At 39.6% G+C, this 121896-nt stretch overlaps 5 protein-coding genes and 2 long non-coding RNA genes across 30 annotated transcripts; 4 read left to right on the top strand and 3 right to left on the bottom strand.

Moving 5' to 3' along the window:
* Positions 1–595: 595 nt before the first annotated feature.
* Positions 596–24336, bottom strand: ppp1r14c (protein phosphatase 1, regulatory (inhibitor) subunit 14C). Its single transcript, XM_022217483.2, has 4 exons — positions 23891–24336; positions 4141–4224; positions 3375–3407; positions 596–1571 (listed from the first exon to the last, which is right to left on the bottom strand). The coding sequence occupies exons 1-4, from the start codon at positions 24125–24127 to the stop codon at positions 1410–1412; spliced, it is 516 nt and encodes a 171-aa protein (XP_022073175.2). The 5' UTR covers positions 24128–24336; the 3' UTR covers positions 596–1409.
* Positions 14787–20000, top strand: LOC127537729 (uncharacterized). Its single transcript, XR_007947550.1, has 3 exons — positions 14787–14926; positions 17254–17353; positions 19722–20000. It is a non-coding gene; the product is annotated as an uncharacterized LOC127537729 (long non-coding RNA).
* A 1645-nt stretch (positions 24337–25981) lies between the features above and the next one.
* On the top strand, positions 25982–32779 carry iyd (iodotyrosine deiodinase). Its single transcript, XM_022217484.2, has 5 exons — positions 25982–26413; positions 28688–28885; positions 28972–29131; positions 31753–31909; positions 32564–32779. Exons 1-5 carry the CDS (start codon positions 26224–26226, stop codon positions 32744–32746), a joined length of 888 nt encoding a protein of 295 aa, XP_022073176.1. The 5' UTR covers positions 25982–26223; the 3' UTR covers positions 32747–32779.
* Positions 32780–33957: 1178 nt separating this feature from the next.
* Positions 33958–60922, top strand: sec63 (SEC63 homolog, protein translocation regulator). Its single transcript, XM_051960801.1, has 20 exons — positions 33958–34213; positions 35460–35559; positions 37370–37484; positions 38571–38683; positions 38767–38828; positions 41667–41725; positions 41852–41902; positions 43465–43573; positions 43764–43858; positions 44384–44516; positions 46617–46709; positions 46849–46994; positions 48900–49047; positions 50133–50215; positions 50348–50416; positions 50505–50660; positions 51025–51198; positions 51269–51469; positions 55953–56057; positions 57902–60922. The coding sequence occupies exons 1-20, from the start codon at positions 34090–34092 to the stop codon at positions 58037–58039; spliced, it is 2274 nt and encodes a 757-aa protein (XP_051816761.1). The 5' UTR covers positions 33958–34089; the 3' UTR covers positions 58040–60922.
* Positions 47254–48893, bottom strand: LOC127537715 (uncharacterized). Of its 3 annotated transcripts, none has more exons than XR_007947527.1 (3): positions 48676–48893; positions 48511–48543; positions 47254–48213 (listed from the first exon to the last, which is right to left on the bottom strand). It is a non-coding gene; the product is annotated as an uncharacterized LOC127537715 (long non-coding RNA). The 3 variants fall into 3 exon arrangements; XR_007947528.1 differs by lacking the exon at positions 48511–48543 and adding an exon at positions 48379–48411; XR_007947529.1 differs by lacking the exon at positions 48511–48543 and adding an exon at positions 48247–48279.
* Positions 60923–80623: 19701 nt separating the features above from the next.
* Positions 80624–81702, top strand: LOC127537779 (mitoregulin-like). Of its 2 annotated transcripts, none has more exons than XM_051961037.1 (2): positions 80624–80833; positions 81484–81702. In XM_051961037.1, exon 1 carries the CDS (start codon positions 80660–80662, stop codon positions 80828–80830), a length of 171 nt encoding a protein of 56 aa, XP_051816997.1. In that variant the 5' UTR covers positions 80624–80659; the 3' UTR covers positions 80831–80833; positions 81484–81702. The 2 variants fall into 2 exon arrangements, with proteins under 2 accessions (XP_051816997.1, XP_051816996.1); XM_051961036.1 differs by having other exon boundaries at positions 80628–80869.
* Positions 81703–83219: 1517 nt separating this feature from the next.
* LOC127537778 (NACHT, LRR and PYD domains-containing protein 14-like) lies at positions 83220–101654 on the bottom strand. 21 transcript variants are annotated; one of them, XM_051961023.1, is made up of 15 exons: positions 101412–101654; positions 98000–101121; positions 97313–97450; positions 96765–96884; positions 96469–96576; positions 95512–95720; positions 93547–95392; positions 91841–92014; positions 90774–90947; positions 89973–90146; positions 89188–89361; positions 87014–87187; positions 85760–85933; positions 84975–85148; positions 83220–83594 (listed from the first exon to the last, which is right to left on the bottom strand). In XM_051961023.1, exons 2-15 carry the CDS (start codon positions 98044–98046, stop codon positions 83585–83587), a joined length of 3696 nt encoding a protein of 1231 aa, XP_051816983.1. In that variant the 5' UTR covers positions 98047–101121; positions 101412–101654; the 3' UTR covers positions 83220–83584. The 21 variants fall into 21 exon arrangements, with proteins under 21 accessions (XP_051816983.1, XP_051816982.1, XP_051816988.1 ...); XM_051961014.1 differs by lacking the exon at positions 83220–83594 and having other exon boundaries at positions 84710–85148; XM_051961016.1 differs by lacking the exon at positions 83220–83594 and having other exon boundaries at positions 84710–85148; positions 96469–96573.
* Between the last annotated feature and the right edge of the window lie 20242 nt (positions 101655–121896).

Below are 121896 nucleotides of genomic sequence, written 5' to 3'. Positions count from 1 at the left end.
CTGAAGAAGGCATTTCTAAATCTAACATGGATGTCTGAGGATAAACCAGAATGTCCAAACATTACTCAAAACTTGTTCAAAATAAGCTTAAAAATTGTCCAAATCTACTCAAAACTTGTTGAAAATTCCACAAAGCGAGTCCAAACCAAGCTAAGGAATGTTCAGAATGACTGTAAATCACATTTTATGGTTGGGTGAGATCAAGATTCGTCGTTGGGCTCCGATGGAGTCCAGATGTTTGGTGAGAACCTGACCAGGACTACCACAATGGATGCATGGTCCTGACAGTGAATACTGCATTGAGTTCTTACGGGCTTTGAATCTAAAATCTAAAGCTGTTTGACATTTCGGTGATATTTTCCTCGGTTGCGCTCCTTTCTGCTGTCACTTCGTCACTTTGCAGGTTCAGATTGACTGAAATGAATCTCTAACAGAGTCTTGATTGTTCGGGAGCTCACCGGGTTTCTGAGAGCGTCGGAGCAGCAACAGTAAATCCAACCGTTTCAAACCTGGGATCACGTAACTACAACATACAATCTGCAACCTGGACAAACTTTTAAATCCTGCTCTAAGGTGTTCCAGAAACCCAACGATCTGCGTGTCGACGCTAACGCCTCCAGGACGGATGGACTTCCTCACGGGGCTCGACAGGTTGGAGTTTTCTTCAGGTTCTGACTCATATTTTGAGGTTTTTGAGTAGAAGGTGGACTGATCCTGAAAGTCCTTAAAGGCGACACCTGTCCGGTTAGCGGTGAGCCAGGTGAGCAGCAACGTTTGTGCTTAATGACCGGCTGATATGTGCCGAGACGAGCGTGAAAAACAACGAACAACACGACCAGTGGAAGGCTGCCAATCATACAGGTCTGCAGGCTCATACCGAGGACTGCAACACCCATCATGCCTTGCTGCGGTGAACTGGAACAGCGGGAGATTAGCGGAAGCGTTAGCCCGGTTTGCTAACGGCGCCCCGCCTCCAGAGTTTAAACATCATCACAAAAAGGACAGAACCGGAGCTCTGGGTTTCTAAACGAAGCCACGGAGCTGCTTCACGTCTGCAAGCACTGATGGAAAAAAGGACAAAACGAAACGCACGACTTGATCACACGGACGAAATGGCAACAAACGGTACAGATTCAAAACGGCAAAAACACCTCAGTAGAAAACGACAGATTGATGAAGCACTGCGCTCACGTCGTGCTACGGCTAGTTTACTGCAACTTTCATTCACCTCCTCCCTCCTCTCGTCTATGGCTGTTGGACTTACAGTTTGAAAAGCACAGTTGCAGTTCTGGCACATTCCAGGGCTTTTATTGTGGCGGGTTTAAACAGTCATATTCTAATAACAGCTGTGTGGTGCTGAAACCAATGACTAGTGCTCTATCTATGGGTTCATGGTTGCAGAATGGTTCCTAATGCGTTGGTGGTCCGTGATTGGTTGGAGGTGGAGCGGAGATGATGACGGAGTTGATGGTTGGTTGGTGGTTCCCAGTAAAACCATTATAGGCCTTCTTAGTGGGAGCACTGAGTTTCCTCATCCCCCTTATCCTGCCCAGCAGCTCACGGACAAAGTCCTGGAGGAAGACCAGAAAGAAGAATCAGACCAACCACTCACTTCCTGTTAGGTTTACAGAATAAAGCAGGTTTAGCTTGTTTTCATGTTGTTTTTACCAGCAGACGAGCCGACTTTTTTTGTCAAATTTTTGTTTTTTTTGTTTTGTCTCATTTCTCTTCTTTCTTGTTTTTTTTGTTGTGTTCCTTTAACTCTCATTTTGTTTTTGTCTTTGTTTCTTCCTTTTTGTCACTTTGTAATTTTGTGTCAATTTTTTTGTTTTGTTTGTTTCAAGTCGTTTCTCATTTTTGTAATATTTGTCTTGTTTTTTTTTTTTCTGATTTTTGTCGTTTTGTTTCCTTTTTGTCTGTTTTTTTGTTATTGTCATTTTGTGCTTTACTTTATTCATTTTGTGCATAATTTTTGTCATTTTTTTTGTCTCACTTGTCATTTGTCCATTCTTTTGTCATTTTGTTTCTCGCTTTTGTCAGTTTTTTGTCTAATTTTTATCGTTTATCTGGTTTGTCTCTTTTTGTTTTGTATTTGTGTTGTCTCATTGTTGTCGTTTTGTTTCATTTTTGTAATATTTTGTCGTATTTTTGTTGGTTTTTTTGTCTGACTTTCATCGTTTCTCTCATGTTTTTGTTGCTTTGTGATTCCTTTTCGTCTTGCCTGTGCTTTTTGTTTTATTTTTATCATCTTGTGTTTGCTTTATCTGTTGTTTGTGCATGGTTTGTGTCATTTTCTAATTGTTTTTTTTTTGTCTCGCATGTGTTTGTCTATTTTTTGGTCACTTTGTGACTTTTTTTGTTAAATTTTTTGTCTTTTTTGTCTGACTTTTATCATTTTTCTCCTGTTTTGTCATTTTATTTCTTGTTTTTTTTGTTTTGTCATTTTTGTCACTTTCAAACTTTTTGTCTATTTTTCTTGTTTTTTTTGTTTCAAGTCATTTCTCATTTTTGTAATATTTTGTCTTGTTTTTTGTTGTTGTTTTTGTCTGATGTTTGTGTTGTGATCCTCCAGTAAATCCTCTGTGGTTCAGCTCCAGGTGACTAAATGTTGTGTTCCTTTGTAGACACTCTGTGATCTGGAAGTTGTAATGTGGAAATGATAAACTGAGGCTGAATGTGGATGAAACTGAACTTATTTTTCTTCATAAATTTCAGGTTGTTCATGATGTTTAGTAAAAAGATAATTCCTTAAATGTGAACATTTTTGCACTAAACCAAAGGAACCATGAGGAGTTGTGGTTATTTCTAGGTTATTATGCTGTGGTTTTACTGGTTTTACTGGAGATCAGACTGGGCTGAATGTGGAACCTGGACTAGAATGGCTTAGAGCATAAATGTTCCATTTATCGTGGTTTTAGTCTTTAAATCAGGCAACAGAGATCCAGGATCTGGAGGACAAAAAGGTTGAAGGTTGTTTGGAGGTCTGTGATGGTAAAACTGAGAATCTTCTGGAACATAAACCGTCATTATAACGGCTGACTCTGACCTAATTAGCGCCTCCTCTCTGCTCATATCCCCTTTCAGCTATGTCTTTATAATCCTTCAGTCCCTCCAGTTTCCTCCTCCACCCTTTGTCTCTCTACGTTTGTGTTTTAGAGACTCTGTTGTGAGTCTGGAGCTGTTTGTCCTCCCGGCTGGACGTCCTTGTAGCATTTGACCTGACTCAGGTGACAGATGGAGGTCTGCAGAGTGCCGTCGCCTGATTGGTTCAAAGCACCTTTAATCACCAAAATAGCTTAACTCCACCTCAGCCAAACCCACGTTTAACACCTCGACACACACTGCTGCTGCGTCAGAGTGTTTGCTGAACTCACCTCTGTTGGTTTGTAGCAGTCTATTAGTGATTCCTGTGGAAAGACAGCAGAAGGACAAATGGTTATCAGGACTAGACGAGCTGCTGCAGACGTATTTAGTGCTAGTTCATGGAAAATGGGATTGGGGAGTGTTTATTCAAAAGGGTTGGCATATAGCTTCTTGTTTATATGGGCTTCACAACCTGTTTTTACTGCCAGACCATCAAATTCTGTAGTTTCTGTCAAACCACTCGAGACTCTCAGATAAAGTAAATAAGTAGTTCAAGCAAAAAACATCATCTAACTAAAGCAAAAAAACAGCTGAAACAGAGGCCCAAAAAACAAGGAAAAGAGTTTAAAATGTCTGAAAACAGAAAATGTCTGAAAATGATAGAAAAACAGCAACTTAAAATGTCTGAAAAACCACTAAAACAGTAACTAAAAATAACTGAGAATGATTTAAAACAATGACTGAAAAAAGACAGAGAAAACCGCAACAGAAAAAAACTAAAAACAACTGAAACAGTGACTTAAAGTGACAGGAAAAACCACCAGCAGACAACATTACGACTGTTGGTGTCTTTTTCTAAAATTCATTTGGTTTTCGTGTTTTGTATTGAAAAATGAAGCTAAAGGTACCAAACATGTTCTAATGTGAATTTTAATTCAGTTCTCATTAGATTCATTTTGCTGCTGTTAAGAGTACAGACCGACTTCCTGTTTCTACCTGGTATTAAACTACTTCCTGTTTGTACCTGGTATTGATTAAACTACTTCCTGTCTGTACCTGCAGTTTGCTGGCTCTCTCGTCGTCACTGGTGACCTCCAGCAGGTCGTCGATGTCGATCTCCACCTCCGGCATTTCCTCCTCCTGCAACACAAACACAGTTCTGGTTAGAAAACAAACCAGAATGTTGAATATTGATGTTTTTTATTCCACCTCTCAGCATGAATAAGACGGTTTCTGCTCATTAGAACAGATGGAAACATCGTTGTTCCGGGCCGGGCCGGTTGGAGGTTCTGTGGTTGGAGGCTGTTTTCAGATCAGAACCACTTCAAAGATCGTCTGGTTCCTTTTTTTCACCATAAAGACTTCAGCAGAGAAGAATCAAATCTTCCTCTCAGCTACACAATCGGGTTTCATCTAAGTTCAGCTTCATTACCAGACGGAGTGGTTTTTACGAGATCCAAAGTAAGTACAGTAAAAAGTTTAATCTGCTGCGCTGCATCCAACATCCCAGTACTACGTCTGAACATGGAGGAGTTTCCTGTATGCAGGGCGTAGACAGACTGTAGAAAACTGTGGTTTCTTTACGGAGAGTTCACGTCACAACCCTGCAATTAGTCTTTTCCTTTTTATTAACCGTAACCACAATCTGTAACCGACATTGAACCTACGCTGAGGGTTTGTAGAATCATCTAAAATAGACGATAGAACCTTTTATCTGCTGCCACCAACAACTCGCCAACATTAACAACCAAACATGAATTACTTTCAAAAAAAGAGTAAAATTGTACAATTATTAAGTTTGCTCGGGGTTGTTTTGGGGGGCGAGACTAATCCTAACAACACAGGACCCAACTGTTTGAACAGCTGGATTTAACCCAATTAAAAACACAGAATATGGCGACTAAAACAAGTAAAAGCTGCAGAAGACAGCAACCGAAAACGAATCTAAACTGTCATGAAATGACAGAAAACAGAAATAAACCAAAGTAAAGAGCAGCTATTAAAGCATTTTTATATTGCATTGTAACTATTGTCTTCTTGCTATTCTACTCTATCCGCTGCTTCAAATCCATACATGTGAGAAAATTCAGATATTTTAACATATTAAACACAGAGCTGCTGAAATACAGTTAAAACAACTGTGATCCAGACGTCCACTAAGGGTCTTGGAGGTGAGAAAAGATGTTACAGTGAGAAATCTCAACGACATTCTTAATTTAAAGTTTCCAGACGAAGCTGAGTGAGTTTCGGCCCTCAGGAAAGATGAAACCCAATAATAAAAAAACAACTAGAGATCCAAACCAGAAAGTGAAGATCAAACCTCCTGAAAGGTCAAGAGCTGATGGCTTCTACCTGCAGAGATCTACAGAAGCAGGAGGTGATGAAACCAGACATTAGACAGTGTTCAGACATCAGTACTGCTGATATGAAACCAGACATTAGACGGTGTTCAGACATCAGGTCTGCTGTTTGCATTCAGGGAGGCTTCAGTCTAATAATAGAGATGAATAAGAGCATCAGAATGAAGCCATGTGGAAGGAGAGGCCTGACAGGCAGAGAATCTAACACACTGACCTACTTTTGGAGGCCAAAGGACTCCATCCATCCATCCATCCATCCATCCATCCATCCATCCATCCATCCATCCATCTATCACCATCAGTCTTCTGCAGAGATGCTGCAGTGCTTTTCCTCTCCTCAAAACATCTAAACATGTTAAATATACCAGATGCAGTAACAAGAATTCAAGGACACACAGGTAAACAAACTGTTAATACTGTAAATAAGGTTAGCATAGCCCCTTTATACTGCAAGCTAATGTAGAATTTCACTTCCATGAAGCTAGGTTAGCTAACGTCTTCAAATCTATTGACCACATTAGCTTTCTTTAAGCTAATGCTCAGAGTAGCTGACTCATATTACAAGATAACCTGGATTTTAGTTTTATTCAACCTATCATAGCTTGGCGAATTTTTTAAAAAGCTAACATTTGCTCATTTTATATGACAAACTAAAATAGATGCTAATTTCTTTAAAACTAAAACCCAGGTTAGCGTGGATGCTACACTTATTTCATATCTCAAGCTAACCTGCATATTACTTTTTAAGCTAATGCCCTCCGCAGATTGCAAGATGAGAGCTAATGTTATCTGATTTTATATCAAAAGCCACATGGATGCTAGCTTCTTTTATGGCTAATATGACATTAACTTGTGATTTGAAAAAAGATAGCATTAGCTTATTTATATTATAGGCTAACATGAGTACTAATTTCTTTAAAACTAATGCCCACCTTGGCTTGCTTCATATTATTATTAGCTAATACTAATGCCCATGTGAACTTGATAAGAAAGAAGCTGATAGCTTATTTTACATCACAAGCTAACATGACAGGAGTTTCTTTTGAACCAATAACCATATTTGCTTGTAAATTAAAAAAGCTAACATTAGCTTATTTTTTAAAGCAAGCTAATGTGAAGGTTAACTTCTTTTAAGCTAACATTAGCTTATTTTGTATTATAGGCCAACATGAATACGAACTAAAACGAATTATACGAATTAAAACTAACATCTACCTTAGCTTCCTTAGATTCATGCCACCTGCTAACGCTGTCCATGGAACTTGTGGTATGAAAGAAGCTAATGATAGCTTATTTTACATCACAAATTAACAATGACATTAATTTTTTGAACTAATGATTACATGCACTTGGAAGGATGCTAACATGAGTTTATTTTTCATTCCATGCTAATGATAAATCTTTTACACTAACTCCCACACTAGCCTTATTTCATACTGCAAGCTAAATTTGACATTAACTTCCTAAAGCTAACACCCATGCTAGATTTCTATATAAAAACGTTACTCATGTTGTTGTCCTGCTACTAATTGAGAGATTGAAATAGTTGCAGTTGCACCCACAAATTGACAACACACAATCCAGACGACAATAAATGGACAATCAGCCACACAAATGGAGAAACTGAGCATGTTTTATGTATTTTAGAGGCACAGAAGCAGCATTTGTGGAAGATGAATTAGTGTGTTTGCATATTGAGCTAAAACGATGAGAGAGTCAGTGTGAGGAGACAACAAGCAGCAGAGTGTTGGCTGTAAAGAAGGAAACTCTGTGTTTACTGTCAGACTTTATCCTCCGCAGCGTTTTGGTCTGTGATGAGGTGAATCAAAGCGAATGTTAGCGGCCGAACCCTGTGACTCACCACAAAATATTCAAACTCTCCCTGAACAAAGAGTCCAACTCTCAGTGACAGTGATTCATGACGGCTTCTATTCATAGCCGAACTTGAACTACCAGTTTCATTAAAGCTACCTGCAGAGATAATTACTACAGGCCTTTTAACTGCTAATGCAACTGAAATAATCCCAGAGAGATGATGTTGTTTCACCTCAGCGTGTTTGAGCAGAAACATGATTAGCTGAAGGTGTCGGCAGGTGAGTTTTCTGCATGAATATTAACTCAGGTAATCTGATTAACTCAGTGTTGACATCGAATTTATTCAAAGCAAGAAAGGTTGAAGTGTAAAAACTACTTCAACATGCACAAAAACATAACTCCTAGTTAATCTGATTTTGACAGTTTTTCTGTCCTGTGATCTCCGATTGTTTTTTTTAATGAAAAACATCCACCGACTGTCTTCTAGAGCTCGACTGATATTTTAGTAGGTCGATATTATAAACCGATATCAAATATATCTGTATCTGCATATCATTTGAATTTTACCAAGAAGGTTATAGCTACTACAACTGTATCATTTTACAATAATGCATTAGTAATAATAGTACCATATAATAATAGTACCATATATTGTATTATTACTACATTTACTGAAGTAAAGGATCTCTGTCTGTCAACAAACGCTGAATAAATATATGAATTAATATGTTTTGAACAGTGAAGTTACTCAATGTGACTAAATGGGGCAGCATAGCTCAGTGGGTCTCGCAACCAGAGGGTTGCGGTTTGATCCTCGGCCCGTCGTGCTCATGTCGAGGTGTCCCTGAGCAAGACACCTAACCCCTAATTGCTCCATGGGCGCTGTACCGCGGCTGACCCTGCGAAAATCAGAATTTCCCTCATGGGATTAATAAGGGATAGAAAAAATAAATAAAAATCCATTTTGATGAAGGTGCTAATGTTGCTAATCATGAAACTCCGTAATTTAGCAGGTTAACTGAAAAGCTAAATGTTAACTAAATTTCTATCAAGCTTTTTTAAAAACAAATTGGCTTATTTCATATCACAAGCTAACTTGGATGCTAACTTTTTCAAGCTAAGCTAAATAAAAAAAGCTAACAGTAGCTTATTTTTTAAGCTAAGGCCCACATTTTCTTTTAAATGGAAAAAGTTAAAGTTGGCTTATTTATTATTGCAACCTAACATGGACGTTAACATCATTTAGCTAAAATCCACATTAGCTAAACCTGGATGCTAGCTTTTTTTAATGAAAAAACTAACAGTAACTTTTCTACTGCAAGCTAATGTGGTTGTGAACTCCTTTAAAACTAATGTCCACATTACCTTATTTTATATTGTAAGCTAACTTTGATGCTGACTTCTTAAAGTTAACACCCATGTTAGCTTCCCATATCAACAAACCAAGCATGTTGTTGTCCTGCTGCTAAATGAGAGCCTGAAATAGTTGCAGTTACACCCACAGCTCTCAAAATAATTTTCCATATCAGCAGTGATATGATGACAGCACACACTGGCAGGAGCCACAATAACCTGTGATCTGTAAAAAGCTAACATTAGCTTATTTAATATCAGAAGCTACATTACAACGTTAACTTCTTTTAAGCTATTGCTTATGAAAAAGCTAACAGTAGATAATTTTCTACTACAAGCAAATGTGGATATGAATTCCTGTTCAGCTGTTAGCAGAGCAATTCTAAATGCTTTAGCTTCTCTTTTTGGTTCTTGAAGAGCAGAAGTCTTTTTCAGTTATTTTTCCTGAAGCTTTTAGGACTGAACTGACCTGGATTATTGTGAATTTACACAGCACATGTAGCAGAGTCTCACAGTGGTACGGAGTCAAGCGGTGACTTTATGGTTAGCTGTTAACTTTCAGTGCAATTTTAACATTCTACATATATACAGTCTAAAGAATATCGGCTGATGTATCGATAGCGGAAATTAATGCTCCGAAAACTGAGCAGTAGCTCCAAAACAATCTCCTATCACAGAGGCTCTACAGTAGTGTGTTTGAGTTGGAGATGTTTCTGGAAATAAAGGGGAACCAGCTCAGTGTTACTGCTGCAGAAAGATAGAAAAACAACATTTCTAAGTATCACTATCTAATAAGACGTATCAAACCATAAAAGCCATAAATCAACACAGTCAGACCACAAACAGCCTGAAGATATTTTAATAATTTGCACAGCTGGCAGTAAACCGGCTCAGCGGTGCAACATCAGCGGCACCCTCGGGTCACATCAAGCTTCACCTTGCAGTTCTTTACGGCCGTTTCAGCTCGATTTAAAGAGTACAACGTGCCAACCGTATCATGAGGAAGTTATACCATAGATTATTTCACCACACAGAGAGATTTCTGTCAGGTAAAGGTGCTGAAAAAGGAGAGTCAGCTGTCATTTTCTCTGCAGACAGTCATATTTATCGTAGTGTAGACAGCATGCATGCATAAGAAGAAGATGTGTGGTAAATAGGATGTGAACTTCTGCTGAAACAGAAGCAGGTAATTGTTAGAGAGATGGAGCACAGGGAGGAAGTGGGAGAATTTTAATCATATGAAGATGCTAAAATGTTCAGATGTGTTATTAGAGAGTCAAGCACAAAGCAAAGAAAAGAGAGATTTAATGAGTCCAACAATGAAATAACGGAGGATGCATGTCGGATTAGGAGCCCTGCAGAGAGGAGAGCAGGAACTAAAGAGGTGAGGCAGTGATTAGGAAACATAGGAGGAGATGCAGAGGATAAGTGGGTCACTGTGATGATGATGATGAGGAGGATGATGATGGTGCAGTAGCAAAGGAAGAGGAGGATTGTGCAACGTCGAAACCTCACAGCTCAGCTTCTTCCTCGCTGCCGTTGCTGTCACATCAAAGCAACGAGCAGCTCGAGGTGGGAAGATGTGATCTACAGAGACGATGAATGTAAGAATATAAGGAGGATGAGGAATGAGAGACGTCACTAGGGTTACCGGCCAGGTTTCTGAGAAAACTGATTGAATTAAAGGTTATTCCTCCCTCCTGCCCTGCAGCAATGTGATAGAGCTGAAACCCAACAGCTCGGATGAAGTTACCTCGACTCCCATATTAGCTTACACCAATATCAGCATGCAAAATTAGCTTATTTTGCAGCTAACATTAGCCTTCATGTTGCAAGCTAATATGGGAGTTGGTCTTAAGACGGTATTAGCTTGCAAAATAAAAGCTACTATTAGCTTGCAAAATGAGGGCTAATATTTGTGTCACACCAATATGAGCCCTCAATTTGCAAGCTAATATTGGTGTTGGTCTTTAGCTAAGACTGACATTAGCTTGCAAAATGAAAGCTAAGACGACATTAGTTTGCAAAATGAAAGCTAGGACAACATTAGCTTGCAAAATGAATGCTAAGATGACCTTAAAATAAGGGAATACCCACAAGCTAACATTAGCATCTTTCATTTTGCAAGCTAATATTAGTCTTAAGCTAAGATCAATATTAGTTAATATTGGTTTTGTTTCATTTTGCAAGCTGATATTGGTGTTGGTCTTAAGCTAAGATGATATTAGCTTGCAAAATGAAACAAAACCAATATTAGCTAATATTGATCTTAGCTTAAGACTAATATTAGCTTGCAAAATGAAAGATGCTAATGTTAGCTTGTGGGTATTCCCTTATTTTAAGCAAACACCTATGTTAGCTTGCAATACAAAGGTGATAATGTTAGCCTATTTTGATATTTTGCAAGCTAATATTGTTGGTGTTATACCAATATTAGCTTTCATTTTTCAAGCTAATATTATTAGCTATTCTTTTGCTAATAATGGTCTTTGCTTAACACCAATATTAGCTTGCAAATGAACGATGTTAATGATAGCTTATTTTAGATTCCAAGCTTAAGTGGATATTACCTTATTTTAAGCTAACATCTATGTTAGCTTGTAATATAAAGGTGGTCATGTTAGCCTATCCTGATATTTTACAAGCTAATACTACAGTTGTTACACCAAAATTTGCTTCTTTCATTTTGCAAGCTAATATTTGTCTTAGCTTGCAAAATGAAAGAAGCTAATGTTAGCTTGTTGTAGATTCCAAGCTTAAGTGGATCTTACCTTATTTTAAGCTAATATCGACATTAGCTTGAAAGACGGTAACGTTATCCTATTTCATTCATTCATTTATATTACAAGCTAACTCAAACCTGCATGTTAGCCAGCTGTGTCACTCACTAAACTTGATAAATGTGATTTAAGACACAACAATAAGTTGTGTGTTGTTGAGGGAACTGAAAACGAATGTGAGCAGCGCTGAATTAAAGGTTATTCCTCCCTCCTGCCCTGCAGCAATGTGATGTGCTGAAACCGAACAGCTCGGATGAAGCGACTTCCTGGATAAAGTTAGCTGCTGCAGCAGAAGCTCATTCCCACGCTGATTCAGCCGGACTCAGAGGACACCAGATCAGAGCCGAGGAGGCTGCAGCAGCAACTCGTCCTCAAAGGAAACTCTCGGTTAAAAATAACGCCGATTATGCACGCCGAGTTTTGGAAGCTCATTGTGATGTAAATGTCTTCATCATTCACCCATCAGTGCTGCAGCTTCTCTGCTCTAATATCAGTAATAATATCACATCTCTATGGAGAGAAACCATGAAGCCGAGGCCGGAGGCGATGCTGCAGGGCTTCAACGGCTGAACCTCCACGTTACATAACTCTGGTTTAAAGTGTCAGGTTTGCATATTATTCAGGCAGAGACATGCACAGACCTACAGCTGAGAAAAGTATTTGGTTGAAGTCAAATCTCCACGAATGAATAAAACCTCCAGATAAGACACTGTAAAGACAATGATAATCAGACATAATATGCTGTGTAAATATCATCAATTTCAAAAGTCTTTTTGGTTGGATAGTCTGACATCGCATTAAAATATGTAGAGATGGTTGCTTGTCATTTTTATCATGTTTCACCTGCTTGTTGTCTGAATCCAGCTCTGTAATTTGGCCGTTTTTCCATGTAAAAAGAGCTAATGTTATCTTATTTTGTATCACAAACAAACATGGATGCTTACTTCTTCAAAGCAAGCACTCACATTAGCTTATTTGCTATCAAAAACTAACTTGTACGTTAATATTTTGGATAAGTATTACAAAGAAAGCAAATATTAGCTTATTTCATATCACAAGCTAATGTTGATTTTTACTTGTTTTTAAGTGCTAACGTTAGCCTGCAATGTGAAAGAAGTTAATGTTCTTTTGTATCGCAAACAAACATGGATGCTGACTTCTTCAAAGCAGAGTGCCTATATAATGAGAGTGGCGACAACTGGGGATTTGAAGCCATTTTGTTTCCATTCACTCAATATGGGACGCGCAGTGTGAGGTGCACATTCACGAAAACTATGGATTGTTTACTGATTTCAAGACATGTTTTGGACAAAATAATTTACTGGCTTGTTTTGTCTGGATGTCCAAGGTTGGATTATGGCCGTTTTGTGGAATATTTTCATCTGTGACTAGTTTTGAGCCTTCAAAGGTGAGTTCTGCTGTTTACGTTATTTGCTGTTTGTTGGACAAATGTGTTTATATTACCCGCTGTGGTAATCACATCTGAAAGTGGTTTATACCGGCGGATTCATGAGAATCTAAGCTTTCCATCGGTGTATAATGTTTCTATCATCGAGCTTGCAGCTTCGGTCAATTTAGTAAAATACGTTTTCCCGTCCGCCTGTACGGTGCTGCAGCTGTTAGCATATGGCTAACAGCATCTTCATGCTAACGGCGGCTAACAGCCCAGAAACAGGTGAACAACACGGAGCCTGTTCGGGTCATATGAGGCTGATAAGTGACTGCAGGTTGGACGGAAAACAGAAAATAGGAAACAGAAAACTGTCAGCTGTTTGTTGAATTGGAAATCATGTGAATGAACAGGGAGGCTGTTGTCGAAGCTCAGATGGGCCGCTGAAGTTTAACGGGTTACCCCGTTAAACTTCAGCGGCCCGTATTTCATGCATCTCCATGCATGAAAATGGTCAAAGTCAAAATAACCACAACTGCCTAAAATCACATCAAACTTTTCTATCTGTCATTCACCCATACATCATAACATGAAAGTACATACATGGGACTAACCTGGCACAAAAATCATGATGAAGTCGGTTTCCATCCCACTCTCCGGACTTTATTTTCCCAGTTTCATTCTTTCACTACTCCTGGGAAATCTAAACATGTGTAATCCCTTCTCCGATCGATTTATGCACCCAAAGGCACAACAGCCCGTCATTTTTCAGGTATTTATGAAGCCAAAAAAGTCCTAGAATTACTCTCTGCGTTGTAAACAACGTTAACAGGCATAACCGGCATTCATGAATAGGAAACAAAATAGCGTCTATAGATCACGTGACCAAAATTTTTTGGACCCGTCATGTCGCCACTCTCATTATATAGGCACTCTACTTCAAAGCAAGCACCCACATTAGCTTATTTGCTATCACAAGCTAACTTGTAAGTTAAATTAATTCCCACACTGTAAAATGACAAAGCTAATGCTCATGTTAGTTTATGTCTAAAGCTAAAGTGGATGTTACCCTTTTTTTTAGCTGACTGCCACGTTAGCTTTATTAAAAAAGAAGCTAACATTAGCTTTCTTCATATCCCAAGCTAATGTGCATATTAATTTGTTTTAGGCTAACATTCATGTTAGCTTACAAAATGAGAGAAGCTAAGATTAGTCCACCAAATAAATCACAAGTTAACTTCAACGTTAGCTTCATTAAAGATAACACCCACGTTAGCTAACATTAGCTTATTTTGTATTGCTCGCTGGTATGGTTTGTAACTACTTTGAAGCTAATGTCTTATTTAATATTGCAAGCTAACAAAGACATTAACTTCTCTTCAGCTAACACCAATAGTAGCTTTCATTTTGCAAGCTAATATTGGTATTAGCTTAAGATCAACACTAATATTAGCTTGTAAAATGACAGATGCTAATGGTAGCTTATTTTAGATTTCAAGAAAAAGTGGGTATAACTCTATTTTAAGCTAACACCTATGTTAGCTTGCAGTGTGACAGACATTAGTCTATTTCATATATTGCAACCTAACTTAGACCTGTATTTAGCCAGCTATTTAGCTAAAACGTCTTGGTGATTTGGAGGAAAAAAACACAAACTACCTCTAACATGTGCTGTATTTGTATATATTTTCTTGCTTAAAGATGTAAACTTGATGGTATTCAGCTGAAACCTGCTCCAGAACACACAGATCAGTTGCATTATTGCTAAAATGACAACATCAACTTTGAGTCCTACCTCAGTACCAACAGCTGCTCATATAAACATGCTTCATTATGCAGCTCTAAGAACTGAAAACACCTCCAGTCGTCTCGGTTAGAATCCTGATTTCAAGCCCAGACTCTGAGTGTTACTGCGTGTTACCGACCGTGAAAGCGCCAGCATCTGTTTTCTGGTTTTATTTCACAGTTTGGTGATTCACAGGGTTTTATTTCACTGTATTTTGCAGGCAGACGGTTCCTCCCCGAGGCTCCGCTATCGACAGCTGGGGACCTATCGGACCTTTGGCCTCGAAGCCTGAAGCCAAACCGAGCTAAAAACATCAACAGCAGCCGGCTAGTCGAGACGAACAACTGGCTGGTAGGAGGTTAGTGCAGCAATATGAGGATTATATTCTACAGTTCTACAGTGTCATTTAGCTTTCATCCAAGGAGATGCTCATCTGAGAATAGAAACAACACCAGCAAGGATCTAGTCAGGAGGAAACAACCTGGATGAGATGTTTTAAACTGGATATCTGGGTCATTCCAGAACTGGAGGACAATTTACGTCCCACACATCATTTTCTGTCTCGTTTTTGACGTTTTGTGTCTCATTTTTCTCATTTTGTGTCTCATTTTTGTCTTTTGTGTCTTGTGTTTGTTGTTTTATGTCTTATTTTTGGCAATTTATATCGCGTTTCTGTTGTTGTGTGTCTTGTTTTCCTCATTTTGTGTCTCATTTTTGTCATTTTGTGTCTTGTTTTTTTATTTTGTGTCTTGTTTTTATAATTGTGGGTCTTGTTTATGTCGTTTTGTCTTGTTTTTGTTGTTTAGTTTCGTTTTTGTTGTATTGTGCCATTTTTCTCATTTTTTGTTTTGTTTCTGTCGTTATGTACCTTGTTTTTTCATTTTGTCTAATTTTTCTCATCTTGTGTCTCGTTTTTCTCATTTTCTGTCTTGTTTTCCTCATTTTGTGTCTCAATTCTGGCGTTTACATCATCAAACAGTTTTCCTAAAGAATGGGTAGAGCAAAGCTGTGTCCTCTCTTCTGTTTTCCATCTTTCCTGACTGAATGTCTCTCTCTACCTCATATTATCAGGATCAGACTCATTCTTTGGACTGTTTTCCATCAGTGGTCAGCAGTAACAGCTAGCTAAATATCTAGCTTCTACTGCTGAGAAAAATGTTAGAAAACACACAGAAAACATGGAACAACAAGCTGAGCCAATTATTACCTATAATATTGATCAATATGGAGCAGAAAACAAACATTTTCAAGGCCAAATGTCCTCCAATAATCAGGATTGAATGACAGATGCGACTCTTTTTCCTCATTTAACAGATTTAAATGACCTCCTGCGTTGCTTCTAAATGTGCAGCATCATTCATCAGATGCAAACACGCCCGTGACATGAACACACCTCCGGCTTTGAGAGTCAAAACGGCGCCGTTCGTCTTCCCGTCGTCACGTTTCATGTTTTCTCAGCATCAGGAGCAGAGCATGAGTCAGTGTTTATGAAGCGTCTGACAATGAAAGCAGTGATGAACCGGATCGTGTCGGACGGAACAAGACCGTCAGTGTGGGAAGTCGACAGCTCGTCCTTTCAGCGAATCTTCAGGAACTCTGCAGCTGCTTCTTCTATCAATATTTAATCTGTTTTCAACCAACATTCTACGTAAAACAAGTCTGAGTTAGAGAGTCCAAAGTGGAGAGCAGCTCAGATTTATTTCTAAGAACTGGAGTTCAGATCTATTCTTATCTTCTGAACCAGAATAAAACGTCTTAAACACAACTGTTATTCTGACTGTTTCAATCAGCAGCACAAAACTCTCTGTCACTGCAGCAAAGACAAAGAACTATTCTGGACATTCTGGCAAAGAAATGGAAAAAGTTTGTGAGAAAAGCTCCAACCAGCAAATAGAAATCTGTAAAAACTGTGTTTTATTCCAGTAGAACCAGACCTGAACACAACCGTACAGGTTATTATGGGATGTCAGCTAATCCCATAAACACAACAGTCAAAGAGGAGGACAGTACAGGGAGGAGGTCTGCGTTTTCTGATGTTTGCTTGATTAAGTTTCAGTCACGTGTTGGTTAGATGTTAGAGGATATTAATAGAAATCAGCTGCATTCTGAGCAAGGTCACAACGTTATCGATGCAGTTACTGAAGCTTTTAGAACAGAATAGAAATATGAACAAAACTAATTCTAAAGGCCTCAAAAATGTCCAAAATGCCTCAAAAATTAAATTTAAAGGTCTAAAAAATGTCCAAAATGCCTCAAAAATTAAATTTAAAGGCCTCAAAAATGTCCAAAATGGCTCAAAAATTATCTTTAAAGGTCTCAAAAAAATGTCCAAAATGCCTCAAAATTAACTTTAAAGGTCTAAAAAAAAATGTCCAAAATGACTCAAAACTAACTCTGAAGGTGTCAAAAAATGTTCTTAGATACTAAGCTAATGCTAGCTTACTTTAATAAAATTAAAATATCAGAAAGTAAAGGTGACGTCAGCTTTCCACAGCTGTACAGGGGAGTGCAGAATGTTTTTTTTTGGACAGAAGTCTTTTTTGTGCCATTTTCTAATGAGACATTTAGAATGAAGGGAGTTTGATTAAATATCACGATAAACAGAAAGTTGCAAATCAAAGGATTCTTTCTGTTTTGTACAGTTTCTGGCTGGTAAATTGTGTCTTTTTGCCGTTTCTTTCACAGGATAACGTGGATTTAAACCTGCCAGTGGATCGTAGGGTTCAGGAGGTTAAAACGTCTGATGTGAATCTGGTTGGAGGAGCAGCAGGAGAAACGTTGGAAGGTAAATGAGACAGAAGAGGAGGTAAGAAGCTGGTGGGTGGACTGCAGGAGGTCAGTAAACACACCACCACCTTTGTTGTGAAAGCTTCCTGCTGCTGGTTCTGCAGCTGCTCGTCAACACCTCGGATCTGCTCAGCAGCTCTGCAGGTGCTGCGTTCAACGTGTCAACGGCAGCTCGGACGCTCAGCCAGCAGCTATTTTTATCTGCGTAGCTGAAATGGCTGACAGATAGAAGAGCGTGTCTCCGTCACAGATCCCTGAACACATCTGGGTCAGTCGTTAGAACTAATGACTAATTGACTGGTTTGGTCTCCCGCTGGCTGAATCTGTCACAGCGACGTTGGTAATCCAGTTAATGTGGATTGTCCTGCTTCCATGTCTGTTACAGTTATTTAATTCATCTTTTATAGCGGGGCCTCGTCACGTCAGACTAACTGATACCTTATCAAACAGAAAAAACAACAGAAGAGACTCGACACGACTAAAAAAACACCAAAACAGCCACAAAGAGACACAACATGATCAGAAACAGACAAAAATGACCAGAAAGAGACACAACACGAGCACAAAGAGACGCAAAACAACAAAAAAGAGACACGAAACAACCACAAAGAGACACAAAACCACCACAGAGACACAAAACGACCACAAAGAGACACAAAACAGCCACAAAGAGACACAAAACAACCAGAAAGAGACACAAAACAGCCACAAAGAGACACAAAACAACCACAAAGAGACACAAAACAACCACAAAGAGACACAAAACGACCACAAAGAGACACAAAACGACCACAAAGAGACACAAAACCGCCACAAAGAGACATAAAACAGCCAAAAAGAGACACAAAACGACCACAAAGAGACACAAAACCGCCACAAAGAGACACAAAACGACCACAAAGAGACATAAAACAGCCACAAAGAGACACAAAACGACCACAAAGAGACACAAAACGACCACAAAGAGACACAAAACGACCACAAAGAGACACAAAACAGCCACAAAGAGACACAAAACAGCCACAAAGAGACACAAAACGACCACAAAGAGATATAAAACGACCACAAACAGACACAAAACGACCACAAAGAGATATAAAACAGCCACAAAGAGACACAAAACGACCACAAAGAGACACAAAACGACCACAAACAGACACAAAACGACCACAAACAGACACAAAACGACCACAAAGAGACACAAAACAGCCACAAAGAGACACAAAACAGCCACAAAGAGACACAAAACCACCACAGAGACACAAAACGACCACAAAGAGACACAAAACGACCACAGAGACACAAAACCGCCACAAAGAGACACAAAACCGCCACAAAGAGACACAAAACGACCACAAAGAGACATAAAACAGCCACAAAGAGACACAAAACGACCACAAAGAGACACAAAACAGCCACAAAGAGACACAAAACGGCCACAAAGAGACACAAAACGACCACAAAGAGACACAAAACAGCCACAAAGAGACACAAAACGACCACAAAGAGATATAAAACGACCACAAACAGACACAAAACGACCACAAAGAGATATAAAACAGCCACAAAGAGACACAAAACGACCACAAAGAGACACAAAACGACCACAAACAGACACAAAACGACCACAAAGAGACACAAAACAGCCACAAAGAGACACAAAACAGCCACAAAGAGACACAAAACAGCCACAGAGACACAAAACGACCACAAAGAGATATAAAACAGCCACAAAGAGACACAAAACGACCACAAACAGACACAAAACGACCACAAAGAGACACAAAACGACCACAGAGACACAAAACCGCCACAAAGAGACACAAAACCGCCACAAAGAGACACAAAACGACCACAGAGACACAAAACAACCACAAAGAGACACAAATTGACCACAGAGACACAAAACAATAAAATAGACGCAAAATGAACACAAAGATACTAAATTAAACCAGAAAGAGAAAAAATTACTAAAAGGCACAAAATTGAAGAAAAAAGTAAAAATTTTCACCTTCACTGTCAAAAAACCAAAAATAGCCTAAAGTGTAAATAAAGTCCATATCAAAGACAGGAATTTGTTCTTTTATAATATTACACGGCAGTTCTGCCACAACTAAATCAGCAGAATTATCATTATTTTACAGATATCTGCTGTTATTTTCATAGTTTATAATTTTACGTTTTATTTTCTCTGCTTTGTTAAATAAAACGAGCAAAAACAGGATTATTTTACAGATAACTGGCATTAATTTGACCTTTTTTCTTTTCTTATTAAACGTTATTCCACCATTTTTATTGAACGGTTTCTGGCTCCATTGATTCCAATTTTTTATTTTGTTTTTTATTACTGATTGTTTTCCCCACAGTGCAGCTGACACAACAACAACAACAACAACAACAAGAAGCTTCCTTCCAGCTTCTGTTTGCTCCATTTGGTCCCGATAATCAACAAACACACTAACCTGAGACTGAATATCGTCAATTCATGGAGAGTTCCTCTGGCTGCTCCTCACAATAACAACAACAACAACGACAACAACAACAACACATCCTCTCCAGTAAACTCCCCTTGAGGCTGTGTATCGACTGTCTGCCTCCTGAATGAGCTCTATGAAGCAGAACATCACTGGTTCTGAAGCAACCACACCAGAACAAACCCTGACGTCTAACTCTGATATTCTCCTGAAGAACCTCCATGGATGTTCTCTTCACTTCCTGTCCTTTAACCTCCTCCAGCAGCTCAGAACCCGTCCGTCGGGGAAACTGTCCAAGAAAATATATTTAAAACCCGTTAAAAGCATTTATTTTGCTTCTGTTTTTAGATTCTATCCTTGTTGTCACACTTCAAACATGTTTTGTGAACCACTCATGATGTTTTGACAGAAAATGTTTGGAATGATTTCCTTTGCTGTTACAGTTTTATTGGTAATATTCTCAGAAATGTTTCATAGAGAAATAAAGTCCATGTTTGTCTGATTTGATCCGTTCTTCTTCTCACCAACCCTCTGCGCTGGTTTCAGGTTTTCTGATGGAACTGATCCAGCAGCCGGCCTTTAGGAGACACCGGGCCGGTCCAGTCAGCTGCTTACAGTTCTACCGTTCATATCGTCGTATTAACGGGCCTGTAAACAGCTTCACTCATAAAACACACCTGCTGATGAAAGTAACGTTAGACAAAGAACCACGCTGACAGAATGAAGATCCTCTGCTGTCATTGGCTGAGATGTTCCAGCCTCATCGTAACGTTCTCCATTTACTGGGTCAAAGATTTAATGAGGAGATGCTTGGAAGGGCTGGACTAAAGGACCGGCACAAACTGGGTTACCCTTAACCCTAACCTTAGCCCTACTAACTCTGTTAACTCTAACCTTACTAACCCTACTAACTGTTACCCTACCAACCCTACTAAAGGAACCAACACTCACTGGACAGTTGAAAGCTCAAATAATCCAGTTCTGCTGAGTTTTTAGTAGAACTGTAGGACAAACAGAACCCAGGTAGAACTACAGCATTAACAGCTAGAACTGTAGGACTAGCAGGTAGAACTGTAGGACTTATAGAACCCAGGTAGAACAGCCATTTATGCAGAATCACAGCAGAGCTTTGTCTCGTCGTCTAAATAATCATTTGCATTAATCAAATGGCAGCAGCTCAGAGTCCGCTGGAGGAAAAAGGTAAATGCTGCAGGAACTCGTGGAACATCAGCAGCTTCAGTCAGACTGGAGCTTCAAACACACCTGATGACATGAAGCCAGGAGCTGCAGCAGCTTTGAAATGGAAAACAGTTCAACGTCAGATCTTTAGACCAGAGAAAGAACCAGAAACACAACGAAGCTCACAAACAAGATGGAGGAAATAAAACCACCAACGAAGCTCAACAACGACTCAAAAAGATTCAGTTTGGAGTTGAAGGCAATCGCAACACAGGAGCGACAATGAATGGTTGCAAGACCAAAAAAGGCACCTGAATAGAACCACATCTGCTTTCATGTTGACAAGCAGAGAGCATTGTGGGAGTTTAGCTAGCAACGGGCACCATGACAAAGACTCATGTAGAGGCTAATGACCTCCAACTATGACACCGTTTCTATGACCCGAATCGTGAATCTGTTGATGTAAACAGTAATATCAGCACAGGACAAAGACAAGCAGAGAGCATTGTGGGAGTTTAGCTAGTAAAGGGGCACCATGACAAAGACTAATGTGGAGCTTAAAGACCTCCAACCAGAACTAATGTGCTTAAGACAAACTGGAATCTACTAGACCAACAAGTCCTCAAACTCATTCGACCACACAGGTCGTATGTACGTGCCCCTGAATACGACCCATGAGAGCGTATTTAGGTTAGCGCCCCTATGGGAGACAGGAAGGCATTACGGGATTTAATTCGTGAAGCGGCTTTTTCCTTGCGAAACGGCTTTTCCCTCACTTTTGCAAGACTGGTTTAGGGTGATGGTTATGGTTAGGGTTAGTGTTAGGTCAAATTTTGTTCATGGTGACATTTCAGCTGAGACACCGGAGTGTCGATATTTACTCAACCGCTAGAGGTCGCTTAACTTCAAAAAGTAACACTCGGTCGTAATACAGGCGTGTACAGACGACCTATGTGCTTGTTTTTTCAAGGAGGACAGTCTCACTAGACAGATGGATGGAAGCTGACTTTGAGGCCTAAGTTATGAATTCATTGACGTAAACGGCAACATTAGTACAAGGAAAGTGTTGGATTTAGATAAACCGATCAGCTAAAAAAAAACGCATGAATCAGCTGCAATCAAAATTTGAGAGATCTGGTAAGAACATCTTGAAAAGATTATCATTATTGTTGGAAATCCATAATAAGCTACACAGACTCTATGTGCAGCCTAAAGTTTAAACATTAAAGCAATGAAAAACCCAAAACCAGCTGGATAGCACACTGTTGTTTAGCTAGCAAAGGGGCACCATGACAGAGACTGCAGTAACTGTTAATGACCTCCAACCAGCCTTTACATGCAGGAAATAGAAAATCATTCTGAATATCTTTTAACACAGTGACAGATGGAACCGAGCTGATTTTGAGGCCTAAATCATGAATCTGATGACTGAAAAAATCGGTAGTGTCTACGGATACGGGGTACGGCACTTTCCATTTGCCAGACAGATACGGACCCGTACGCGAGTCTCGCGAGTCAAGAAGCTGCTAACCACTGCAAACTGTTGAAAGGTAAGCAAAGGTTAAGGTTAGGGTTAGTGTTAGGGTCAGGTTTAGGGTCCGTACCTGTAGTACCGATGCTACGGGTCCGTACAGCTAGCGTCTACCGGGAGTCACGTGACCAGATCTCGTGTATCTGATTGGCAAATGGCAAGTGCTGTAACCGTAGTCCACAGGCTACGGGTCCGTACCTCTAGCAACAACCGAAAAAATCAGTATTAGCATCGGAAAACTGTTGGATTTAGATTCAACGCTCAGATTAAAAACCACCTAAAATATGAATATGATCATCATCTGCAGCCCTACATCACAGTAGCTACAAGCACATCCATAAACAGATTCTACAGTGGAGCAGAAACCAGTGGCGTGCGTGTGGCTGTGCGCGTCCACACACTGTAACGGAGCCTCCATCCGGTGATGCTGAATCTGCTCCTCTTTTCTGCACAACCACAAAACCCACGGGAGCGTGACACGCACGTGTGAGTGCACGCTCCCAGCAGCCCGTGTCAGCTCTGATTGGCTGCCTCGGATGTGACAAACACACTGTGTGTACTGTACGTGCACATATTGCGCGTGTTTGTGCGGCGGAGGAACGAGGTCAGAGCGGGAGGCGCTGATTGGTTGCCGAGGAGAGTCTGAGCATCTTTAACCCACTGCCCTTCTTTCTGCCTCCTCCCCCCGGAGCTGCGTTTAAACAGCACCTTCTGCACGCACACGCGCTCTGTCCACACGCACGCAGCCCCCTCCTCCTGATTCCAATGTTAAATTATGCGACTTGGGGACGTGAGTGCGCAAAATAATTTCTGTCGATACGTCTGGAGACAGAAAGGTGACAAAAATAAACGTGTTAAAGGTCAGAAAACCCTCCCACGGACTCAGAGGATCCTCCGTGGAGACTATGAGGTTCTTCTAAGGTTCTTCTGAGGTTCCTCTGAGGTTTGGATGGATTCTGCTACTCCACTTCACCTGAACCTCGATCTGCGTTCCGGTGCGTAAAAAGAGCAGCGGCCAAAAAATTCTCCCACAGACTCAGAGGTTCCTCCGTAGAGAACTGAGGATTATCGGTGGACACTCTTAGGTTCCTCTGAGGTTCCTCTGAGGTTCCTCTGAGCCGTGAACGGACGCTGCTGCTCCGCTTCACCTGAACCTCGATCTGCGTTCGGGTGCGTAAAAAGCGCAGCGGAGGTTCGTCTCCAGACAGCAGCAGCTCAATGTCAGAGCATCAGAGCATCAGAGCACCATCCACCCAGCAGAGGACAAAGACACCGCAGCCCAGACGGAACCGGAGCTGCCCGGTGCAGCGGCTCGGCCCGGGCGGCTCCGGTTCCTCCGGTCCGGACTCACCTCGCAGTCGTACAACTCGCTGAGCTGCTCGATGATCCACTCCTCCAGCACCAGTCTTTTCCGCAGCTCCTTCCGGTCGTACTTCACCGTCACCTTGCCCTGCTTCTTCTGCACCGGGTCGTCGGTGCCGGTGATGGGCCCGGAGCCCACGCAGCCCACACCGGGCGCCGCCTGGAAGAAGACGCGGCTGCCGGCGGTGGGCAGAGGCGCGCTGGTCTCGGTGCTGGCGGCCGACATGTCGGGCTGAAGGAGGCTGAGGATGAGGAGCTGGCTGCCGGTGAGGATGAGGATGAGGAGGCCGGTTACCGGGGCTGCAGGCGGAGAATGTGCGGAGCTTTTAAACAGCTGCTATTTAAAGAGAGGAGGCGGAGCACCGAGCAGAGACCGAGCAGCGCTGCGGCTCCTGCTGGACGGAAATCAACATCCAGCCTGAAAATCCGCTAAAAAATCATAAAATCTCTGCTTTTTAACTGCATTTATACAGACATCAGCCAGAAAACAACAGAAAATGAAGCATCCATCCCATAATTTAATGAAATCCTGCAGTCAGTTTGATTTATTTCTAGAATTAATCCATAAATTCTCCATCAGCAGCTCCTCAGTGAGGCTCCAGATAATAATCAGGTCAAATATATGTTTAATATGTGCTGTGAATAATTTGGTCTTTTCTAGCAGCAGAAAATGCCTGAATGGTGTCAGAGAACAACAGAATCAGTTTTAATGTTTCTGACGCTCAGCTTATTTAAAAAATAAATATTTATGAGTTTTATTTATTAAATGATGTAAAAAAAACAACAACTAGAAAACACTCGAAATTAGAGAAACATCTACTGACCATGTGAACCCAAACACCACCAGATAGGTCATAGAACAGTCTGCTGCGCCACCTGCTGGCCACATCATGTAATACAACAAAACGTTAATATAATTACAACCAAACGAGAATCATCAAAATGGTTCCAGAAACGTTTGCTAAAGAACCATTTCTCCTCATAGTTCTTTAAGAAACTCCCAAAACTGCTTTAAAGAACAATAAAGCAGTGATTCACTAAAATAGATTCTTGAAAGAAGAATTTCTTATTTTACTGTGTTTACATCTGAATATTTACTGGAGTTGAAAAGAAAAAAAATATCAACAAATGCTAAATAATTTTCCAGTTTGACACAGTTTTTTTAAATTGTAGATGATATATTGTGACATTGTAGAAAAAATGTCTTAATTTACACGTTAAGCAGTAAAAGAATCACAAAAGAACTAAAAATGGTCACAAATGACATGAAACAGCCTCAAAAAGACGTGAAACCACCACAAAGATACACCAGACACACACAAAAGACACAAAATCACAAAAAAACAACTGAACAAATCTGCAAAATTAATATTTTAGTACATTTAATGAATGATGCAACGTTTGACTGTTTTTTATAGAATATTTTTCACAAAAACAAACAAAATCACCACAAAAGCTTCAAAATCACTGCAAAAAGATGAAAACTCGCCACAAATGATGTGAAATCACATCAAGAAGGAGCAAAATGATGATAAAAAGACACAAAATTTCCACAAATAACACAAAATCATTTCAGAGAGACATGAAGCCGCCAGAAAAAAGCACAAAATCTCTTCAAAAGATGCAAAATCACAACAAAAAAGACCGTAAATATCCACAAATGTTGTGAAATCTCACAACGACATGCAGGCACCAAGAAAAGCTTCAAAATCTGACGACCTCTTTAAAAAAAGTCTCTATTTTTACAAATAAAAATCTAATCTAATCTAATACAGCATAATATCATATAATATATATTCTAATAACATTATAATAATTTGTCCTTTTACCTTAAAGTTTTACTGTATTATTGCATCAGTTTCAAATATAATTTTACACATTTTTAGCTGTACTTTCACAGTTTTTGCCGTTTTTCAACATTATAGTATTAGATCATTTTAATGTATTTTTTCCTGGATTTTTACTGATTTTTTTAAATTTCTTTTCAGTACGGTTGCATTGTGTGATACTGTTGCACGTGTGACTAATTAATTGGATTCTTTAAAATGCATTAAATCAGAGATTTTCCGTATTTTCAGGGTTTAATTTGACCCTCCAGAGCTCAGATATCTGATCCTGAAATCTGCTGAACACACAAACTAAACGTAAGAACAGAAACGGCTTCAGAAACAGGAACATGACGTCTCTGAACGAGGCTTTAGCTCCAGTTCCAGTTCAACATTAACTCTCCTCCAGGACTTTGTGACTCTGCTCGGCTCTTCAGGCTCCTCCAGATACGCTCCAAAGGTTCATCAGATAACGTGTCGTAACCCAGCCGTCCTCATGGCTCTGCTGTCCGGCCTCACGCCCGTCCTGCTGGCCCTCCTCTGCCTGGTGGTCGGATTCCTGCTGCTCAGGTCCCAGGAAACCTCCAAGACCACGTCCAGGAAGGACAGCAAGGACAAGGAGAGGCCCTGGGTGGACCAGGACCTGCAGGACGACTCAGAAACAACAACAGCAGGAGGAGGTGGAGGTGAGCTGGAAGTTTAGCTGCTGCAGGCCTCAGAGGAATCGGAACAAACCTTAAAACTCCTTCTAAAGCTGATTTTATGTAATTAAACCCTCAGAAATCTGCAGTTTTACTCATTCTAAAGCTGCTAAAACCTGCATTAAAGCTTCTGAATCACTGAATATTTACCAAACTCACCGTCTGAAGACACAACTTCACCATTCAGGCTGTAATACACAACATTTATGCATTAAAGTGTGTAAAAACCAGCAGATGTTTAGTTCACTTCATGCATTTATGTTATTAAACACTCAGAAATCTGTAGTTTTGTTTAGTATAACACTGACTTTTGTCATTTTTCTCATTTTGTGTCTAGTTTTTGTTGTTTTGTGTATCATTTTTTTTTGTCGTTTCAGGTTTTATTTTTGTCATTTAATGTCATTTTGTATCTGATTTTTCTCATTTTTTGTCTCATTTTTGTATTTTTGAGTCTCATTTTTGTGTCTGATTTTTCTCATTTTGTGTCTCATTTTTGTCATTTTGTCTCGTTTTTCTCATCTTGTCGCATTTTTGTCATTTTATGCCTCATTTTTCTCATTTGTGTTTTGTTTTTGTCTAATTTTTCTCATTTTTGTCATTTTTGTCTAATTGTTGTCATTTTGTGTCTTGTTTTTGTAATTTTGTCTTGTTTTTGTCATTCTGTGTCTCATTTTTCTCATTTTGTGTCTCGCTTTTCTCATTTTCTCTCGTTTTTCTCATCTTGTGATTTGTTTTTTGTCTGATTTTTCTCGTTTTTGTGATTTTGTCTTGTTGTCATTTTGTTTAATTTTTGTCGTTTTATGTCTGCTTTCTGTTATTTTGTGTCTCATTTTTGCCGTTTTGTGTCTCATTTTTGTCATTTTATGTCTGCTTTGTGTTATTTTGTGTCTCATTTTTCCTATTTTGTGTCTTGTTTTTGTCATTCTGTGTCTCGTTTTTGTCGTTTTGTGTCTCATTTTTCTCATTTTGTCTCTGATTTTTATCATTTACACATTATACTGTATAAAAACCTTCAGATGTGTACTTCACTTCATGTATTTATGTTATTAAACTCTCAGAAATCTGTAGTTAAATTTAGTATAATGCTGAGTTTCAGTTTAGTCGTCACATCTGCTCAACCCGTTTGCTGTTTAAGCGTCTCTTCATGTTTCTGTACTATTTTACCTCCTTATTATATTTTTATGAATGACTTTCTACCAGTTAAATTAGCTTGAGAAGGACCAGTTCAATCATATAATGCAGTTTTCCATGTGACAACAATGAAATATTATTAATGCATCAGAATGAGCAGACTTCATTCACTAAATGCTAAATGTGATGTTTTATAAAATATAGCTCATAAGATGTTTGCAGCAGAGATCATTTCTTTGTTTTATGTGTAAAATCATCTCTACATCATGTTATATACAGTCTATGCTGTGAAAATATAGAAAACATAATGAAATGCTCAGAATAATTACATTAAAAACAAGATTTACACTATTTTTGAATGTTACAGTTTAAAAATAATGGAAATAATCAAAAGAAAATACATGCAATAATAATGATGTTTTTAGTACGACTTTAATACGACAAATAATTAAAATTATATGGTCTCAGAATTTTGACATCTATATGTACGTCATTACATTTTTTATGAAATCCTTAGTTTACATAATTTTTCAAATACTAATAATAATAATAATTGTTTCTACAGTCATCATGCAATCTTATCTTTAACAAAACATCTGTAGAATAACAGTTTAAAAATAATATTTTTCAATCCTTAATATTCATAAATTTTCTTTCAAATAACAGCAGATATCAGTGAAATAATAAGTATTCTTAAAATATGTTTTTGCACATTTAAATCCAGAACAAAATTGTGTAATTTGGTGATAAAATGTAGTAAAATAATGCGTTATTTTGGTCTGATTTTTATGGTTATTGTTTGAATTTATTTTTGGTCTGACCAGTAATTGTCTGTAATTTAATGAAACAGGGACATTTTGTAAAATAATAGTAAATTATTGTCCTTTTTTTAGATTTATGTAAATGTTTAGACTCTATCTCCTGCAGTCTGCATGTATTTAATAAAATAAAGGTGGATCCAACAGACAGATACTTTCATTGAAACATGACATGTAAAAGCTGATATAAGACAGATATTAATGTGAGAATTATCAGATTTGTTTCTCGCCTTCATGTTTTATTGCAGACATTATTTTACCTCCAGGGCTTTTATTGTGAAAAGACATAATGTTTTCTTTGCTCCTCCAGAGGATGATGACTGGGCGGATCCCGCTGAGGAGGAAGACCTCGCTCACGTTCCTTACGCTCCTCCTCGTTACTCCGAGGAGTCGATGCTGCAGAGATCCACAGACTTCTACCGTCTGATGAACCAGAGGAGGTCTGTGAGGTTCCTCAGCCCCGAGCCGGTTCCCCGAGACGTCATCGACAGAGTCATCCACACAGCAGGCAGGAAACAGCCGGACTCAGGACAGGAAGTGATGTAGAGGTGAGCGGCTGCAGGTTGTAACGTCTGACTGTGTTCACCTGGACAGGTACGGCCCCCAGCGGAGCTCACACTGAACCCTGGACCTTCGTGGTGGTTTCAGACCCGGAGACAAAGCATCGGATCCGGCTCATCGTGGAGGAGGAGGAGGAGGTGAACTACCGGCAGAGGATGGGGGACAAGTGGGTCCAGGATCTGGCCAGACTCAGGTCATCACCGTCCCTAAAAGCTGCACGTTTTTCACAGCAGACACTAAAAATACTCACAGATCTGAGGGTGGTGCTACCTGAGTCAGTTCTAAAGACATGTTGGATGGACTTTAAATGGGATGTTTTATTCTGAAAACTCTCCATTTCAGTCAGAGTCATTCAGAGAACAGAGATGTCCAAGTTCCCTTAATTGTGTCCCTGCAAAAAGTGTGTAGAAAATCCCCAAAACTCTCTAAAAACGCACTGGAAACCCCAAAACAAGAGGTTACCCCTGCAACAGAAAACCCCACAAACAACAGATTGTCCTTTAAACATGCATTCGGAATCCAAAAACAAGAAATTACCCCTACAGAAATGTTTTAAAAACCCAGAGAAATGAAAGATTACCCCTAAAAACACATAGGAAACCCCAAAAACAAGGAATCACCTCCATAAAAATGCATTAAAAAACCCTAAACGAGCAATTGCTTCGGAAAAACTCACAGAAGAAACTAAAACAAAGAGTTTTAGTTTCCCCAAAAGCATAAGGTTCCCCCTGCAAAAACACACAGGAAACTCCAAAAACCAACAATTGTTTCTGCAAGAACGCACAGAAGAAACTAAAACAAAGGGTTGTCTTTGCAAAAAAGCACTGAAAACTCATAAAACAAGAGCTGACTCCTATTAAATGCACATTAAACCCCAAAACCAAGAGGGAGACCCTACAGAAATGCAAAGGAAACCCTGAGAACTGAGTGATTTGCCCTTTCAAAGTGCATAGGGAATCCAAAAAACAAGAGGTCGCCCCTGCAGAAAAGCTTAAAAAGCCCCGAGAAATTCAAGATTACCCCCAAAAATGCATCAGAAACCCCAAAACTAAGAAATTAGCCTTTCAAAATACATAATCCAAAAAGCAAGAGGTTACCCATGCAAAAACACACAGGAAACCCCAAAAATAGCCCCAATAGAAATGCATTAAAACCCCTCAAACATCCATTGGCTCTTCAAAAACCCACAGAAGAAAAAGCACAGAAAACTCAAAAAACAAGGAATTACTCAAAATGCATAATCTGAAAAACAAGAGGTTTCCCATGATAGAAATGCTGAGGAAACTGAGAAACAAAGGATTGCCCCTAAAAATGCATTAGAAACCCAAAAACAAGAGGCTACCCCTGCAGAAATGCATAGGAAACCCCACAAACAAGGAATTACCTCTATAAAAATGCATTAAAACCTCTAAACGAGCAATTGTCTGCAAAACCCACAGGAGAAACTAAAACAAAGAGCTTTGCAAAAAAAGCTAAGTTTGCAAAAATTCATTGAACAAAGGATGGCCCTACAGCAGCGGTCCCCAACCTTTCTTGTGCCACGGACCGGTTTAATGTCAGACAATATATTCACGGACCGGCTTTTAAGGTGTGTCGGATAAATACAATATAAATACCACCGGCTAGGGGACCATACGTCCTCTTTCACCCGGACATGTCCTCTTTTGAGACGCTGTCCGGCCTGTCCGGTCGGCGTTTATAAAGTCCTTCAAATGTCCGGGTTTTTGATCTTGCCTAGCTTGAGCGCGTCACAGACCAGTGTATTTATCATTCACGTTGAATGGTTCCTTTGGAAACACGCTCTGAGAGGCGGAGTTTGAGCCGAACCCCGGAACATGTATTCATTCATTCACAAATCAGTACAGAGGCGCTCCACACACACTCACTCACTGGCAGGCTGACAGGCAGGAAACGCAAATGAAATGCGAAAAAAGTACATCAGTGAGTCACAGACAGATGTGGAGGAGAGAAAACATCGTTCAGAATCAGATCATAAATAATCCATCCATCCATCCTCTATACACCGCTGTATCCTCATTAGGGCCGTGGGGGTGCTGGAGCCTATCAGATAATAAATAATACGTAAATTTATTTATTTATTTATTTATTTCATTTGTTTATTTTGAGCAGAAATTTGTTGAATTAATAGGGCGAGTTCAATTCAGTTTGTGTCCAAAAAAGGAGCAGAAAAAGTTCAAAGAACTTATCAATGTCCACTCCCTCCCACCATAAATCCACAATAATTTAAATTCAACAGTCAGAAAAACAAAAAAACAAAAAGAAGCAAAACAAAAGAATACATTTCTATACATAATACATTTACAACACTACATAATACAATAAAAGCACTATTGTCCATCTACTTACAGCCCATCAGAAGAGAATTTATTACAATCCATCAAAATTTATTTATTTAACTAATTAAACAATGTAAGTTATTCATTTTTTCTGTGGCCCGGTACCAATTGACCCACGGACTGGTACCGGTCCACGGCCCAGGGGTTGGGGACCACTGCCCTATAGAATGCACAGGAAACCCCAAAACAAGACGTTAACCCTACAGAAATGCAAAGGAAACCCCAAGGAATTAAAGATTCCCCCTACAAATGCATTAGAAACACCAAAACAAAAGGTTCCCCCTGCAAAAAAAGAAGGGATTGCCTCAATAAAAATGCATAAAAACCAACTGTCTCTGCAGAAACCCACAGACAAAACTAAAATGCAGAGAAGCACAGAGAAAACTCACATAAAGCCCACACTATCACTGTAATGAAAGCGGTTTGTCTCTTCCTCACGTCTCCGTTCCTCCTCCAGGACCAACTGGATTAAAGAATATCTGGACGTGGCTCCGTACCTCATCCTCATCTTCAAACAGACCTATGGGATTTTACCCAACGGGAAGAAGAAGACTCACTACTACAACGAGATCAGCGTGTCCATCTCCTGTGGGATCCTGCTGGCCGCCCTGCAGGTGAACCATGCTGGGTTTGGATCTGCTGATGGAGCAGCTGAGGATGGTTCCAGGGTTCTGGTTCTCCATCCAGGTTTAGCTGACTTTGTTGGAAAATCCAGTCGCTGGAAGTTTTTGTGGTTTTTGTGTCTCGTTTTTGGTTCATTTTCTGTCTTGCTTTTTTCATTTTTTGCATCATTTTTTTCCTTGTTTTTGTCATTTTTGGTTCATTTTTGTCACTTTGTGTCTCGTTTTTGTCATTTTCTGTCCTGTTTTTCATTATTTGTATCATTTTTTCTCATTTAGTGTCTTGTTTTTATCATTGTGTCTCATTTTTGTGATTTTCGTGTTTTGTTTTTGTCTTTTTGTGTCTCCTTTTTGTCTTTTTCTGTCCCACTTTTGTCATTTTTTTGTCTCATTTTTTGTCTAATTTTTCTCATTTAGTGTCTTGTTTTTGTCATTTTATGTCTCATTTTTGTCCTTTTGTGTCTCGTTGTGGTGTTCATTGTATTCTTCAGGTAAAATTCCTCTGGTTGTACCAGGTATTAACATTAAAATGAAACTGAAGTAATCAAAAATGGTCTGATCATTGTTTCACGGCTGTAAACGATAAACAAGCTGGAGGATGAAATGCATCTTCTAAAACGTGTGGCTTGCTGTGTTTTGTGCCGTCAGAACGTCGGTCTGGTCACCGTCACTTCCACTCCGTTGAACTGTGGTCCTCAGCTCAGACTGCTGCTCAACCGACCGGCCAATGAGAAGCTGCTGATGCTGCTTCCTGTCGGCTACCCGGCCGCCGACGCCACCGTGCCCGACCTCAAACGCAAAAAGGTGGAGGACATCATGGTGCATGTGTGACAGAGTCAACAATAAACGCAAAATAAAAATGTTCTTCTTCATTTCATTCTTTATCTGCAACTAAAACTGCTTCCATTGAACCGTTCTAAACAAGATAAAGTTGTTTTTATGACAATAAAACGGTAAAGGAGAAACTGAGCTTCTCTTTAGGTGTGAAAATAATCAGACAACCAAAAGTGGAGGAAAAACAGAAGAAAAACAGTCCAGTTAATGAAACAACTGTTCATTATTGGGAAAATAAAACCATCAACGATGAGTTCCTCCGCAGTGCAAATGGTGCATTTTTAAACCATTTATTGACATAATATCAGATTTTTCATCCTTATCATGACAACATAATTTACAGAGAGCTTCTCTGTACGTTAATAAGTTCAGCACATCATTCTGGTTCATAGAAACAAGTTTAGAAACCCTGAAAACTACTGTATTCTTGCACAAAATGTTTATAGAATCAGTAAAATGAGCCTGATGTGCAGAAATGTAAAGATAACATAACATAAGCTGAGGCAGTTTTCAATAATAAAACTTCCTGTTTTCAGCTGTTTTTATTAAATAAATGAGTGTCTGTCAGCGGTTGCCAAACATTATGACCCCAGACAGGAAATTCCATCCATCCATCCTCTGTACACCGCTTTATCCTCACTAGGGTCATGGGGGGTGCTGGAGTCTATCCCAGTTGACTCAGGTGAAGGCAGGGGACACCCTGGACAGGTCACCAGTCTGTCACAGGGCTACATATACAGACACACAATCACACTCACATTCACACCTACGGACAATTTAGAGTAACCAGTGAACCTCAGCATGTTTTTGGACTGTGGGAGGAAGCCGGAGTACCCGGAGAAAACCCACGCATGCACAGGGAGAACATGCAAACTCCATGCAGAAAGATCCCAGGCCGGGATTTGAACCGGGGATCTTCTTGCTGCAACGCGACAGTGCTAACCACTAGGCCACTGTGCAGCCCACCCCTATTATTATTATTATTGTTATTGTTATTATTATTATTGTTATTATTATTATTATTATTATCATTATATGATATTGTAAAGCTCTGAACATAATATATAAAGAATTTAGATACATTTGTAAAATTTCATGGTTTTGACCTTAGAGATAAATCAGCTCAGGTAAATCCAGGTGCCATTTTCCGTTTCCGCCGCTGGGGGTCAGTGACGTTCAAAAAACGCGCTGAATCACCAATCGCAGAGGAAGAAGAAGCCAGACCACATTGCGCAGGCGTACACCACGTACACCGATGCAGCGAGCCTCCGCTGGATGCTAGCCGGCTAAGCTAACGGTCCGAAGGGGGAACCGCAGCGGAGGAGAAGCAGCTCCGAGAGATGGCCGGGCAACAGTTCCAGTACGACGACAGCGGCAACACCTTCTTCTACTTCCTTACCTCCTTCGTGGGGCTCATTGTGATCCCGGCCACATATTACCTGTGGCCCCGGGACCAGAACGCTGGTGAGGCCCGCCGTCCGGAGCTGCTAGCTCGGCTAAGTTTGCTAACTAACTACCCTTCAGATGGTTGGAGTTCACACCACGGCTCTGCTGGTAGTTAGTGTTCTGGTGATGTGGGGGTCTGACTAGCTGCTGTACAGTCTGTCCATCTTATTCATACCAGCTAGTAAACGTTCCAGATATTAGTCTGGTCCACTGTTCAGATCCTCTGCTAGCTCCACTAACTGATAAGTTCTTTATCTGTGGTAACGAGATGTAAGCAGTTAGTTCAGCAGCATGAAGCTAAATCAGTTCCTCGGGCTTCTATTGCTCCTTTGTTGACCTTTATCCTGATTTATTCTTTTAAGTCTTTATCTTAGAGCCGATACGTTTGTCAACATCTCAGCTTCTCGTGTGTAACTTTATTCCGTTAATGAAACAGAATGACAAAAATGTCCACTAAAGACTTAAAAACAACCCAAAGATGACATAAAAATATCCAAAATGATGAAAGTATTTTCCCAGGATGATTTGGAATGTGTCCAGAGAGACTAAAATTTGCCAGTTACCCCAGATTTGTCCAAAATGACTTGAAAATTGTCCAAGATGACAAAAAAGTATGTACATGACCTGCTTCAATGGTCCTTTTAGTCCTTTTGTGTCTTGTTTTTGTCATTTTCTGCCTCATTTTTGTCATTTTGTGCGATTGTCATTTTGCCTCGTCATTTTGTGTCTTTATCTTTACCTCAGAGCTGATATGTTTGTCAGCATCTCAGCTTCTCTTATGTAACTTTAGTGGTTGCAGATAAACGACCGGTGACCACAGACTGCTGCTTAATATGCTGCTCACACTGGTTTTATTTATTTACGTAGATTTTACATGAACCCAGGTAGCCTGAAGCCTTGAATCATCCATTTATTCTCCTGATTTGGTTTGTTAAAGGGCTCAGACAGCAAAAAAAATCATCTTTATTCTGCTGTTTCAACAATAGAAGCTGCAGAATTCTCCAGTCCTCAAATCCTCCACAGCGAGTTAGCCTCATGGCTACACTCAGTTACATTCAGTTTCTAACCAATCAGAATGAGCTTCTCAGTCCACCAGGTTTATTTACTTCCTGCTGCTGCTTCTGTTAAACTCTAAAATGTCTAAACCAGCCTTAAACTAACTTCTTTGTTGGTTTTGGAACTTACTTCAGCTGGATGTGGTGAACGTTGGCTGACATATTGTTGTGTTATTGGTAGATTATTGATAACCGTGTGTTTCTTCCAGAACAAATCCGTCTGAAGAGCCTGAGGAGGGTCCATGGCAGGTGTTTGTGGTATCGGCTCCGGCTGATGAAGTCGCAGCAGAGTGTCGTTCCAACACTAAAGTAAGTCCAGAAAGTCAGTTTCACCTTTTTATCATGTGAATAAACATCATGTATGTTTTCTAATATTTACTTATATCTTTTCATGGTACTACTCTGAAGAAGTGACACTTTGATACGATGTAAAGTAGTCGGACTGCAAGTGGTATAACAGGGTAAATTTACTGTCCCCTCAAAATAAATTAACACAGATATTAATGTCTAAACCGCTGGCAACAAAAGTGAGTGCACCTCTGAGTTAAAATGTTCAAAATGGCCTAGAATGACTGAAAACTGTTCACAGTAACAAAAAGCAAACCTTAACATTCGTCCAAAATGGTAAAATAATGTCCAAAAACAGATTCTAATTTTCCACTACACAGTATGTCACAAATGTGAGTGCACCCCTCAGTGAAAATGTCCCAAATGGGCCCTAAATGTCGACATTTTGTATGGCCGCCATTATTATTAACTAACATTAGTCACTAGGCTACAATTAGACATCTAGCTAACATTATCCACCAAACTATTCATCACCAGGCTACAATTAGCCATCGAGCTAACATTAACACCAAGCTGACATTAGTCATAGATCTAACAATAACCATTTCACTAACATTAGTAACCAGGCTGCAGTTTGCCATGGAGCTAACAATAACCACTGAGCTAACATTAATTATTAAGCCAAAATTAGCCTGAGCTAAATTAGCCACTGAGCTAACAATAACCACCGAGCTAACAATAACCACCGATCTAACATTAGTCACCAAGCTACAATTAGCCATCAAGCTAACATTAGCTGCAGATCTAGCAGATGTTGTTTATTTTGAGCAGTTTTGAGTCATTCTGGTCCATTTTGGACATTTTAACTTAGAGGTGTACTCACTTCTGTGAGATACTGTAACTATCTTGCCCTATGATTGGCTCTAACGTCCTTGGCAGTAGAGCAGCAGGATTTTTGGATTGAACTGTCCGTTTGATGTGTAGTTTATCTTTAATAAATGTACTGTGATGTGACTTGTTGCGTCTTTATTCTGCTGGTTTAAGTCGTCAAACTTGTTGTTTTGGTTGCTAAATAAATTCCTCGTGCACCTGCAGGTCAACAAACTCCACATCTTTTAAATAACGTTAAAACTTAACTCCAGATTAAATTATCAGACAGACTGAAAAATGACGTGTGAGTTTTCTTTTTTGTGTCAAACAGCAAACAAAAGTTGCAGTAGTGATGAGTTTCAGTTATTTTTTTTTGCATAACTTTCTAGTCTCGCTGCTCGCTGCATTCGTCTCCTCGTTGCTGTAGTTTGGGTGTGACTTTCTGGAGCTGTTATTGCTGATAGAGCTCTGTCATCCTCCATCACTGCAGCTCTAGAGGTTGTCTTTCCAGCTGGACAGAGATGTTGTCGCTGTGGTGTGAACATTAATCACAGGTCCGTCTGCTGCAGCTGCAAACATTCATTCTGTTTATTCACTCTGTGGCTGAACAGCTGTTTGACTCCATCCGGTGTTTACGCTCCACGTCCAACACAGTTTATAAACCACAGAGATGCTGCTTATTACAGGAATCCATCATGTGTTCTTCTGGTCGAGCGGCTCGGAGAACTTGGACCGAGTGAGCCGTTGTCATGGCAACAGATGCTGCAGAGCTATAGGTTTTTTTTTTTTTTCCCCATTGTCATGGAAACAAGTTGAACTTCCAGCACATAAATACCAAACAGCAGCAGCGGAGTCAGACCCGGAGCTGCCCTCCTGCTCCCGTCCTTTCAGCTGCTGATGGATCTAAACAACGCTGACGTTTGTGTGTGACGTTGTTGTTTTTTTCTGGTTGTGTTTTCAGAAAAGCAGCCTTGTTGTTTGGATGGGCTGTGTTCCTGCTGCTAGCTTACAAGGTGTCCAAACTGGAACGAGAGTACCAGGAGTATAACCCCTATGAAGTCCTCAACCTGGACCCGGTAAACACACAAAGCTTCCCTCCTCACTGACCGCAAACTCGATGTCTTTAGACTAAACAAGACATTTGAGGAAACTCTGATCCACATTTTTCAACATACTCTGAATAAACAGCTGATTAATTAATCCAGAAAATAACCCGCAGTGGAAGTAACTGTTAGCTGCAGCTTTGAATGAACCTTCATCAAACCAAACTCCTTTAAAAAATGTTTTAATTTAGATCCAGACAAAGAATAATAAAAAATCTGATTAAGTTCTGATTTGTAGCTCCGATTTTTTTTTTTTTTGGCTCCTACAGATTTTAGAATCAGGATGAATTTCTGAAAGAACATTTGTCACGTGCAATGGAATTTGCAAATATGTTAAATTAAGAAATATCACAATTTCTATGGCAGTGACTAAATAAAACCTGGTAAAGCCCCGAAACGCACCCAAAAGACACACGAAACACACCGGAAACACACAGAAAACATGAACAAAACACACCTGAAACACACCCAAAACGTATGCAGAACACACCCATAAACGCACCCAAAACGTATGTAGAACACACCCAAAACACACCGGAAACACACACAAAACATAAACAAAACACACCCAAAACATATGCAAAACACACCCATAAACGCACCCAAAACGTATGCAAAACACACCCATAAACGCACCCAAAACGCACCCAAAACGTATGTAGAACACACACAAAACACACCGGAAACGCACACAAAACATGAACAAAACACACCCAAAATGTATGCAAAACAAACCCATAAACGCACCCAAAACGTATGCAGAACACACCCGAAACACACCCAAAACATACCCAAAACACACCCATAAACGCACCCAAAACATATCCAAAACATATGTAAAACATAACCAAAACAAACCCAAAACACCCGTAAACACACCCATCCTACAGAGACAGTCCTGTTCTCAAAGGTTCTACATGTTTAATGTGACAGATTGAGTTCTAGTGTCTGTATTTACTCATAAAACTGAACTCTGGCATTAAACCTGAACCTAATTTCATCTTTTCCTCGTCCTAAATGTGTCGTGTTAAACTCCTCTGACTGCTTTTGTGTCTTCAGGGTGCCTCGGTGTCAGAAATCAAGAAGCAATATCGAGTTCTGTCGCTGAAGTTCCATCCTGACAAAGGAGGAGACGAGGCCACCTTCATGAGGATTGCCAAAGCTTACGCTGCGTGAGTTTCAATCCAGTCCATCGTCAAACCGATCCAGTGTTTTTGGGTTTTATTGATCACTTTCTGCCTTTCTTTCCCTCCAGTCTGACCAATGAAGAGTCACGAAAGAACTGGCTGATCCATGGCAACCCGGATGGTCCAGGAGGTAAGAGAAGCTGCTGGTTTTCGGATTATTTTAAGTGTTCACACTCGTGTATCGATGCTGGTGAGTCCTGCAGACGTGAAGATGAAACCAGAGACTAGAAATGATAGAAAAGTTGCTCCAGAAGACAAATTGGAGCTGCAGGGAAGCAAAAGAAACGTTGGTGGATGGAAGTCGTAGCTTAAAAGAACCCAGCTTTATTCAGTTTTAATCTCTTTCTGGTCATTTTGTGTGTCTTTGTGCTCATTTTTGTTGACTGTTAATGTCTATCTTTGGTGGTTTTGTGTCTTTTTGCAGCTAATTTCCCTTTAATAAGGGTCTTTATTGTGTCTTTTGCACTCAGTTAGCGTCTATTTGCGGCCATTTTGCATTCATTAGTGTTTATATTGTCTCTTTTTATTTGGTTTGTGACTCTTTGTGGTGGTTTTTTGTGTTTTTGCATCTAATTTCCCTTTAATAGTGATCTTTTGTGTGTCTGAAAGCTGTTTTTTGCATGTTTTTAGTCAGTTTTAGTCTCTTTCCGGCCCGTTTATGTGTCTTTGCCCTCATTTTGATATGGATTTTTAATGGTTTGCGACTCTTTTTGGTGGTTTTGTGTCTTTACAGCTTCTTTCATAGGGATCTTTTCTGTATGTTTACACTGAATTAGCATCTCTTTAGGTTCATTTTGCGTCTCTTTTAGTGATTGTTAACTTCTTTGCGTTCATTTTGCATTCATTTGTGTTCATTTTGCGTCTCTTTATCAGGTTTGCATCTTATCGTGGTGATTTTGTGTGTCTTTGCATTTGGTTCTGTCTCTCTGGTCAGCTTGTGTCTTTTTGTGGCTTTTAGTATTTGCTTTGAGTATTTTTTTTCTTTTGTGTATGTCTGAATTGGTTTTACATCAGTTTCTGTTCATTTTGCGACTTTTTTAGTCAGTTTTAGTCAATTTCTGGTCATTTTGTGTGTCTTTCTGGTTATTACCTCCGCCAGGAGGTTATGTAATCACCGGAGTTTGTGTGTCTGTCTGTTTGTCTGTTAACAGCATAACTCAAAAAGTCATGGACGGATTTTCACCAAATTTTTACAGGCTGTCCGGAAGAGCAAAAGTAACAATCGATTAGATTTTGGAGGTGATCCGGATCACCGTCTGGATCCAGGATTTTTTTTGAAGGTCGAAGGACAATTGAGAGATGGCCGCCAGTATATATGCCGTTTGGTATATCCAATATACCAAACGGCATGGCGGAGGTCTGCGCTCTCTGAGTGCTTCTCTAGTTTTTTTTTTAGTTTTTTACCATTTTGCGCCCATTTTTTTTCTTACCATTTTGTGCCTCTTTTGTGGTATTTTGCATCTAATAGAAGACCTTTTGTGCCTAGGAAATCTTTTTGTCTCTACTTGCAGTGAATTGCCTTGAATTTGTTCATTTTGCGTCTCTATATTTGCTTGATTTGTGTCTCTTTCTGGTCATTTTGTGTGTCTTTGTTGCTGTTTTGTTCCTGGTGTTTGTTTAGATTATTTGTTTGTCTTTGTAGTTGTTTTTCTTTATTTGCATTCATTTTGCATTAAATTTAGTTCGTCTGGTGTCTTTTCAGACAGTTTTTGGGGTCATTTGTAGTTAATTTGCATCTCTCTTTTTCTTAGTTTTTGATCTAATTGTGGTTGTTTTGTGTCTCTCTGCAGTTGTGTTTCATCTAGTGGCAATTTTGTGTTTATAGGAGGTGATTTTATCTCTGGTTGGTCTCAATCAACATCTCCATCTGGTCAATTTGTGTCTCTGGTGTTTTTGTGCGTTTTTGTCAGCATGTTGTCTCTCTTGGTGTTGTTTTAGCAGTTTCTTATGGTGTCACTGAGTTTAATGCCACAGTTAGTCTGTTTCTGCTGCCGTTAAAAATAACAGATTAATGACCCTTTTCAGTCAGGCTTCAGGTGCGACCACTCCACTGAGACTGCACTCATGGTCTTTCCAGCTTGTCCATCTGTTCAGCCTCAGATCAGCGTCCAACTTCACTCGAGCCTACTTGTGCCCACAAACTCAGCCAGAAACCTGGGTGTCATGATTGCTGACCAGCTGACCTTTAAGGTTCACGTGGCCTCAGTTTCTCGATCTTGTCGTTATGCCCTCTACAACATCAGGAAGATCAGATCCTTCCTGACCCAACAGGCCACACAACTTCTGGTTCAGGCTCTTGTGATGTCACGCATTGACTACTGCAACTCTCTTCTGGCAGGTCTCCCTGCATGTACAGTCAAACCTCTGCAGATGATCCAGAATGCAGCAGCACGTCTGGTCTTCAACCAGCCCAAAAGAGCTCATGTCACTCCCCTGTTCATCTCCCTTCACTGGCTTCCAGTTGCAGCCAGAATCAAATTCAAAACTCTCCTCCTGGCTTACAAAACATTTACAAGAACGGCCCCAGCCTACCTGGATTCCCTGATCCAGGTCTACTCCCCTTCACGCCCACTTCGCTCTGCATGTGAGAGACGCCTGGTGCTTCCAGCCCAGCATGGCTTGAAATCTCTAGCCAGACTCTTTTCCTCTGTTGTTCCCAAATGGTGGAACAATCTACCAAACTCTGTGTGTTCTGCTGAGTCCCTTTCTACTTTTAAGAGACAATTGAAGACTCAATTGTTCAGAGAACACCGAGGCACTTAATCTGACTCCAAAGTTCCACGTCGACGTGGAACTTTTTTGTTTGTTAAAGTAACAGTGGAGATTGAGGACCAGCCAGAACACTTTGTAAATTAAAACCTTTTACATTTATTCAGATTCTGTCAGTTGATTTGAAATCTGTCAGGTGAAACAGTAATCTTAGAATTTTGCTGTTTTATTCCATCGCCTGTCGTCTTTTTCTTTCCAGCCACCAGCTTTGGTATCGCTCTGCCTGCCTGGATTGTCGACCAGAAGAACTCCATGCTGGTACAGATTCACTGATTATATCTAAACTTGGCTTTTTCTTTTGTTTTCTATGCTGGATGTTTTTTTCAAACTGCTGCAGGTTTAATTTAGCTCTTGTTTTCTTCTGCTTTTTTTTTTTTTGTGCAGGTTCTGCTGGTGTACGGACTCGCCTTCATGGTCATCCTTCCTGTTGTCGTGGTGAGTTTTTATCAGGATTTCACCCCAGTTTCTATACAACTCCATGCATCAAATACGGAATTTCCTGTAATAGGCTGGATTTCTCAGTAATTAGGGTCCAATGGTTGCAGCTTTAATTAGGGTCCGATGCTTGCAGCTTTAATTGGAGTCCGATGCTTGCAGCCTTAATTGGGGTCCGATGCTTGCAGCTTTAATTGGAGTCCGATGCTTGCAGCTTTAATTGGAGTCCGATGCTTGCAGCCTTAATTGGGGTCCGATGCTTGCAGCCTTAATTGGGGTCCGATGCTTGCAGCCTTAATTGGGGTCCGATGCTTGCAGCTTTAATTGGGGTCCGATGCTTGCAGCTTTAATTGGGGTCCGATGCTTGCAGCTTTAATTGGGGTCCGATGCTTGCAGCTTTAATTGGAGTCCGATGCTTGCAGCCTTAATTGGGGTCCGATGCTTGCAGCCTTAATTGGGGTCCGATGCTTGCAGCCTTAATTGGGGTCCGATGCTTGCAGCTTTAATTGGGGTCCGATGCTTGCAGCTTTAATTGGGGTCCGATGCTTGCAGCTTTAATTGGGGTCCGATGCTTGCAGCTTTAATTGGGGTCCGATGCTTGCAGCTTTAATTGGGGTCCGATGCTTGCAGCTTTAATTGGGGTCCGATGCTTGCAGCTTTAATTGGGGTCCGATGCTTGCAGCTTTAATTGGGGTCCGATGCTTGCAGCTTTAATTGGGGTCCGATGCTTGCAGCTTTAATTGGGGTCCGATGCTTGCAGCTTTAATTGGGGTCCGATGCTTGCAGCTTTAATTGGGGTCCGATGCTTGCAGCTTTAATTGGAGTCCGATGCTTGCAGCTTTCATAGGGGTCCGATGCTTGCAGCTTCATTTGGGGTCCAATGCTTGCAGTTTTAATTAAGGTCCTATCTTGACAGATTTAATTGTTATATTTTCTTTGTTTGACAAAAGAAACACATTTTTGAGGCCCTAAAAATGCTCGAAAGCCCGTGAAAATTTACACACACATCAGGACAGGTGAAAAATTTTGTATTTTAGGGGAATGGCACACGAATATTATTTAAAACCAGTATGTATCACCTAGAGCTATAAAATTTGATACATAAATGTACAAAACCCCCATGCCCAAAACACAACAGGAAGTCAGCCATTTTGAATTATGTGTCATATTTCAGACAATTTTAGGTCATTTTTGGACATTTTAAAAGCTACAAACTCAAACACGGTAACTCTGACAGAGCTGAAATTTGGCCAGGATGTACACCGGTCATAGGTTATCAAAGTGCTCTGTTAAAGTCGGTGTGGAAATGGCGACTGGCAGAGTTTCAACGTTTCGCCATGAAACAGGAAGTGCTGTATGACGCGCCTATATTTGTTCCAGTCAGCCTGAAACTTTACGTGTGTGATCAGAGTCCAGCCCTCAGCACATCCATAGGCGGAAATACACTCTCAATCGCAGTGCCACCTGGTGGACATTGGATTCACTGACCAGCAAGGATGTGAAGACCCAATTAACGCTGCTTGCAGCTTTAATTTGTTTCGGTTTTCCCTCCTTTTCTTCAGGGCACGTGGTGGTACCGCTCCATCCGATACAGCGGAGACCAGATCCTCATCAACACTACACAACTCTTCATGCATTTCATGTACAAAACGCCGAACATGAACATGAAGCGTGAGTTTCTCCTTTCTTTGCTGCAGTAAAACAGTTTCTGTGCAGGGTTAGTGAACCTGTGGACAAGCTGTGCAGCTACAGAGACGGGATTTTATCAGTTTGTGTGACCTTGATGCATTGTTTTGGAATTTTCTTTCTTGTTGTTTTTATTATTTGACTGATTCTGATTTCTACCATCTCCGTCCTCCAGGATTAGCTATGGTGCTAACAGCCGCCTTCGAGTTCGACCCTCGCAGCAATAAAGAAGCTACGATACGACCCACAGACAACATCGAGGTGCCACAGGTAAAAACAACGTCTGCTTCTGTGGAGGAAAGGGAAATTTATGTTTTTGGAAAGACAGATTAATCCAGGATATTAAATTATTGAATGATCTCTCTCTGAAAAAAGACTTTTGACAGAGAAATGACAAGTCATAGTGACTGAAGCCTTTTCTTTTTATTAATGAAACACATTTTCTCTCTGCTGTTGGACTCCTGAAACACATTTCAGCCTGTTTTTGATCATAATATTTGCCTGTTTGTTAGTTTTTCTTGCTGCTTCATTTCAGCTGTAAACACCATCTGCTCTTTTCATTTAACCTGAATTTATTACTTGTGTTTCAGTAAAAACACTAACAGAAACTCTAAGCACACGTTCTGAAAGATAAACTGTAAACAGACTGGACTCTGGTTCGCTTAGCACCATTAATGCTACAAGTTTCATTGCTCAACTAGAGGGTAACACCTGATGTGGTGACATGAATGTCAAGGTTTTTATATAATCTGGGGTTTCTTGTGTGTTTTAAAGACTCTGTCGTCTCTGTTGCAGTTGATCCGTGAATTAGGAAACATCAACGTGAAGAAGAAGGAGCCTCCGTTCTGTTATCCCTACAGCCTGAAGGCCAGAGTCTTAGTTCTGGCTCACCTGGCTCGGATGGACGTGTCCGAGGAGTTGGAGGAAGGTAGGAAAAGTCTTCTTGTTGAAATATTATAAATGTGAAACTTCTTAGAGTTTAATTTTTCTGGCATATCTGGGCTAATGTTGTTGTAAAAGATAAGGACTCATAAAATACAAAGGTTTTCATTCTTTGCTCACCTTGATGTCGCGTTAGTTTTGTGTGCTAACGCAGTGCAGAGTGTGTTTGCTAGCATACAAGGTCTAATAAAAAATATCTGAGTGTCTCTTTGTTGACAGTTCAACCCAGCCAGATGGATTCACAGTGGACAATAGTGTGCATCTTGAAGACAACAAGCAAAATTATCCAAAATAACCCACAAAAAAGTCTAAGTAAAAACTTGAAATGTGTCCAAACTGACTAAAGGTTTGTCCAGAATTGTTCAGCTTTTGTCCAAAAAGGAGAAAAATGTATCAAATGACTCAAAGTTTGTCCAGTGTTACTCAAACTTTGACCAAAATATCTCAGTCTGTGTCCAAAGTGACACAAACACATGTCCAAGATTCTCCCAAATTTGACGAACATGTGTTCAAAATGACTTTAAATGTATTTTAAAAACATTTAATATTTGTACATAAAGCAGTAAAAGCCCTTATCCAAAATGACCTGAAAACTGTCCAAAGTAGAACTTTATACTGCAGTAAAAAATGAGCCCAAAGTGTTTAAAAAAACATGAGAGCCAGGAGGAGGATGAAGGAAACAGCAGCAGCTCCTGACCTCCTGCTCTGGTCTCTGGGTGGTAACCATGGTAACCACAGACCCTCTAATCACCATGACGATCCTCCATGTGAAGGTTGATCATCGTTGATGGTCCAGAAACATCTGGATTCAGACAGAAACATCTGGAGTCAGACTCAAAAACATCTGGATTCAGATTCAGAAACTTCTGGAGTCAGATTCAGAAAGTTCTGGATCCTGCCGGTTGCTGCTGCAGATGTTGAACCACAGTGATGTTTAACATCAACAGTCTCAGAACTTTCTGATCAAACCGTTTCCTGTTAAAGTCCTCAGAGTGACAGAAATGGGTCGAGATCAAACATCTGCAGAAGCTGTTTGGAGTTAAATTAAAATAAAAAGAAGATATTCACTTTGAACACACAAACCTCCAGCGTTTGTTGTCCAGCAGAGATTTAAATCCTGGGAGACGTTGCGCTGTTCTAAACGGTACAAACACACTCTTGTTGACCTGTTCTATTCTGCAGCGTTCTGACACACATAAAATAACGAATAAAAAGTGTGACCTTCAATGAGATTATGATCGGTTATTTAGTTAAATTCTGTCAAATAAATCCAGTTTTCTTTCACGTCTTAAAATATAAAACTGTGTTGTTTTCAGGACAGTGAAGGTTTAATTGACTACAGTGAGAATTTATGAGTTCAGGGCTTTGATTAATAGACTACTTGGTAAATGATTCTGTTTTTATAAAGTTGGAGCAATAATCTTATGAAATAGGTTTGTTATTTAGAACATTACAGCTGCAGTGATTTATCGATTAGTTGTCAATAATACTACTAATTGTCACTTATTTTGATAATCACTGAGTATATGTTTCTTCATAAAATCTAGTCTAGATTCTGTCATTTCTGGTTTCTTTCTACTGTGACAGGAAACTGAAAACTTTGGACTAAACTAGGCATTTGAGGAAACTGCTAAACATTTTTAACATTTTCTGGCATTTTAGACACCAAAAAACTAAACGTTCAAGCAATTATCAAAATAGTATTTAATTTAAGCCCGTTAATAAACATTTTGAAATTAAACTCTGTAAGAAGTTCTCATTTTAACCCAGTAAGAGAATATTTAAGAATAAATCCAGATTTATTGCTCCAAGTTTGGTCACCTCCACCAGTTTTACAATAAACTGTCCGTATGTAGATAAAATCAATCTAAATTCAGTGATTTCATCGTCTGAAATGAATATTTTCTGGTTTCTTTCCTCTGTGACAGTAAACTGAAGATCTTTGGACTAATTTGGGGAAACTCTGATCTGCATTTTGAACGTTTTCTGACATTTTAGAACCAAACAGCTGATTAATTAACCCAGAAGACAGGCAATAATCACTAGTTGCAGCTCTACAGATGCTGTTTGTGTGTTTGTGTTGCAGATCAGAGGTTTGTGGTGAGGAAAAGTCCAGCTCTCCTCCAGGAGATGATCAACGTTGGCTGTCAGCTGACCATGATGGCCAACAGCCGAGGAGGTAACGTCACATCCGTGTTATTTCTGCTGGTTCAGGGAGTTTTGTTGTGAATAAAATCGTCTCGTCACTGCTGAGAGAAACACGAAGGTTTGTTTTAGTCCGATTGCTGATCCGTGGTCCTCGTCACGCCTCCCCTCAGGTTTCCACGCTCCTCGTCTGGTCACCATAGAGAACTGCATGAAGCTGACCCAGATGATAGTTCAGGGCCTGCAGGAGTCCAAGTCACCGCTGCTGCAGCTGCCACACTTCGAGGAGGAACATCTGCGATACTGCATCTCTAAGAAGGTACGACTTCAGTGCATCTGATGATCAGAGTTCTCCCTCCATACTGTGAATAATTCAGAATTAAAATGGTGAATCTAAACTTTGCTTTATTACGTTTTCCTCTCAAAATCACCATGAAAACATGCAAAAATCACTATGAACAGCAACAGAATCGCTGTGAAAAGACAAAAACTCACCACAAAAATATATGAACCCACCTCAGAGTCAACGTTACCACAAAAAGACACAAAATTATGACAAAGAAATGCAAAATCACCACAAAAACATGCAAAATTAGCACAAAGAAACATAAAATTACTAAAGAAGCGGAGTCACCACAAATAGCTGCAAAATAACAGAAACCCATCACAAAAAGATGTCAAACTTTCAAAATTACCAGAAAAATATTGCAGATGCAAAAGAAAAGGCACAAAATTATGACCCAAAAATGCAAAATGACCAGTGAAACATATAAAAAATCACCATGAACAGCTGCAAAAAGACGAAAACTCACCACATAAAGGGTTAGGGTCAAACCACCACAGAGTCAAAATTACCACAGACACAAAATTATGACTAAAAGAAGCAAACTCGCCACAAAATGTTAAAAAGTCATTGCAAAAACACACAAAACATCCACGTAATTTAAATTTACCTAAAAATGATTCAAATGTCATGAAAATTTGTCCAAAATGACAATAATCTGAACATGCTGACTCAAAATGTCCAGAATGACCAAAGAAATTGTCCTCAGTAGTGTTAGATTTGGCCAAAATGACAATAAAAAATTGTTCAAAATGACTCAAAACTGTGCTGTATTTTTCAAAATTTGCCAAACTGACCAAATGTAGTCGATTTAAAAAATGCACAAATTGACCAAAAAAGCTTAAAAAAAATATCCACAGTGATCTAAAAGTTGTTTAAAATTGTCAGAAATGATTCAAGAACTTTCAAATCAAACAAAAGTTTGTTCAGAATTCTCAGTTCTCACTCATGGACCCCCCTCTATGGACTTGAAGAACCTGGAATGTTCTAAGTGAGACTGAACTTAAAGACTGGAAGCAGGAAAGGAGAACATCCTCTGGAGAAAGTTCTATGTAGAGTAGACCTACCGACAGCTGGAGAAAGTTCTACAGTAGACGTACCGACAGCTGGAGAAAGTTCTAGAGTAGACGTACCGACAGCTGGAGAAAGTTCTACAGTAGACCTACCGACAGCTGGAGAAAGTTCTACAGTAGACCTACCGACAGCTGGAGAAAGTTCTAGAGTAGACGTACCGACAGCTGGAGAAAGTTCTACAGTAGACCTACCGACAGCTGGAGAAAGTTCTAGAGTAGACGTACCGACAACTGGAGAAAGTTCTACAGTAGACCTACCGACAGCTGGAGAAAGTTCTAGAGTAGACGTACCGACAGCTGGAGAAAGTTCTACAGTAGACCTACCGACAGCTGGAGAAAGTTCTAGAGTAGACGTACCGACAACTGGAGAAAGTTCTACAGTAGACCTACCGACAGCTGGAGAAAGTTCTAGAGTAGACGTACCGACAGCTGGAGAAAGTTCTACAGTAGACCTACCGACAGCTGGAGAAAGTTCTAGAGTAGACGTACCGACAACTGGAGAAAGTTCTACAGTAGACCTACCGACAGCTGGAGAAAGTTCTAGAGTAGACGTACCGACAGCTGGAGAAAGTTCTAGAGTAGACCTACCGACAACTGTACGGTTCTCCTCTGTGGACTTGAAGAACCTGGAACTCTGGACATATTCCCAGTATGAAGGTAGAACTCTGATCATTGATAAAGTTTCTGGGGATGAAGAACTAGATGGTGCTGTGAGGAAGTCTTGTGGGAAGATTTCCCCTCACATACTGTTGATTATTATGTATATTATTTATATATTTATTGTATTTTCTCCCTCCCGTCTCTGCAGTATAAAGTCCGGACCCTCCAGGACTTGGTGAGTCTGAAGGACTCCGACAGACGTTCGATGCTTCGTTTCCTCGGGGAGGAAAAGTACGATGAGGTCATGGCTGTGCTGGGCAGCTTCCCTCACATCACCATGGATACCAAACTACAAGGTCAGTCCAGGAAGACCAGACGAACACGTTTAGTTTGACCAAAAGTAGGACCTCACTTTAGCAGCAGCTTCAAACCCTTAATACCTTTTTTATGGGGATCTAGGAACAGTTTAGAACAGAGGAACTGTTTGGGTAAAGATTTAATCTGAATGTTAGCCTCTCAGAAACCTTCAACGTCTGGTCAACAACACCTCTACAACATTTCAAACTTCTGGACCTGATGGCACTGAAGAGTAGCGTGTCCATTAAAGTTTAAACATTTATATCTTTATGCTAAGCTGCCATCTGGTGGCTGTTTGGAGGTTAACACCACCTACAGTCAGTATACATGCTGTTCTTCTTATTATGACATAATAGTCTCATTTGGGTTTTTGCAGGTTTGAGTCTTGTTGGAGCCGTTTTGTGTCTTGTTTTGTATTTTACTTTCTCGTTTTTGTGTTTCTGCATCTTGGTTCGCAGTTTTGAGTCTTGTTTGTGCCGTTTTGTGTCTTGTTTATGTAATTTTGAGTCTTTTTTTTATTATTTAACATCTCGTTTTTTTGCACGTTGTCTTGTTTTTTTGCAGTTTTGTGTCTTGTAATTTGTTTCTCATTTTTGTCTTGTGTTTGCGATGTACTTTATTTTTGCAGTTTTGTGTCTTGTTTTCTAGTTTTATCCCATTTATGTAGTATTCTGTCTTGTTTTTTTGTAATTTGATGTCTTGCTTTTGTAGTTTTGAGTCTCATTTTTGTGTTTTTGCATCTTATTTTTGCAATTGTGTGTCTTGTTTTTGTCATTTACTTTGTCATTTTTTTACTTTTGTGTCTTGCTTTTGCTCTCTGATCTCCACATTTTTCTAATTTTTCCTCACTGGTTCAGTTTTTTAATCTAAAGTCCTTCAGCTCTGTGGAAACAGAATGAAGAAGAAAGAACTCAGAAATGACAAAGTTAGAATGACGTAAATCATAAACAAATAAGCTGAGTTCTGCAAATAATTTGACTTACAAAAAATTTAGTAAAAGCTATATTTTATTTCTTTTTGTTTCCGTGCCTGAGTCCAACATTTGGACACTAAAACATCTTTTTTTTTCTCTGTGTCTTTTCAGTCCTGGATGATGAAGACAGCAATAACATCACAGCCGGTTCCATCGTCACGGTAACCGTCACCTTAACCAGGAAACGGATGGCGGTAAGAAATAAAACTCTGTCGTTATAACTTGCTTATTATGGTGCTGTCTTGTACGTGCACTACTGCTGGTGACCACTAGAGGGCGCTGTGTACCGTCTGTGGTTAAACCGCTCCATTAAACTGTGGTTGCAGGACATGTTTGAGAAAGAGCAGGAGTCAACGCCGTGTCCAGGAGAGGAAACCGCCGCCACAGAGGACGCAGTAAGAAATACAGCACATATAAAATAAAATAAATCCCTTCAGAAAACTCTTTAAATGTTAACTGAAACGCTTTCTGTCTGATTTAAAGCAAGGAGACGCAAGTAAAACCAAAACCAAAGTGTGGCAGAACAAGAGTAAAGGAGCAAAGAAGACAGCAAAGTCCAAGAAGAAAAAATTAACCAAGAAGAAGGCGACTCCAGCTCCGGCAAAAACCAAGCAGGCCAACGGCAACGTGGCAGGAAACGTAAGTATCAGCTCACCTGGTCACACCTGATGTAGTACAGGTGGATGGACGAGATTTAGGTGGTTAACGTTTAGTCTGTTGGTTTTATTTGTACATCAGATATCTGTAACTCAGTAAAAAAGAACAATTCAGATCTCTGCTTGGTCATTATTGCCACAAAAAGACTCAAAACAACCACAGACAGAATGGTCAGAGAGAAACACAAAACAACTTCAACGAGACACAAAATGGCTGCAAACAGTCAAAAAATTAACACAAAAAGACACAAAATAACGACTGACAGCACCAAAGTTTTAATTCTAGATCGTTAACCTGACCTTTATCAGCTCTAGTAATTAACAGATTATTATATAATCTGTTGCAGGAAGTCGTAGCAGTGACGGCGGCGGCAGCGAAGGAGGAGGAAGACGAGGCGTCAGATAAAGGCAGCGAATCAGACGAAGGCGAAGCCAACAAGGACTCTCCCAGCGAGAGGGACGAAGACAGCGACAAGCAGAGCGACACGGAGGTGGACGAGATGGCCGGAGACGACGAGGAGGTCAGACAGGTTTGATAAGAATCCAAGCTTCAGGGTGCTGGAGCTCCACTAACCGTCTGTAAACCCTCAGGAGTGGGAGGCGCTGCAGCAGAGCATCCAGAGAAGAGAGAGAGCTCTGCTGGAAACCAAGTCCAAGGTCACGCATCCCGTCTACAGCCTCTACTTCCCCGAGGAGAAGCAGGAGTGGTGGTGGCTGTACATCGCAGACCGCCGGGACCAGACGCTGGTGTCCATGCCCTACCACGTCTGCACGCTAAAAGACACCGAGGAGGTGGGTTTGTGGAGGGGGGGGGGGGGGGGGGGGCTTAAGGGGGGAGTACACCTTATTTCACAGGTTCACAAAGCCGTTATATTGTACAGGCTCTTAACAATGTTTGATATGACCCAATTTAACATGCTATACATCATTTTAAAGCTTCTGAGTTTCAAATGATCATTTTAACAGTTAGAAGTTACATGCAGTGATCCCTGGGGACAAAATCTTGTCCTTAACATGCCAATGCACATTTCCCAGTGACCCATCTTTAGACACCATCTACTCAGAGTCCATAAATTTTGGGTTAATGACTATTATACCTTTGATAGAGTAACCTACTGTAGAACAAATAACGGGTGCTTTGGGGATAACTTTTCTGATTGCCACAGCAACCATTTCAACATAAATAACTCTTTACCCCAGAATGAAAATGGTCTTAAGTGGTCAGATTATAAAGTATTTAAAAAAGCATCCGTTATTTTAAGAAGTGCTGTCTTTAGAACAATCTGTGAAAAAATCAGCATGATTGCTCAAATAGTTTGAAAGTTTTTAGGTTTTATGTAACGCCTGTCCTAAAAATACAGATTGAGAAAATGGCAGATAAATATTGTGAACCATGCACACGTACTCACCAAGCTGCTGTATGTCACTGAATAACATCTCTTTGATACCTAATGAAAAGTTGAAGCACTTAACTTTTTTAGATTTTTTGAAGGCACATAAGGTGTCCTCCCCCTTTAACCCGTTGCGCTTCAGTGTCCCGCCTGCGGTACACTTTGAGATCTGCATAAGCAATTTGCTAAATGTCTGAAACTGCAAACACGATTATACAAACATTATACACCGATGGAAAGCTTAGATTCTCATGAATCCGCCGGTATAAACCACTTTCAGATGCGATTACTACAGTGGGTAATATAAACACATTTGTCCGACAAAAACAAATATCCATCTATCCGTTCTCTATACACGGCTTCAACGCACACAGCGCGACTCACATTTCCGGGTTCATTATTACACACAGATGAAAATATTCCACAAAAAACGGCCATAATCCAACCTTTTACATCCAGATGACACAAGCCAGTAAACTATTTTGTCCAAAACATGTCCTGAAGTCGGTATAAAATCCCCGAATCGGTCGTTTTCAAGGAAATGCACCTCGCGATGCCCATCCAATATTCCCCGTATTTTTCGTAATTTTTTTTATTTAAAAATAGAATATTAGCGATTTTTTGTACTGAAAACGGCTGGAATTGACTGAAGCTTAAAGGGCTACAGCCAGAGTAAAACACCGAGGAGGAGGGTTTGTGGGAGGGGGCTGAGTCTGATAGAGTAAAACAGTAGGAGAGTTAATATCTGGATAGGTAGGGGTAGATTTCAGGGTCGACGGAGGACAAACGTCACCATCAGAATGTAAAAATTGCTGTTTAAATACACAGACTGACCACATAAAATGATCTAAAATGAACACAAAACAACTGCAGAGAGGCAAAAGTAACCACAAAACTGTTGCAAATAGACAAAAATGACCACGAAAGGACCACAAATAAACAAAAAATCTTACAAAATGACTGCAAAAAATCAAAAATGACCACAAAATGACTGCAGAGGCCAAAATGAGCACAACCTGGCTTCAAGGAGAAAAAATGACTGTAAAGAGACAAAAGATCTGACAAAATGACCACAAAGTGACAAAAATGACCACAAACTGGCTGCAAGGAGACAAATATTACCATTAAAAATGATAAAAATGACTGCAAAACGACTGCAAACAAAAATTCGTCCAAAGTGTCTGCAGATGACCATAAAATGACTGCTAAGAGACAAAACGATCAAAACGGCTGCAAAGAGACAAAAATGACCATAAACTCACTGCCAAGCGATACAAAACGATCACAACAGGTCAGAAAACGACCGCAGACTAAAAAATGAGCACAAAAAGCAAAAAGCACTCTACACAACTAAAAACTGTTAATTTAAAAGCTTCAGTTCAGATTTTGTGTTAAAAAAATCTTATTTTTCTCATAATTCAGTTTTTTTGTTTATTTTTCACTTACTATTTCACATTTGAGACTTTTTGTCTAAGAATTTAAACATTTATCCAGATTTTGACCTTTTAGTTCCATAATTTTATTTTGAAAATCTTTTTTTTTTGTTTCATTTTCAAACAGTTCTGAACTCTTCAGGACATCTGAGAATCATAAAGTTGACTTTTTGTCACATCTCAGATTTTATTTTCATATGTTTTGAGTCTCTAGGTCATAATTATGTCTTTAATCTCCAATTTCTACCGTTTATTTATATTTTGACCTCAGTGGTATCTCAATTTAACTTTCTCAGAAAACTGTCAAATATGTAAAAATTTTTACTTTCGACCATGGATGAGATTTTTTTTGTCCTATAATTCTGTTTTTTAAAAATATTTTGGACTTTTTATTTCATAAATTTGACTTTTTATATTAAAATTTTAAACATTTAGTAATTTTTCCGATCCTTTATTTTATAATTACAACTTTTTGTATCTCAGAATATTAACCATTAATATTTGACACTTTATTTTGAAATTACGACTTTTTGTATCTCAGAATTTTAACCATTCATTAATATTTTTGACACTTTATTTTGAAATAATGACTTTTTTATCTTAGAATTTTAACCATTTATTCATATTTCTGACCCTTTTTTAATTACCTTTTCCATCTTTTATCCTATAATTCCGAGTTTATTGTTCATAATTTCAACACAAAAAGAGTAAATAGATAATCCATAGTTTTATTCTAATTTATTTATTGATAATTATCCTGTTAGTTTAGAATGAATGAGTGAATCAGTGGTTTATATTCCAGATTTATTTTTCAGTTTCTGCCTTTCTTTAATTCGTTTTTAGGAACGTTGCGTGCATCGATCCGTCTGGAGTCCTAATAAATCGGTTTGTGTTTCCGTGGCGCCCATCATCCGTCCTGTTGCTAGGCGACGGCGTGTCGTTGTGTCCTCTGTGTTTCCTTTTAACCTCTGAAGCTTAACGAAGCCCGTCAGGTCTGAAGGAACGAAGCCGGCGACCCGTTCACCCTGAATAACGAGCCGTGCTGCTGATCACGTTTGTCGTCTGTAATTATACGTCACAGCCGGAGGTGGTGCTGGTTTGATGTTGACAGTCGTTCACAGTGATTATCTACAGCGTTCATGTACAGTCAGCAGCAGAGGGAGGCTGTTTGGAATGCTCAGTTTTATCCTTTAACGCAATCATTTTATCAGACTTAAAACTTGTTTCTTTTAATGACAGAATGTTCGTTTATTTTGGCAAAATCTTGGATCATTTTTGGCAATTGTAAAGCAAATTTTGGACAAATTATTGTCGACATTTTCTGAGAGTGGGATTTTTGTGTCTTTTATGTGGTCATTTTGGTCCTTTTTGTGGTGATTTTCCATATTTTTCTTGGCATATTTGAACCTTGTAGTGTAGTTTTGCCTCTTTGTGGCAATTTTATGTCTTTTTGTGGTAATTTCGGCCATTTTTGTGGTTATCTGAATGTTTTTGTGGTAATTTGGGTCTTTTTTGTGATCATTTTGGTCCTTTCTGTGATGACTTTGGTCTTTTGTGGCAATTGTGGTTCTTATTGTGGTAATTGTGGTCCTTTTTGTGATGATTTTGCTCTTTTGTGGTAATTGTGGTCCTTTTTGTGATGATTTTGCTCTTTTGTGGTAATTGTGGTCCTTTTTGTGATGATTTTGCTCTTTTGTGGTAATTGTGGTCCTTTTTGTGATGATTTTGCTCTTTTGTGGTAATTGTGGTCCTTTCTATGGTAATTTTGCTCTATATGGTGGTAATTTTGGTCCTTTTTGTGGTGATTTGGTCCTTTTTGTTTTTGTTTTGCATGTTTTTGCTGGCATATTTGAACCTTTTAAGGTAGTTTAGGCTCTTTGTGTGATAATTTTGCATGTTTTTTAGACCCAGTTAGATTTTTTTAAATTTCAATTTCACCTTTTTTGTGGTAATTTCGTCCCATTTCATGGTAAATTTGGACGTTTTGTGGCGATTTTCCATATTTTTGCTGGTATATTTGAATCTTTCAGGATAATTTTGCAAGTTTTTTGTGCCAAATTTGAGTTTTTGTCACAATTTCAACTGTTTGGTGGTAATTTTGTATTTTATGTGGTGATTTTCCAGAAGCTTTTAGGGTAGTTCTGTCTTTTTCTCTGGTAATTTTGGTCCTTTTTGTGATAATTTTGGCCATTTTTGGTGGTGATTCTTTTTTTTTTTTTTTAGATGTTTTGGTTGCAGTTTTTACCAGAACTCAGATGTGTTTCTCCTCCTAAATGTCATGGTTCTATCTGCTGAGGCTCAGAAATGATGGAAAAAGTCCATTAAAAAGTGATAAATCTGGGCTGCACTTCTATTAGATCTGACCTGGTTGGAAACAGACAATTGTCTTTTAGTCTTGCCTAATTATTTAAAGATCAATGCAACTGAACTCTGTGTTTTTCTGTTTTCCAGGTGGAACTGAAGTTTCCGGCTCCGTCCAAAACAGGAAACTACCAATATTCTGTAATCTTGCGCTCCGATTCCTACCTGGGCCTGGACCAGATCAAACCACTGAAGGTAGCTGCAAGCTGTGGAGGTTTTAAGTTGGTTTCTGTGGGGATGGAGTAGGGTTTCTTTTCTTAATTTCTTCAGCCAAATGGGCGTAAATGTTCCAGGATATAAAGGTTCAGTAAAAGCAGAAAGTCGATGAACGAACTGTTGGAACAAGATCAGCTTTGAGACAAACAGAACAGAATTTATTTTATTGTTTGTACAGTTAGAATTAGAGTGAACTTAAGGTTTGATGTTGGTCCTGACTTGGAGAATTTCTGCCTCGTCGATGTTTAAAACAATTTGTTGACCACCGGAAGTTCTGGTGACGTCAACCGTTAAAGTAGTAAACCTCCTGCTGCTGAAATTAACATTTTTCTAGTATAGTTAAAGTTTATACTACAGTGCAGTAGAGTTAAAGCAAGAAAAAAGAGGCAAAGCTAAAAATAAAACGGCTCCAAAGTAGCATGTAAAACACCGAAACATCAGCCTGAAATATCCAAATAATAGGAGAATTTAAAACTCAATGTTGCTAATTTTGTGTTTAATTTATTCCTTAATATTCAGGAGACAAAGACCTTAAACATTTGAAAGTACAATACACAAATAGTCACAAAAACAAGCTGTTTCCACTCGTGTTACTTTATATCATGGCTGTCAAACTCCTTTTAGTTCAGGATCCACATTAAGCCCCCCCCAAAAAAAGTTATAAATAATCTTATAATATATATGATAATTTATGAATAATCACAACTCCTATTGGTTCCTTTGTTTTAGTTCAAAAAAAGTTCACATTTAAGGAATTATCTTTTTACTAAACCTCATGAACAACCTGAAATTCATGAAGAAAAATAAATTCAGTGTCCTCAGCATTCATCCTCAGTTTATCATTTCCACATTACAACTTCCAGATCACAGAGTGTCTACAAAGGAACACAACATTTAGTCACCTGGAACTGAACCATGAAGGATTTACTGGAGGATCACAAACACAAAAGTCAGACAAAAAAAGAGAAAAATACGGCAAAAACAAGACAAAATATTACAAAAATGAGACGCAAAATGACAAAAAATAGACAAATGACACAAGCAAGACAAAAAACACATAAAACATCAAATAAAGTGGAACACAAGGTGACTAAAGTAAGACAAAAAAACACAAGCAACACAAAAAGAAAACAACGAAACAAAACGACAAAAACGAGACGAATGACAAAAGTCAGAAAAAAACAAGAACAAGGCAAAATCATCAAAAAGTGATTCACAACATGACAAAAACGAGACACAAAGCGACAAAACAAATTGACAAATGGAAAGAATATTGCTAAAATGAGAAGAAATTTGACAAAGAGTTACAAAGTGACAAAAAAATAGACACAAATGAGACAAAATGACAAAACGGAACAGAACAACAAAAAATAGACAAAAAACCCACAAATGAGACAAAAAGGAAACATAAAAAGACAAAACGACCAAAGAACAGTGAACAATCTAGTGTTTTACTTTCTGATCAGATCAACTTGTCATGGTCTAGAAACGATTTTGAATTTACTAATTTACGATCTGTAGTTAATGTCTTCTCTGGAGTTTTTGCACTTTGAGGGCCGGTTTTTGCCCATGGGCCACATGTTGGACACCCCTGGTTTAAAGGTTGCAGAAAAGTTCACGTTCTCTGTCTTTTTATCGCAAATAATACGACACAGTTAATGTCGTAGACGAGGAGATGTTATCTTACTTCAAATTATTGATCGATAGTGATTATTGGTAACAAAGAAGGACCAATAACTCATATCTGGAAGTGATATGCATCCAAATTTTAATTTATAAATTTCTGTGTTGTGTTGCTGTAAATCTGTCGTGTCTTTTCACAGCTGGAGGTCCACGAGGCGAAGGCAATGCTGGACAACCATCCCCAGTGGGACATCCCTGACACCGAAGAGGAGGACGAGGAGCAGGAGGACAGTGACGGCATCGAGGAGAGCGAGGACGACGACGAGGACAACGACTGAGCGTGCTCAGAACCCCCCCCGCCACCACCCCGCCCCCTCACCGACCCACCGGACAGTTTGTACACTCAGAGCCCATTGACCCCAAACACCGACCCTGTCCTCTGCAGAGACTGGTCACCTTCTGGAGAGGACCCTGTGAATACTAACACACCAGTCTGTGTGTGTGAGCGTGTGTGTGAGGTGTGTTTGTAAAGGTGTGATAGGAGGACCTGCTGTTATTACTGGACTATGTGGGCTCCGCTCCGATTTCTGCGGGGCTCAGGGGGACGATGATTGATTCGCAAAATTAACACAAACACACGACCTCCGTCTGGAAAAAACCACCCACACTCTGTCTGTTTTTTAACATCACTCAGCACCGACGGTTCCACACCAATGATACTTTCTATTGTAAACTGCTGAAGCTTTTCCTCATCGTTGAGTATTTTTACTTTTGTCCTCGCTGTATGTTGACGGTAGATTCATGTCTGTTCTGGTGGAAGCCGGCGGATCTTTAAATGAACCAAACAACCAAACCTGCAGTGTTAAGATTTGTCATAACTGACATTATATATATACACACATATATATATATATATTAGAGATACTCATGGGGTTTTCAGAGATGTAATTTCTTTTTTAATTTTATTTTTACGATCGTAGCACATTCCAGCGTCCTCTCATCGTCCGATAAAGGCCTTATATGAATACAGCTGAAGCTCCACGACATGAACCGAAGAAGGAGAAGTTTTAGTGTAAAAATCTGAGTTTGTTTCAGTTTAGCGAACTTCAGCTGCTCAGACACACATATCGCTCAGCTAAGCTACATTAGCATCTGCGAGAAACTCCAACTATGTGCAGCCGGGATCGATTGAATATTGGTAATCATGAACCCTTTACCCTTTCATCCAATTGGCCACACATGATGAGGAACAGCCAATCTCCTTGTTGGTTGTGACCAATCGGATGAAGCAGTGTGCGGGGCTTTGCTAAGTCCCAAGAGTGACTTTTTTTTTTTTTTTTAGAACTATCAATTCACAGTTATTACAAAAATAAATGCAGAATACTGGATGTGATAATCAGTCGACCCTTAACATCTACTTTCCACGTGTGAATCCTCCAAGTGAATGAGAAAGTTGGATAAAACCTCGATTATGGTATTTACAGATGTGAAAAGTGTAAGACATGAGGTTTGTAAGACTTCAAATACACTGCTTTTGTTTGGAAACGTGGACTAGAAAGTTTTCGTGTTGTACATCAACATATTATTAAATTGTATGCAGACGATGTGATCTAAATTACTCAAGGACACGGAAAAAACTTTTTGCGAGTGTTTTAGTGTCGGAATGCAGTACAAAATGACATCATTCTTAGTGTTTTTTGCAGAATATGTCAACTTTTGCAGGCCAGAGTTTGTTCAGAATATGTAGAATTGTTTGAGCTGCACATCTGTGGAGGGTCTACGTGGACGACAGGTGATGATGAAATCTGAAGAACTCCTCAAAAGTTGAATATCTGGAAAGTGAAATTACTTTGGCTACGATCCATGTGATGTAATTTCCATTCTGTCTACATGAGTTTGCGTGAACCCTTCACAGGCAAATCCAGATTTCTGTTGTGCATTTATGGGACCCATCAAAGTCGAATGTGAATATCTGCCGACAATTTCTGGTTTCACACTTTCTTTTTTGTCCACTTGGAGAATCTGTTTTACACGTGCTCAGTAGATCTACATCTTCTGTTGGAGTGGACGGAGGTTTTGTACTTGGTCTGCAATTTCTTAAATTTACATCACACGGACCTTTGTGTTTTTGCAGATGCAGGAACTGCAACCCTGGTTTAACATTCACTACACACCTGCTGCGGTTTGTGTTTAATCGGAGCTTTCTAAATGGTTCTGTTGCAGCGTCTTCATCTGTAGTTAGGCGGATAAGTCAAATGATAGTTCACTTTTTCAGGAAAGCACCAAATTTGGTACAGCCGTAGTATATGACCATACAATTGATTTAAGAGGAGTACCCCAATAATCAAAGTGCCCTGGTGGCCACCATTTGTAACACTGTTATAAATGGCTTTATTGAATCCGCAGACCCTTAAAGATCTTGAAAGCAACTTTGTATCTACCGTATTAAGGGAGATATTACATAAATAGGTTTAGCAAGGCGGCCATATTTGAATTCAAGATGGCGGTCACCAGGGGGCTTAGATTTTTGAGACACTCCTCTTAAATCAATGGTATGGTCATATACTATGTCTGTACCAAATTTGGTGCTTTACTGAAAAAGTGAACTATCGACCCCAAATTTCGGTCTTAACCACTTAACTACTGAACAAAAATAGAAACCTGCAGAACCGATTTAGTGTTTCTGGCAGAGCTTTTTCCTTTAAAATGACCGTTTTCCATCTCAGTAGTTCATCCAACAAACGTATAGTTCTGTTCTAACTTGGATATTTTTTTTTACATGTTAGAAAAGTAAACCAGAGCTTCCTGTGCAGCTCTGTGGGTTTTTCATCATGAACGTCAGCTGCTGTTATTATGTCAGAGTAAACCGGTGTGTCGGGCCGATTCGCCGGCTCTCTTGGGCCAACCATTCCTCCTTTAACTGCTCAGCAGGCGTTTGCTAACAGGTAACCTTGTACTCTGAGTATTTATCGCTCTGCAACAGAATGTAGCATCAGTGATTTAATGCTGTGTGGGAAAATAACTCCAGTGAGGTTAAATATGATGCCACATCTCTTCATGACCGACCGCAGCCGGGCATCCCGTCAGAGGGCCGCCTGCCTCAGTTTGGAAAAACTACCCAATGACTATCTGCCACTTTTGTTTACAAAGGAACTGTCATTGTAAATGGAAAAATATATTATTTGTATTTAAAATCATTTCAAATAAAAACTTTTAAATGAGCTTGCTTACTTTGTTGGTTTACAGTCTTTTAATATCTTCATTTAAGAACCAATTTTATGACGTTTTGCAACATACTATACTGTGACATTTTTAAGATGTACTTTACTGCAACATTTATACAACATACTATACTATGACATTTTTACGACAATCGACATTTTTTAGCAACATACTATAGTAGGACATTTTGTTTCAACATACCATGCTATTGCGTTATTAGAATATACTATGACATTTTCAATGACATACTATACTATGACATTTATAAGCATCGTAATATAGTATGGCTTTTTTGCCGACATAACATACTGTTACATTTTTCTGACATACTATAACATTTTGTGAAAAAACGTCATAGTGTAGTATGTCGTCCAAAATAAGGAAAAAATGTCATAGGTTAGTATGTCGTCCAAAATATCATTAAAACATCATAGTTTAGTATGTCATCCAAAATGTCACAAAAACATAAAAGTTTCCTATGTTGCCCAAAATATGGAAAAATATTCATGGTTTTCGTATGTCACCCAAAATATGGAAAAAACATAATAGTTTACTATGTCGTCCAAAATATGGAAAAAATGTCATAGTTTAGTATGTCGTCCAGAATGTAACAAAAACGTCATAATGTAGTATGTCGTCCAAAATATGGAAAAAACATAATAGTTTACTATGTCGTCCAAAATATGGAAAAAATGTCATAGTTTAGTATGTCGTCCAGAATGTAACAAAAACGTCATAATGTAGTATGTCGTCCAAAATATGGAAAAAACATAATAGTTTACTATGTCGTCCAAAATATGGAAAAAATGTCATAGTTTAATATGTCGTCCAAAATGTAACAAAAACGTCATAATTTAGTATGTCGTCCAAAATATGGAAAAAAAAGTCATACATTAGTATGTCGTCCAAAATATGGAAAAAACAGAATTTATCCATCCATCCATTCTCGATACACCACTTTATCCTCACTAGGGTCGCGGGGGGTGCTGGAGTCTATCCCAGCTGACTCGGGTGAAGGCAGGGGACACCCTGGACAGGTCACCAGTCTGTCACAGGGCTACATATACAGACAAACAATCACACACACATTCCACACCTACGGGCAATTTACAGTAACCAATTAACCTCAGCATATTTTTTGGACTGTGGGAGGAAGCTGGAGTACCCGGAAAAAAACCACGCATGCACAGGGAGAACATGCAAACTCCATGCAGAAAGATCCCAGGCCCAGGCCGGGATTCGAACCGAGGATCTTCTTGCTGCAAGGCAAAAGTGCTAACCACTAGTCCACTGTGCAGCCACACATCAGAGTTTAGTGTCATCCAAAATATCACAAATACGTCGTAGTTTAGGATATCCTCCAAAACACAGAAAAGATTTCAAAGTTTAGTATGTCATTCAAAACATCACTAAAACGTCATAGTTTAGTATGTCATCCAAAATATGGAAAAAACGTCATACTTTAGTATGTCGTCCAAAATATCACGAATACGTCATAATTTAGTATGTCTTCCAAAACATGGAAAAAAATGTCATAGTTTAGTATGTCGTCCAAAATCTGGAAAAAAAGTCATAGTTAAGTATGTCATCCAAAATATCACTAAAACGTCATAGTTTAGTATGTCGTCCAAAATATAGAAAAATGTCATAGTTTAGTATGTCGTCCAAAATATGGAAAAAAAGTTACTGTAGTATGTCGTCCAAAATATGGAAAAAAGTCATAGTTTAGTATGTCGTCCAAAATATGGAAAACACGTCATCGCTTAGTATGTCCTCTAAAATGTCAAAATAACGTCATATTTTAGTATGCCATCCAAAATATCACTAAAACGTCATAGTTAAGTATGTCGTCCAAAATATGAAAAAAACATCACAGTTTCATATGTCATCCAAAATATGGAAAAGATGTCATAGTTTAGTATGTCGTCCAAAATACGGAAAAGATGTCATGGTTTAGTTTGTCGTCCAAAATATCAATAAAACGTCATAGTTTAGTATGTCGTCCAAAATATGGAAAAAACATCACAGTTTGGTATGTCATCCAAAATGTGACAAAAAGTGTGATAGTTGAGGATGTCATCAATTATATAACAACAAATGTCATCGTTTAGTAAGTCGTCCAAAATATGGCAAAAATGTCAGTTTAGTATGTTTTCCAAAATATCACTAAAACTGCATAATTTAGGATATCGTCCAAAATATCAATAAAACGTCATAGTTTAGTATGTCGTCCAAAATATCAATAAAACGTCATAGTTTAGTATGTCGTCCAAAATATGGAAAAAGAAAGTCATTGTTTAGTATGTCATCCAAAATATCGAAAAGATGGCATAGTTTAGTATGTCATCCAAAATATGGAAAAAATGTCATAGTTTAGTATGTCATCCAAAATATGGAAAAGATGGCATAGTTTAGTATGTCGTCCAAAAATGGTAAAAATGTCATCCAAAATATGGAAAAAACTAGAAAAGCATTCTCTGAGTGCTTTTCTAGTTTTCCCTTGTTTTGGATGACATACTAAACTATGTCATTTTTGTGACATTTTGGATGACATACTAAACTGGAAAAGCACTCAGAGAATGCAGACCTCTGCCAACGATAGAGAGGAAAACAGGAAACCCATGCAGTAAATGATCCTGAGCTGGAATCGAACCTGCGTCTCTGACACAGCTCTAGTTACAAATCACCTTCTTAACCAGTTGAGCTATCTGGACACCTTGTTCCAATTTGTTGGACGACATACTAACCTATGATGTTTTTGTCACATTTTGGACCACATACTAAACCACATACTATAAAAACAGAATCCAGGATCCTTTCCGGATTGCTACCAAAATTAAATCAGCTCTTCCTCTAACCATAGTCTACATCCCCTCAAAATTTCATCTGAATCTGCCCAGGCGTTTTTGAGTTATCTTGCTAACAGACAGACGGACAGACAGACACACAAATGCCGGGTGTCACATAACCTCCTTGACTTAGGTAACTATGACGTTTTTGTGACATTTTGGATGACATACTAAACTATGACACTTTTTCCATATTTTGGATGACATACTAAACGATGACCTTTTTATTCACATTTTGGACGACATACAAAACGATGACATATTTTTCATATTTTGTATAAAACACTAAATCATGATGTTTTTGTGACATTTTGGACGACATACTAAACTATGACATTTTTTCCATGTTTTGGACGACATACTAAACTATGACGTTTTTGTCACATTTTTGACGACATACTGAAGTATGATGTTTTTTGTCACATTTGGATTACATACTAAAATCTGACTTTTTTAGTGACATTTTGGACAACATACTAAACTATGACGTCTTTGTCACATTTTGGACGACATACGAAAATATGACATTTTACTGAAATTTTGGATGACATACTAAACTATGATGTTTTTTCTCTCATTTTGGACAACATACTAAACTGACATTTTTTTCCACATTTTGGACGACACAACATACCAAACTATGACTCAGAGAGCGCAGACCTCCACCAAGGATATTGACACTCCCATGGAACATTGTATTCACATACATTTATGTACGATTTAGAAATTGAAGTATTGTATTGTAATTTCATGGAATCATAAGACATATTTTCATGAACAATTTCATTCCATTCTTAATTGATCAACAGGGAGAGAGGAAAACAGGAAACCCATGCAGTAAAAGATCATGAGCTGAAATTAAACCTGCATCTCTGACACAGTTCTGTTTACGACTCACCTTCTTAACCAGTTAAGCTATCTGGACACCTTGCTCTGACTTGTTGGATGATGTTTTTGTCACATTTTGGACTACATACTAAACCATATACTAAAAATTCAAAGTGATCCAGAATCCAGGATCCTTTCCGGATTACCACCGAAATTAAATCAGCTCTTCCTCTTACCATAGTCTACATCCCCTCAAAATTTCATCTGAATCTGCCCAGGTGTTTTTGAGTTATCTTGCTAACAGACAGACAGACAGACAGACAGACACACAAACGCCGGGTGTCACATAACCTCCTTGGCGGAGGTAAATATCATAGTTTAGTATGTCGTGCAAAATGTCACAAAAATGTCATAGTTTAGTATGTCGTCCAAAATGTCAATAAAAATGTCATAGCTTAGTATGTTGTCCAAAATATGTAAAAAACGTCATAGTTACCTCCGCCAGGAGGATATGTAATCATCGGAGTTTGTTTGTCTGTGTGTGTGTGTGTGTGTGTGTGTGTGTGTGTGTGTGTGTGTGTGTGTGTGTGTGTGTGTGTGTGTTTGTCTGTTAACAGCATAACTCAAAAAGTCATGGACGGATTTTCACCAAATTTTTACAGGATGTCCGGAAGAGCACAAGTAAGAATCGATTAGATTTTGGAGGTGATCCGAATCACCGTCTGGATCCAGGAATTTTTTGAAGGTCGAAGGACAATTGAGAGATGACCACCTGGATCCAGACGGTGATTCGGATCACCTCCAAAATCTAATCGATTCTTACTTGTGCTCTTCCGGACATCCTGTAAAAATTTGGTGAAAATCCGTCCATGACTTTTTGAGTTATGCTGTTAACAGACAGACAGACACACACAGACGGACACACACACACACACAGAGACAGACAAACGACATGGCGGAGGTATGCGCTCTCCGAGTGCCTTTCTAGTTTAGTCTGTCATCCAAAATGTCACAAAAACATCATCGTTTAGTATGTCGTCCAAAATGTCACAAAAATGTCATAGTTTAGTATGTCGTCCAAAATATGAAAAAACATCAGAGTTTAGTATCTCTTCCAAAATATGGAAAAGATTTCATAGTTTACTATGTTGTCCAAAATATGGAAAAGATTTCATAATTTACTATGTCGTCCAAAATATGGGAAAAACGTCATCGCTTAGTATGTCGTCCAAAATGTGACAAAAAAAATGTCATAGTTTAGTATGTTGTTGAAAATATGGAAAAAACATCAGAGTTTAGTATGTCGTCCAAAATACAGAAAAGATGTCACCATCATATCAACAATAACTCTTCTGAGCATACTAAAGTTAATCATGGAGTTCCTCAGGGTTCTGTCTTAGGACCGATACTTTTCACATTATACATGCTTCCTTTAGCCAATATTATTAGGAAGCATTGTATTAACTTCCATTGTTATGCAGATGACACACAATTGTATTTATCTATGAAGCCAGATGAAACTGATCAGTTAGCTAGACTGCAAGATTGTCTTAAGGACATTAAAACCTGGATGACTTTTAACTTCCTACTGCTAAATTCAGACAAAACTGAAGTCATTGTATTTGGCCCCAAACATCTTAGAAACTCGCTTTCAAAGCAAATAGTTACTCTGGATGGCATCACGTTGGCCTCCAGTACTACTGTGAGGAATCTTGGAGTTATTTTTGACCAGGACATGTCCTTTAACTCACACATAAAGCAAGTCTGTAGGACTTCTTTTTTTCACCTGCGTAATATTGTAAAAATCAGGAACATCCTGACTCAGAGTGATGCAGAAAAATTAGTTCATGCTTTTGTTACTTCCAGGCTTGACTATTGCAATTCCTTATTATCGGGTTGTCCAAATAGCTCTCTTAAACATCTACAATTGATCCAAAATGCTGCTGCGAGAGTACTGACAGGAGTTAGCAAATGAAATCATATTTCCACTATACTTGCTTCTCTTCACTGGCTTCCTGTTAAATCCAGAATAGAATTTAAAATCCTTCTTCTGACATATAAAGCTCTTACTAACCAATCTCCATCATATCTTAAAGATCTGTTAGTACCATATTATCCTAGTAGAACTCTTGGCTCTCAAACTGCAGGCTTACTTGTTGTTCCTAGAATTTCTAAAAGTAGAATGGGAGGCAGAGCCTTCAGTTATCAGCTCCTCTCCTGTGGAACCTGCTCCCAGTTTGGGTTCTGGAGGCAGACACCCTCTCTGTTTTTAAGACCAGGCTTAAAACGTTCCTTTTTGACAAATCTTATAGTTAGGGCTGACTGGATGACCCACAGGGGTTCGGCTTGTGTCTTCATTTGCACAGCTGACTCCCTCTTGGACGTCCCTTCATTCTGCCCCTATTCATGCTGCTATAGGCCGAGGCTGCTGGGGGACTTCTCTTGACGCACTGAGCCCTTCTCTATCTACCTTTACATTTAATATGTATACCGTTATTGCAGTACATTCACTCTGTTTCCCCCTGTGCTATTTCTCCGAGTGTCCCTGGTCCCAGAGCTGGATGCTTCAGATCTGCGGTTGATGTTCCACCAACTGGTCCAGTCTCCATCATGTCCACTGTGGGATGCTGCTGCTGACCTTCCTCCAGCCCTCTGCTTCCAACTCCCCTTTTTTCCACCAGTCAACTCTGCATCGCCTTCACTATACTTGTTATGCTAACTTACATACTGTTTGAATTTTACTGCTAGTTATATATGGAGTATGTTTAATGTCAGAGCCGTACATCATCAGAGTAAACTATGAGTCAGTTTTCAATGTTAGCTTATACTTTGTTTGGTTCACATATCCTGTCATACATGTATCCAAATGTGTGTTGTGTTTTCCATGCTTTCCCACCCCTCCCTCTTCTCCCATCCCTCCCCCTTGCCCTCCTCTGTCCTTCACAACCCGCCCGGCCAGCAGGCAGATGGGTCCCCCCGATATAGAGCCGGGTTCTGCTCGAGGTTTTTTTTCCCTGTTAAAAGGGTGTTTTCCTGCCACTGTCGCCTTTGGGCTTGCTCTAGGGGTCAGGCATATGGGTTCTGTAAAGCGTCTTGAGACGATTTGACTGTAATTGACGCTATATAAATAAAATTGAATTGAAATTGAATTGAATGTCATAGTTTAGTATGTCGTCCAAAACATGGAAAAATGTCATAGTTTAGTATGTCGTCCCAAATATGGAAAAAATGTCAGTTTAGTATGTTATCCAAAATATCACTAAATTGTCATAATTTTGGACGTCGTCCAACATATCACTAAAATGTCATTGTTTACTCTGTCGTCCAAAATATGGAAAAAATGTCATGGTTTAGTATGTCGTCCAAAATATGGAAAAGATGTCATAGTTTAGTATGTCGTCCAAAATGTCACAAAAACGTCATAGTTTAGTATGTCGTCCAAAATGTGAATAAAATCGTCATAGCTTAGTATGTTGTCCAAAATATGTATAAAACGTCATAGTTTAGTATGTCGTCCCAAATATGGAAAAAATGTCATAGTTTAGTATGTCGTCCAAAATATGTATAAAACGTCATAGTTTAGTATGTCGTCCAAAATATCACATAAACATCATCGTTTAGTATGTCGTCCAAAATATGGAAAAAATGTCATAGTTTAGTATGTCGTCCCAAATATGGAAAAAACGTCATAGTTTAGTATGTCGTCCAAAATATGGAAAAAATGTCAGTTTAGTATGTTATCCAAAATATCACTAAATTGTCATAATTTTGGACGTCGTCCAACATATCACTAAAATGTCATTGTTTACTCTGTCGTCCAAAATATGGAAAAAATGTCATAGTTTAGTATGTCGTCCAAAATATGGAAAAGATGTCATAGTTTAGTATGTCATTCAAAACATGAAAAAATGTCATAGTTTAATATGTCGTCAAAAATGTCACAAAAACGTCATCGCTTAGTATGTCTTCCAAAATGTCAAAATTTTTATTTATTTTTTTGTCAAAATAACGTCATACTAAAACATCATAATTTAAGATGTCGTCCAAAATATCACTACAACGTCATAGTTTAGTATGTCATCCAAAATATTGAAAAAACGCCATAGTTTAGTATGTCGTCCAAAATATGGAAAAAATGTCATAGTTTAGTATGTCGTCCAAAATGTAATAAAAAAATTTCTGGGGCATGTCCAGGGATTTAAGGTGGAATATTCCTTTTAGGTGGTTGTGTGAGGACCTTGTAAGTGGAATACTTCCTGAAACCAACCTTTTAGGTCAACATTCAAAGATTTAAGGTGGAATATTCCTTTAAACCAACCTAAATTTCATGTTTTGATCATTATCAAGTGAGAAACCTCAATCCAGACTCCTCATAAAGACGTTTGACATTTATGCTGCTGTTATTTGTTTAGTCCAGACTAGGGCTGGGCGATATGGCCAAAAAATAAAATCCCGATTTTTTTAGTCATCTTGGACAATTACGATTTTAATCGATTTTTGTTGTTTCTTTGCGGTCTCTTTGCTATGGCTAGTGCTAGCCATAGGGTTGCCACCTTTCAGAAACGAAAATAAAGGACACCCACCACGACTCCTCGGGACCACAGTTCAGTAAAATTGAAAAGACATTCACAGATTCAGACTTCCGGCAGTGATTCTGTTGACACTACAGTGTATCAGAGTGAGATTATTGAATATTTGTGTCTCTCTTCGCTGTTGCAGCAGTTTTGCAATTCGCAGGCGGTCCCTATTCACAGCCGGCTGCTCATAGACACCAGTGTTATTTCTGCAACTTGAAAGACAGCTACTTTTGATAAAACTGGGCTTTTCGCACAACATCTGCCTTACAGCGATGGGAAAGAGGCATCGTTTATGTTTTGACAACCTATATCTAATGACTTATTGATGCTGGAAGCCTGAATCTGTGAATATCTTTCCAACTTTACTAAACGCGGGGCTACAACCACCCAAGGAGTGGTTTATTTAATTTTGAAAAAAGCATTTAGTCATACTTAAAGCTTTAAGTGCTTTATTAACACAAAACTAAGAGTTCTGTATTGTTTTATGATCACAGGTTCTGTCTAAAAAGATGTGGCCTCATTTTAAACAGTGAAACCAGACTAATACAATGTAATGACCAACCAGTGTGTAATACTGGATTCTGCAAAAACTGAATGCAGAATACTGGACAAAGAAATCCTCTACAGATATTTTTTCCCATCTAAATCTTTTCTTAACACAATGAATGTATTAACTTATTTATGTGTGTATGAATGTATTTACTGACTTATTTATTTAGTACCGTTAACATATCAGAGTTCTGAGTGAGTTTTTCTTTAGATAGGCAAAGGCCATTTATTGATCACATATAGGCTATTAAATAAATGATATTTAAAAATAAAAAGCATTTAAAATACTATTAAACAACTTGTGCATTTATTGAGTCACTAAAATCCTGTAGAGTCTACGACCACATTAGTCTGACTATAATCATCCTCTGGTAAATTCACAAACATGTACTGATGTCTCTTACCAAAGGGACTTCAGGAGATGATCAGATGATGATAAACTGTGACCTGCTGGTTGGGTTCTCTCTGTTCTCATGTTTCTTACATGTTGGTCTCCTGATGCTGCCTTACTTCAGTCTATGAGCAACAGAAACCACAGTTTGCCCTGTACCCATTGCCAGGGTTCCAGTCTTCCCACTCACGCCTGTGCCTTTGAAAACGTTGCTTTTGCTTTTTTTTTGGGACATGGTGGAGTTTCGGGTGTAGATATTTTTAAACACGCGGGCGCAGCAGCGTCTGTAACCAGGAAACCCGCGGCAGAACCGGCAAACAGACCTGCTGACTTCGCATCGGGTCCTCGCTACATAGTTCTAAGGAAGATGAAACTGGCTGCCCTTAATATTTCCTGTGTTTTGTTTATTATGCAGTTTTGATGTGTGTGTGACAGACGTGTATGGGACATTTATGAAAATATGGAACAATTAGCGTCCCGTATTGAATCAATACGGGAAAAGTGACCGCAGCTACGGGAGTGCGGCATAGGGTTCGCCTCGATTTTACGATTTGGCAAATTTTCAAATCGTCAGGTTTTAAAAATGCGAATTAATCGAATTAATTCGATTTATCGCCCAGCCCTAGTCCAGACTAAATGACAGAAATCCACAACTGAAATTTTATTTCAGGACTCGGTTATTAAATGTCAAAACAATCCACGTGACTCTAAAAACTCAACAGCTTTACAAACTCTAAGACTAAACTCTCCACAAGGATCCAGAAGAAGTTGGACTTCTACATGAGAGCTTTAGTTATTCTTCATCTACTTCCTGAAGGTTTGGTCAATAAAAAAGACAAAAACTAAGATTTTCAGCTGAACTAAAGACAGACTTTGTGATTTTTCTGCTCACATGTTGTGTTGTTGTAAACTTACTCTTTCAACCCCCTGGAAACCAGCGTTTGTCCTCTTTTTGTGTTGCTCCTCCGAGACAGCCAGTTGTAATGTTTTTTGAGCAACACACCATACTATGACGTTTTTACAGTGAAGGTTCTACTGTGGAACCAGTCTGACATGTTCAGGTGTTCTTTGTGTGAAAACTCAGAGATTTCAGGGATCAGAAGGTGGTTTTCAACTTTCTCTGTTAACTTTCTGCTTCAACTTTAAACTAAATTTCCTTCACTAAGCCAGCCCTCTGGACTTCCAGTAAGCTGTGTTCCTATTGGCTGTCCAGGTGGCTGCTTGGTGTAATCAGGAACACCTGAGCAGCTCAGTGTCTTCCTGCTTTATGTCTGCAGTCAAACATTTCCTCTGCTTCTCTTCACTGAACCTGGCTTGGCTCCGTTGCTTTAGTTTGTTCTTTAGGCGTTGGCTTGCAGCTTCCAGCAGTAAAATCCTCTTTAATGTGTTTCTTGGTGTGTTTTAGGGCTTTGTACTAGTGATGGTGAGATGAAGCCTCATGAGGCATTGAACCACTTCAGCCAATTGGGTTGAGAAAGGGTTCATTTCTTGAAGTTTCATGAGCACATGAAACCACCTACTGGTGAAGTGTATAATCACAGGCAGCTGTATCTGAACCACATGTCTGATGCATTGAATCATTGTTCATTATAGCTGTTGGGAATGACTATGAAAAACAACAAAATGTATGATCAAATAATATCTATAGATAAATGATCACATATGTGTACAAAAAAAAATATTTTCATGTATTCTGTGTGTGTAAATCTCCCCAAAATGGTGTTATCATATAATGTAGCAGGTTGTGTAATAATGTCTTTCTATCACCTTAGGAAAATGGCATGGCCTTATGCAGGCAGAGGACAGTGGAAGTGTTTGTGGAACTAGGAAGACTGTACTGAATATGCTTGTCTAACTTAGACAAGGATGTACAGGAAAGGAGATTTTATTCATTTTATTCAGAAGTAACTGGTTTTCAACAGTTTCTGGTTTTAAACGACTCCTTTTTTTGACACACAATAAACACCTCACCTTTGAATAAAATAAACGGTGAAAAATACAGTTCTTGATAAGCAAACCTAATGTCTCTGTAATAATGTTAGATTTAGCTTACCTTATTAGGAGTTAAAAAATCTAAATGTTCCCACACAGGGGAAATGTTCCACTTCCTGGTTGGCTCCATCCTATCACCTATCTTTCTCTGCTCACTCTCCTAAATCTCCAAACTATCTCTGTCTCTCTAAACTCTCCAAACTATATCCAAACTATATAAACACTATCCAAACTCTAGTATCCAGACTATCAAAACTCTATCCAAACTATCCAAACTCTCGACTGACCACAACTCTCTATCAAAACTCACATTTTGAACGGAGCCTGAGGGGTTTATTCTCCTGTCAGACCTCACAGCAAAATCTGAACCACTTTCCGAAGCAGTCACGTGTTCAGCCAGGCAGCGAGGCTTCGGACGTCATCATTTTTAGCTCCTCCCCTAAATGAAGCACGCCTCGATATACGCTTTGTGGAAACGCCCCCTCCATTACTCAACACACGCTTCGAAGCCTTGGCACATCTCGTAACATCACTAGCGTACGCCCATTTCAGATTTTCGGCATACGCAAACTTTTAGTATGGATCCTATGCAATGTTTTATAAATGAGGCCCCTGCTCTTTAACCAGCATCCCTAAAATCGCTCCAGAGAAATGAAGGGAGGTCAACTTTTATCAGCCTCCATCCAGATGTTCAACTTGAGATCTTTACTTTGAGATTTTTAGCTCCACAAACCTTTAGTATCACACTTTATCATCATTTATTAGGACTTTAATGGAATCCAGCAGCAGATTTAGTTTTTGTTCACAAACTTTATTCTTGTCGTCGTGGGACTGCAGGATTTAAAACTGTTCCTTCTATTTGACCTCATGTTTATTAGTTTTAGTGCAGAAAGTTATTTTAATTGTTGATTAGTCTGTTAAAAACCAAATAATAAATTGGATTAGTCAAGAGGTTTAAATTTCTTACTTTGTCGTATTTTAAATATGACAAAAAAATATAAAAATAAAACGTCTTGAGACAATCTGACCTGTAATTGGTGTTCTATAAATAAAACTGAACTTAAATTGTATGTATCTTGTAATGTTGGAGGGATTCAGACATATATGTTGGAAAACACATTTTCTTTGTCCATTAATCTGTTGATTGTTTTCTCCACTAATTCATTTCTTGTTTTGGTTTATAAAATGTCAAACCCAAATATATTCAGTTTACTGTCATAAAAACCAAAAAGATTTACATTCATGATGCAGGAATCAGACAGTTTTTCACTTTTTATCTTAGTTTAGTCACAAAGATCGTTGATAATGTGTGAATTGTTGCAGCTTGTGAGCCGTAGAAGGTTTTAATGTTTGGGGCCGAGTGTCAGAAAACATTTAGAAACCAACATCAACAAAATAACAAAGATTTGAACATCATTAAAGGGAAATCCAACTTTTACATGACAATGTCTAATTAAAGGACATTTATTTCCAACATAAATGTGTGATATTCATCCTCTGGAGCTTCTCTTCACATCGTCTTCCACCTGGACTGGTTTGGTCGGGAGCATGAGCAACAAACATGAAAAACTGCACTTTAACATCAATGAATGACACTGAAGTTTAATCTCTACATAAATGAGACTGAGTCTGGATGTGCTGCTCTGTCATTAACTCCTAAGTTTAGGGAAAGTTCAAACTAAAGAGGACAGTTCAGATCAGACTTGACAATGAGCTGATTCTGAACAAACATCTCAGACTTTCTGAGCTTCAGCACCTCTAGAAGATATTTGAACAACAAGCAGCTCCAGAGATCCAGAAGTTGGAGAGAGTTAGCTTTAGCTGAGCCACAGAACATGTGCGACGCTAACCTAGCAAACATTTAGACTTTTCTCTGTGAATTCTGAGAAATAATTTCCTATTTAATGACAGAGCTACACATCTGAACTCAGTCTCATTAAAACAGACTAATTCAGTGTCATCCATCCATACTAAAGTGCAGTTACCCAAAATGTTTGTTGATGAGCTCCAACTAAACCTGTCCAGGTAGAAGGCCACTTTGACAAACAGATTCCAAGCAGATTTATAGAAGGGGGAACCGGACTGTACTAAGTGTGGTCCACTATAGAGGGGGGGTGTTTGTGGGTTTTTAAGGCTGATAATGATTATTAGTGAGACATTTGGAGCAGATATTCATTTGCAGTAAATGAAACTATTTAAAATCTTGGAGTTAAACTTAGAAGAACACAAACTCTAACAGAAAACTTTGTCGATACGTTTTATCCTCACTAGGGTCATGGGGGGTGCTGGAGTCTATCCCAGTTGACTCAGGTGAAGGCAGGGGACACCCTGGACAGGTCACCAGTCTGTCACAGGGCTACATATACAGACACACAATCACACTCACATTCACACCTACGGACAATTTAGAGTAACCAATTAACCTCAGCATGTTTTTGGACTGTGGGAGGAAGCCGGAGTACCCGGAGAAAACCCACGCATGCACAGGGAGAACATGCAAACTCCATGCAGGAAGATCCCAGGCCCAGGCCGGGATTTGAACCGGGGATCTTCTTGCTGCAAGGCCACAGTGCTAACCACTAGCCCACTATGCAGCCCATCAGTAAATCAGTCAGCTCACAATTACTACAATTCTATAATGTATGTCTCTGTCTTTTGACTTGTTATCTGTACAATATACGATGTATATGATGGAGTTTCTTCATCTGAAAGGCTAACTATGATGTTTTCTAAGATACATACCATGATACTCTGTTTGTTCTGGCCCTGGTCCGCTGCTCTCCTCCTCTGGTGTTTTCTGGATTGTTCTCAGCTTCATACCTTCGTCCACCCGCCCTCCGTTGACTCGTCCCGCCTGCCGTCTCTGGAGCTGAAGCTGGATTGGATCAGACCAAAGTACCGTCCAATCACGATGCAAGCTGCCTCTCAAAAGGCTCCTTCATCTGGCGGCACTTCTTCTGAGGGGAAGCTGAGCTTCAGCAGAACTTTGGAGATGTGTTCCAGTGGTTGGTGGATGTGTGGGGAGATGGAGAGGGACCTTGGAATTGTTCAGAAAGGAAAACAGGAACCCATTGGTAGTTTTAGTTTAGGGTGCTACTGCAGAGTGTTTTGGGGTTTTAAGAGGTGAACAGGAAGAGTTTTTTGTATTGATGATCTTTTACTTTGTTCCTGGTTGGAATGTCCATCAATGTCAGCCTGAAGCTCACTTTTAGTTCTGTTCATTTATTTTTATTTTACTAACACTCATTTGCTTCTAACCCCCTCACATGTTGTGTTGTTGTAAACTTACTCTTTCAAATAAATCCTTGTCTGACCCTCTGGAAACCAGTGTTTGGACTGTTTTTGTGTTGCTCCTCGCCTACTTCAGACAGCCGGGACAGAACAACGTTTTGTGGACCAAAAGCTAAACTCTGATGTTTTTGGTAATTGTTCGTTTGACATACTGAACTATGACATTTTTATCAATTTTTGGATGACATATTAAACCAGCGGTTCTCAAATGGGGGTCTGAGTACTCCTGGGGGTACTTGAAGGTATGCCAGGGGGTACATGAGATTTAAAAAAAATAAAAATAAAAACCAACAACAATTCAAAAACCCTTTATAAAACATATTTATTCAATAATTCTTCAACAAAATACGAATGAAAGTTCAGAAACTGAATTTCATATCAAGTAGGCCATTCCATTTTATTACCATGAACCCAGTTTATGGAAGAGAGCTTAGAGCAGTGGTCGGCAACCCGCGGCTCCGGAGCCGCATGCGGCTCTTTCAGCCCTCTGTTGTGGCTCCCTGTAAGTTTGGAAAATAAATGGTTCTGCCTTTCAGGCGCATTTCAATGCATTTTAATATAGAGAGTTTTATTGTGAAATTACCGCTCTTACTTTGACGTGTCACTCCACCTGATGTGCTGTGGTTTTCCCCTGGGACATGAGAGCGCAATGTTGATGCAGAGAGACAACACGGAACTTCCGATTCCCACAAGTTTCATGCCTTAAAGCTCCACTCCAAGAAAGATACGTCTTGTCTTTGAGTCAAAAGTACTCGTGAGTACTAAGGTAAACTACGGATAATTGTCTTGCTCAGTATCTACTCTTTGGTAGGGTAATACACGTTACTGGCAAGAACACGGCTCGAAGTCATGTCCAGCATCCAGGCAGCAGGTCAGAGAGTCAGAGGAGTGTCGTCTTGGAAAACAGGGCAGCGACTTACCGGAGAAAAGTTATTAGCTTAAGATAAATAGATTTTACAAGTTAAATAGACATTCGCAAAATATTGATTTCCAGCTAACATTACGTAACATATGAGGTCCAGGAGCAAAAATGACATTAACCGAGTAAGATAAATATTAGTGGAAGGACACAATTAAAAAATGAATCTAATTAGAGGCTTTGTAATTAAGTAATCACGACTGATTAACAAGGGCATAGAGGTGAAAAAGCGATATATGCAGTGTTGCTTTCATTTTAAATGCCAAAAGGATTTTGCGGCTCCCAGTGTTTTGTTTTCTGTGGGAAACGGGTGGAAATGGTTCGAGTGTTAAAGGTTGCCGACCCCTGGTTTAGACGAACAAATTTATTTTTTAATGATGAAATAATGTAAAGTAGGCTGTGAAAAACACTATAGAGCAGTTTTGAATGAAAAAAAAATCATCATGAATTTTGTCCAAAAAAACCCGCCATACTATACTATGTCGAAAAAATGTAGCCGCAAGGGGACACAAGCCAGTGTCTTATTGTCCCGGTCCCAAGCCCGGATAAATACAGAGGGTTGTGTCAGGAAGGGCATCCGACGTAAAATTTTGGCCAAATCAAACACGTGAATCAAATGTATGACTTCCATACCGGATCAGTCGAGGCCCGGGTTAACAACGACCGCCATCGGTGCTGTCGACCTACAGGGTACCGGTGGAAAATGGACTACTGTTGTCGAAGAAGGAGGGGAGGAAGGTGTGTTTGTAGGAAGATGGAGAAGAGGAACACCAAGAGTCTAGGACTGAGAGTAGGGACTTTGAATGTTGGAACTATGACAGGAAAAGGTAGAGAGCTGGTTGACATGATGCAGAGGAGGAAGGTGGACATACTGTGTGTCCAGGAGACCAAGTGGAAAGGTAGTAAAGCTAGAAGTTTAGGAGCAGGGTTCAAGTTGTTCTATCATGGTGTAGATAGGAAGAGAAATGGAGTAGGAGTTGTCTTGAAGGAGGAGTTTGTTAGGAATGTCCTGGAGGTAAAAAGAGTGTCAGATCGAGTGATGAGCCTGAAGCTAGAAATCGAAGGTGTGATGTTCAATGTTGTTAGTGGGTATGTTCCACAGGTAGGATGTGAGCTGGAGGAGAAGCAGAAATTCTGGTTGGACCTTGATGAAGTGATGCAGAGCATCCATAGAAGTGAGAGAGTTGTCATTGGTGCAGACTTCAATGGACATGTTGGTGCAGGAAACAGAGATGATGAGGAGGTCATGGGCAGGTTTGGTATCCAGGAGAGGAACGCAGAAGGACAGATGGTGGTTGACTTTGCAAAAAGGATGGAAATGGCTGTAGTGAATACTTTCTTCCAGAAGAGGCAGGAACATAGGGTGACCTATAAGAGTGGAGGTAGGAGCACACAGGTAGACTACATCTTGTGTAGACGGTGTAATCTGAAGGAGATCAGTGACTGCAAAGTAGTGGTAGGTGAGAGTGTAGCCAGACAGCATAGGATGGTGGTGTGTAGGATGACCCTGGTGGTGAAGAAGATGAAGAGGGCAAAGGCAGAGCAGAGGACCAAATGGTGGAAGCTGAAAAAGGAAGAGTGTTGTATGACTTTCAGGAAAGAGTTGAGACAGGCTTTGGATAGTCAGGAGGTGCTTCCAGATGACTGGACAACTACAGCAAATGTGATCAGGGAGACAGGTCAGAGAGTACTTGGTGTGTCATCTGGAAGGAAAGGAGATAAGGAGACTTGGTGGTGAAATGAGGAGGTGCAGGAGTGGATCCAGAGAAAGAGGTTAGCTAAGAAGAAGTGGGACACTGAGAGGACTGAAGAGAGTAGACAGGAGTACAGGGAGATGCAGCGTAAGGTGAAAGTAGAGGTGGCAAAGGCCAAACAAGGGGCTTATGATGACTTGTATGCTAGGTTGGACAGTAAGGAGGGAGAGACTGATCTGTACAGATTGGCAAGGCAGAGAGATAGAGATGGGAAGGACGTGCAGCAGGTTAGGGTGATAAAGGATAAGGATGGAAGTGTGTTGACAGGTGCCAATAGTGTGATGGGAAGATGGAAAGAGTACTTTGAAGAGTTGATGAATGAGGAAAATGAGAGAGAACGAAGAGTAGAAGAGGTGACTGTTGTGGACCAGGAAGTAGCAAAGATTAGTGAGGATGAAGTGAGGAGGGCATTGAAGAGGATGAAGAGTGGAAAGGCACTTGGTCCTGATGATATACCTGTGGAGGTATGGAAGTGTCTCGGAGAGGTAGCAGTAGAGTTTCTGACTGGGTTGTTCAACAGGATCTTAGATAGTGAGAAGATGCCCGAGGAATGGAGGAGAAGTGTGCTGGTGCCCATCTTTAAGAACAAGGGAGATGTGCAGAGTTGTGGCAACTACAGAGGAATAAAGCTGATGAGCCACACGATGAAGCTATGGGAAAGAGTAGAAGCTAGACTAAGGGCAGAGGTGAACATCTGTGAGCAGCAGTATGGTTTCATGTCAAGAAAGAGTACAACAGATGCAATATTTGCTTTGAGGATGTTGATAGAGAAGTACAGAGAAGGTCAGAAGGAGCTGCATTGTGTCTTTGTAGATCTGGAGAAAGCTTCTGACAGGGTGCCCAGAGAGGAACTGTGGTTTTGTATGAGGAAGTCTGGAGTGGCAGAGAAGTATGTTAGAGTGGTGCAGGACATGTATGATGACTGTAAGACAGTGGTGAGGTGTGCTGTAGGAGTAACAGAGGAGTTCAAGGTGGAGGTGGGAGTACATCAGGGATCAGCTCTGAGCCCCTTCTTGTTTGCTATGGTGATGGACAGGATGACAGACGAGGTTAGACAGGAGTCTCCATGGACTATGATGTTTGCAGATGACATTGTGATCTGTAGTGAGAGCAGGGAACAGGTGGAGGAGAAGCTAGAGGCGTGGAGGTTTGCCCTGGAAAGGAGAGGAATGAAGGTTAGCCGCAGCAAGATGGAGTATCTGTGTGTGAATGAGAGGGACCCAAGTGGAAGAGTGAGGTTACAGGGAGAAGAGATCAAGAAGGTGGAGGATTTTAAGTACTTAGGGTCAACAGTCCAGAGCAGTGGAGAGTGTGGAAAAGAGGTGAAGAAGCGTGTACAGGCAGGCTGGAACGGCTGGAGAAAAGTGTCAGGTGTGATGTGTGATAGAAGAGTTTCAGCTAAAATGAAAGGAAAGGTTTACAAAACTGTGGTGAGACCAGCCATGTTGTTTGGTCTGGAGACAGTGTCCCTGAGGAAAAGACAGGAGGCAGAGCTGGAGGTAGCAGAACTGAAGATGCTGAGGTTCTCTTTGGGAGTGACCAGGATGGATAGGATCAGGAATGAGGACATCAGAGGGACAGCAGATGTTAGAGGCTTTGGAGATAAAGTCAGAGAGGCCAGACTGAGATGGTTCAGACATGTCCAGAGGAGAGAGAGTGAATATATTGGTAGAAGGATGCTGAGTTTCCCACTGCCAGGCAGGAGGCCTAGAGGAAGACCAAAGAGGAGGTTTATGGATGTGGTTAAAGAGGACATGAAGGTAGTTGGTGTGAGAGAAGAGGATGCAGCAGACAGGGTTAGATGGAGGCAATTGATTCACTGTGACGACCCCTGAAGGGAAAAGAAGAAAGGAAAAGAAGATTTATTTATGGTTTCTGCCATTTTGTCTTACTTATTGTGATTGTCTATTTTTTGTCGTTTTGTGTCTTGCTTTTGTCTTGTTTGAGTCATTTGTGTACTTTTTTGTCACATTCTGTCATTTTGCCATTTTTTTCAGCGTATTTTGCTGGACTTTGGTTGATTTTAATGTGAATGTTCTATAAGAAAATATTAAAAGTTTTACTGATCGATATCACTTTAGATATTTTTATGATTTTTTGGGAAGGTTTTGATTCATTTTAAAAAATTCTTTAGGGTTAATACATCTCCAATTAGGTGGCTACATGAAAGCAAGAATCTGTTTTTGAGTGAAAAACTACTATATTTGAGCATGTCTGGCTTATTATAAGACACCTAAGATTGACAATCCTGTTAAAATAGAGCTTAAAATAAGTTTTTCCAGCTAATTTTAAGATCTCAGTATTCTAAATATCACATCTTATTTCTAGAAATCTTACCAAGACATGTTTCACTTGTTCTATTGGCAGATTTTTTCCACTTATTTCAAGGTAAAAGTTCCTTGAAATAAAGTTTTTTTTCTTGTTTTGAGAGGAGCATTTTTTCCAGTGCTGCGATCAAACTGGGCTGAATGTGGAATCTGGACTAAAATGATTTGGACACCTCGGTTTGAAGCCCTTATTTTGAAAAACCGCGAGATTACCGTTCCGTTTTAGTCTCGCGGGAGCTCCGCGCATTCCTTCACTGACATGGCGGAGGTCTCGGAGAGGACGTTACAAGCCGCCGTGCTGATCTCCTTCGCCGCCGGTTTTCTGGCCGGTTGGCAGGCGAACCGAGCCCGGAGGAGGTTCCTGGACTGGAGGAAGAAACGGCTGCAGGACAAACTGACGGAGACCCAGAAGAAGCTGGACCTGTCCTGACCGGTAACCGTGAAAAGCCGCCGTTAAACCGGTTCAGAGGTAGGAAGTTTAGTTCCGGACGGAAGTTATTTAATGAGACACCGACTAGAATTACTGGTGGAAAGCTAAAATATTATTAGAATTATTAATAATCTGACTGTCAGTTTATTCTGTTATTTATAATTTAATTTAACATTTAGGCGCTGATTTTAGAAAGGTCACATTCAGGACCTGAAAGACAAAAATGTTTGTGTAAAAAACTTTCACCGAATTACTTAAGTTTCGATTATAACGACCAAATATTCATTATTTCCATGATTTTTAAGCCATTAAAAATGTTTTACATTTTACATTTAAAGTAAAATTAATACAAAAAAACTAATTTTCATTATTTTATTCTGGAATATGTCCGGAATTAGCATCAGTATTGATTCTGGTGTTTTAATTTTTTATGTTGTCAGATTTTTAGTAAATTTCTCAGGATCTTAAGGACAAAATACCCATGTCAAAGAAACTGAATGAAAGAGGAAAGTGCAAGAAAAATCTTATATATTAATATTATTTGCCACTTTCAGCACATTGGTCTTTTTCAGCCCCAATAATAACTGCTAAATATTAATTATTTTTCAGGATTTTAACCTTTAATCCACCCTCTACCTGTGTTTCTATGTCAGGTTTGTGGTCCCAGCTGGATCCTGGAGGTCACCTGAAGATGATCCTCCACAGCTGTCCTCTGTCCCAGTGAAAGAGAAGCCATACTGATGGACATCTGAAGCTAACCCTAACCCTGGACTGCTTTCCTGCCAACAGACACTTTTTCCTGTTTTGGAGTTTCTCAGTTTGTCATCTTTGTTTCTGCCACAATAAATGGATTTAGTTTTCCATGTTTTAAAGCTGCTGTTGTTCTCCACTGATGTTTCGGGAAAACTCTCTAACACATTTAAAGCAGCAATTATTTTCATTGTTGGTTCATTTTCTGGATGAATTAATCAGATATCTGGTCTCTAAAATGTCAGAAAACGTTCAAAATGTGGCTCAGAGTTTCCTCAAATGTCTGGTTTAGTCCAAAGATCTTCAGTTTACCGTCACAGAGGAAAGAAACCAGAAAATATTCACATTTACATCACAGAATTTAGACTGATTTGAATCCAAAAATGACTCAAACTGATGAATTAATCATCAAAATATTTGGTGATTTATTATGTCGACAACAAACTGATAAATGTTGCAGCTCCAGGTGAAAGTAACTAAGTACTGTAGTTAAAAGGACTGGACCCGAATATCCCCCCCCCACACACACACACACAAGTTCTGTTTTTATTAGAAAATAAGATGGTCATAATGTTCAGAAAAAGCTGCTGATTGATTAGTTGAACTAATCGATTGATTGTTGCCACTCTGGTGGAAAATAACTAAGTACTTTTACTTAAGTACTACTTTGAGTTTGGTTAGAAAGTTCGATTTATTTCATAACTATAGTTATAGAATATATATAGAATTTATTAAAATAAAAATATATTTTTGTATGACACACACAAACACACAAATGTTTGATATTAATAAATATCCCACGAATGTAATAAAATTAATAAAATGCCTTCAAAAACTTATCATGAATTTTAAAAAGTAAAATGTCCCCAAAATAAAAAGTGAAAGAAATTTCTAGAATATTTAGAACAGGTCCAATGAATTTCTGAAAATGTATAAAAAGTCTTTTAAAAATTAAAGATTATATAAATTAGAAAGTAAATATCACACAAGTATTAAAAGTAAAAGTTTAAATAAAATGTTTAAGATGTTCATAATATATCCAATAAATGTAAGAAAATTAAGAAAATGTCTTATGAAACAAAAATATAACCAAATTCAAAATCCCAGAAATGTTAATAAAATTCATAATATAAACTAAATGTTAAACATAATAATATGCCCCTTAAATGTAAGAAAATGTATAAAATTTCTTTTAAAAAAAGATTACTATGACATTTAAAAAGTAAAATATCAACAATAAAAATTCATGAAAATATAAATTAAATGTTAAACACATTAATCACATCCCATAAATGTACAATAATAATAAAAATTGTTTCAAAAATGTCTAAAAAAGTTTGAGAAAGCTTTGAAAAAAGAATATTACAGAAATGTTAAAGTAAAAAAAACTACTTTGTTTTTTGGAAACCACTATTTTAATTAAAAATGTTAATATATCTCAGAAATACAAGAAACCTGATAAAATGTCTTAAAAAAAATGAAAACTATGGTAATTTTGAAAACGTAAAATATCCCTAAAATATCAGTGAAAATCATAAAATGTAAATAACATGATAAAGATATTAAATATATCAATTATTTTAAATGTCTCAAAATGTCAAAATGTTTTATTAAAAAGAAATAAAACGATTCAATAATATTAAAATGTTGAAAATCTGCTTTATTTTTATGGAAGCCACAGATATCAACATGAAAAAAAGACAAAAAATAAAACTTTTTGTCATAAAAAAAAGAAATTAACCATTTACTGAGCTTTAACATGCACAAAACCAAATGAATGAAAATGGATGGATTCACATGTAAAGTTTGCTCTCTCTGACTCCAAAATGAACAAAAATGTGAACAAAATGACCTTTTATGGAAAAAAATACACACACACTGGTTCCCAGTCCACCTCCCAGTAACATGGTCCAGTCAGAGTCTCTACACACCAGCTGCTGCTTCAACCTCTGGATCATCAGGACACACTTCATCCTCTCACCACAAACACCGTCCTGATCAGCATCACGGCCAGCTGCAGAGAGAAGAATAAAGATGAGAGGAGATGAATGAGTTTGATGAGCAGCTCATCAGGACTTCAGACGTGTTCAGAGCAGCAGCTTCATGTTAACGTGTTGGAGTGAACACACTGAGCTCCAAGCTCACACACCTGCACACACTGTCAGCATCAGGTGTGTTTCTCTGCACATTTCACTGCAGTCCACAGTGGAAACAAACTGCTGACAGTCATCAAGCTTCATTACAGCACAAACTCTTCACTCATGGATTTACTGCTGCTCCATTTAAACCAACAGTCTCTGAGTGTCCATCAACATCTCATCTGCTCTACAAAAACTCAGTCTGGCAGCAAAGGGACACGAAATATGTTCAAATGCTTCTGGAAGCTTCAAAACCTGCAAAAATACTGAGAGTCAAACAGGAAAGATGTAAAATAAAGATGTTTTTAGCAGATTGAAGTCCAGATAAACACTCATTTATGGTCAAACACTGGAAAAGAACAAATGAATATTTGTAGAAATGCAGATTTTTCATCTTGATGTTATTTACAGTTTTGGTCTGTTTCATTTTACATTCACATGGAAGTTCATTATTTTCTGTCATTTTACTGATAATTATCTGGAATTGAACAAAATGATCAAATATCAGTGAAATAACAGATCAATGATTTATTATTTTATAATCCTTCATATTCATCATTTCCCCTCAAATAGCAGCAGTATTGATATTTTTACTGATTTAAACAGTAAAATGTGTCATTTTAGAGGAAAACATTGTAAAAGAACACATTGATGTTTGTAAAAGTACATTATTGTAGAAGTGAAAGGATTTACAGTTTGATCCTCTTTTTATGGTTTGTGCTAAATTTAGACTTTTTTCTCCTGATTTGACTCCAGATTGTGTGTAATTGAACAAAATGATGGAACATGTTGAGAGAATGACTGAATGTAAAGATGCTGCTGTGAAATAAGAGGCGCTGGTTTGCAGGCTTCAGTCTCACTGATCTCAGAGCTGTGACAAACATCACACTGATCAGCTGATCACTGTTGGAATGAGACAACAAACAGTGAGATCAGATCTGATGGACACTTTGATGAAGGAGGACCACTGTCTCTGCACATCTGGAAGGCTGGCAGCTGGAATCAGCTTGATTTCCTCAACACATCAACACAACAACAACAGTCGGCTTCACATCCATCAAACACACCATGACAACAAGCTTGTGGCTCCTCTGATTGGCTGACTGCTGTCTCTGTGTTTCTGTCTCCATTCTGCTCTCACAGCTTCACTGAGAAGCTGCAGGTTTACAGGAGACACTGGATCTTTGCTTTGATACTGACTGTGTTTAGTAGAAAACTGCTGGAAGCAGCAGAGACTGATGGAACCTTCTACTGACCTCAGAGTCTTCAGGCTGCAGTCTGGACTCTCCACAAGATCTAACAGGTGTTTCACTGATGAATCCTTCAGGTTGTTCCAGCTCAGGTCCAGATGTTCCAGATGTGAGGGGTTGGACTTCAGAGCTGAGACCAGAGAATCACAGCTGATCTCTGACAAACTGCATTCCCTTAATCTGAATAAAGAATCAAAGATGTGTATAAAATCATTGATGATCCATCAGATGTGTTCAGGTTCTGAATGTGCAGATCAACATTACTTTGTCCTCATCAATCAGCTTTTCTCTAAAAGCAGCACAGTGACTTTGTCCTTCTCTTATTGTGGATCATCATCATGTCAGCCTTCTACACACATCATCCACATGTCAGCACAACATTCATCCACCTATTCATGTCCACACATCAGTAACATGCTGCATCATCAACAGGATCAGGATCAGTCAAATAAAACTCAACACAAACCAAACAAATATTTAGACTTCACTCACTAAACTTTGTCTCTTCAAACTGATCTGAGTTCAGAGGATCTTCTGGATCCAGATGTGACTCTTCAGCTCAAACTACAAACATTCATTTACTTTAACAACTAACACTCAACATTTTATACACTTTCTGCTACAAAAACTCCACTTTGGTCACAACAACCTGAATTTAGGACAAAAACAGAAAATGTGAAGCAGAGCAGATTTACAGCTTCATGGATGGAAGTTCTGTTGAACAGAAATGAGCTTCAGTTTTCATTAAACACATCAGATCTACAACAGTAACAGACAGTCAGTGAACTGACCTCAGAGTCTTCAGGATGCAGTCTGGACTCTCCACAAAACCACTCAGATGTTTCACTCCTGAATCCTTCAGGTCGTTGAGGCTCAGGTCCAGATGTTCCAGATGTGAGGGGTTGGACTTCAGAGCTGAGACCAGAGAATCACAGCTGATCTCTGACAAACTGCAGTCCTTCAATCTGAATAAAGAATAAAAGATGTGAGTTGAGGAAACAAAGTTCCTGTTTGAAATCATTCAGAGTTTCATCATGAGTTCAGAGCTGCAGAAATCTGGATTTCTGTGCATCAAATCAACCTTAAATCTCCTTCAAATCTTCTTTTCATACGTGCAGCTTCATCAATGAGATCTGTTCATTTATTCTACCAGAGGAGAAGCTGCTGGACCACAGAGGACAAATACATTTGCTTCCAGGACAGAAAGGTGAAAAGCACTTGAACTGGAGAAATGTATCAAACGCTGGGAAAGACTGATTGTGTATGCACCTTGAATGATGTGACATTATATTGTGATGTATGTGTAAAAGAATCTTTGATGCAATTGTGACGCCCAAGATGATCTCATGTTCTATTTGTATATGTAAATGAATTAAAAAAAGTATTAAAAAAAAGAACAGAAAACAATCCGCTAAGTTTAAAAAAAATAGATACAATCGAAAAACAAAAGTTCTTTGAATTGTAATTACAGTCAGAAAAAGATCAAGTGAACTTGTGATAAATGTTTCTGCATCCAAATTATTGTTCATTTATTTTATTTTGAGAATTTCAGGACTCAAATAGATTCTGAAACAGATATTATCTTTATTTTTTTAGGGTGTCGAAGCTGTTTTTATTCAATTAAATTGTTTATATTTACAAAAAAAAAAAAAAAAGAAAGGTGAAAAACATCTAAAGTTTGAGCAGCAGATAAAGCCACCGTCTTTACTTCAGTCATCTCACAGCTCCAAATGCTGGAAAGGATGAAGGAGAGAGTTTGTGCCACTGGTGAGCTTCCAGTTAAAGTGTTGCAGTGATGTGACACACAACAGGTGCTGACAGGTGAGGAGAGTTCTTCTACTCACTGACTTCTATCAGCTCAGCACAGAGAACTTTAAGGACACTTTAGCTTTGACTCTGGACTGAGTCTAGACTTTATGACTCCCTGCTACATTTAAAAAGAAAAACTCTGTGGATGATTCACAGCAGTCATTAAAACTGATGAGAAAAAAGAAACATTCACCCAAAGATGAGAACTTTGAATCACTGAAAACATGAAGTCTGACCTCAGAGTCTTCAGGATGCAGTCTGGACTCTCCACAAAACCACTCAGATGTTTCACTGATGAATCCTTCAGGTCGTTCCTGCTCAGGTCCAGATGTTCCAGATGTGAGGGGTTGGACTTCAGAGCTGAGACCAGAGAATCACAGCTGATCTCTGACAAACTGCAGTCCTCCAATCTGAATAAAGAATCAAAGATGTGAGTTGAGGAGACAAAGTTCCTGCTTGAAATCATTCAGAGTTTCATCATGAGTTCAGAGCTGCAGAAATCTAAATTTCTTTTTTGATAATTAGATTTTATTCGTATTTTTTTGGACAAGAAACAACAGACAACAAACCATAACACAAACAAAACAAACATACAGTACAAAGAACATAGTTGCCAAGCACTATGCTGTGCACAAATTTCAGTCCCAGTTTAACTTGGAAAATGTGTACAGGAGCATATTTATAAAATCACTTCAGAATATATGTCTAGTTCTGGATGGCTGATAAAATATGCAGAATGTGGAAGGTGAAAGACTTTTGAAACATCCAGAGAAGTTTTAAACCATAAAGAGGGGGCCATCAGCCACACTCCCTATCCTGACAAGTATTTGATCCATTTTGTCCATCTTGCAGTGTGGACATCTTTTCTCAGTCTCAGAAGGAAGGTCAGTCTTTCCATCTCATCAATCTCCTTAATCATCTACTGTAGGCGGGATGGGTTGGAACCATTTACCAGTGATGGCTTATTTTGCTGCTACAGATCAGATTTTTAGGAGGTATTTATGGTTTCCTGATATTCCTTCTGGTAGATCACCCAGATAAAGTGACATGCATGTCATTGGGATCCGTTGACCAAAGATCTGCTGCAGAATTCTCCAGATGTGTTCCCAAAATATTTGGATTTTAGGGCAGCTCCAGAAAATGTGCTGATGACCCACCCCTTCCTCCCCACAATCTCTCCAACATGTACGTCTGGTTGATATTAAGCGTGTTTTCATTTTAGGAGTGACAAAGAAACAAACAAGATTCTTCCAACCAAACTGGCACCAATACAAAGAACAGGATGTAGAAATAATAGTTTCTCACATATTCTCCCATTGCTGACTGGATATTTGATCGTTTAACTCTTTCTTCCATCTCTGCTTGATGCATGTTGTGGCAGTTCCTCTGCATTTTCTGATGTTCTCATACAGTTTTGATGCTACAGATTTAGGCCCAGTGTATGTCTGTACCACCAACTGTATCGTTCCACTCAGTTCTGTAGCTGCTTCATTTTTCCTAATTTCTTTTAAATAGTACTGGTGTAGCTGTAAGTATCTATAAAAGTCATGATTTTGAAAATTGTATTTTCCCTTCAGTAAGTTATGTAAAATGTTTTTCTCCATCATAGTACAAGAAGCAGTAATGCCCTGATTTGTCCAGGATCTAAGTCTAGAATCTGTACCGTTTGGTTTAAATAGAATAGAATAGAATAGAACAGCCTCTTTATTGTCAACCAGAACAGACACGAGTTGGTGCACATCATTCACATCAAATTCTGTATCATATCCAATCCATCTGAGTGTTTTTAACTGGATCCACAAATTTAATTGCTTTATAACCTCGAACCGCGTATGTAAGGTAAATAAGGTCATGGAGTTCAGATGGTTTTGGTAGAAATCTGAATTTCTGTGCATCAACTTTAAATCTCCTTCAAATCTTCTTTTCATACGTGCAGCTTCATCAATGAGATCTGTTCATTTATTCTACCAGAGGAGAAGCTGCTGGACCACAGAGGACAAACACATTTGCTTCCAGGACAGAAAGGTGAAAAACATCTAAAGTTTGAGCAGCAGATAAAGCCACTGTCTTTACTTCAGTCATCTCACAGCTCCAAATGCTGGAAAGGATGAAGGAGAGAGTTTGTGCCACTGGTGAGCTTCCAGTTAAAGTGTTGCAGTGATGTGACACACAACAGGTGCTGACAGGTGAGGAGAGTTCTTCTACTCACTGACTTCTATCAGCTCAGCACAGAGAACTTTAAGGACACTTTAGCTTTGACTCTGGACTGAGTCTAGACTTTATGACTCCCTACTACATTTAAAAAGAAAAACTCTGTGGATGATTCACAGCAGTCATTAAAACTGATGAGAAAAAAGAAACATTCACCCAAAGATGAGAACTTGGAATCACTGAAAACATGAAGTCTGACCTCAGAGTCTTCAGGATGCAGTCTGGACTCTCCACAAAACCACTCAGATGTTTCACTCCTGAATCCTGCAGGTAGTTTCCACTCAGGTCCAGATGTTCCAGATGTGAGGGGTTGGACTTCAGAGCTGAGACCAAAGAATCACAGCTGATCTCTGACAAACTGCAGTCCTTCAATCTGAATAAAGAATCAAAGATGTGTATAAAATCATTGATGATCCATCAGATGTGTTCAGGTTCTGAATGTGCAGATCAACATTACTTTGTCCTCATCAATCAGCTTTTCTCTAAAAGCAGCACAGTGACTTTGTCCTTCTCTTATTGTGGATCATCATCATGTCAGCCTTCTACACACATCATCCACATGTCAGCACAACATTCATCCACCTATTCATGTCCACACATCAGTAACATGCTGCATCATCAACAGGATCAGGATCAGTCAAATAAAACTCAACACAAACCAAACAAATATTTAGACTTCACTCACTAAACTTTGTCTCTTCAAACTGATCTGAGTTCAGAGGATCTTCTGGATCCAGATGTGACTCTTCAGCTCAAACTACAAACATTCATTTACTTTAACAACTAACACTCAACATTTTAGACACTTTCTGATACAAACACTCCACTTTGGTCACAACAACCTGAATTTAGGACAAAAACAGAAAATGTGAAGCAGAGCAGATTTACAGCTTCATGGATGGAAGTTCTGTTGAACAGAAATGAGCTTCAGTTGTCATTAAACACATCAGATCTACAACAGTAACAGACAGTCAGTGAACTGACCTCAGAGTCTTCAGGATGCAGTCTGGACTCTCCACAAAACCACTCAGATGTTTCACTCCTAAATCCTTCAGGTCGTTCCAGCTCAGGTCCAGATGTTCCAGATGTGAGGGGTTGGACTTCAGAGCTGAGACCAGAGAATCACAGCTTATCTCTGAAAAACAGCAGTCCTTCAATCTGAATAAAGAATAAAAGATGTGAGTTGAGGAGACAAAGTTTCTGCTTGAAATCATTCAGAGTTTCATCATGAGTTCAGAGCTGCAGAAATCTGGATTTCTATGCATCAAGTCAACCTTAAATCTCCTTCAAATCTTCTTTTCATACGTGCAGCTTCATCAATGAGATCTGTTCATTTATTCTACCAGAGGAGAAGCTGCTGGACCACAGAGGACAAATACATTTGCTTCCAGGACAGAAAGGTGAAAAGCATCTAAAGGTTGAGCAGCAGATAAAGCCACTGTCTTTACTTCAGTCATCTCACAGCTCCAAATGCTGGAAAGGATGAAGGAGAGAGTTTGTGCCACTGGTGAGCTTCCAGTTAAAGTGTTGCAGTGATGTGACACACAACAGGTGCTGACAGGTGAGGAGAGTTCTTCTACTCACTGACTTCTATCAGCTCAGCACAGAGAACTTTAAGGACACTTTAGCTTTGACTCTGGACTGAGTCTAGACTTTATGACTCCCTACTACATTTAAAAAGAAAAACTCTGTGGATGATTCACAGCAGTCATTAAAACTGATGAGAAAAAAGAAACATTCACCCAAAGATGAGAACTTGGAATCACTGAAAACATGAAGTCTGACCTCAGAGTCTTCAGGATGCAGTCTGGACTCTCCACAAAACCACTCAGATGTTTCACTCCTGAATCCTGCAGGTAGTTTCCACTCAGGTCCAGATGTTCCAGATGTGAGGGGTTGGACTTCAGAGCTGAGACCAGAGAGTCACAGCTGATCTCTGACACACTGCAGTCCTCCAATCTGAATAAAGAATCAAAGATGTGTATAAAATCATTGATGATCCATCAGATGTGTTCAGGTTCTGAATGTGCAGATCAACATTACTTTGTCCTCATCAATCAGCTTTTCTCTAAAAGCAGCACAGTGACTTTGTCCTTCTCTTATTGTGGATCATCATCATGTCAGCCTTCTACACACATCATCCACATGTCAGCACAACATTCATCCACCTATTCATGTCCACACATCAGTAACATCTGCTGACCTCAGTCCACTCTCTCATCAAAGGATCAACATCAAATCTCTTCATTCTTTCATTTATTCCATCACCTTCTTCTTCTTCTGTGGAAATCAGCTTGCTAGCTTTGTCTCCTTCACATCTTCCAGTGTGTCTTCAACAACAGTCACATGTCATCTGTACATTACAGAGGGATTCTGATTCCTGCTGTCCACACTGACTGTCCACTGCTCTCTTCCTAACACAACTCCACTGGAAGGAATCACTTCATCAGCTCAGCTCACACTAACATCAAGCTTCAGCTTCTGACTCACACTAATCAACTTCCACACTGTTGACAACTAAACTCCTCTTTGACTTCCTGAGGCTCCACTGCAGCTCAGCACAAACACTGTGGAAACACAAACATACTGACTGGATGTGTGGAAGTCACACTGCTGAAGCCTCACATCACTTTCACATCAGCTTTACATTCAGACACACAGCAGGACTGTGGATTCTGTCCTCCATCTGGGAACTCTGCAGTCAGCTGATCAGGGCATTTATTCACACTTCAACAATCTCAAACATCTTCACACTGTTTTCAGGAAAATACTCGAAATTTACCAACAAAACTTCAAACTTCAGTCAAAGATTTAAACTGAATATATTGATAAACCATCAACAGTGAACTGACCTGAGAGTCTCCAGTTTACAGTTTGGACTCTGCAGTCCATCACAAAGATGCTTCACTGATGAATCCTGCAGGTTGTTCCAGCTCAGGTCCAGTTCTATCAGATGGGAGGGGTTGGACTTCAGAGCTGAGGCCACGACTTCACAGTGAGTCTCTGAGAGATCATAGACATGAAGTCTGTAATGAGACATAAATGATAAACATGTTGTTGTGAAAGAGGACACTTTAGTGAACAGTTCCAGTAGAAAGATGATGATGTCTCTGCTGTGGACCTGCTGCTGTCAGCTTCACCTCCATCACTCAACATTTACAGTCTGCTGTCAAACGCTACACAAACCAAACTGATCACTGGACAACATCACACCTGAACACCATGAATATGAACATCAGGAAATATTCTCCTGTGATGACAGACCACTGAGTCAACTTTAGTCCTCAACGTTAGAGAGATTCTGGAAAACTTGTTGAGCACAAACACAAAGAACAAACCAGTAACGTTGAATTATTTCCACCACAACGTCTCACAAACATGTTATCAGGGTTTGTAGAGTTAAAACCACAACTCTGAGCTTTGTGTTCATCACATCTCTGGAAACAGTCTGACTTGTAGCATTCTGCTCAGATATATTCACACCTCTGAGCATTTCCTGATTCCACTCTTCTCTGCAGCAACAACACACAAAACACCAGAGTTTCTCTGTGAGGAACTGAACATCAGGAAAGATGTCACATCTGGACTCTGGAACCACTTCCCTCTTTAGAAGCAACAGCTGAGTTCACATCAATAAAATGCTCCATGACTCAGTCTTTGTCTGATCAGTGGTTTACGGAGCCTCATGTCCAAGTTAACCAGCTTTAGATACAAACTGTTGGACAAGAGACTCAATCACTGCACTCATCTCAGGATTATTCTCTACCTGAGAAACCAAATCACTGCTACAGCATCACGATCATCTCATCACTGTCACACAAAGTTAGCTTTAAAGATTTACAATCATTATTTATCAATACACAACATTTCAAAAACTACTTCTGAGTCTTTTAAAGGCACAAAAACTGAATATTACATGTAACACTGAGAACAAAGAACAACAGGGTTTAATCAGATAAAACCAGAAATAATGTGAAATAAAAACTAAGAACTCAAACTAATTCACATTCAGTTCACATCAGTGACAGCAAGAATTCCTTCAATCATTTCTGTCAGACTTCAGAAATGTTTGTTAATGACACAGATCTGATGTTAAACTCTGAAGAGGAGAGAAATAATCTGATCAAATCTGTTTGATCAGAAAAGATTTCACAAGCTCCTCATGTGATCAGAACTTTACTGCTTCACTGAAAACTGGAAAATGCTTCCACATAAAGAACCTCTACAGTTCTTCATGAGTTTCAGCAGATCTGCATGTTTCCTCCATCAGCCAAAGGAAGAACCTCAGAAGAACAAACTGTCTGATGGAACAATTATTAGAATGAAATAGGAAAACTGTCTTCATTCATTTATCAGCTTCAAACACAAGAACATGAAAAATCCACATTTTCACAGAGTTTGAAGCAGCTGAAGAACATCTGAGACTAAACACAGCTGACATGATGTTTGAAATAAACAAGAGGAACATGAAGAAGAATGAGATGTTCTAGTGAGAACATGTGAAGAACTGAACTACTGATCTACTCTGACTGATCATGTTCATCACATCCTGACTTACCGAAACTTTCTGCAGTTCCTCACAGCTGGAATCAGTCTCCGTCTTCCCTCCACTGATGTTCTGTACTTGTTCAGGTCCACCTCATCCAGAACCTCCTCTGACATCTGCAGCATGTAGGCCAGAGCTGAGCAGTGGATATCAGAGAGTTCCTTCTCTAATCTGTTCTCTGACTGCAGGAACTCTTGGATCTCCTGATGAACTGAAAGATCCTTCATCTCCATCAGACAGTGGAAGATGTTGATGCTTCTGTCTGGAGACATTCCATCACTGTTCATCTCCTTCAGGTTGTTGATGATTCTCTGGATAATTTCTGGACGGTTCTCTGTCCGACCCAGCAGACCTCCTAAGAGTCTCTGGTTGGACTCCAGACAGAGGCCATGAAGGAAGCGAACAAACAGGTCCAGGTGACCATTTCTACTGAGGAGGGATTTCTCCATGACTCTGTTCAGGAAAACATCCAGGGATGAGATGTCTGTGTTATCCTCCTCTTTCACCTTATCATCATCATCTTCATCTTCAACATAAAGATCTTTCCGTTCTTCTCTCAGGAACTTCTCCAGAACCTCCGTCTTCCTGTTGGTGTAACAGTGGAACACGTAGACTGCAGCCAGAAACTCCTGAATGCTCAGATGAACAAAGCAGTAGACTGGTTTCTGGAACATCTCACACTCTCTTCTGAAGATCTGGGTACAAACTCCTGACAACACCGAGGCCTCTGTCACATCCAGACCACACTGCTCCAGGTCTTCTCGGTAGAACATGATGTTTCCTTTCTCCAGATGTTCAAAGGCCAGCCTCCCCAGCTTCAGAAGAACTTCCCTGTCAGCCTCCGTCTGCTCCTGTGGACTCGTCTCAGGTCCCTCATGGTACTTCTTCTTCTTCCTCTGTGTCTGAACCAGCAGGAAGTGTGAGAACATCTCAGTCATGGTCTGGGGCAGCTCTCCTCTCTGCTCTGTGCTCAACATGTGCTCCAGAACTGCAGCAGTGATCCAGCAGAACACTGGGAGTCGACACATGATGTGGAGGTTCCTGGATGTCTTCATGTGGGAGATGATTGTTCTGGAGCGCTCTTCATCACTGATCCTCCTCCTGAAGTACTCCTCCTTCTGGACGTCGGTGAAGCCTCGTACTTCTGTGAACCTGTCCACACGTTTAGGAGGGATCTGATTGGCTGCCGCAGGGCGGGAAGTGATCCAGACCAGAGCCGAGGGAAGCAGATTCCCCTCCATGAGGTTGACCAGCAGAACGTCCAGCGATGACTTCTGGCTGACGTCAGACACAACCTTCCTGTTGGTGAAATCCAGTGAAAGTCTGCTTTCATCCAGACCGTCAAAGATGAACAAAAGTTTACAGACAGCCAGCTGCTCTGCCGTCACCTTCTGTAATGTTGGATGGAAAACATGGAGCAGCGTGAGAAGACTGTGCTGCTCATCTCTGATCAAGTTCAGCTCCCTGAACGGAAGCACCACCACCACACTGACGTCTTGGTTTTCTCCGCCCTCTGCCCAGTCCAGAGTGAACTTCAGCACTGAGAAGGTTTTTCCCACGCCGGCCACGCCGTTGGTCAGGACCACTCTGATGGCTCTCTGCTGCTCAGGTAAGGCTTTAAAGATGTCCTGGCACCTGATGGGAGTGTCATGGAGCCTCTTCTTGGAAGCTGTCTCCAGCTGCTCCACCTCATGTTGGACATCAGCCTCTCCACTGTGTCCCTCTGTGATGTAGAGCTCAGTGTAGATCCTGTTGAGGAGGGTTCCACCTCCTGCTTCATCACTTCCTTCAGTCACATGTTCACATCTCCTCCTCAGACTCATCTTATGTTCCTGCAGAACCTCCTGCAGACCAACACCTGCTCACAGACCAGACAAACAATCAGACTCAACAAACACAAACATCTTTCATGTCTGGACAACACAACAACAAGCTCAGTTTCCACACATCAGTCCACCAGCAGATGTTCAGTCTTACTTTGTCCACAGCTGCTGCTTCTGGATCTTTTTCCACACTGGGGACAGGAGGAGTGTCCTGATGGAGCAGACTGGTCCCAGTCTGAGCTGATGCACTGTCTGCAGAACCAGTGTCCACAGCTGCTAGAGACTGGATCCTTCAGGACGTCCTGACACCGAGCACAGCAGGACGGCTGCTCCTCCACACAAACTCTCCTCCTCTTCATCACTCTGTCAACACATTTATTCATCACATCTCACATCATCTGGAGAAAAACATCCACATGTGACTCCACAGAGCAGAAGAGAACAGTCAAAGTGAGGCTACTGTTCTGTCTGAGTTCAGCCTCTAATAAAAAGCTGCTTCCTTTTATTATGAACTCCACTCACTTCTTTTCCCATCAGCTGTCTGATTAAACTCTCACTCATCTGCCTGCAGTTTGCTGTTCATACAAACTCAACACTTTGTGCAGCAGCTTCACAGTAACAGCCTTCCATCACAGACAGCTGCTTCTGTTCTTCACTGCTTTACTCACTTTGGCAGCTCAGCTCGGCTCACTTCACTTTAACTCAGAGAACAAATCATGGAGAAACTGTGACAGAGCAGCAGCCTCAGACACACAGCGTTCAGCTTTCATTTAAACATCTGGATCATCAGGACCAGGAACCAATCAAGACCAACCACAACATCAGCTACACATCTGGAGAACATTCTTTCACTCTCACAGTCTTTACAGTGGCTTCAACATTGGCCTGGAGATGTTTGAATGTTGGCTGGAAATGGTCAGATCCAGGTTTTCAGCTGTTTTACCACAGAAACACCATCAGAAGTTCTGCTTCTAAAACCCAGACCAGGATCCATCTCAGTCTGAAAGAGTTCTGCATTCTGACCACTGTGACTGTTTCAGCAGAACATCTTCCTTCATCCTAAAACCTTCATCTTCCATCAGCTCACTTTACAGCAGGAACACTTTCTTACTTTGTGTCTGAGGGTTCAGGTTCTTTACTGAAGTCTGGAGTTTCTCCTTTGGACCGGTCACTCTTCATGGACAGACGGCTGGAGGCTGGAAACTCTGATCTCTGTCTGCTGAAACACATGTTTGTTCTCTCATCAATCACTGATCAATTCTGAGAGGAAAACAGGACAAAGGATTTCTATTTGTGTCACAAAAACCTTTTCAACCTTCAGTTTAATCTACCCACTAACATCAACATTTAACTGACAGATGGAATTATAAAGGAGACACATGAATAAGTTAGAGGCAGTTTTCTTACTTTGTGTCTGAGGGTTCAGGTTCTTTACTGAAGTCTGGAGGACGTTCTTTGGACCGGTCACTCTTCATGGACAGACGGCTGGAGGCTGGAAACTCTGATCTCTGTCTGTGGATCTGAACTCTGCAAACACAAACATGTTTCTGATCACATTAATCACTGATAGATTCTCTGATATCAGTCATTCTGGGAACCTCAACTGAAAGAGAAATGAAAGAAATTCAGTAAAAACCTCCATAAATCTGGACTGAACCAAACGCTGCTGATGTGTCTGTGCTTCTTGTCCAAACTGAGTTTCCTTCAGTTCAGGTGGATTTTAACAAGGAGAACTGTCTGTTCCTTCATTATTGTGACCACAGCAAACATCACATCTCACTGCAGGATCCATCTGACCACCACATGAAGCCTTCACTCATTCTCTTTACTGCTTTTACAAACTTCACTACTGAATATTCTGTTTCCTGACTCCTTGTATTCCACCTCTGAGAACAAATCCAAACATCTGCAGTTGATCTCTGACACAGTTTAAAGGTTTCTATATGTTTTCTTACTTTGTGTCTGAGGGTTCAGGTTCTTTACTGAAGTCTGGAGGTTTTCCTTTGGACCGGTCACTCTTCATGGACAGACGGCTGGAGGATGGAAACTCCTCCTCCTCCTCAGAATCACTCATCTTGTGGACTTCAGTCGGTCTGAGAGGAAAACCAGCAACACTGACTGAGAGCTCAGGAAAGAAGAAAAGTCAAAGGAACACAAGTTCACATTGGTCTTCATTCAGGTTCTTTGTCCACAGAAGTGAACTCTGAAAAAGTCCTCAGAGAGAAAACTGAAAAGTTGTGTTTCCTCTTTCCTTCTTTCCTCGTTCTATTTCTCCTCTGATCATAAATCCAGATGTTGTTGCTCTAACCACGTCTACAGCTGATCTCTGACACGTCAAACTCTTCATTTATGTTGGAAAACTGTCATACAAAGTGTTGGAAATACTTTCAGATCCCAGTTTATCAAGGAGAACCCCAGCAGAGGTTCCTTCTTCTGGACCTGGTTCTCTGCTGCACCGGCACACCTTTAGTTACTGACATCTTTAAATATCTGTCAAGTTTTAACACGGAGAACAGGAAGTGAAGCAGTTTCCAGTAAAGATCATTCAGCAGATAAAAAGCTTCCTCAGCAGTCAGTATTAAAACACTCCTGTGACAGCAAAACACAGAGAACACAAATAAATAATAACGTTTAACTCTCACCCTGTAGTCCTCCTCTGTCGGCTGTAAAATGGATCTGAACTGTTCATTTCCTCATTCTTCTGCTCTAAAGTCACTCAGAGCTGCTCCTCTGTTTCCTGGAGATCACATGACTACAGGTAACTCCACCTGGCTGTGGGGTTTCCTTCCTTCAACTCATGTTCTGATGCTGCTCAGCTGAAGACACATTTACTAACAGAGCTGTGGACAGACTGATCAGAGACACGTTGCTGCTGCAGTTGTTGTTCCAGCACTGAAAGAAGAACGCTGTCAGCTGATCAACATGTTTTCTCCACTAATTAGGATCAAACTCTCTCAGGTGTGATCAGTGAGCTGGAGCTCTGCAGAGTGAACCAAAGCTGTGATGCAGAGAGACATCCTGAGCTGTTCACGTCTTTATGGGCCTGAAGTTCAGCGTCTCCACCTGCAGGTTGCACTGGGAGTTGGACTTTTTCTCTCACTGGTGGCTTTGTATTTTTATGGGATATTTACTTTTATTGCTGATCAAAAAGAGACAGCAGCCCCATCACTAATCACTTCAAATCTGTTTGTTAACATGCAGCTTTCAATGACTTTTACTGCACACATTTGGGACTGAAACAACGATGTTTTGTGCTGTTGCTTCTGTCAAATTATATCACTTTCTGAAAAGTTTTAGTGGATCCACTGATAGAACTGAGAATGAGGCGGTTCAGTTCATCACAAACTACAGCTGTCAATAAATCAGCGGCTCTAAAATATTTTTTAAAAAGTTTATTAACGATCTTACAAACCTGAATATATCTCCACAATAACTGTTTTCATATTAAAACGTGAACACGCAAGGCTGTGTTATTATATCTGATTCTATTTGGTTGTTTTTCACGGTAAAAATAACCGGAGCAGAAGAACCGAGGCGGTGACGTCATCAATTACGCTGGTGTTCCAACTGAACATGAACCGGGATGCGTCCTCTGGAGTCCAGAGTCCGGACTTCAGAGTCGTACTTAAATATTGATCCTAATGTACATGTTATATATATACAAATATGCCATTTTGGGGGGGCTTTTATTCTGAAATTCCACATCAGATTGACCTGATTTTCACTCGGTGTCTTCTTGAGGTCGCGTACTATCAGTCTGAAGTGGAACAGTTGAATAATAACGGGCAGTTTGAGAGAAATATGAATGCTAATGTACATGATATATCTAAATAAATATGGCTTTTCAGGGGGCTTTTATTCTGAAATTCCACATCAGATTGACCTGATTTTGAGATGGTGTCTTCCTGAAGTGGACTACTATCAATCTGAAGTGTAAAAGTGGAATAATAACAGGTAGTTTGGGAGAAATATTAATCCTAATGTACATGATATATCTAAATAAATAGGGCTTTTCAGGGGGCTTTTATTCTGAAATTCCACATCAGATTGACCTGATTTTCACTCGGTGTCTTCTTGAGGTGGAGTAGTGGCAATCTGATGTGAAACAGTTGAATAATAACCGTCAGTTTGGAAGAAATATGAATGCTACTGTACATGATATATACATAAATATGCCATTTCAGGGGGCTTTTATTCTGAAATTCCACATCAGATTGACCTGATTTTGACATGGTGTCTTCTTGAGGTGGAGTACTATCAATCTGAAGTGGAACAGTTGAATAATAACGGGCAGTTTGGGAGAAATATGAATGCTAATGAACATGATATATATATACAAATATGGCTTTTCAGGGGGCTTTTATTCCGGAAATCCACATCAGATTGACCTGATTTTGACTCTGTGTCTTCCTGAGGTGGAGTACTATCAATCTGAAGTGGAACAGTCGAATAATAACAGGCAGTTTGGGAGAAATATGAATGCTAATGAACATGATATATCTAAATAAATATGGCTGTTCAGGGGGCTTTTATTCTGAAATTCCACATCCGACCAACGTGACTCTTAGCGGATGTCACACCCTTGAATAATAACGGCAATTTAAAAAAGATCGCTCTTGACGTACTGTTTAGTATATGCGCGCACCGCTTTTCCAAGTGAGGGCTAGTTTGACCGCGGTAAATAACCGGAGCAGAAGAACTGAGGCGGTGTCGTCATCAATTACGCTGGTGTTCCAACTGAACGTGAACGTGAAGAGCATCCCTGAACGGCTTGGAGCAGCTCCTCCATAGATATATACAAACCCTAGATGGCTCATGAGCGCTGTCAGCCTATGGGGAGCAACGTCGCCACATGGCGGCCATCTTGGGACAGGGCTGCTCGATCACTCATAACATTAAAGTCAATGGAGCATGGATTTTAAAATCACTGTAGATTGATCAATTTTCAACCGATTTTACAACAGCTTGGTTTGTTATAAACGTCAGAGATGTACTTGTTTTACTGCTTACATAAGAATAATTAAAACCATTGAATTCATATAATAATGAACACAGATATCATCTTTTTTCAGCATAAATGGATGTAAATGTAATTTTATTATTTAGCATTGCACTTTTTTTATTACTATCAGCTTTCTAATGCACAGATAAAAACAAAGCTCAACCAAAATCAATGCACAACAAACAGAGATGTTGTCTTTTCTTTTCATGAACCTGGTGCCTACATTACCCACAATGCATTTCGGCTGCAGGCTAACTAATCCAGGCATAGATGTATACAAACAATAAGTCTAAGGTCTCAATCAAAGTCTCTTAACAAGCAAATAAATACAACCACAACCACAAAGAATGTAATTTCGCCTAAAGATTCGGTTCTCAAAAAACGTTGGTCTCAGGAAAACCTAATAATTGAAAATCAGATTGTGAGTAACACCATCTTCAATGTGAGTAGCCAGGCAGAAAAGACACACAACTATGCCACATCTTTCAAAACGAAAAGCTGCGATTTCGGAATTGAGCCCGAATCATAGCCACGTTAATAAGGTTTGTAATAAACTAAACCGTTTGTAAATCAATCAAGAATTGAGCGAGTTATGAGTGTTAAAGTGAGGAAATCATCCACCTTACCATTGACTACAGTACAGTGCGCCAGAGCAGTCCCCTGTCCTAAGATGGCCGCCAAGTGACGACGACGCAGACTCCGTCTTGAGACATCTAGCGTTTGTATATATCTATGAGCTCCTCATTCCGCCTCCTCCACAGGCTGATTCAGGCACCACAAAGTGGAGATACACGGAAAAAAAACACCGTATTCAGCTCCTGACCACCAGTTCCCTTTACTGTGTTGTTATTTCTACACTTTACTGTTATTTATTTAGGACTTTATTCGACAGTTTACGGTCACACACACTAAACGGCGACACGTTGATCGGTTTAACTCCTTCAACCGAACCTTCCAGCTCCACAGAAAGATTCAAGAGAGGCTCAAGTTTCTGCTGCTTTTCTGAACAAACATTATCCAACATTAAAGAGTTTAAAAGCTGCTGACATTACCTTCACAAAGCAGGATGGACCAGAGGACGTAAACTGCGACGCAACTTTGGAAGAACGAAAGTGAAAGTTAGACAGAGAGGCGTTTGGGTTCCAGAGGAAAAATCAGACATCAGAGAGTTCAGCTGGAGATGAACCGCGTTTAGGGAAATAAAACCATAGATATCCATAGAAAGGCTAGATAGCTTCCAGACGCTGTGAGCCAATGAGGGCTGATGTCGCTACGCGGCGGCCATCTTTCCTTGGGGCTGCTGGCTCATTGATAACATTAATGCCTATGGAGCATGTATTATTTAATTCACCAGAGCTTGCTCAATTTTCAACCGATTTTTAAACGGTTTGATTTGTTATAAACGCCAGAGATGTCATTATGTTATTGCATATTTACAGATAATTATAACCATGGACTTTCATATTAAATTAAAAAGTAGATAGTAGAGCATTAGCTGCCATAGCTGCACACACACACACACACACACAGTGAAAGTAAATCATCAGTGTTTGTTAACATTTAATAGTTTGATATTTTATATTTCTAATTAATACATATATTAAATATAAAGGGGTAAGTTGACCCACATGATATTTTAAACTTAAACTGAACAAATAATGTACATTAAATGAATTGTGATTCATATTGGTTCCATTTACCCCAAGGCTTTTGGTTCTTCTTGCCCCATGGCCATCATTTTGATAAAACCTAACTAATTTAATGATTCAGAATGATCTTTTGCTAAATGATTCACATAGTTCTATACATTGAATATCACTAACATGCATAATGTGTAAGTTTAGACCTGGGTCCATCTGCTTTAGCATAAAAATAATTATACCACAAAAGCCAGAATTCCACAACCAGTTGGAAATGATATTTGTGTTCTTATTTTAGGGTCTCGTGACAACTCATGTATAGTTTTAAAGATCAAGGGGATGGTTGGTTCATCTTACCTGTTCTCCCCTACATATATTTTATTATACATTTTTAAATAAACACGTTCAGTAACACGACATCAAGGTTTCTTTTATTAACAGGTGCACACAATTACAAAACAATTCAACATTCACTCCAAATAAACAGTCAAAACCGTCCCTTCTTAGAGCAACTTCCCATTACCTCCTCTTCTCTGCGTTTTGGGGAAACCTTAAAAACATGAGAAGATACCAAGATATATGAATTATTGACAACATTTTACACCCTTCTTACCTTTAACATTAATGGTAAGGACAAAAATACTGAGCTAAATTATGATATTGTTGGGGTAATTCATGTAGCCTGTGCTTGAATAACCTGGCAATATCCAGATTAATAATTGTGTAGTACTTGATAGTACTCCACAATATCAATCTGGGACCGCTCCATGTAAATCCGTTCGGAGGAAAGAGGCACGGATTGGACAATGCAACAGTATGTCCCGCCTCTGACAGGTTTGTTTTTAGCCAATCGCGGGATCTTCACAACGAGTGGAGCCGATTGGTAGATTAAACTCTGACCAAAACCCGTAGGTAAAAAAGCACAAACATCTTTACCATCCAGAAATGCGCAAAGCGCCTCTCGTTGTTCTTCCTTCAAAGAAGCGATAGGAGATTCGGCTAAAACTGACTTAATAGCAGCATCTACACGATCGTTGTCCTCCGTTGTTTGTTTTGATCTACTGGTGCTTGGTGTCGTCTTCACACCCGGATATCCCGCCCCACACACAAATACTGCTGCGTGATTGGCCCGTGCCAACTTGGCTCTGTCCGAACAGTGAATGCGGGAGCGGAGCAAGATGGTTTCTTGAGAGATTTGTGAACTCACAAATATCGCGAGAAATCAACTTGCTGGCAAGCTTAGTGCTTGAATGCCGTTATGAAAACCTAAATAACAGTAACATGTTAAAAGAAATGCTCAATGATTGTTATGTAAACAAATGGTAGAAACATTTCTAAAACTTCAGGGTCAAAATAACTTGTATTATAAAAGTACAAATCCACTAAGTCAGTAACAGTTATCCTAAATATGTCCCTCAAGTCATTTCTCTACAGTGAAAGGTGATTCCACAGGCTGTTGTTTTGAAGGAACATTCATTTGAGCATCCATATGCTGCACTAAAGTGTGGCATCTTGCACTGTAGGGGGGTATTTTTGCAAACACAAAGCCAGCCAGTTACTGCATCACAATGAATCTAAATCTAGGATATATTTCACTAATTAAACAGCTTGGACATCATGTTAAAACGAAGGAGGATTTATGCGTTTCCCACCTGTATAGAATTAAGTCCAGGTTACTTTGTAATAGTCCAAGTGGCTCACATGTCTCATTCACAACCTCTTGTTTCTTTGTTAGCTAATACCCAACTGCATCCACACAAATTGTCATTTAGACAAAATATGTTGTCACAAAATTATTATTGGTCTCACGGAAACCTATATAATAATTGAAACTCCCAGATTGCAGCCTTGCAAATGGCTGTAACAAACACACAACTATGCAGCGATTTTCAAAAAGAAAAACTGCAATTTCAACAGGTCTGCACAGCCTGAATCATAGCCACGTTAATAAGGTTTTTAATAAACCAAACCGTTTGTAAATCCGTCAAGAATTCAGCAAGTTAAGTGTATTTTTGTTTGTGTAGGTCGCTCACCTTCCATCCACTACTATAGAGCGCTCCGGAACAGTCCCCCTAGGTAAGATGGCCGACCGGTGACGACGCCGGCGAAAGTCCCATCAGCCATCTAGCCTTTCTATGTATATCTATGACTGAAACACTCTGTTCCTCTCTGGCATCCTCTTTGGACAAACTCTGCCCCCTGGTGCCCAAACCGGCCAAGAAAAAAACAACCAAGTCCTTGGATCTCTGAAGTTCTGAGAGAACAAAGAGCTGGACTCAGGGCAGCAGAAAGAAAGTGGCGTAAATCCCAAGAACCAGCTGATATGTCCTCATACAAACAGAAACTTGCTTCCTTTACCTCCTGCTTGCAGTCTGCAAAGAAAACTTTTTATCAGAACAAGATCTGTGCAGCTTCTGATTCCAGAAAACTGTTTATGGCGTTTAACTCCTTGCTTTCTCCTCAAGCTGCTCAGCCGTCCACTGAGCTGACTCCAGACATGTTTGCCTCCTTTTTCACTGAAAAGGTGGCTGCAATCAGCAACCAGTTCTCTGAGCCTGACCAGTCCAGTCAGCTCAAACCCACTACTGCTCCTTCACGCTGCTCTTTTGCTCCTCTGAGCGAGGATGAGGTCTCCAGGCTTCTTCTGAGCTCAAAACCTACAACATGTCCTCTCGATCCAATACCCACCAGCATCCTGCAGACCATCTTGCCCACAATCAAACCTGCAGTCACTCACATTGTCAACTCCTCCCTGGAAACTGGCATTTTTCCTGCTACTTTTAAACAAGCCCGCGTCACCCCACTGCTCAAAAAGCCTCATCTCAACCCAGCCCAGGTTGAAAACTACAGACCAGTCTCACTTCTGCCATTCCTGTCAAAAATACTGGAGCGCCCAGTATTTAACCAAGTCTCTGAACATCTGCGGAACAACAACCCACTTGACCCTTTTCAGTCAGGCTTCAGGTGCGACCACTCCACTGAGACTGCACTCCTATCAGTCACAGAATCTCTGCGGCTGGCGAGAGCTGCTGGTCAGTCCTCTGTCCTACTGCTGCTGGACTTGTCTGCTGCCTTTGACACCGTGAACCATCAAATCCTCCTCTCCACACTCTCTGAGCTCGGCATCTCAGGTTGTGGTTCAAGTCCGACCTCACAGGCAGATCCTTCAGAATGTCATGGTGAGGGGAGGTGTCAAGGTCACATGACCCATCAACAGACGTCCCTCAGGGCTCAGTGCTTGGTCCCTTACTCTTCTCTCTGTACACCACCTCACTTGGTGCAGTGATCCGCTCCCATGGCTTCTCCTACCACTGTTATGCTGACGACACTCAGCTTTTCCTCTCTTTTCCACCTGACGACACAACAGTTTCAGCTCGGATATCGGCATGTCTGGCTGATATCTCCACATGGATGAAGGAACGGCACCTTCAACTGAATCTGTCTAAGACTGAACTCATGGTCTTTCCAGCTTGTCCATCTGTTCAGCCTCAGATCAGTGTCCAACTTCACTCGAGCCTACTTGTGCCCACAAACTCATGATTGATGACCAGCTGACCTTTAAGGTTCACGTGGCCTCAGTTTGTCAATCTTGTCGTTATGCCCTCTACAACATCAGGAAGATCAAACCCTTCCTGACCCAACAGGCCACACAACTTCTGGTTCAGGCTCTTGTGATGTCACGCATTGACTACTGCAACTCTCTTCTGGCAGGTCTCCCTGCATGTACAGTCAAACCTCTACAGATGATCCAGAATGCAGCAGCACGTCTGGTCTTCAACCAGCCCAAAAGAGCTCATGTCACTCCCCTGTTCATCTCCCTTCACTGGCTTCCAGTTGCAGCCAGAATCAAATTCAAAACTCTCCGCCTGACTTACAAAACATTTACAAGAACGGCCCCAGCCTACCTGGATTCCCTGATCCAGGTCTACTCCCCTTCACGCCCACTTCGCTCTGCATGTGAGAGACGCCTGGTGCTTCCAGCCCAGCATGGCTCGAAATCTCTAGCCAGACTCTTCTCTGTTGTTTCCAAATGGTGGAACAAACTACCAAACTCTGTGCGTTCTGCTGAGTCCCTTTCTACTTTTAAGAGACAATTGAAGACTCAATTGTTCAGAGAACACCTAGGCACTTAATCTGACTCCACCTTAGGGGTAGAATAAGTCAGGTGGTCCAAAACCCAGCACTTATTTAGGGCTGACAAAGTTGAAAAAAAGGGGGGGTGGGGGGTTGGCAATTCTTCTGCAACTTGATGGCAACACCTTTGACCAATCGCACTTGAAGCACTTTTTGCACTTAATACAGGTTTTTCCTTATGTCTGAATTCTTGCTTGTATTGTACGTCGCTTTGGACAAAAGCGTCTGCTAAATGAAATTGTAGAATTGTAGAGCAGTCAGCCAATCAGAGGAGCCACAAGCTTGTTGTCATGGTGTGTTTGATGGATGTGAAGCCGACTGTTGTTGTTGTGTTGATGTGTTGAGGGAATAAAGCTGATTCCAGCTGACAGCCTTCCAGATATGCAGAGACAGTGGTCCTCCTTCATCAGAGTGTCCATCAGATCTGATCTCACTGTTTGTTGTCTCATTCCAACAGTGATCAGATGATCAGTGTGATGTTTGTCACAGCTCTGAGATCAGTGAGACTGAAGCCTGCAAACCAGCACCTCTTATTTCACAGCAGCATCTTTACATTCAGTCATTCTCTCAACATTTCCTCTCATTTTACACATGTTGGATCATTTTGTTCACTCACACATCATTTGGAGTCAAATCAGGGGAAAAAAGTCTAAATTTATCACAAACCATAAAAAGGGCAACAACAACTTCCAGGGGGCAGAACAAGATGGACGTGTAGAACGAGTGCTCCATAAAGTCAGGCTTCTTAAGCTCCTTGAATTCAGCTACTAAACATATTATTTCACTAGAAAACTCTAAATATGAGCAGGGGCACAAGAAGTAAAACGATGACGGACGAACCAGAAACAACAGAGCTCAAAGGAATCGACTCAAGTACATGTGATGCTAAAGCTAACCTGGCTAGCATAAGTGAGCATATCAATGAGTCCTCCCATCTAAGCTTAAAAGATATAAGCGACCAGATAAGTGGCCTTCGAACTCAGCTCAACTTCGACTTGACCTCGTTCAAAGAAGAATTCAAGAGCGATACGAAAGAGGAGCTGACAGAGTTTAGACAAGAGGTTAACCAGCAGCTAGCTACCACAAAGCTAACGCTACAAGAACATGACAATAAACTCGAGGAGGTCGCATCACGCATTGACGTTCTGGAAAGATGGTCAGCTGCTGCCAGTGAAGTACTTCTAGATACGCTCAAAGGACAAAGACTATTGATTGAGAAAGCTAACGACAGGGAATCGAGAGCAAGACGCAACAACATCAGGATACATGGAGTACGTGAGGAAATTGATTGATTCAGTTTGTGGAAAAGGTATTGGTGAACGAAAAGTTGATCGATGAGGGAGTCGACGCTCAAATTCAATGTGCACATCGCTCAATTGGGCCAAAACGGAGCTCCAACGCACCCCCGAGATCAATAGTTGTGAGCTTTCTACAGTATAGAGTAAAAGAAGCCATTCTCTGAAACGCCTGGAAAAGAAAGATTCAGACTGGGGAAAACACTCTCTCGTTTGACCACGACTACACGCCAGACGTGATCCAGCAACGCAAAGCTTATAAGAGAGTCAAAGCAATTTTGAGAGAGAAGGGAATCCGCTTCCAGACTCCATATACCCGGATGCACATTCATTGGAGCAGCGGCCCATCGATGTACAACAGCACGGAGGAAGTTGAAAAGGATTTGCGTCACAGGGGATTCCTACTTGCTGACCATCCCGGCGAAGAAGCAACCAGCAACACGCCGCTGCCCCGAAGCCTGGAGCAGACGCCTCCTTGGCAACACGTTTACCAACGCGGAGAGAGGGATGTATGTAACCCCTGTTAAAACTCCATTTAAAAACCCCATTAATAATAATTAATAATATATCTGTTGCCTCTGTATATTTTGCACCCCTCCGGGTTGTCGCGATACTAGGCGCCGTCTCGCGGTAACTCGAGTGTCACCTGATGCACGTGAGTCATGTGACTATAGTGTTTTTAATCATGGCGGCCGCATTCACCGGTAGGCATTGGGGAAACACCTCACTGGGCTTTTACAGGTCGGTAATGCTGCAAAATAACTCCTCTAAATGATTTGTCTGTATATTCTGTGCCTTACCTTTATATGCTTCTAATTGTAGACAATTATAGATCTGCCGTCCATTACGAGCGCGATGTGCAGTTACATCACCTCGAGTTGGTGAGTGTTTGTTTGAAGCTAACTGCTAGCTGTGGTCCGTCTATTCTTAGCAGCCAATGCTAGGCTCGGTCAATGCTAACCAATGTATTTTCAATGAGCAGCTGCTAGCTGTCTATTGCGCTAGCAGTAGCATGTGGATATTCATATTGTGGTTTGTACTGTCATTGTTTTTACGCACAGTTACTCACTTAACCACAGTTCTATGAAATGTATTTTATTGCAAATGATGAATGTTAATATTTATAGTGTCAATGATACACTGTACTCATTTATTAGTAGTTCAAGAGCTCTTTAGACAGATATTTGTGTGCACAATTGAATGATTAACTCACTGGTCCTGTACTGTTTTTTAAGATTCCAATGAACTACTACTACTGAACTACTATCGATGGCGAGCTGAGCCCAGGTACCAAAGCCCTCGAACCAAAGTCTTCAAATAAAGCTCTCAGATCATCTGGTGTGGTAGGAGCTGCACAGCCCATATCCCCATTGCACTCACTCCACTCACTCAAACTAGTTGCTTGTTACCAAGCAATATGGATTCATAAAGACTCTTCAAGGACATTCATATTCTACTCAAGCCTACAACAAGTCGGTACATGGACTCTGGGAGGGAATTTGGGATTTTGATGTATATTAGATTTGAATGATTCAACCTGTTTAAGCAATTGCACTGTAAAGTTGTTACCTCTTTTTACTATGGTCATGACCAAATTTCACTGTAAATACTTTGCACTTTCAACAAAAATAATAACGTGTTTATTGTTAACCTTTTCTACTGTTTTTTATTATACTGATTTACAACCTCTTGGAGCGAGCTTAAGTCTTCTGTGCTAGTCTGATTAACCATCTAGCCCAATCCACCAAATTATTATTATATAAACCTTTCCCACTCTAAAATATTTTTGGGTGTTTTGCCCAGTATATTTAGTGTGAGTGCTACATGTAGCTAAGCGAGCACGGGAACATGTTCAAGAATTCCAGTGGAAGAATGCTACTTGAAACAACATCAATGTGTTCTTTTACATTGTTTTCCTCTAAAATGACACATTTTACTGTTTAAATCAGTAAAAATATCAATATTTTACAGATATGTGCTGCTATTTGAGGGGAAATGATGAATATGAAGGATTATAAAATAATAAATCATTGATCTGTTATTTCACTGATATTTGATCATTTTGTTAAATTCCAGATAATTAGCAGTAAAATGACAGAAAATAATGAACTTCCATGTGAATGTAAAATGAAACAACAGACCAAAACTGTAAATAACATCAAGATGAAAAATCTGCATTTCTCCAAATATTCATTTGTTCTTTTCCAGTGTTTGACCATAAATGAGTGTTTATCTAGACTTCAGTCTGCCAAAAACATCTTTATTTTACATCTTTCCTGTTTGACTCTCAGTATTTTTGCAGGTTTTGAAGCTTCCAGAAGCATTTGAACATATTTCGTGTCCCTTTGCTGCCAGACTGTGAGTTTTTGTAGAGCAGATGAGATGTTGATGGACACTCAGACTGTTGGTTTAAATGGAGCAGCAGTAAATCCTTGAGTGAAGAGTTTGTGCAGTAATGAAGCTTGATGACTGTCAGCAGTTTGTTTCCACTGTGGACTGCAGTGAAATGTGCAGAGAAACACACCTGATGCTGACAGTGTGTGCAGGTGTGTGAGCTTGGAGCTCAGTGTGTTCACTCCAACACGTTAACATGAAGCTGCTGCTCTGAACACGTCTGAAGTCCTGATGAGCTGCTCATCAAACTCATTCATCTCCTCTCATCTTTATTCTTCTCTCTGCAGATGGGAGTGATGCTGATCAGGACGGTGTTTGTGGTGAGAGGATGGAGTGTGTCCTGATGATCCAGAGGTTGAAGCAGCAGCTGGTGTGTAGAGACTCTGACTGGACCATGTTACTGGGAGGTGGACTGGGAACCAGTGGAACGTGTGTGTGTGTGTTTATTTTTTTGCATAAAAGGTCATTTTGTTCGCATTTTTATTCATTTTGGAATCAGAGAACAAAATTCACATATTAATCTGTACATTTTCATTTATTTGGGTTTGTACATGTAAAAGGTCAGTAAAATAGACCCTCCAGAAAAACGTGGGCAAAAATCCTCGATTCCGCGGGCTAAAATCCTTGATTATGTGAATAAATATGCAGGGTTTTTGTCATTTTATGTGGGGAAATTGCGGAAAGTTGCAAAGTATGCGAATAGTTGTGAAATATGCAAAAAGATGCGAAATATGTAAGAACTGGGAAAAAAAGGTGATTCTTCTCCTACATCCAGTTACTAGGCTACCACTGAATGAAAAAGAGCAATATAAAGATAAACAGACATATTACATGCAAGACACATCACAGTAAGTGCTGCCAATGTTCCATTTATTATCAGCCTAAGCAGGACTTAAACATTCCTCAATCACACATTTCTCAGAAATAAAACATTCTTTCTGCTTAGTTCTACTTTGAGGCAGAGCAAACTACCTGCTCCAGTGTCGTGGAGAAGTTGTTACCGACCCGTTTCTGTCGGCTGCTGAACCGTGGTTGGGCAGCCTCGGGTAGTGCTAGCCCGCCTAGCTTAGCACGGCTCGTTGGTGGTAACAGCCAATATATAGTCCAACAAAACTTAGCAGTTGAGAAGAACAGGGCACTTTATTTACCAGCAGCGACTGTCCACACTTACTGCTTGGAGCATACATCGACTTCTCACACTTCTTTTCAATAACTTCTGTCTCATCATGTGCAGCTCCACATATCTCCGTCTCTGCTACCAACACACACCCGCCGCGGGCCCCATTACGTACTCTTTACTCGCACACACACACTCTCACACACACACGCCCACCTCTACGTGCCTAGGTTAAAGGAGCAGGCTTGGCCTGCAACAAAGTCCTGCAACACGGTTGATTTTCTTCGGTGCTCCAGAACAATGTTGCACGGGGGGCAAAAAAGTTTTCCCCCACTTTCGTGCAGTAAGTCTGGGTCCTGTTTTGCCCGGTCTCTGGCTGAAATATTCGTAGATAAATGTGATCTTTGAGCATTCACCGTTCTTGTTTTTCATCTCTGAGTGCCGCTCCGCATCAGCTCGTGCTTCTAGTGTGTGTGTGTGAATGAACTGATGACGTCAGGCCGGGCGTCACATAAAAACACACAACTCCATTTATATCGGTTATAGTTTTCTCATTTTATGCAGAAATTGTGAAATCAAGCGGGACCCGCATATTTCTCTTTTTTTTGTGGAAATGTGAGATTCTTGTGGGAATTATGCGCTGTTTTGCAGGGATTATGCGGCCTTTTGGGAAATAATTGACCCCCGCATAATCAACGGCATTTTGGTGATTAATGCGGGAATTCATGCGATCGCATAATCGCGTTTTTCTGGAGGGTCTAATTAAAGGTGAATATCTTAGGTTTTTTTTGACAAAACGTTTGATTATTTTCATTTTTTCACGCTGATATCTGTGGCTTCCATAAATATAAAGTGGATTTTCAGCATTTTAATATTATTATTGAGATATTTTATTCCTTTGTTAGATATATTATTAATGTCTTTGACATTTCATTAAAATTTTATGACTTTTATTAATATTTTGGGGATATTTTACCTATAATTATTCCCATAATTTTATTACTTTTCTTACATTTCTGGGATATATTATGAACATTTGTAATTAAAATCATGGTTTCCATTAAAACAAAGCAGATTATTATTTTTTATTTATTTTAAACATTTCAGTCATAATCTTGAGATATTTTGTCCTTATCCATTATCATTATTATGATACATTTATGATGTATATCATTAATAAGTTTAACATTTTATATCCTGCCCTCGCACTTTGCTCGGCAGGCAGATAACCATCACCTCAGAATAAAACCACACCATTGTCCTTTTGTTGCCTATTTATTTGCTGGATGCATGTGATGGATTTTTGTTGAATGAGTGAATGGTAAAACTGTAAACAAGAAACAGAATATTGTGTATCAGCTGATACGTAAAGAATAAATCATAATGTCTCCTGACTACTATACACAGCAGAGTACATCTAAAAAAGGCTAACAGGCAAACAGGCTAACGCTAGCGCGAGCGAACGGCTAATTAGCGTCTATGCTAACGTCTCGTAAAACATATTATTTTGGATAAATTACTGGCATGAAACATCTTATACAACTCCTAGCAGTTAGTACTATACTTACGCTTGCAGAACATATCATCCCAGTAACTTACAGAATGTGCTGGCTTAAAACACAGTGTAGCAGGTACAAAAGAAGCTGAGCCGTTGTCTGTTGCCGTTAGACAGGAAGCGGTCGGCAGCATCACTTCCGGTGTCACACCAAAATAAACAGGACAGTGTCAAACATCACAACAAAACAAATAAAGTCCTTATGAAAAAATTTTAACAGACAAAAAGAAATATAAGTGGCTCTTATGGAGCCAGAACATTTTATTTGTATCGATTTTTATTCTGAGGATTTTTTACTTTTTAAATTTTATGATGATCTTTAATTTTTGAAGACATTTTATTAATTTTCTTACATTTATGGGATATATTATGAATATATTTAAGATTTGTTTTTATTTTTATTAGTTTTATGAATATTACCGGGATAATTTATCTTTTCATGAATTCAAATCATTTTTAGTTTAGTATATTCCACTTTTATTTTCTGTGTGAATGGATCAGCTGTTTGCTCCTCCTGCTTTATAAAACTACTTTTTCTGTGCATGTAAAAAGCTGAAAGGTCATTTTATACAAGATTTTATTCATTTTGGAGTCAGAGAGCAAGGTTCATTTATTATTATTATTATTATTATTATTATTATTATTCTGTAATTCTGCCTTCCATCCAGCAGGTGGAGTTAGACTCAAACAAAACAAAAATGCAAAAACAAACATGGATTCAACAAGAGTATCAATGAAATGTTTAAAATAAAACAGATATTTAGAATCTGCTTAGTTTTAATGGAAATCACACATATCTGCATGAAAAAGTCCCAAATTTAAAAACTGTTTGTCAGAAATGAGAGAACAGTCGACTCTCTACTGACCTTTAAGGAGCACCAAACCAAATAAATGGAAATAAACGGTTTAATGTAAACAAACGACTGCTTGCTAACATGGCTGTAGCCAGGTATGAGGTCAGCGAGGTCCGGACCTCACCTATTTTTTCCGAGTTTTTTTTTTTTTCGCCAAATATGCCCAACTGAATAAAACATAAACTCATAAAAACTTGAAACCTCTCTGTGAAACGTGCTTGTAAATTGTGGTAAACATCCATGGGCTTTGTGTTTGTGCCTGTGTGCGTGTTGCGGTGAAAAGCTGTTTGATCAGCTGATGCACGTACCCGCATATGCGCCCTGTGACGAGCTTGGCAGCGGGCCAAACCCCGTTCAAAAACTAGTGTTTTTATTATTAGCACTTTGTAGACCACATCCCCGCCCATCTACACCAAGGTGACCACAATATATATTTTTTTAGATAATTCGGCACTAGTTCGGCCTGTCAGATCATCTGATCAAAGAGTTTAATTACTTTTATCCACAGCGGAGAGCGCGTCCGGCGCTTTTTTTTTTTTTTTGATGAGCGCCTGGCTCATCAGACAACATACAATGTATGTTGAAGATATTTCTAACCTTTCCAGTGACGACTTGTGCCTGTGAGAGGTCATTCGCAGCCATGCGAAGACTTAAGACATGGCTTAGATCTACCATGTCCAACGACAGACTGACAGGCCTGGCGATGATGCATGTGCATCAGAAAGTGGAGGTGAACCGGGAGAATATCCTTCAACGGTGGGATGCCTCTGGTCACAGGAGGATTCAGCTAGCCTTTGATGTAAAAAGTTGATTTGTTTTTTTGAAAAAATATACATTTTTGTTTGGAAAATGATGATTTCACATCATTAAAAGATATTTAAACAACAAACATCTTGTGTGACTTGTAGCCTAAAAAAATATATAAAAATAAATATTTTTAAAAAACATTGAAAATTTTTCGGTGCGCGCTTTGCGTGCGCATCATGGACCTCACCTGTTCCAAAATCCTGGCTACGGCCCTGCTTGCTAATAAATTTATCTACATTAAACCTTAAATGAGCTCCAGTCTGTGAACATAAAACCTGGTCTGTAGGTGGCGCTGTCGCTCTTCAGCTCCAGATTTTTCTGCAGCGTTTCCAGTTGGTGGTTCTGAAATCTATTTTTTTCATCTCTGATCCTAAAGAAGCTGCAGGTTGATGAGAAAACAGGAGAAGACGAAGAGAAACTATAAAAACTGAACACAGTCAGATCATTTCTGTTAAATATTCAGAGAAAAACGTCCTCGTCCTCCTGGATCTGCTCTGAAACTGTTAATGTGTCGTTTATACAGGTGAAGATTTAATAGATTAATATTAAACTGCTCTGGTGTTGCAGGTTTTTCTAGAATTGAATTATTAAATATTAAAATCAGCTGTTATCTCAGTAAATATGTGGATTAATTTGTGTTTATTTCCAGAACAGAATTATAAACATGAGATCGATCAGGTTTGTAGTCCTTTTTTCATTTTATAGACAGAAAATGTAAGAAAAAATAATGAAAATACTTCAAAAACTATTAATAAAGTTAAAAAATACAAATAAACTATTGAAAAAATCTAAATTGTTTTAAATTTTTAAACAGTAAAGTATTCCCCAAATAATAAATAAAAAAATGTGAACACAATGGTAAAGATATTAACAATATATCTCAAAAATGTAAGAAAATTAGTAAAATGTCTGAAAAAATATTCTTATAATCATTGAGAAAATGTCTGGGACAGAAGAAATAGTTTTAGATTTGCAATTAATTAAATATTGATTTAATTATGACTAAATACCAATAAAATAATAGATGAATGAATAAGAAGAATGAGTCTTAAAATATTAACAAAATGTTTAAAATATTAATAATATATCCCAGAAATGTAAGAAAATGAATAAAATGTCTGACATTTGTTTTTAAAAAATGATTGAGAAAATGTGTGGGACAGAAAAAAATAAATTTTTAGAATATTAAATGCCAAAAAATATCAATAAACTATCAAAATACATCAATCAAATGCTTGAAAATTAATAAACTAATTTTAAAAAGGCAAAAATATCAACAAAATTCTAAAAATATGAAGAATATATCTCAGAAAATGCAAGAAAATGAAGAAAATTGTTCAAAAATATTAATAAAATACCCCAAGATTATCCTGAAAATGATAGAAAAATCCTTTATAAAGATCAGCTTTGTTTGGTTTAACATAACTGTAGTGTTTAAATATGCAAATGAGGTGTAGTGTCATTAAGTTTGCACTCATTTGCATATTTGAACTTTAGATAAACACCTAAAATCTCACGAGAGCATGAAGAGACATTCAGAGTTCAACATTTACTCAGAATGTCTTTTAATCCCCTTCATGAGTTTAATTAACACTCAACTCTCTGGGATAAATTCAGATAATTAAAGAGCCTCGTTAGGAAATTAACACAGAATCAGAACTTTATGTTAGGCTTTAAAAAGGTTGTAAAAAAAATCTGAATTTATCAAAATTTACTTAAATTTGTCCTTTTTGTGTGCCTGTGTCGTCGTTTGGTATCTCATTGTGGACACAAAAAGACCACAAAGAGACAAAAAAAAAAAATCACAAAGAGACACAAAACGACCACGAAGAGACACAAAACGACCACAAAGAGACAAAAAAAATCACAAAGAGACACAAAACGACCACAAAGAGACAAAAAAATCACAGAGACACAAAACGACCACAAAGAGACAAAAAAATCACAAAGAGACACAAAACGACCACGAAGAGACACAAAACAACCACAAATAGTAACAAAACGACCACGAAGAGACACAAAACAACCACAAATAGTAACAAAACAACCACAAATAGACACAAAACAACCACAAAGAGTAACAAAACAACCACAAAGAGTAACAAAACAACCACAAATACACACAAAACAACCACAAAGAGTAACAAAACAACCACAAATAGACACAAAACGATCAGAAAGAGACACAAAAAACCAAACAGACACAAAACGACCACTTTTGTTTTTGTTTTTTTTAGATAAAAATGAGCTTTTAAAGAGTCAGAGTTTGATCTTAGACCCTGACGTCCACTTTTTTCCTTTAAAACTCTGTTTTTCTGTTAAACTGCCGACAGTTCGCCTCCTGCTTCTTTATTTCTGGACCACTGAAGTTCTGTCTCAGTTCTTTGTGGAACAGAATCCGTCTGGAAGCACAGCTGGCCGGAGACAGAGTCCGACTTCAGTCAAATAAAGTCTGAGTCCCAGAGGACGATCCTTCAGCTGGTTCGGCTGCTTTTAGATAAACTTTCATCCAGCAGTTTTAGTTTCATTACTGTCTGAACAATGAACCTGTAATAACTCAAACACATGGTCCAACATGTGCACACAGCAGAAGTCCTTCTCTGACCCGTCAGCAGGAATTTCCTTTTGGGAAAAGAAAGGGAGGGAACACTGATTCAAATAGTTCTCAAAGTTTGTCCAAAAGGACCCAGAATCTTTTCAGTGGGACTCAGATCTGTCTGATATGAAAAATACGTGTCCAGAAGTGTTTCCAAAATGAATCATTTTTGACCAAAGTGACACAAAACTAGTTTGAAACATGTCCACAATGCCTGAAAGATGTCCAAACAAACCAAAGTACGTCCAAAATGACCCAAAATTTAATCAAAAAATACCCAGAATGTGCCCTCAATTACACAAAATTAGATCAAGTTTAAAAATAAAAGGTGACTAAAATTACCCAAAATATGTCTAAAGAGACAAACATGATCAGAAAGTATTTGTCTAAAATAACAAAAACTCAAAGACACAAAATTATTTGAAAACAAACAAAAAAATTTCAACTGGAAAAAAATTTCCCCAAAATGACAACAATCTGCCCCAAATGACGGAAGGATTTTTACAAAATGACTCAGTCAGAAACATTATTTAAAAGACACTAAGTTTACTTAAAATGACTAAAACGACAAAAAAATTGCTCGAAATGACTTGAGATATGTCCACAAAGCTTGAAAAACGTCCAAATGAACAAAAGTACGTCCAAACTGATTAAAAATGGAACCAAAAATACCCAGAATTTGTCCTCAGTGAAACAAAATTGGCTTACATTTAAAAAGAAGTGCTGCCAGATGAAGGAGCCTTTTGAGAGGCAGCTGGCATCGCGATTGGACGGTACTTTGGTCTGATCCAATCCAGCTTCAGCTCCAGAGACGGCAGGCGGGACGAGTCAACGGAGGCCAGGTGGACGAAGGTATGAAGCTGAGAACAATCCAGAAAACACCAGAGGAGGAGTGAGGGAATAAATCCATTTGAAGAGGATTTTACTGCTGGAAGCTGCAAGCCAACGCCTAAAGAACAAACTAAAGTAAAAGAAAACCACCTTCTGATCCCTGAAATCTCTGAGTTTTCACACAAAGAACACCTGAACATGTCAAACTGGTTCCATAGTAGAACCTTCACTGTAAAAACGTCATACTGTGGTGTGTTTAGGGTCTAGGAGCAAAAACAGGACAAGCGCTGGTTTCCAGGGGGTTGAAAGAGTAAGTTTACAACAACACAACATGTGAGCAGAAAAATCACAAAGTCTGTCTTCAGTTCAGCTGAAAATATGAGTTTTTGTCTTTTTTATTGACCAAACTTTTCAGGAAGTAGATGAAGAATAATTAAAGCTCTCATGTAGAAGTCCAGCTTCTTTTGGATCCTTGTTGAGAGTTTAGTTAGAGTTAGAGTTTTAGTTTAGTTAGAGTTTGTAAAGCTGTTGAGTTTTTAGAGTCACACGGATTGTTTTTACATTTAATAACCAAGTCCTGAAATAAAATTACAGTTGTGGATTTCTGTCATTTAGTCTGGACTGAACAAATAACAGCAGCATAAATCTCAAACGTCTTTATGAGGAGTCTGGATTGAGGTTTCTCACTTGATAATGATCAAAACATGAAATTTAGGTTGGTTTAAAGGAATATTCCACCTTAAATCTCTGAATGTTGACCTAACAGGTTGGTTTCAGGAAGTATTCCACCTACAAGGTCCTCACACATCCACCTTAAAGGAACATTCCACCTTAAATCCCCGGACATGCACCTAAAATGTTGGTTTAACCGAGTATTCCATCCAAAATCCTCAAAGAGACCTGAGGGGCTGGTTAAAAGGAATATTCCACCTCAAACCTCCACTAGGGCAGTATGTGTAGCAGCGACAGCAGAAAGAGGTCCTCTCTGGGTGGAAGAACGGCGTCTGAGTGGCAGCTCCCTTTCTGCTCTGACCTTACTCACTAAACTCAAGGGCCATGGAGGACTCCAGTAGTTGATGTTTCCTGCTGCAACCTTCTCTTTTTCAGCTTTCTTCCACGTTCGATTGCTCCTGACCCGGTTTCTGTTGATGTTTTTGACCCTTTTCCCGAGCTTTGACCGATCTGAGAACATGAAGTACATCATCGGCATCGACGGCGTAACCGATGGAGGGAAAACCAGCTTCATCAACCGCCTGATCAAGAACCTGCCCAACTGCTGCTGGTCCATCAGGATGACTTCTTCAAGCACCAAGATCAGATTGAAGTTGGTGAAGATGGCTTTAAGCAGTACGATGTCATCACTGCTCTGGACATGGACGCCATGATGAGGAGGATCTACACGTGGCTGGAGAACCCGGTGAAGTTTGAGAAGTCTCATGGCGTTAATAACACCCTAGACACAGAGATGGTCCTGAAGGAGGAGGAGGAGACTCACATCCTCACTGTGGAGGACTTCCTGCTTCACACCTACAGGCCTTTGATGGACGTGATAAACCAACGTTACTTTAATTCCATCTCATATGAAGAATGCAGAAAGAGGAGGAGCTCTAGGAAGTCCACGGTGCCAGACCCCCCCCCCCCCCCCCCCCGGCCTGTTCGATGTCCACGTCTGGACCATGGACCTGCAACACAAGAACATCTGCTCACTGTGAAAGATTACTGAGAGCAGCTTTTAGTGATTTCTATGCAGAACACTGTGATGTTTGCTGAGCTGTGAACTATTAAATGATTTAAGAATATGGAGTATTGTTCCTGTTTATTATTGTTCTCAGGTTTACTGTTAAATGTACAGAGTGCTGCTTACTGTATTTTATTGTATTTAAAATCACTGCACAGAACATTTCAGATTATTTTAGCACAGATCAAGGGTACAGATTGTTGCTGTTCACTGTGTATTGGGTAGAACTCATTTTGATTCAGACTCATTAGCATACAGAACCCTGTGATGTTTATGGTTTACAGCTGAGAACTAGCTGCTAAAAGTACAGAATATTATTTCTTATTTTAGGTGTGATAATTGTCAGTAAACATTCTAACAAGTGGAAATTAACAGGGTTGTATATAGAGCTGTTCTTGCACAATATTTGTCTCTTAATTACCCTCAGGATGCTGTGGTTGAGCTAACAGTTTTATATAACAGGCAGATGCTGCAGCTGATGATGCTGGAATTCACAAAAACAAGGAAACAAGTCCATCAGAATTTGAATGTTAACAGTCCAAAATGAAAAGGTCACATACAGCTTTCTTATTGGGTTAAAGAGCCAATAAAAACCCATGAAAAATATTCTGTGAAAGCGAGAGGTTGGTAGCAGCTTTCATTTTTTCTTACAACTTTTCGGTGGCCCCCCAAAATATCTGTTGTACCCCCTGTGCCCCCCCACTGAAATTAATCTGGATCCGCCCCTGTCAAAACCAGCCTAAAACCGGTCCCACAGCAGACTAAAACCAGTCTAAACCAGTCATGACCTGATGGTGTTTGGTTTGTATTTGCTGTTTTCCTGCAGTAAGTAAATTCAGTGAACAGTTTCACTTTGACACGTCTAGATTCTACATCAACACTCTCCAACAGCAGCGTTCCTGTAAACAGCGATTATTTATTCAGATTCTCCTGGAATCTTTTTAGAAGCTGAAATGAAAACTGGTTTCACAGAAACTGATTGAATCTTTCATTTAATCCCGACTCTGGAAACCGGAGTGAAACTGGAGCATCAGACGGCAGAGATCACACTGAGCGCGCTCAGTATCACAGAGCAGGAAGTGGAAGTGTTTTTTATTCATGTGTGTCTGTAAGATAAACGACTGTGGAGGAAACACGTCGACAATGTTCTGAATTAATGCAACACGAGTTCTTTATTAAAGCTGCAGCTGGGCGACGAGCCGCAGTGCAGAGAATTAAAAACACATTTGAGCTGTTTGGTGGAGGAGCTAAAGGTCAGCAGAAGAAATCAGAAAATGTTTTGTTACGGATCAAGACACCGCTGAGGACGTTCCTGTTTCCAGCCTCAGAATAACAACGATGAAGCTTCAGAAAGTCATTGTTTCAGATCTGAAGCTGGAAATGTCTCTGATTGTTCCTTTAGACCTGATGAACAGAAACACAAACAAATGAAAACAATTTTATTTTCTGTCTCAGAGAAAAAATTAAAGTCTCAGTTCTGTTGTTCTGGTCAGAAAAGTTTCAGTTCAGCCGACAGAGCACCAAAAGTTTTCAACAACATCACTGTTTGACGTCTGGAAAATCATTTTAGACAACCTGGTACATGATGGCAGACCAGGAGTTACTCCCACCAGTACAAGACCAGTTCAACCCAGTAAAAGACCAGTTCAACCCAGTACAAGACCAGTTCGACCCAGTAAAAGACCAGTTCAAACCAGTACAAGACCAGTTCAACCCAGTCTAAAACCAGCCTTCAATCAGCACCAAACTAAATAAAACCAATACAAAACCAGTTCAAACCAGTCCATGATCGACCTTATTTAGGCTGCTTTTGGTCTTTGGTTTAAACTGGTTTTAGTCTGGTTTTGGGCTGGTCTAGATTGGTTTGGAACTGCTTTTGTGCTGGTTTTGGACTGGGTTTAGGAAAGTGTTGGACTAGGTTTGGACCTAGTAGTTTTAGGCTGGTCTGGACTGGCTTTAGACTTGGTTTTAGGATGGCTTTTGTCTTTTCTTTGGACTGGTTTGGGACGTATTTTTGTACTGGGTTTATGCTGGTTTTAGGCTCTGTGCGTTCTGCTGAGTCCCTTTCTACTTTTCAACTGAAGACTCAATTGTTCAGAGAACACCTAGGCACTTAATCTGACTCCACCTTAGGGGTAGAATAAGTCAGGTGGTCCAAAACCCAGCACTTATTTAGCGCTGACAAAGTTGAAAAAAAAGGGGGGTGGGGTGGGGGGTTGGCAATTCTTCTGCAATTTGATGGCAACACCTTTGACTAATCGCACTTGAAGCACTTTTTGCACTTACTACAGGTTTTTCCTGATGTCTGAATTCTTGCTTGTGTTGTACGTCGCTTTGGACAAAAGTGTCTGCTAAATGAAACTGTAGAATTGTAGGATTGTAGGCTGATTTCAGACTGGTTTGGGACATGGTTTTGAACTGGGTTTTCAAATAATTTTGGACTAGTTTTCTGCTGGTTGATTTTGGATGATTTTAAACTGGTTTTGTTCCATTTTTAGTCTAGGTTTGTATTAGCTTTAGTCTGGTTTTGACCTGGTTTTGTAGTGGTTATAAACTGGTTTTGACCTGGTTTTGTA

This window comes from Acanthochromis polyacanthus, chromosome 16 (genome assembly GCF_021347895.1).
Source record: "Acanthochromis polyacanthus isolate Apoly-LR-REF ecotype Palm Island chromosome 16, KAUST_Apoly_ChrSc, whole genome shotgun sequence".
Classification (NCBI taxonomy): domain Eukaryota; kingdom Metazoa; phylum Chordata; class Actinopteri; family Pomacentridae; genus Acanthochromis; species Acanthochromis polyacanthus.
The sequence above is the reverse complement of the archived record's forward strand: the minus strand, read 5'-3'. Positions and strand labels throughout refer to the sequence as shown.

What these genes read in the sequence shown, in the direction of transcription:
- sec63 (XM_051960801.1), top strand. Translation starts at nt 34,090, where the DNA reads ATGGCCGGGCAACAGTTCCAGTACGACGACAGCGGCAACACCTTCTTC. An exon ending in ACCAGAAGAACTCCATGCTG is followed by an intron (nt 41,726 to 41,851) that starts GTACAGATTCAC and finishes TTTTTTGTGCAG; the next exon opens with GTTCTGCTGGTGTACGGACT. An exon ending in GATGGCCAACAGCCGAGGAG is followed by an intron (nt 46,710 to 46,848) that starts GTAACGTCACAT and finishes GCCTCCCCTCAG; the next exon opens with GTTTCCACGCTCCTCGTCTG.
- LOC127537779 (XM_051961037.1), top strand. Translation starts at nt 80,660, where the DNA reads ATGGCGGAGGTCTCGGAGAGGACGTTACAAGCCGCCGTGCTGATCTCC.
- LOC127537778 (XM_051961014.1), bottom strand. Translation starts at nt 98,046, where the DNA reads ATGAACAGTTCAGATCCATTTTACAGCCGACAGAGGAGGACTACAGG. An exon ending in CCTGAACCCTCAGACACAAA is followed by an intron (nt 96,885 to 97,312) that starts GTAAGAAAACAT and finishes TTGTGTTTGCAG; the next exon opens with AGTTCAGATCCACAGACAGA. An exon ending in CCTGAACCCTCAGACACAAA is followed by an intron (nt 95,721 to 96,468) that starts GTAAGAAAGTGT and finishes ATGTGTTGACAG; the next exon opens with AGTGATGAAGAGGAGGAGAG.
- iyd (XM_022217484.2), top strand. Translation starts at nt 26,224, where the DNA reads ATGGCTCTGCTGTCCGGCCTCACGCCCGTCCTGCTGGCCCTCCTCTGC. An exon ending in CAGAGTCATCCACACAGCAG is followed by an intron (nt 28,886 to 28,971) that starts GCAGGAAACAGC and finishes TCACCTGGACAG; the next exon opens with GTACGGCCCCCAGCGGAGCT. An exon ending in TCCTGCTGGCCGCCCTGCAG is followed by an intron (nt 31,910 to 32,563) that starts GTGAACCATGCT and finishes TTGTGCCGTCAG; the next exon opens with AACGTCGGTCTGGTCACCGT.
- ppp1r14c (XM_022217483.2), bottom strand. Translation starts at nt 24,127, where the DNA reads ATGTCGGCCGCCAGCACCGAGACCAGCGCGCCTCTGCCCACCGCCGGC. An exon ending in GCGAGTTGTACGACTGCGAG is followed by an intron (nt 4,225 to 23,890) that starts GTGAGTCCGGAC and finishes TTTGTGTTGCAG; the next exon opens with GAGGAGGAAATGCCGGAGGT. An exon ending in AGAGAGCCAGCAAACTGCAG is followed by an intron (nt 3,408 to 4,140) that starts GTACAGACAGGA and finishes GTCTTTCCACAG; the next exon opens with GAATCACTAATAGACTGCTA.